Source organism: Gigantopelta aegis, chromosome 4 (genome assembly GCF_016097555.1).
Source record: "Gigantopelta aegis isolate Gae_Host chromosome 4, Gae_host_genome, whole genome shotgun sequence".
In the NCBI taxonomy this organism is placed as follows: Eukaryota; Metazoa; Mollusca; class Gastropoda; order Neomphalida; family Peltospiridae; genus Gigantopelta; species Gigantopelta aegis.
Window position 1 is genome coordinate 49,206,098 of NC_054702.1, and position 144,179 is coordinate 49,350,276.

A 144,179-nucleotide genomic window follows, 5' to 3' on the forward strand; every position below is an offset into this window, starting at 1 on the left:
TTTATTAATTAGTGTGTACTTTAAAATTCATTGTACTGGTATTAGGGTATTTTTTTTAAATAAGCAGTCACGTTCGAAAAATATTTAAAAGAGGACAAACAATATCTAAATTTTTGTTATACAAGCGTCCATTTCAAGAGAAAATTTAACTTTTACAGACAAAATACTATAAACGTATATTGGCGTACCATTATTTTTACATTTTAAATGTAAGGCCTATTCACATTAATTGCATATACCGAATCACTGTGCCGAAAGTTACACTATTCACTTTCTAATCCACATATTATTAGTATTGCATAGGATTATAATCCATACTGACTGTTATAAAAGCGTTTTTTCGAATGGATCTCTTGAAACGTGTCTGTTTTCAGAAAAGGTGTATGTTTTCAATAGCGCTGATTTCTATTGTGACACATTCTAATGCATGTATTTAAATTAGTTTATTTAGGTATTTAATAATCGTTACTACTATACATATTATATCACCATTGACTAAATTCCTATATCCCACTAACAGTAACAATATACAATGTGTGTGTATGTGTGTGTGTGTGTGTGTGTGTGTGTGTGTGTGTTTATTTATTAAGCTGCACATTGCCAGTATCGTGTCCCTAACCATCGGAAGATGCTAGTAACTGGCGGGGGCCTGTTATATAATCCGCCTTTCAACTGGGAGGGCTAAGACATTACATAATATTCAGAGTTGAGACCTGTGTACCCGCTCCATACCTCTTGTGACGCATATGGTGTTGAATAATCACATTGCACAATTGTATTTTGTCTCACAAATTAAAGTTTGCGTCTGACGTTGCTAAGACTAAGAACCAAAGGTAGTCTACAACACAAAGATAAATGTATATCCTAAATTAACCTCCACGTGTACACTTGTACCTCGTAGAACGTATTAGTAACATTTTAACTGCAGTCAGTCTACTGAACTACTATATTCGTGAGCTCGCTTGAAATACTTGCGTCACAGGATCGAACCACTTCGATGGATCCATTCACCTGATTGTTTTTTCTCGTTCCAACCAGTGCACTACAACTGGTCAAAGGCCGTGGTATGTGCTTTCCTGTCGGTGGGAAAGTGCATAATATTATAAAAGATCCCTTGCTGCATCATTCGAAAGAGGTAACGGGTTTCCTCTGATAACTACATGTCAAAATTACCAAATGTTTGACATCCAATAGCCGATGATTAATTAACCAATGTGCTCTAGTGGTGTCGTTAAACAAAACAAACTTTAAACTTCAATATATATTCGTGAAGAGTACATATGATTTCTAAACGATTAAAACATATACCAGCATATACCAGGCAGTAAAACCTTGCCGCAACCGTAATTAACCAAATAAAACCATATTTTAATAAGTTTGTTTTGTTTAACGACACCACTAGAGTACATTAATTTATTAATCATCGACTATTAGATGTCAAACATTTGGTGATTTTGTAATATAGTCTTAGAAAGGAAACCCGCTACATTTTTTCATTAGTAGCAAGGGATATTTTATGTGCATCATCTCATAGACAGAATAGCGCATACCACTGCCTTTGATAAACCAGTTGTGGTGCACTGGCTGGAGCGAAAAATAGCCAATGGGCCCACCGACTGGGATCGATCCCAGACTGATCGCGAACGCTTAGAACCATTGGGCTACGTCCCGCCTGCCCCTTATTAAACGTCATGAAACCGCAGTAGTGTAAAACACTGTACCAGAGTCGTACTACAAAGGCTCAAGGAATAACGGCGTTTTGCTCTGGATAGTGTTTGTGAGAGACGAAAATTAATTTGTATTTACCATATTCTGACGATGGATCCTCCACCTCAGTGCATAGGCTTATGGGTCCCATTTTTGTATGGGGGAATGCTGTTTTTGTTCACAATTTAAAAGATTCTTGGGTTATAGTAGGCCTACAGTAACTATGCAAAATAATCCTTAAAATAGTTTAATTTGTTTTTAATGGCTAATTTTATGATTCATATGCCAGTTTTTAAGATGTCACGTCCAAAGCCATCCAATTTAAAATGTATCCTTTCGAAAGAGGTAACGGGTTTCCTCTGATAACTACATGTCAAAATTACAAAATGTTTGACATCCAATAGCCGATGATTAATTAACCAAGGTGCTCTAGTGGTGTCGTTAAACAAAACAAACTTTAAACTTCAATATATATTCGTGAAGAGTACATATGATTTCTAAACGATTAAAACATATACCAGCATATACCAGGCAGTAAAACCTTGCCGCAACCGTAATTAACCAAATAAAACCATATTTTAAAAAGTTTGTTTTGTTTAACGACACCACTAGAGTACATTAATTTATTAATCATCGACTATTAGATGTCAAACATTTGGTGATTTTGTAATATAGTCTTAGAAAGGAAACCCGCTACATTTTTTCATTAGTAGCAAGGGATATTTTATGTGCATCATCTCATAGACAGAATAGCACATACCACTGCCTTTGGTAAACCAGTTGTGGTGCACTGGCTGGAGCGAAAAATAGCCAATGGGCCCACCGACTGGGATCGATCCCAGACTGATCGCGAACGCTTAGAACCATTGGGCTACGTCCCGCCTGCCCCTTATTAAACGTCATGAAACCGCAGTAGTGTAAAACACTGTACCAGAGTCGTACTACAAAGGCTCAAGGAATAACGGCGTTTTGCTCTGGGTAGTATTTGTGAGAGACGAAAATTAATTTGTATTTACCATATTCTGACGATGGATCCTCCACCTCAGTGCATAGGCTTATGGGTCCCATTTTTGTATGGGGGAATGCTGTTTTTGTTCACAATTTAAAAGATTCTTGGGTTATAGTAGGCCTACAGTAATTATGCAAAATAATTCTTAAAATAGTTTAATTTGTTTTTAATGGCTAATTTTGTGATTCATATGCCAGTTTTTAAGATGTCACGTCCAAAGCCATCCAATTTAAAATGTATCCCCCATGACGTCTAGGACCCTGATCATTGCCCCCTCCCTCCCCCAACTTAATCAGTAAGATCTAGTGCGTTTAATGAAAAAAATAATTGGGTTATAATACTATGCAGAATAATCCTTAAAATAGTTTTTAAATTGTTGTTTAAAAATGACTAAGTTTGCGATTCAGATGCCAAGAAAAGGCATTTAAAGAGGAAGCTGAAGTTGGTTCGATATTCAATGTTCATCATTCAGTATTGAATATTGCTCTGACAAAACAACATGGAACATTCAGGTTTTTGCTGAATTATGCAACATTCTTCAAAATCTACAATACAAATTTAAGTGTATGTTGTATGATAATATAATGAATCTAGGGTGGCTTAGGGATATAAAATAATATGGTGTGGCTCGGAACTAAAGCACAGAGCTAAGCGAAATATACAAAACAAAATGATTATATAGCAAAACAATCAACATACACAAACATCTGAAACTAAACATAGGACTATGATAAACAGCTAGATGTTCAGTAGTGCACCTCCCACCGATATATAACAAATACAGGGTGGCTCAGGGGAAACGTTCACGGCAATGCCCCGTTAAAATATATATATTACACAATTATAACTACACCACACTCGTTTACAACGTACGTTACAGGCACACAATTCTGAAACTAAACATAGAAAGTTTATGAAATTCTACTGATCCATCAATGGAAATGTGAAGAACCCAGGGTAGCCCAAGACTGCTGTAAACTTGCACTAGCGTACTGAACACATCTCTAGCATATGATAAACATTCTATGTTTAGTTTCAGAACTGTGGGTCCAGTCTGAATATTGAGCTGAACTCCGAATTTAAAACTGTTACGGGGCGTCGCGTTAGCAGTCTTGAGCCACCCTAGGTTCTTCACATTTCCATAGAACATAGGGCCTACATGCACTAGCTGATGGATCTGTAAAAATTCACAAACTTTCTATGTTTAGTTCCAGAATTGTGTGTATGTAAACAGTGTGGTGTAGCTGTACTGTGTACCATATATTTTGACGGGGCGTTACCGTGGAAGTTTCCCCTGAGCCACCCTGTGTTTATTATTTATGGGTTAGTTGTGCACTACTGAACACATCTCAATCATATGATAAATATAAATGGTTTATTTCTAAGACACTCTAAACTGGTTGTTTTGATAGACAAACACTTGTATTTGAATTTAAGTTTTTAAAGAGTGTTAATTGCATCTTGCAGAAATTTATTCTGAATGTTGAATGTTAATGTCTGGGGACATCCAGTTACAAACAATTTCTGGGGGAGCCTACTCCCGGATCCCCTTAAACGTCTCGGGCATGCTAAAAAGTGTGTGTGTGTGTGTGTGTGTGTGTGTGCGTGCGTGCGTGCGCGCGCACATGCTGCTTCCTACGCCAGTACCGGACCCATGATAATTGTCCCCCCCCCCCCCCAACTTAATAATCCCCGCTCATAAGGGCATGTGAAGTATGTTTTACCCAAACTATCGTCCCTTTTTCATTTTAAGAAAAATGGAGCAGGTCAACTTGCCCTAAAACCAGGTCGCCTCATACCAACTCGCCTGCACTGTTTAGTCAACTCACACTGAAAATTTTACCAACTTGCCGAAAATGCACTTTATTTTGTTCAAAGTATAATAAATTAGATTTGATGGAATTGCAATATATTTCTGCATTACACAAAACAAAAACAACAACAAACAAACCCACAAAAGAAACAGTATTATATTCAGTCGCGCTTCAAGATTGAACCTAGTCCTAGGTTCAGTTGCCTTGGTCGGTTAGCACTTGACACAAATATTAAAATGCGGCTGGACCAACTCTACTTTCTGTTCCCCGCCACAGGAAGTAATGAGGTTTTCTTGCGATTGTTTATACTTTTTAGATATTGAAACAAATATATATGGTGTTTTTGTTTAAAGTAGGTTTTGAAATTGAAAATGAGTAGGATAACAGCAGAATTGACACTTAATGACATTGATGATTGGTTTAAGATTGGAAAGAAGGCGGCAGCTAAAATCGCCTCGGTTCCAAGCAGCAAAACTGGTGGTCGACGAATAGACCCGAAGACTGGCGAAGCATGTATACGACCTGTAGATTTGGATGCATTTGTTCCACAGTATAAACGGTGTGTTAATGGGCAAATTATTGGTATAGTATAATCATTCCTCAATTTATATTGTCACCTAGTGCACGGGTGGTAACCAGTCATTTCGTACCCAATTTTACCATTTCGTACCCAAGTCATTTTGTACCCTGGTAATTTCGTACCATGTCTGTTTGGTCATTTTGTACATTGGTCATTTTGTACCTCAATCATTTATTGTGCAGCTTAGTTGAATGATAGATAGTAAAATGTTGAATTATTGATTTAAAAAATAAACATTAGGCTTATGCAACTATATTGAAGCCCTACCACCTTCATGTGGCAATATATACATATAATATGTTCAGAAAAGTGAATTCAATAGGGTTAAAGGTAGGGTCAACTCAAACTAGAGCCTTATGTGTTGGAAAGATGCATACCTGGACCACCAACACATACTGACACTTTAGCAAATGAGAAACGCGTAATTTTAACGTTAATAAAAAAAACATGATTATTCCTGCTAACTGGGGGCAGTCATTTTGTTTCATTTTTGTGACGTCCGGTGGAATAGCTTGGGGCGAAGTGACGTCAGCTCCTGACCATCTCCTGTATGCACAGTGTAAACAAAAGCAATAATTTTCGACAAGGCGCTTCTCTTTGATCAACCTGACTTGTAAAACAGCATAAATGATGGAATAATATAATAAACTATTGAACTCAATATATTTCAAATTGCATTAACAGAACAAAATGGGGTTATAGTATTTTTCTCTGTTAAATAATCCAAAGGAAAAATGTACACTATTAGGCCTATTGGAGCAAAAACGACAACCCATGATACCCAAGTGATAATTTTCTTTTCTTTGGGACTACGTAATTGGTCAGTTTTGGGGTTTTTTAGATGGAAAAGTCTACTTAATCAATAGTTTTACAGAACTATTTACAGTAATAAACCATGTCCATTACCATTTTAGGGGCGACAGGTAATATTCCACAATACCGGTATGTATTTTTGTGTCTAGACAGCGTCAGTTAATTGGCTCGTCTGGTTACCAATCAAATACACACACCTGCCAATCAGGAATCACAGGTAGAAGCAACTAACAGCATAGACCAATTGACTAAGAAAACACTCCGTGTATTATTTCAGTACGTAGGTTAATGCATGGACAAAACATTGTTCATTATTTTGACTTGTTGTGTAGCTACTCTGACAATGGTATTTTATTTTGTATTATACTCACTGAGGTGGTACAAAATGGCTGCGCCCGTTATATATAATAGCCGTCACATTTAACCATTTTATTAATTAACTATATTTGATTATACTTGTTGATATTAAGCAATAATGTGCATTATATATCGTTGAATATGCATACCAGGCCAAATGCCTTAATTGTCCTTCCTTTAATGGTCGCTGAAACGCATTTCATTGTTAATTTACTTCTCTTATTCATTTAAACCTTTGCTCACTTTACAAGGTATGTTTACACGTCAACGTTTATTCGTCAACAATAAAAATTAAAAGTGGCATACTATGATAAAAATAAGATACTGAGTATGAAATGACCAAACATTATGGTACGAGATGGTAAAAAGTAGGTACGAAATGGCTATGGCACGAAATGACTGTGGTATGAATTGACCAAAGCACTATGGTACGAAATGACTAGTAACCCATGGGGCACATTACGGCAATACTTTTCTTAACCACACTTACTACTTCCCACCCGACTAATTATTACCCTGCACCTGCTCCCCCACACCCCCCTTTAAATTTTAGGGTTACGGTCGACGACAGTCACTTTTTGGACGCTTGTTTTGGTTTGTACACAATAAATAAAACATCCAACAGTAATTTTGTTATATGTTTGACAAAGGACTAGGAACTTATTTCTTTCATTTTTTAAAACTTAAAATTAATAGTTTGTCCAGAATTATGTAAAATAAAAAAACATACCGACCTGTAAATAGCGGGAAAAATATCTGCCCTGTCCCACCCTCCCCTAATCCTAACAGTAAACACTAACCCCTAACTCTTAACCCTAACCCTAACTAAAAATAATAAGGGGGGGGGGTGGAGGGCTGGTGGATATTATACCAAACAGCGTTTTCTGCTTGTAATAGAAATTTGACAAGGGTCAAAAGTTAGTAAACCAGTTTTTATTACTCATTTTGAATTTGAATGACATCAGTATTCCAATGACGTCACTTTGCATCTTACAATAACCATAAACTGAGTACATGACGTTTCTGTTTTAAGAATGCTGGAAAAATTCCAATGCAGAATTGCTATTGAATTTTTTTTATTTGAACATCACTAATGCACCTGAATGTGTTTGAAGAAAATCTTGTGATTAAAAAATTGTACCTTTTACGAAATATGGATTTCACGTGAAATTACGGTAAAATATGCTATATTTATTTTGTACAAAGCCAAACAAAGGTGCGAAAAGTGACTGTCATTGACCTTAGGAAGAGACATGACGATTAATCAGTTCACAAAAATCTTCCTTATTCCCCCTCCCCATAACAAATTTTAAACATATTTGTCAGAATTAGTTTAAAGCAAGGCTTCTGGAATTTTTATAAAATTCACTAGCCATGGGATTAGTGATTTTTTAATTTACTAGCCACGATAAAAAATTCACTAGCCCTGCTTTACTTTTAAGTAAATACAATTTTACTAAATAATAATAATAATCAGATATTTCACCTAAAGAAGGAGATAGAGGTTAAAAACACTAACATGGGGGTGGGGTAGGGGCAGGATATTCATATTTACAAAATAGACTTAAAGTGCTGTGCCAGACCATACACTAAAATTTCAAATTCCACAATTAAATGGATTCTTAATTCATTGCAATAATATTTTACACCGATATGTAAATAAATAATTACGAAAATGCCCCATAAAAGTATTAAAACATCACTCCCGTAGAACACTGCCGGTAACAACCGAGTAAAATTCTCGGTAAAAACATTTGCCTGTAAATAGCCATGACGTCACGAAGGGAACGCGCTTCACAAACACCTACCACAAGATGACTTCCAGTGCAAGCGAAAGTGGGACCGACAGTGACTGCCAAACTCATTGATCATGCGATTCTTCTTTCGATGATGAATAGTGTAGTAATGACGACTGGTCTAATATTTGTGCAACACAACAAATAATGCCTTATCAGTTTGAACCTGGAACATCTTCCGATGAACCACCGGCCTGACAGATGACGATGAAAATGGTCTTGGAGACAGCTTACCACTAATTTACAACTTTTATTCTTGTTTTGTTCTTTAGCTTTTCGTGTGAATTATTTTGCTACACTGTATGTTCTAATATTTGTGGTGTAGTAGAGAAGACGATAAATAACTCTTGAATTCCACGAGTCAAGTGGACCCGATATCGGTAATTTTAAGAAATAAACAAAAACGACTTTTAGTCCGTCCCATCCCTCTATGAAGATGGGTTTTTTTAATGAACAATTTCAGTTTAGTTTGACGTAAAACAAAAAAGTAAAAGTGTTTTGGAAATAACAAAACAATACTATTTTTTTGTGTGCAGTTGTGAAAACAGTCTGCTCAGAAATAAATAACTTATAGCACATTCCATAGTATGAAACAAGGTTTTCTCTGTGGGAAGGTATAGTAAAATTAATTTAATGTATTTATAGTCTGTTTTACAGGGAACGGCTTTTTTCATACTATGGAATTTACAAGTCATTTATTTCTGAGCTGATTGTTTTCTAAGATGCATACAAAATTAGCTTTTTTTTCTTTTTCTTTTTTTTACCAAAAAACCCTACATTTTTGTAAGATGGGACGGACTAGGCTATATATACTTGTTTGTACTTTATTGTTTTAATGTTCTCGAACTGTAAAGAAAAATCTCACAAATAAACGAGATGCAAACGACAACAAATTGGATCTCGATGATTGCACGAACTGTGCATGAAAAAACAAACTGACCGGAGTTGAAAGCATAATGCAATTTGGGACATTGACGATATGCACCCCAAGGTCGTTTTGGTGTGGATGGCGTCGGCTTGTTGTCATTTGTCATTTGCAGTCACAACGGTCTCCGGCATTTTCTTCCTGTCCAGTATTTTCACGTTGTTTTAATCAAATTCACACACAGATTTCTCACAGCAACATTACTAGGAAATGCGTGAAGACTAAATTTATTGGCTTTTGTATTGCTACAGCCGCCAACAACACACCGTTTAATCATAATAAACACAAAAAAAGCAATGAACAATGGTGACTATCGAAAGGAGTTCCCTTCGTGACGTCACAGATCAAATCTTACGGAAATTCCCAAAACGAATTCAGCTGGTTCTGTTTTTCAGGGGAATATTTTTAAATGGAAAATATACCGGTGTATAATTTTTTTACCTTTTAAAAAAAAAAAATTCTAATCATATTAAATAATATCTTGATTGATATAGCTCAATACATCATACATCTGGAACAGCACTTTAAACTGCAACATTTTACAATTCACTAGCCGTCGGGCATGGCAATATTTACTGACTAGCTGTACATTGAATATCACTAGCCACTGGAGTGGGGCTACCATAATCTAGAATCCCTGGTTAGGGTTATAGGACTCGAACTTGAAGGCACCGGCCATCATTGTGATATAAATTGCTATAGTTAGAAAGCATCACAGACAGTACTACTGTGCCATTGGTTTAAGCTACTCAACAATGACAAAATGTATACACACTGCCAATATTTAACATTTGCACAGTTAAAATATGTCAACCTTTCAGTCATGTTTATTTGCTGCAAAAGTAACTTTAAAAAAAATTGCCATAGGCAATCACAAAACTGCCGTCGTTGGACGGGATAGTTATATACAATACCTTTTAAAACATTTTGTTTTATAAAACCAACATAATGTTTATATTTCATAATCCAATATCGCTGTGTTTTGAATATTCTGTGTAAAATGTCCTCCACATGTGTGCTTTCATTGGTGCTTTTAGTAGAAATGTAGTACAGAAGACAGAATGAGGCATTATGGGACTAAAGGTTTGTTTTATTCTGTAGACATTAAATTCATTTCATCACAAAAAAGCCTAACAGGCCTGGGAATAATTTTTTTAGTGGTGCCTGTCAAAATGATCTATATGTCAATCAATTTGAGCCTGTCAAATATGAAACACTGCCTGACAACCAAATGTTGAAATTATGTTACTGTTGTCCTTTATTAATTGTATATCGTGAAAAAACGTGAAACGGGCTACTTCATAAACCGGTCTATTTATATTTGACTTGTTTTTAAGGAATCTGCATATGATTGAACCCTGACATCAACATGTTACATACTTTTGGGCAATTCCACGGTGACGAACGTTACATAACAATATCTCCCCCAACTTGTACCCAGTCTAATGCTACACTGGAGCAATAGCGGCATAGCAATGGACTGGGAACCACTAAGTTGCTATTGTTTTTGTTGGATGTTTCCTCCCTTAAAACAGGGCTTCTAGAATTTTTATAAAATCCACTAGCCATGGGATCAGTGATTTTAGAAATTTACTAGCCACGATTAAAAATTCACTAGCCCTACTTTACTTAAAGTTAATACAATTTTACTAAATACTAATAATAATCAAATATGTTACCTAAAGACGGAGATGGAGCTTAAAAACACTAACATTGGGGTATTGGGGAGTGGGAAGGATATTCATATACTAAAACGCAAAAGAAACGCAGGTTCTCATTAAATTGGATATAAAATATTAAAAAAACAAAACGAAATGAAGATTTCAACATTTATTTTGGAGCTACACCAATTCGGCACACATTGGTGTTGGAAATGTTTGATTGAATTCCTTTTTGGCTATTGTTTCATGTCATAAAGTAGGGTGGGGGTCCATGTTAAAAATGTGAAAGAGACGACCTGTAGCATTGTCAAAGTCAGTATCGCGTGTGACCACCCTGGGCATTCAAACAGGCAGTGCAACGTCTCCTCATTGAGTTGACAAGCCGTTGAAAGAATGCCTGAGGGAGTGAGTTCCATTCATGGACCAATGCTGCCTCCAGCGCCTGCATATTCTGAGGTTGTCCGCGAGCCTGAAGGCGACGTCCGATTTCATCCCAGACGTGTTCGATAGGCGCCATGTCCGGTGATAAGACTGGCCACGGCAACGTTGGGATGTTGTGCTGAGCCAGCAACGCCTGTGTTGCCCTGGCAGTGTGCGGCCTGGCATTGTCTTGCTGCAGCAAGCGCACACGTGGGTGAGCGGCAAAGAAGGGAACGACGTGATTGTTGATGACGTCATTTTGGTACACGGCGGCATTAACGCGTTGTCTGAACACATGAAGTTGTGTTCTGTGGTTGAATGAGAACCCACCCCACACTATCACACTACCCCCGCCCCATCGGTCGGCCTGCAGAACGCAGCAGTCGGAGTAACGTTCATGTCGACGTCGCCATACTCGGATTCGGCCATCAGCGTTGGAAAGATTGTAACGGCTCTCATCAGTAAACAGAACTTGTTGCCACTGGCCACGTCGCCATCTTTGATGTTGACGTTGTTGGCGGTTGCGGTGCGAGGGGTCAATATTGGTCCCACATAAGGACGGCGGTTACGGAGTCCTGCTGCCCTCAGACGGCGTCGGACGGTATCGGCGGACACTGGACCACGTGGACCACGCACCTGGTGAGCGGTGTTAGCTGCTGGCAGCATCCGATTCCTAAGGTGGGTCACCCGGATGTACCGGTCTAGGGCTGCGGTTGTCACCCTCGGGCGGCCGGTGCGTGGTCGATCGTTCACAGATCCAGTGATTTGGTGACGTTGAGAAAGGCGTGCGATTGTCGAAACATGACATCCCAATTGTCTGGCTACAGCAGTACGGGTCTGTCCGGCTTGCAACATCCCGATGGCCATCCCTCGCTGGAGTTGCGTCAGTCGCGGCATTTTTAAAATGTGATTCTGTTGTCTGTCACTACTCAAATTGAATTTATGCAATTAAATCCAGGTGTGTAGGCTTTATAAGCATTTCAATGAGTGTGTTTGCACTGGATTCATGATACGGATGATCCAGCACGTGCAAACAACGTGTTTTGAGAATTCGTGACGTCACACAGGTAATGAAATTGACACGCAGGTGGGACTGCGGTGTGGGTGTGTGCCATGTCCTTTAACACAGTTGAGGTTCAATTCCACCAAAGATACTGCTTTACAAAGTGCAATTCTTTCGCATTTTCAGGACCTGCGTTTCTTTTGCGTTTTAGTATATTTACAAAATAGTCTTAACTGCAACATTTGACAAAAAAAAATTCACTAGCCGTCGGGCATGGCAATAGTAATTGTTTACCGTGTATAAGCCGACTCTTCTTTTGGGACTTCAAAAGTTGGCTAATACACGGCAATATACGGTACTAGCCCAACATTGAATATCACTAGTACTGGGAGTGGGGCTACCATTATATAGAAGACCTGCTTAAAATTTTATTTGAGATATCGATTCCACATCTGCAGAAATTTATGTTAATGTTATTCAAAAATAGATTCCGCTTGATTGCCAACTTCACACATTCCACGATTGCTAAGTTGCAATAGACTGGGAATGACAACAGTGTCATCCAAGTTTGTTACGATGTCATTTATGAATTTCATTTAAGTGGGATACTAAATTCTCAGGTGGGATACCAGATTTTGAAATGTTAGTATCCAACTGGGATACTGCCCCAAATTTTTAATAGATCTCGAACACTGACGCTACTTCAAAAGGACATGGGCAAAAAGCAACTAACTTCATTTCCATATTGTGTGAAACCCTTAAATTGTTTGCCCTTGAAGTAAAGGTAACATGGCTATAGAAAATTACCAATTACAATTCAACTCTAAACTAAAAGTGTAAGGTAAATTATAACATAATTGTGTGTGACGGTAGTTATGTGACAGACGTTACATTTTGTCCACTGATATAAAATGAAGTTCTGAGTCTATAAAAAGCAGAACATTGTACACTGCTGTGATGATAAAAGGATTTTAATTCATGGTGAATATCATGATGTGGATTTTGATTAATTTTAATTAAACTTTTACAGACTATCAATTTAATACAAAGTGACTGCTCAAGGATTTATCAACATATCCATATCCGGGCTTGCTCGGGTCTATTAATAGACATGGGAAGCACCATTTCCGGGCAAACATGAAGATGTTCTAAGCAACAGCTACATAAGCACATGTACATGCATGCTGCATGATTGGTAAAAAGCTATTTTAAATATGCATTTTAAAACATACTGCATAAAACTGCTTCAACCCTAGTGCAAGGCACAAAGTTAGTGAATATCTTTCTACGTTCGTTTCGGACTACTTCAACACAGAAATACTTCATTTTGTGTCCGACAAAATGACCACTAATTTTAAGTTTGTGACTATCAAAGGTTGACAAATGACACATTTGTACTAGACGTTCGTGAAAAACCACTTATTTTCAGGCCTGCCTATGTGATTTATGAGCATTAAAGGAATACATAAGCAAGCTTTTAGACTGGTATATGCATATTCAACAATATTTAATGCACACTGTTGCTTAAAATCAACACATTTAATTAATAAAACAGTAAATGTGACATCAATTACATATAATGTGCACAGCCATTTTGCTCCTTCCCACTAAATGTGCCATGTGTTAAGCAGGTTGTTATGTCACACTTAACATGTCACATCAAGAAACATAGCAGTTTGTTGATTTTTGCGAAATGGTGAAACAGACATGTGTCGCAATGTTCTGTAATAATACCTATCCCAGTAAGTGAGCAATAAGTATTTATTATTTTCCAATACAAAATAAGATGTAATGCTTTTTTTTACCAATCTGATGCGTCAAGACATGTCCTAATGTTAGTCTTTGTTTAACAGTATGGAGAAAATGTAGGCACTTAAGTTATTAACATGTAGTGGATCAGGACCCGTGTAAAACCATATTGCTAAAGAAAATTAAAACATTTTCCTATTAATAACCAGTCAAACCTAAAATGGTAATGGACATTATCAACTACCAGGGTTTATTATACTGTAAATAATTCTATAATCCTATTGATGAAGTAGACTGTCCCATCTAAAATCACAGAACAGACAAATTACGTAGTCCCAAAGAATGTTTTTAGAGAGAAAAATTCTATAACCCCATTTTGCTCTGTTAATGAAAATTGATATACATTTAGTTAAATAGTTTATTATATTATCAAGTCATTTATGTTGTTTTACAAGTCAGGTTGATCAAAGCTTGTCGTAAATTACTGTGTTTGTTTACACTTTGTATACAGAAGTTGGTAGGAGCTGACGTCACTTCCTTTCAAGCTAGAGTACCTGACGCAACGAAAAAGAAACAAAATGGCTGTTTGGCAGGAATAAAAATGTTTTTTAATTCTAAAATTACGCGCTTTTTATTTTTTAAAGTGTCAGTATGTTATAGTTCATATTGTTGATTCAGTATAAAATGAATATTAAAAACCATGACTTAATTTTTTTTTTTAATAGAGCAACATGTTCACAACTTGTTTTCTGCAATTTTGGGTTTTTAAAAAAATTTGCTTAGTTGTTTAGGGACCCATGGATTTCACGTTGAGAACATGGTGAGTCCCAGGAAACCCATATTTAAAAAACAGATTAACTCCTGTTAAAAAAACTGCACCATTTATGAAATATCGATATGAAATGAAATTACTTTAAGTTATCTTATCTTTATTTTATACAAATCCAGAATGATGGTGTAGAAATTGTTGTTGACCTTTTTAATAAATACATTGTACATGAAAGTATTTATTTTACTACCTTAGGCTTTATGTTGTTTATACAAGTATGGTAGATATACTTCTGGCTAGAAGGTACACATTGGTATAGTAATACTAAAAGTTAACATTAATGTTTTATATGTATGCTAGATGATGATTTTCTATTTTAGACAGGCATCTCGGCAGGAAGATAAGAATTATGCAGCAGTCTATCAAGCACAGGAAGAGGATGAGCTACTTAGGGTAACGTTTCTTGTCTGAACTCTTTAATCTGAGTAGGAAAAATAATTATTGGTATGTTTGAATACTCTTTGTATGTTTTACATGTACTTAAAATGAAACCAATATAATTTAAACATTTAAAGAAAAGTACAGTAATATTAAGTTAAGACTTCCTCACTGGCATTGCAGTATCGTTAAATTTGTACAGTATTTCCCCAGTGGCATTTTCTTTTATTAAACATGAACAACTGAATTAAGCTAACAAAAATAAATCATAGTACTCAAATTGTTATTTCTGTTGCATTTTGGGGGTAACCTTGATTTTTGTTTTGTCTGCCTTTCTACTCACACCCTTGTCACTTAATTAAAAAAACCCCACCCAAAAACATCACCAGGTGGGCCTTGAAAACATATTTGAAAACATTAATTATGATTAAGACTGAATGATATAATATTTGTAAGTACGTGTATATTTAACATGCATGAGTGCAATGTTAGGGAATATTTTGTTTTAAATGTTTTTATTGAACTTTGATTTTCCACAACTACATGTACTTTTTAACATTTTAAAATTGTGTAGTGATCTCCAAAACATTCATACACAACATAATGAATCGCATAGCGATACTGAACTTCCCGGAATGTAACTAGATACAGTGCTTGTCTCAACCTGGGCCAGCTTGTAGCTTATTGTTAGAGTGCTCAATTGAGGTGTGATGGTTTGTAGAATGAATCCCTTTGATTAACTTTTTTTCTTTTCTCCAGTCACAAACCAGTGATACGATTAAGAATAGAAATAACAGGTGAAAATGAAATTATAAGTGGCTATTACTGTGCTATGAATGACGTGTGACCTAATCAAGTTTCATTGGTTTATCTTAAATATTAACACCATACATGAATGCATCAACTACAAGCTAATATTAATCAATCAGGGATGAGTTTTCAAACTGATATCAGAAGATTATCAAGATGATTAAATTGTGCAAACATACCAACATTCAGACTCTGAAGGCATGTATTCTTTGTAATTCGACATATTTATTAAATGGGCAGCAAACATTTCCCAGCATCCACCTGTTACTGATATCCCTGCATTGCTGGTTCATAAAAGGCTTTGGTATGTTATTGTTCTGGTTGAGAAAATGTATATATAAAACTAAGATTTGTAGCTGCTTGTTGATAAGAGTAGCCTACTGTGAGTATTTTCTTTTAACTAAGTGGCTAAAATAACCTCGTTAGGCACCAAATTGTTGTTCTTTAAAGTGCTGTTAAGAGATATCCTTGTTCATCGTCTCCACTGTGTATTGTTTTTACCTCTTGGTTGATACATTATAACTGTGTTTCAGCCCACCCTGTCGTACCCACTGTCGACTGGCTCTGTGGCCAGTCTGGCGGGGACCATTGAGCAGCTGGACTTGGACAGTACGGTCGGTGGCTCGTCAACCACGGTTCCAGAAGACCTGGTCCCACCCGGGGCCACAGACGTCTACAACAACTACTCCTTCAGGCACACGTATGATCCAAAGTTGCCCATAACAAGTTTCAGAGATCAGGTAATTTGTCATTTCATTGTTTCATTTTTAACTGATTTTCATTTGTGGAAATAGGGTGTTCTGGGCACATACCTCAGCTGTCTGGACTGTCGGTGCAGGACAGTGGGTCGTTTGCTAGTGAGAAGGAAATAGGTGTAGTGACAATGTGTACCATGCAATTAAAATCAAGTATGAAAATTAATTTTGATTATAATACAATCCTTATTCTTGTGACAATTAAATGGAGTTGTTATTTTCTGCTTTTTGTCAGATTTTGTTTGGTCTTAGCACAAAGTAGATTGGATTGACTCTGAAATGCTTAAACATGACCTTGATTTAAGGGTGGTGTAGAGTTTTCACCTTTTATTTTTAAATAAGTATCGCATCTATGTTCTTTGTGTAAATTGGTTACCAGTGAGTAGACTTGTTGTTGTTGTCTTACAATAGCATACAAGTTTATAAAATAATATTGGACTTATGTGCTGTAACAATTAATGAATCCAATATTTTGGTAAGCTCGATAGAGGTAGAATTTTGACCCTGATAAAAGAAACCAATATTTTAAATAGTCAATCCATGAAAGTAAGTTTTTGCAACATGTTAAGTTAGGGTATGTGACATGTTGGTTTGAATTTTAATTGTGAATTCAGGTGATTGCGACTATAGAAAGCAACCAGGTGACTGTTATCCAAGGGTCAACTGGGTCAGGGAAGACCACTCAAGTTCCACAGTACATCCTCGACCACTACGCACAGGAAAATAAGTTCTGCAACATCGTCGTGACACAGCCTCGCCGTATTGCCGTAACCAGCATCTGTCGCCGGGTGTGTCAGGAGAGGAACTGGGATCTGGGAACTGTGTGTGGATATCAAGTAGGTTTTTTGTTTCTTTTTATACTTAAATGTAACAACCTATTTCCTGATTTTCCAATGGACTGGTCTGACATCTAAAGGGGCAGTCATTGGGTAAAATTTTCTAATTTGTCCTGGTGTTATGTCGTTTCCAGTCACTTGGTCCTTCGCTCTTGCGATCCAGACATGTTTGTGTTGGAAAGGGTGGAAATGCAAATATGATGAGATAATATGATGAGATGTTAATCAGGTTTTCATAAAAAGAGAAAAAACGTAGTTTTTCTCAATTTATAAATTACACATTGTTTGCTTTTAACCTCATTGTAATACATACGTTTTCTAACTGAGGTGAAAAATTAAAATAATATTAAGTATATACTGTCTAATTTAATTTAAATGAGAATGACCTGTTTCTGTGATTTTCTCCAATAATTGTCTTGGTACTGCTGTGTACTCAACTTTTGTCAATTTGGTTTTGTCTTCCATTATGTTGGGGGGGGGGGGGGGGCAAGACATAGACCAGTGGTCAAGTGCTGGCTTGATGTGCGGTTAGTTTGGGATCGATCCCCGTCAGTGGGCCCATTGGGCTGTTTCTCACTCCAGCCAGTGCACCACGACTGTACATCAAAGGCTGTGGTATGTGCTATCCTGTCTGTGGGATGGTGCATATTAAAGATCCATTGCTGCTAATCGAAATGAGTAGCCCATGAAGTGGCGACAACAGGTTTCCTCCCTCAATATCTGTGTGGTCCTTAACCATATGTCTGACGCCATATAACCATAAATAAAATGTGTTGAGTGCATTGTTAAATAAACTATTTCATTTCATTTCCATTATATTGAAAACAAATCTCACTATAATGCTGTTCAGTGCACTGATATCGATTGCTTACCTGTATTAAACACTCTTGAGTCAATAATAAACATCTATTTAAAATCTTGTGGCTAATAAATAAATATTTCATTTGGTTGGTTTTAATTGTTGGAATGCTTTTTTTTCTTCTTTTTTTTCAGATTGGAATGGATTCTAAAAGATCAGAGGACACGAGAATTTTGTACTGTACAACAGGAGTTTTACGAGAAAAGCTTGTCCACAAGAAAAGCATGTCTGAGTTCACACATGTGATTCTTGATGAGGTGATTGGACACTGTATTACTTGCCAGTTTACTAAACAGGAATGAAATGAATGCAGATTGTTATCATGACCTTGTAAAAATCTTGCCCACATTTAATTTTGCTTGTTTTCTGCAATTTATTGCTGTTACGGGAATAGAAGTTACCTTATGGTTGCCTAAGCTGTCAGGTTATAGGAACAATCCTTCCTATGTGGACTCATATGGAGTTGTTTCCAATGCTACATGATGGGGTTATCAAAGCCTTTGGTATGTGATGCCTTGTCTACCAAAAATTGCATTTAAGGGATCTCTTGGTGTTAATTTGACAAACTAGCCCATGCAGTGATAAATGACTTTCTTTAGTCCATTTGTCATATGTGTGGGGTGTTATATATCTGATAGAAGCTAATTATTTGTTTTTAATGTGGTGTGATGTTACAAACGTTATGTTACTTAATGGTTTAGAATAAATTTAAAATCATGTTATCAGGCCCTAATCTAGAAGTTTGATAAAAATAGGCAAAGTGAACATTTATCAGTACATTTCGTAATGTTTCGATAGTTTCTGTGTGTAATCGGAAAAATTCTGAATTTTACACTGTTCTAATCGTAATATTTTGATATAAAATACTACTTCCGGTAATAAAATTTATACAAAACAGTTGTATGTTTTATTAAAAACTAGAATATTAATTAGTATTTTCTGGCATTACTGAAATGAATGTCGCCGAGATTAACAACAGGTGCGACATGCTTCACTTTGAAAAACAATAGCTTGGTTTACGGGTGTATCTGAAGAATGGTAGCATTAGCAGGCATGTAATTTTTCCGCTTTTTAGCTGAATTCCGCTTTAAAAAATAAAATAAAAATTGTAAAATAAATCCGTGAAAATGTTTTCATAAAAAAAAAATCCTATTTTCATTTTTTTAAATTATTGCTCTTCCACTAAACCATTTTCTTAATGACGGTTTTCTTACCTGTAGACAGTGTACCGCAATATAAAACCGAGGACCAGTCAAAGAAATCGTTGCGCTTTTGTATTTTCATTTGTTTTGGCGACAATGTCGATTTTAGAAAGAAAAGATTGATTGTTGAGTGTATACAAGTACTTAATAATAATGACTGAAAACATATTTGGATTCCTACATATTTGTGCTTATCTACATACAATTTTTAAAGGTGTATAATAAATATACTATAAACTGTCAATAATTTTCATATCCAGAATTTACCAAATCAAACCTTTATTTTCAAAACATTTTGGGGGAGCATACCCCCCAAGCCCCCCCCCCCCCCGGACTTGTGCCTTTGGCACTCATTTTCGTGCTTTTGGCACGATAGAACATTTTCAGCTTTTTTTAAGAATACCAAATCACATGCCTGATTAGACTACAACATGTATTTTAATCTCTTCACAACAGACACTGGCATAAGTATTAACATTTGTTGGTGATTTTGATAATAAATTGAACAAGGTAAACATTAATTCATCAAATCAATCATATATTTACAGTGCTGCTGCGCAGAAACCATTTCCTGTTAATAGGCCCGGTTAAATATTACTCGAGGATACAGTCTGGCGGCAAAGTAAAAACACTGTCCGACATACTGCGACATGGTGCCAAGTGAGCTATGACAATAAACAAGTCGAGGTCTTGACGTCTGTTGTGTGATTTTGTTTTTTAAATCTGATTAGGTTCAGAATATTATGGCGACTTCGACTATTCACTACTGCTAATAACATGGCAACTTGAGCTGACTTTCGGCGAAAAAAGCACTAATTTTGCGGGCAAGACTAGGGCCTGTATTATGACTTCAAGCTTCAACATATAATGTTGTAGGACGTTAAAATTAATTACACAAGTATGAGTTTCATCCTGCATTCTTTGAATTTAATTTCCAACAAAATACTTTACCTTAAGTTGACACTGATCCTGATTGAATATTCATTTGATTATTTTCCTTCCTATTAATTTAGCAAGTCATTTGATTATATATAAAGGTTTCTTTTTGACAGGTTCACGAACGAAATCAAGACTCCGACTTTTCTCTTCTGATTGTCCGTAAATTGTTAAGAACTGTATCAAGGCATGTTAAGGTTTGAATAATTTATATTTCATTGTTTTAAAAAAAAATTATGTTATGTGTTCATTTGTGTATTGTGTATTTTTAATTCTGCATTCACTATATAATTATAAAAAGAAAGTTAAATTTCTCTCTTTTCAGTCACTGACTAAAAATATAGCTTTTGTGATGGAACTACTTTACCCTAGTTATTGTCAGTAAAAGACAGTTATTGTCAGTAAAAGAATGTTGATCCTACAAATGTTACGATGTTAAAATATAATAAATAGCTTTACTAATATATATTTAGTATTATAAAATATATTATTTGCATGAGAATTCTTTTGGGTCTATAGATATTCTAGGTGGCAAGGTAATAAAGATTTGTGGACATGCTACTCCATGAAATGGTTAACTTGTGAAATTAAATAGTCCATTTCATTTTTTTTTTTATTAAGTAGGATTGCAGGAGAAATAAAATAACCACTTGCTGTCTTAACATACTTTGGCATTCTGAACATAGCAGGATAAAGCCTGAGGTGCAGTACAGTGGTCATAAGATCGATCATACTTAGACGTGTAATTTTTATGCCTTTCCTAAAAACACCCCTCGACTGATATATCAAAGACCATTGTATGCACTGTCCTGTTTATAGGAGAGGCAGGGCTATCTCTGGGTGAGCAAAATATTTTGCCAAATTGTCCATTAAACTTAAAAAATAGCAGAAATCAAGTTATTTTCAAAAAAATAATTTCGCCAAATAAAAGTAAAATTTGCCAACTGCTTTCAAAATTTGCAATTGGCAAATTTGGTGAGTGCCAGAGCTAGCCCTGAGAGGGTAAATAAAAGACCACTTGGTGCTATAGTGGAGAATAGCCTGTGTAGCAGCATGGTAAGTAATTCTGCGCAATTCTTGTCTTTGTTTTTTTGTAGGTAATTCTGATGTCTGCTACCATTGAATCTGATCTGTTTGCCAACTACTTTGCTTTGCCAGTTCGTGATCGGCTAGAGCCTGCACCGGTTGTGTCTGTTGAAGGACGTGTGTTCCGCGTGTCCGAGTTCTACGCTGATGATTTGTCTTCTCTTGGAGAGGTATGCTCGTTTGTGTGGTGGCATACTAAATTTAATCTGTTGTCGGAAATAATCTATAAATAGCACGTTGTTGTGGTGTGACCATACAATTAATTTTTACGGTAAAAGCAATATATGACAAGTCAGGGAGTAATTATAGCAATTAAAGTCTCTTGTTTCACACATCAAAAGCTCTTAACCAACGGAATATCATGTTGCTACCCCCCACTCACACATTACCCGTCCACGCTCTGTCTGTCTCTCTCTCTCTCTCTCTCTCTCTCTCTCTCTCTCTCTGGTTTATTTTTAGATTGCAGATCATTTTATAAGTCACAATCAATCCATCAACCATTTGACACATCTTGTCTTGGCCATTGGGCACAAACTGAGTTGATGAGAAAATAAGTGACACTGATAACTGATGTATGTGGGTGTTTTCAGATTCCAGAGTTGCATGATAGTGAGCCTCATCTGAATGACTTGGCGGTCGACATGGCAATCCGGCTGATTCGAGAATTTGACAACCTGGAAATGAAGGAACAAGGGTAAGTGAATAGCAGACTCCCAATATGCCAGGGCTTAAAAGGTAAGTGAATAGCAGACTCTCAGTATGCCAGGGCTTAAAAGGTAAGTGAATAGCAGACTCCCAGTATGCCAGGGCTTAAAAGGTAAGTGAATAGCAGACTCCCAGTATGCCAGGGCTTAAAAGGTAAGTGAATAGCAGACTCCCAGTATGCCAGGGCTTAAAAGGTAAGTGAATAGCAGACTCAGTATGCCAGGGCTTAAAGGGCAAGTGAATAGCAGACTCCCAGTATGCCAGGGCTTAAAAGGTAAGTGAATAGCAGACTCCCAGTATGCCAGGGCTTAAAGAGTAAGTGAATAGCAGACTTTCAGTAAACCAGGGCTTAATGTCTTAACAGTATTCCCCACCTTTCATGAGTTGTCTTTACATTTTAAAATGATGTACAAAGTAGTATTACATTTACTAAGATTTGATCAAAAACACAGGGAAATGGTAGTAGACCACATTGGTAATAGTAGGTGACAGTTTAGCTGATGAATATTTTTGTATGGACTTTCCAACAAACAGGATAGAACCTTCAACAAACTTAAACTAGTCATGAAGCACTTGAAATCATGAAAATATTGCAGTGGATTTATCGAAATAACCCAGTGGATCCATGCAGTTGTGGAGCACTGGCTGGAATGAGAAATAGCTCAATGGGGCCACCGATGGGGATAGATCCTAGACTGATCGCACATCATGTGAGTTATTTACCACTGGGCTATGTCATGCCCTGTGAGTCCATTAAATCGATCTAATGGGTAATTGCACTTTACCTTTTGCCTTTTGACTACTGCAGGTGAGATATCTCGCCCAATACCACAACAAAATTAATCAATTAGTCAGCTTAAGCTACATGCTGGGCTCAAACTAGGTCTACCAGAGGTAGACTTGAATTTAAATAAATTTGTTTAAAGTAATAAACAAAGAAAGCAATTGACTCTTACATTACAAAATTGTTTATTTGACTTACATATAGGTCATATAGGGGTGTACCTGAAATCAGTGTTCGAGATTAACGGTATCCCGATATCCCGGGGATACCAGAATTTAATTTTGTATACCAGACTTCAATAATCCAGTATCCCACTGGGATACCATATAATCTTCTTTTTTTTAATCCTGTGTTTTTATTTTTCACTGAAACAATGAAAGTCATCATTTAAGTAACAGTGTCTTCCATGTTTATTACAGTGTTATTTATGAATTTCATATAAGTTCGATACTAACTTCTTAGGTGGGATACCGTGTCATTAAACATCCATCCATCCATCTTAGGTGGGATACCGTGTCGTTAAACATCCATCCATCCATCTTAGGTGGGATACCGTGTCGTTAAACATCCATCCATCCATCTTAGGTGGGATACCGTGTCGTTAAACATCCATCCATCCATCTTAGGTGGGATACCGTGTCGTTAAACATCCATCCATCCATCTTAGGTGGGATACCGTGTCGTTAAACATCCATCCATCCATCTTAGGTGGGATACCGTGTCGTTAAACATCCATCCATCCATCTTAGGTGGGATACCACATTTTGAAATGTAAGTATCCAACTGGGATACTGCCCAAAATTTTTAATCTCGAACACTGCCTGAAATAAGTAGAAATATTAGTTTTTAATCTCGATCACTGCCTGAAATAAGTAGAAATATTAGTTTTTAATCTTGAACACTGCCTGAAATAAGTAGAAATATTAGTTTTTTCCCATAATTGTTGGATTACAGGATAAAAATAACTAGTTAACACATACGATGAATACTCTGCATGTGTTTTCCCCTTTGTGTCTGGGGAGGGGTGAAGTTTATTAGAGTTGTATAGAATGGGTATTGTGCATTCCATTCTGGTAGGTAGAGTGAACAATTGACTCAGTTGATTGTTTTTGCCCATGGTCCTCTTGTTTTTATTCAGATGCTATTATTATCTTTAAATTGTTATCGCTATCACTGATGCCCAAATCGTTTTGACAGCACTAGTATAATATAAATCAATGTGCTTCAGTGGTATCATTACACACAAACTTTAGTCTAATATATAATGTTTAATGTTTCAGCCGAGATCCTGACACTGGTTTTTCACCTGTCCGGGGAACAGTTTTATGCTTTCTACCTGGTAAGATGACACTCTTATTGTAAACATTAACACTGGGTTATTTTAACTTTTAACAAATTTAAATATTAATAATCTTAATATAAAAATAAAATAACTGGTTGAATGACTTTAAATTATTTTTATTTTTTATTGATAACTGAAAATAATGTGTCACATTTTGAAGGTATCATGGGTGGACCAGTTTCGGTGAGCATAAGCATTCAATTCTAAATCATATCAATATTTATACACAGACAGGTGTTATCCAAATAGCTACCTTTTTATTAGTATTACTACGCTTCAAATGAGCACTAAACTGGCTGCTATGTAGCAAAGGTCACTGCATGTGCGTCAAAAACTGTATTATGCATCAGCAGTAAATATTGTTAACTATGTAACCTGTTTCGATGTGTGAAACGTTTAGTGGTATAACTTACAGCAAAAACTTTACAACACAAAACTTTTCAGTGTTTTATCGAAACATGTATGTTGTTCAACAAAACATGTACTTATAATAATTTATAAACAATATTTTAAATATTTTAAGATAAATTACAAAATGTAGTCCTCGAGAACCAATGTTAACAGACAACATTTTAGGAACATGAATATAACAATTCTGATGTCATGCTATTGTGTTAAACATTGAACCAATGAATAGTTATGATGGTAAAATTGTTTAGTTAAAAATATAAGCTGCATTCTCAGTTTTAATAAATATATAAACAGATATTCATAAAGATATTTATGTTATAAGATATAAGGATATATATTTTTGGCAAGTATCTGTAAAGAGAATTTTGCCAGCAGACGCTGTGACAATCATGTGACAAAATAGCAGTACAGCTGAGAACAGACAAAAATAGTTTTTAAAAGTAAGTTTTCTTTTAAATAACAGTCTTCGAAAATCATAGAAAAAAGGCATTAATAAATGTGCTGTGTTTATGGGTGGGTTAAGTTTGATCTTGCTTTCTTTGCTCGTTTTAATCTTATTTTTACGAACATTTCTGTGAATGTGACAGACATTTGTTTACTTTCCCCATGCAAAAGTCAACAACGTCAGAAATCTTCAAATGTATGTACTGTTGAGCACAAATGACAAAACCACCGAAACGGCCACGGACGATAGATATGTTTTTGTTCTTTTTTGTATTTACTTTAAAGAGGTAATTTTTTGGTATTTAAACAAATTATATTGAGAAACTATTTTTGTGCTGAAAAAATGTTTTGCAATGAGTTAAAAGCTTACTTATTGTTTCAGGCTATGGTGAAATTGATGATATATTCACAAAACTACGACAGCATCAGCGAGCTCATGAGTGAGAATCTTTTCTTTTCAACATCACCTGTTCTCAAAACTAGTACATGAGTTATTCGCAATAGAGACACCAGATCTGCAGTCTAGATCAAGCTTCATGGACGGCTGACGAGTCCTGTCGGGACTGTATGCGTTCGAATTATCACGACCTTCCAGCGCAACTGTTCAGCATGACTGTGCACTGCTTCCATGTGCCGCTTCCAGAGGAGGCATCGCTTATGCAGTCATTGTCCTGCACTGGCACTTTATGAGACAATCGTTCAGTGATGCAAAAACAGGGACATCGGAACAGTGATCCTGGAAAACAACCAAGAGTTGTCTACGGCGGAGCGGCCTGCTACACTATATTCCTGATATACGTTGAAATGAAACAACGCAAATACTGTATGGTTGGTATACATGACAGTCTCAAAGGCTAATACTAGGCAAGCAGCATAAAGATGATCTTCTCTGCATCGTGAATGAACGCTGACGGTGGGTTGATATTCCACAATAGACCGTAAAAATGGATGTGGTAAAAAAAACCAAAGCCGCATGACGTCAACTAGAAGATAGTTGCCTGTGGCCAATGTACTGATTCATTGAAATTCTAGGAGGCAGCTGTCCGAATGATAACCAACGGACCTAGCACTGATAACTTCCAGAGACCGCAGAAGTGACGATCTAGTTGCAAACTTCCGGCACCAACAGATGTAGTGATTGACTCGCCGAATATCTTTGTAACATCACCGATCAACAGACGAACAGTGGAACAGTCCAAAGTATTCTTCATGGGGTCAACAGTAACTGTTGACCGGCCCAGTGTAATGTCTTCAGTCCAAAACCATAATGTTTGTAATCTTCAAATCGATAACAGCAAACGAAAACCCATGGTGAATTCCAGCAAACGCCAGCATGTCGACGACCATGTAGAGAGGATTACTGCAACTCATTGAGTTGATGACATGGTAACCGAGACGGAAGCAGTAACTGAAACTGTAAGTGGAGTAGCAACCCGACCTGAAGGTGTGAAATAAAGGTATCTTCCTTCCACCTTAACAGTGACAGTGACAAACAGACGATCAACAGCTGATGTAGAAAACTGACTGTGTTCTGACATCTCAAGAATGATCGATGCTGAGTGGAAAAAACAGCCGTCGGACAGTGCAATCATAGACACTGAGCCCATCTGAGATTACAACGACTGCATAGCAATCTAGCGCAGACATGTCGATCCCATGTAGAACACTGGTCAAGATGACATAGACCTGGGGATGCCAGCGGAACATGTCAACTGCGTGAAGGTTGAATCTTCCAGCTTAAAGATCTGTGACATCATGGACGACTGACCAGTGGAAGACCGTGGAGAGGGTTACCCGTGACAGCTGCGTGCTCGCTATGATCGGTTGAGAACTGTCGACTTCTATCTAAAAAAAATTGCTGAGTTGAGTCGCCGTAGACCTGTTGCCCGAGTCTACCGTCGGTGCCGTTCATCGGATCCACTGTAGACTACAGAGTAGGGTCACATGAAGTGACAGTGGCCAGAAGTTCCAGAACTGTTGCAGCATTATAGCTGGAAGGGTATGCTGTCATAAGTTATCTTGATGACCGTTGGTTATAAACGTCATAAAGAAAAAACTCTCAGAAGCCAGGAACAAGCGTGTCAATGCCCAGTGCTGCATGGCCATGATGAATGGAATCGTGGACGGTCCCGTCAGCTCCCTTTGAAGTCCGAGTCTGAAGACTGCGTAAGCGATGCCTCCTCTGAAAGCAGCACATGGAAGCAGTGCAGTCATGCTGAGCAGTTGCGCTGGAAGGTCGTGATAATTCGGAACGTATGCAGTCCTGACAGGACCCGTCGGCTGCCCGTGAAGCTTGATCTAGACTGCAGATCTGGTGTCTCTACTGCGAATAACTCGTACTAGTTTTGAGGACAGGTGATGTATCTATAAAAGAGAAAACACTCCCAAGTTTTCTCCAGTTTGTAGTATTAACACATGAAGAAGTTTTAATGTAAATGATTTGCAATGGACATAGGTCTTCTCGTGATCCATTAATCAGACAAATAATGTTTATTTCTGTGCTATTGACAGCATTCACAAAGTTGCCTTATAATAAATCACAGGTAAAAATTGATCTATATTAAAGTGCTATTATTCACCTAGCAAATAGTACCAACAGGGTATGCAGTGTATTTCAGACCATCACAAATGTGTAATCCATGGAGAAATATCAATTTGACAGGTTGACAATGATCCCTCTTCATTCAACTGTCACATCAGAAGAACAGATGGAAGTGTTTCGACCAGCCCAGCCTGGAAAAAGAAAGGTAATGCTTGCTGTTTGATACCTATGTAGTGAAAAGATGAAAACAACAAACATGTTGAGTATATCACAAACGAGTCAGGTAATTATGAGCAGAACAGCTGATTTTCCAAACATTAGCCAACTGTAAAAATAAAGTTTGTTTTCTTTAACGACAATATAAGAGCACATTGATTTATTAATCATCGACTATTAAATGTGAAACATTTGGTAATTTTGACAAATAGTTTTTGAGAGAAAACTTGCTATATTTTCCCGACAGTAGCAAGGGATTATTTACATGGACCATTCCATAAACAGCATAGCACAGCACAATCCTGGCCCTTTCCAAACACAGGCACATGTGCAGGGGGAGGGAGAGGGCTATACTGTGACGAAACCCTCCCATGCACACGTGCCTAAAACAGTTACATCAACACATCATATTGAGTTTAAGAGGTGGGACATAGTCCAGTGGTAAAGCACTGGCCTAATGCGTAGTCAGTCTAAGATCAATCCCCACTGATGGACCCATTGGGCTATTTCTCGTTCCAGCCAGTGCACCACGACTGGTATATCAACGGCCATGGTATGTGCTATACAGCCTATGGGTTGGTACATATAAAAGATCCCTTACTACTAATTAAAAAAATGTAGCAGGTTTCTTCTCTAAGACTGTATTATGTCAGAATTACCAAATGTTTGACATCCAATGGCTGATGAGTCATCGTACTCAAGTTGGTATCATTAAAACAAATTTTTACTTTTTATCTGTTCATATTGAGCTTGTACAGACACTAGGACAGTAAAGAACACCTCCGATGTACAGACATTAATATTGTAAGCAAGCAGCTGTAACTGTCGGCCAGAGGTACAGTGTAGTACTTTAACACTTCAGCTGTTTTTATTATTTATAGCAGCTAACAGCTGATATATACTAGTTATCAAAAATAATGCAAAAAATATTTAATTACATTATTTTTAATTTGAGCATTGTTTCTTGTTGTGTTTTCACACATAAAAAGAGAAAATGTTTGTGGTAAATGCTTCTTGTTCGTTTTGTTTGGTGACTCATCATTTATGGTGATCTGCTTGACTTCCTCTTGTTTCAAACACTTATTTCAGGTGATTCTTTCCACAAACATTGCAGAATCTTCCATCACGGTACCAGACATCAAGTATGGTATGAGCTTATTAAATCTGTATTAGGAAATATGGACGCTACATTTAGAACTGTGTGGTATACCATTCGGTATCGGTATCATGTCAATACCAATTTACTGTACCGAGCAAATTTCAAACTACTTAAATTTCAGTATTGAAAAATGTTATCTGCCATAAAGCACTAACAATGTATCTGATGAATGCAAAATAGCTGAAATGAAGAGAGTTGTTTTTGTTTTGTTTAATGACACCACCAGAGCACATTGATTTATTAATCATGAGCTATTGGATGTCAAACATTTGGTCATTCTGACAGTCTTAGAGAGAAAATCCGCTACATTTTTCCATTAGTAGCAAGGGATCTTTTATATGCGCCATCCCACAGACAGGATAGCATTTACCACAGCCTTTGATGTACCAGTCGTGATGCACTGGCAGGAGTGAAAACTAGCCCAATAGGTCCACCAACAGGCGCATCAAGCGAGTGCTTTACCACACTGGCTACACCACACTGGCTACATCCCGCCCCGAAAGGAAGAGAGAGATAAGGGCCTTATGTATGGAATTTAATTTTATTTAGATGCAATTTCAGATTAGTGAGTGAGACTTAATCCAAGCATGCATTTAAACCCCAGTATAGCGAATATACTGCTCGATATCGGTGTTGTATTTATATGGATAACGATACCGAACCAGAAATTTCAGTACCACCCAGCTCTAGCGGCAAGCTACATTAGCAGTTGACCAAGGCATTGCCATGTAGTCTTTTCATTGCCATGAAATGATGGTGTACTTTGAAACCCCCCACCCTTCAAAGAACATGATGTACTTTCCATTATTGACACCACCCAGTCGTACCTTAATTTGTTTTCTCCCCATGTGCTCTTCAGTTTTTATATTTTAGTTTATGTAACATTTAACTGAAATCTAATACAAATTAATTAAATACTCTTGTTGGTTGTAATTTTTAAACTGGTTGAATGCGTGATCAAGTTTGTTCATAAGATTAGGGATATGTCACAGTGATGTCAACAATTAAACATTTTTGTCAATTCACATTGGTGTTTCAGTGTGACATAAGTATTCATGAAATTTAAGCAAACTATACTATAAACATATTCAGTGCTAAACAAGTATTAAAATATATGCTATTTCTAAAATATAAAATAAGAATTTGACCCAATTATTTTTCAGTTTATGCATAGTCACACAGTATGCACATCATGTTTTTGGTTCCTACTTGTGCAAACTAATAAATAATTATGGTAAATTCTTAAATGAATTAAAACTGACCTCAGATATTAAGGACTGTTCTCTCAATGTTGTCAAGATTTGGTGGAGATACGTGTAGTGCAACCAATGCAGTTAATGGCAATGGGAATCAACAATGCTGTGGAGATGATTGCTGCATTTATTTTTTCATGGACCTTTCTGTTTTTTCTGTCAATTTTGTTTTCTTTTTTCTTTTTTTGTAATACAAATTAAACTCCTCTATCATACATCAACAGTAAAACTCTGCTGTGGAACATGTGGAGACTATTTGTTTCCATGGCATATTTTTTCTTAATTGCCAAGGTTGCAGTACTAAACTAAGAATTATCACTGTTCCTCCAACATTGAACAGCTTACCATGGAGGGCATCTCTGAATGAAAATGTAAAAATATTCTTAGTCTGACAAATACATCTATTCCCAACTGTAGTGATTGACTTCTGCCTGACAAAGAACCTGGTGTGTGACCCTGACACGAACTTCACACAGCTGCAGGTGGAGTGGGCGTCCAAGGCAAACTGTACACAGAGGAAAGGGCGTGCCGGGCGCGTGTCCAATGGCCGTGTCTACTTCATGGTTACACGGAACTTCTTTGAAAACTACCTCCCAGACTATGGCATTCCAGAAATGCAGGTAACAGTGTATAGTGTGCATGCTAAAAATCAGGGCCCATATTTTTGAAGCAATCTTGTCCTACAAAATCGTATAACCATTGTAGGCTATGACATCACTATGGCGTGTGCTGTCACAACATACGATGGTTTTACGATTTCGTAGCACTAAGATTGCTTCGAAAATATGGGCCAAGCAATTTGTTTACTCCCTCTCCCATGACATGGCTTGTGTACATTTCATCATACTGCCCTCCCTGCAACTCGATCTTCCACACTGAATGCAGTGAGCAGGCAATTTTGAAATGGTTTTTCCAGTTTACTCCTGGTTAGAAATGGGAATTGTGTAAATTTTACTCCTATGAAATTTAAGTTATAAAAAGTAGCAGAATTTTAGTTCAGGGCATGCATACTTTATTTTTAATCTTAAAATAATTCCTGACTGTTGAAAATTTTTCTTCTTTGCAACTCGGTTGTGAAATGTTTTCTAATGGTTTGAGAAGACTGAGGAAACCCTGCCAACCCCAACCGATCCACCATCAATGAAGTTCGCTAGTCTTGTGTCTTGATTTACAATTTTTATCAAAATGGGACCTGTTTTGATCACACTACTGGGTATGTTTTAAAACATGTATTTGTTGGATTTACAGTCAAAGTTTTATTATCTGAAAGTTGAAGAAACCAACTAACTCGGTGGGTGAAGATAATCGTAATGGTTGTTGGTGAAAATTATGGAATAGAACAATAGTATAAAGCTAGAGACGTCCTGGCCACTCGAGATTACACAGTTTGAAATAACAAAGTTAGGCTGTTATTTTGTATTAATCTTCATTCAGAGATGCCCCCTGGAGCAGTTGGTGCTGAAGGCGAAGCTGTTCAACATGGGAGAACCGAAGGCTATTCTAGGTCTGGCGCTGTCTCCACCAAACCTCGACGACATTGAGAGAACAGTCCTCAACCTCAAAGAGGTGACTTTTAATTTATAATAATCTATTTACAAACTTTCTGCTTATGTTCATTTTACTTGATTCTGATTGGATGACTTCACTGTAAAAGTTAGTATTAGCCTTCAATAAAATGCAAAAAAGAACATCTTTATGGAAAATACATCAAAATAAGGACAAAACAAATTGATTTATATTTAGTTTTAACTTTGTGTTGCAAAGGTGGGGTAGTGGTAATCAGTAATCCTGATCAATTGTAATCGATTACATGTTTTCATGTAATTGCAATTGTAATCAATTACAATGTTTGAAAATGCCATGTAATCGCAATCGTAATTAGCAATTACTTTCATGATTACTCATAATACACTAAACCTCTTAGGTATGTTTGGTATCAACTGAAGCACTGGTCAATCAGTGTAGACAATATAATGGACACCCCATTGTCCTCTACTCTAATAGAAGACCTATCCGTATATACTGATTAAGCCAATTGAAATTTAGCATCAACATTGCCTTTGATAAGAAATGTATAATATATTATGTTTTACTTAGAATTTAGCGCAGTGTGCTTTTAAATATTTTAAAATTTTAAATGTTTGGAGTGTCTTGTGGCTGTTTGACTGGATGCTGTACTTTCTAAGCTTTGTATATTTTCATATATTTATATTCTATTATTTATATACAGCATGTGACACAATAATAAAACTACTGCTATCATTTGCCTTAGAAACAGGAAATCATTATAACTGGATTATCAAATAAATGAAACCCAGGGGGAAGAAGCCACACATTCATATAATGGCATCTATATCTTGTTTACTTCTGCTATAAAACACCTGAATGAATAGTGTTCTAGCTGGCAATAAATAGTATAGCGTTAGCTGTGCTCTGCCCCAGTTGTGTGATGCCCTGCTGTTTGTTCCCATCATTACCCAGATTATAGTCACCTTGCTGTAATTCTTTGCCACACACACACAAAAATTAATATAATGAAATGAAATAATTCAAAATCCTGCTTTCCTCTCAAAGTGTGTACAGTGTTATCACTGATCAGAATGTTCAACTAACAAACGCTTGACAATACATCATTCGGTCACAGGTGTCAAAGTCCACCACGGGTACCATGACATGATTTCTTTATTGTCTGAGTCATATCAAGCTGCGTTCAATAGACAGTTATCCTCACACTGTCACAGACAGCCACAAATCACGTAACTAATTAAGCAAACAAATTTACAGTAGCTTGTTTGCAAGGTTTTTCGCAAGGTTGACCACCTAGGTTGTGATCCTAGATATATGTAGGTATGATTTTAGGTGGCAAACCTTTTACAACATGCCGGGTCCATTTTTCCATTTTGCTCCCTGGGTTATTTGAAAGTAGTCGATCAAGATAAAGCTTTGTTTATTTTTTTCTTAAATTGTGTAATTTAATAAAAGCATGACTGATAAACTTGTTAATAAAATCAATCTGAAACTTCAGTAATAGTCATTTTAAGAGTGTCAATAATTAAGTGCAATCAGCAACTTGCGCAAATAGATGTAGATATCAGTTTATTTATTTATTTATTTATTTGTATATTCCTTTCTTTCGTTCTTTCATTATTTCTTCATTAATAGATTTTAAAAAAAATTAAAATTAATTTTAATTTTCATGTGTGGATGGTATTAAATGATATAAATGCTACAAACAATACAAAACAAAAAATAATAGTGATCATCCAGATAATTATTAATTAGGGCTTAGTTCAATATTTTAAAAATATATTTTATATATTTGTAAAATTAGTAAATTCAAAAGAAGCATGAATAATAATAATAATAATAATCAGAAGAATTTGTTCTGTGTACATTATTTTCTGAAATGATTTAATAAATAATCCAAAAGTATCCATTATATCTTTCAATGAATGAAATTGGTTTGGTTGTGACATAAAATGTGAGATCATTTCACTACTGGTGCATACATGTATCTGTGGACATGTAATCATGATTATAATCATTATTAATGGACAATGTATTTGCAATCATGATTGATTACTTTCAAGTTTATCATAATCGTAATCATAATGTTCTCAAGTTATCTTTTTCGTAATCGATTACTTTTGTCAAGTAATCACCCCATCTGTTATCTTGTTTGTAATTACAATAATTTTTTCTCTTTTTAAAAAATTTATGGATGAATATTGGTAACAAATTTAGAATTAACTAGGGTAGCACACTGTTGGCCTTAATTATCTTAATGTTTTCTTAAATTAAGCTGTAATTACCAGTTTTGAAAACAAATTTGACCATACTGTTTTCAGGTTGGAGCTTTGTCTACCCCAAAGATTGGCTATGATAGGAACCGACATGATGGTGAACTGACATTCATAGGGCGTGTCCTGGCTGATTTGCCAGTTGATATTCATGTTGGAAAGATGCTTATGCTCGGGCATGTGTTTGGGCTACTAGAGGAGTGCCTCATTATTGGTGTGTGTTCTTTCTTTGATTTTTATCATACTATTATTACTACACGTTGTTTTGATAAACTTGACCCTAACTACAGTGAAACCTCTCAAGACCGGACCCTCTGTAAACTAGAGTTCTCTCAAAACCGGACGTTTTACAGAGTCCCTTTTTAAAAACCAAGACAGAACTTAACCTCTCTAAACCAGATCCCTCTTAAAACCAGACTTTTGTCTTGGTCTCAAGGGTGCCCAGTTTAGAGGGGTTTCACTGTACCTACAATGTTCCTAGTTCTGGAATATTGAATAAATTTATTTTATTTAATTTAGTAAAAAATCAAGTGATTCGCTTCAACAATTAAATGGTACGAATTTCGAGAGTGGGTGGGGAAAATGGCAAATTCTTAATACCTTAATTTTACTTAAACCAAAACAATAAGTATTTATGTAGTAACCATTTTACTAAGTGAACAACATAATCATTGTTGTTGATAACAAGTTGGTGTGACAACACTGAGCATGTGCATCAGCCATTTCCTGTTAGTAGAATGTGATAAATTTGTTCGAAACTGATAACATAGATTGCTTCTCAGTTTACAGACCTGATATTCTGCCATTTATTTTTGTAGGTGCTGCTATGTCTTTGAAGAACATATTTGCAAAACCTTTCCATGGCAAACTAGATGCTTTTAGGTATGTTGATGATGGGCAAGGTTGAAGCCGAAGCATAGAAGTTGACTTTGGCAAACATAGTCCTTAATAAATTTGACAAAATGCTGCTTTGAGAATTATCCCTTTTTACAGGGCTGTGCTCCATACTTGCTGTTAATTGAGCTATTTTGGTATCACATAAACCTGGAGCCTACAGAACTTGCAGTGTCTAATGGTTGATCCTCATTCCATATGAGCTTATTAGTCCCAGACCGGACTAACCAGAAAGACCTATAGATTTCGTGTCTGTCTGTCTGTCTGTCTGTCTGTTCCACATATAGTTTTCTGGACTTTTTTTCGCAGTGCCTCAAGATATTGATTTGAAATGTTGTGTATAGATCAACTTCGACTTTCATGGCTATTTACCTCTTTTTAACTGTATTTGGCTGTTGAACTTAGGTGATGTAAAACTTTGTTGGACATGTATTTCTTTAGCAGTACTCTCAAAATGCTTGTTATCTCAGGAGACCCATCCATATCCACCTGTGAACTGGGTGAAACTTGGGGTATGTGGCCTTAACCCTCTCTACTGAGCTTATTGATGCACTCACAATGAAACCTTTTTGGTCTGGCTTGAACATAGTATTAATAATACCTTTTTCAAATTTATTTTATCTAACCTTTTGACAAAAATTAACCATTAGTAACCATTTCATTTCATACCATTGGACACTGATATAATTAGTACTTATTCACATTTTATAAAAAAAACATTAGTAAAGCAATAAAAAGTTATCAACCTTTTCATTAAGGTACAAATCAGAATAGTATGCCTTTGTTAGTGTATGCCTTTAATATGCAAAAGAAATAATAGTATAAAAATGACCCTTATTGAATGAATAAATGAACACCCCAGCACAAAAATGCACATTGGCTATTGGGTGTGAAAGGTAAGGGCCCTTACAGAGTGAACATGTTTGATTAGGAGGTGGGAATTGGGGAGGTAAGGGCCCTTACAGAGTGAACATGTTTGATTAGGAGGTGGGAATTGGGGAGGTAAGGGCCCTTACAGAGTGAACATGTTTGATTAGGAGGTGGGAATTGGGGAGGTAAGGGCCCTTACAGAGTGAACATGTTTGATTAGGAGGTGGGAATTGGGGAGGTAAGGGCCCTTACAGAGTGAACATGTTTGATTAGGAGGTGGGAATTGGGGAGGTAAGGGCCCTTACAGAGTGAACATGTTTGATTAGGAGGTGGGAATTGGGGAGGTAAGGGCCCTTACAGAGTGAATGTTTGATTAGGAGGTGGGATAAGGGCCCTAGGAACATGTTTGAGTGGGAATTGGGGAGGTAAGGGCCCTTACAGAGTGAACATGTTTGATTAGGAGGTGGGAATTGGGGAGGCAAAAAAAAAAGGAAGAGTATTCTTATAATTGGGGGCAGGACACTCGATATGCGGTCTGTATGGGATCGATCCTTGTCGGTGGGCCCATTGGGCTATTTCACATTCCGGCCAGTGCACCATGACTGGTATATCAAAGGCCATGGTATGTACTACCCTGTCTATGGGATGGCACATATAAAAGATCCCTTGCTGCTAATCGAAAAGAGTAGTCCATGAAGTGGTGACAGCGGGTTTCCTCTCTCAATATCTGTGTGGTTCTTAACCATGTCTGATGCCATATAACTGTAAATAAAATGTGTTCTGCGCGTTGTTAAATAAAACATTTCTTTCTTTTCTTTCTTATAATTGTGAATGGCCCTTTTGTTTCTACAGTGAAACCCCACCTAACAACCACCCCGGTATTAAGACCACTCTGTCATTCAGACCACGTTTTTAAAGACCGGAATATTTCCAATTTTTTTTATAGGTAAAACTACCTCAGTATTAAGACCACCCCACTATTGTGGATCATGACCAGTAAAGTCAGTCCCATTGGTCGTTTGTATTGCATTTCGACCCGAACAAAGTGACCATATTATGATAGCAAATTTTCAGCATTTTTCATTTACATAAGTGTTGGAAAAGTCATGCATCGAATGTTTTTTTTGTTCTTGCTGATTGTTAACAAATGACAGGTAGTACAGTCAAAAAAAAAGTAACACACTGACTAGTTAAATTATGTAACTTCTTAAGATGAGCATAACTGCAATTACTTTTAATGCCTAGTCCAGAATGTTGAATACTCTGAAGTTGCCTCGACACGTGTGTATTATCGTTTAGTTGAAGATACACATTCACAGTCATCCCTATGAGACAGGACAGACCTAATTGTTAATTGGAATATTGCTCCATCAAGGTGACTGACTAATCCAATAGGTAACAAAACAAGTGTTATTTAGAATTGTGACATTGACAAAGTGAGTGTGTATTTTGAGCAAATTGTTTCAAAACGGTGAAAACCAAACATGAATGTTATAGTCGTACTATCACTATTTCAGTATAATGTTATATGTAACATTTTTATTAAAAATGTCAAATTCAACAGAGGACAATAGACACGATTTTCATATAATTTGACTAATATCAGGCATGTGATTCTTCCGCTAATTGGCGGAATTCAATTTTTAAAACATTTTCCTTGCATATATTTTCCTTGCATTCTGCACTCAGTTACGTGCCTTTGGCACGCATGTATCATTTTCAGCTTTTTTAGAAATGTTTCAATCACATGCCTGTAATATTCAGTATTTATAAATTCATATTGACATTAGTTCTTAATTCTATTTTAGTGCTCACTGTAAATAATTCAAATAAAGGATATTTCAGGGCTTCTATAATTAAAAAACAAATCCACTAGCCATGGAATAAGTGATTTAAAAAATGTACTACCCATGATTAAATATTCACTAGCCCTTCTTTATTTAAAAAATGTACTACCCATGATTAAATATTCACTAGCCCTTCTTTATTTAAAAAATGTACTACCCATGATTAAATATTCACTAGCCGTTCTTTATTTTAAATTAATACAATTTCATTAAATCAAAAGTAATAATCAGATATGTCATCTAGAGAGCTTAAAAACACTAACATTGGAGGTTGGAGTAGGGGTCAGGATATTCATATTTACAAAATAGACTTTACTGCAACATTTGACAATTTTGTTTTTTACTAGCCATCGGGCATGGCAATAGTAGTTATTTATTAACCCAACATTGAATATCTCTAACCATGGGACTGGGGCTACCATAATTTAGAAGCCCTGGATATTTCTTATGTTATAATTGTATATGATTTGGAATCAACTTAAATGATAGTAAACCACTAATAAGACCACCCCGCTAATAAGTCCATATTTATTAAGTCCCATGAGTGGTTGTAAGAGCGGGGTTTCACTGTATTAGTTTTTGTGGTACATTCCTATTAAAAAAAAAGAGAAAAGTATATCAAGGTTCGCACACGCTTGAAAAGGCCCTAAATTTGAAGGGTTGCCCTAAAAAGTCTCTATTTTGATGATCTAGCCCTAAAAAGCCCTATATTTTACAGGCAAGTTAACAAAAGACCCTAAATTGGGCCATATAAGCCCAGAAATCAATAAGATATTTTTCTTCTTCCGGAAACATTAAATAAATTGCTAAAAATACATCGATATCTACATTCATTTGTTGATCTCTGTGCTCACTCGAACGTTGGTGTGTAAACAATGCCAAAATGATACCAATGATTCATTCGTAAAACATCGTCAGTGTTCAGTATTGTTCGTAGAAGGATTCATTTGTAACGTTTGGGGAGCGCATGATTGGTCATTCTAAAACGAAACACGTTTCTAAAATACTAATCAACAGTCTTAATCTCAGTGCAAACTAAAAAAAATCCAGAATATTCTAAAATTATCTGAACTGAATCAGACATTTATGCCTATGTGGATTCTATGTATTTATGTTTATGAATGTTTATGAAGGCCTGCTCGAACACAGCTCCCATTATTTTGTCGAGTTCATAGGTCATTGCAAATGGTGGAAAGCATAGTTTTAGTCCCTAAATTTTACTTATATTGACCCTAAAAGGCCCTAAAAGGCCCCTGAATTTAGGTTTGAAATTTCTGTATGAACCATGTATATTGAAATGAGCAAATAACAAAACTACATTTTTAGAATTACAAAACAATGTTGTTCGCTTACACTTCATATTATTCAGGTATTCCAGAAGTATTCCTAAGTTTAGAATATTTTTAAAGGGGAGGACAATTAAGGCATTTGGCCTGGTATGCATATTCAACGATATATAATGCACATTATTGCTTAATATCAATATGTATAATTGTGTAGTTAATTAATAAAATGGTTAAATGTGACGGCTATTATATATAATGGGCGCAGCCATTTTGTACCTTCTCATTGAGTACGCCCTCCGGTGAGCTGGTGGTTACATAATACAGGAATGAGCCTTAGAACTAGAGAAACACAATCTACCTGGTTTTTGCGGGATGATAAATAGTCATGCATTGCAATGTTCTGTAATAATACATATCCCAGTAAGCCAGCAATAAGTATATCAATATATACATATATTATTTTTCAATACAAAATAAAATACCATTGTCAAAGTGGCTACACAACAAGTCGAAATAATTAACAATGTTTTTCCCATGCATTAACATACGCACTGGTCTATGCCGTTAGTCGCTTCTACCTGTGATTCCTAATTGGCAGGTGTGTATTTGATTGGTAACCAGATGAGCCAATTAATTGATGCTGTCTAGACACAAAAATACATACCGGTATTGTAAAATATTACCTGTCGCCCCTAAAATGGTAAGGGACATGGTTTATTACTGTAGATAGTTCTGTAAAACTATTGATTAAGTAGACTTTTCCATCTAAAAACCCCCAGAATTGACCAATTACGTAGTCCCAAAGAAAAGAAAATTATCACTTGGGTATCGTGGGTTGTCGTTTTTGCTCCAATGTAGCATATCAATAGGCCTAATAGTGTACATTTTTTCTTTGGATTATTTAACAGAGAAAAATACTATAACCCCATTTTGTTCCGTTAATGCAACTTGAAATATATTTAGTTAAATAGTTTATTATATTATTACGTCATTTATGCTGTTTTACAAGTCAGGTTGATCAAAGAGAAGCGCCTTGTCGAAAATTACTGCTTTTGTTTACACTGTACATACAGGAGATGGTCAGGAGCTGACGTCACTTCGCCCCAAGCTATCCCACCGGACGTCACAAAAACAAAATAAAATGGCTGCCCCCAGTTAGCAGGAATAATCATGTTTTTTTATTAACTCTAAAATTACGCATTTTTCATTTGCTAAAGTGTCAGTATGTGTTGGTGGTCCGGGTATGCATCCTTCCAACACATAAGGCTCTTGTTTGAGTTGACCCTACCTTTAATATTATACATTTCCTAATCTTTTTGTTTATGTTGAATATACATTTATTTAACTAATTTTCCTGGGATTTGTTTCAGACACAAGTTTGGCTGGGCTGCTTATTCCTTCAGTGACTCTCTTGCTATTTTGTATGCATACAAGGTCAGTTTTATTAACATGTTTTGTTAATGTACGAGAGTTTGTAATATATTGATTCCCCTCATTAAGATTTTATAAATTTTGTTTAATGACAATTCCTATCTATTTAAATTAAATAGCAAAAGAAAGAGTAGCCCTTTACCTGGTTGTAGCAGGTTTCTTCTCTTATCTTTGTGATCCATATGCCTGATGTCATATAACTTTAGTTAAAATGTGTTGTGTGTTGTTAAATAAAACGTCCCTTCCTTCCTTATTCTTGAATAACAGAACAGATGGATCAATTATTTTTTGCCAGATTTGGGACAATAAGAAGAAGCTTGGTGAATTCCGCCGCAGTGGCCAGAATCAGATTAAATGGGGCAAAGCCAACTTTATCCAGATCCGCAGGATAAATGAGGTCAGTGTGTAAGGTTTTTGTTTACTTTTTAAGTATGAACATGTTAGCTTGATGGGGTGTAGGGGATGGGGTTGGCATTCACATTACAGGTTATGAAATAGAGTATTTGATGATTGTTTAATATTTTAAGGCTGCTGGTTATATTTGATTTTATATTAAATATTAAAGTTTCTGATTGTATGTGAAGTACTGAGGTGGTTGCTTGTTTTTGAAATATCCAGATGCTGATTGCATGTCAAATATTCAGGTTGCTGACTGTATTTGGTATATTCAGGTTGCTGACTGTATTTGGTATATTCAGGTTGCTGACTGTATTTGGTATATTCAGGTTGCTGACTGTATTTGGTATATTCAGGTTGCTGACTTTATTTGGTATATTCAGGTTGCTGACTGTATTTGGTATATTCAGGTTGCTGACTGCATTTGGTATATTCAGGTTGCTGACAGTATTTGGTATATTCAGGTTGCTGACTTTATTTGGTATATTCAGGTTGCTGACTGTATTTGGTATATTCAGGTTGCTGAGCTGATCAAAGAAATGGAACAGAGACTGTACAAGTTCAACATTCAGAAGCCGAGATTGAGGCAGGACCACCGGAACATGGGGCGTCTCACTCCTGAGGAACGACTTATCCTTAAGGTGAGATTAAAGATCCCTGTACACCATGGTGTAGGCATTAGGACATTGGGTGTAAATAAGACTGGTATGGGGCAGGATGTAGCCCAGTAGTAAAGCACTCGTCTGATGCATGGTCGGTCTAGGATTAACCTCCATCGGTGGGCCCACTGGGCTATTTCTCGTTCCAGCCAGTGCACCACGACTAATGTATTGAAGGCCTTGGTATGTGCTATCCTCTCTGTGGGATGATGAGTATTAAAGATCCATTGCTACTAATGGAAAAATGTAGCAGATTTCTTCTCCAAGACTATATGTCAGAATTATCAAATGTTTGACATCCAGTAGTCGATGATTAATCAATGTGCTCTAGTGGTGACATTAAATAATACAAACTTTAACTTTGACTTTAACTTGTAAGACTGGTAGGTGCTGGATTCGTGTCCTGAAACTGGCTGCACGCCAATGATTGCACAACTCGGAGTGTAGTTACAAGGCCTCTGTTGTCATCAGTAACCATTTATCTCTGTACAGATGGACCAGATGGCTGTAGCGTGTGTTCACCACAAAATGCGTGAATGTTGATGATTACTATACCAAGTTTATAATTGTGCTTCATATCTGATGAGCTAAAGTGATGGTTATTCAAATTAATTCTGTCATTGCTGAGACAAAACACATGTTTATCACCTGTTGAAAAACATAATGATACCATTTTTAACGTAACAGTAGAATGGCAATGAAAGTAAAGCACTAATTTAGTTGTGAAACATTTATTATATTATTTTGAAAGACATGTCTATGTAACATCATCCCAACAGCTTGTTGATTATATGTCATGGCTTTCAGACATTTTACACGTGCGTACAAAGTATGAGAACAATCCCTGTCCCACCATACAAGCTACTCTGACAGCCATCGCAATAATTCACAGAAATAAGTTGTTCAGGTTACCAGGAAGTTATCATGCTAATAAAGTTAAGAACTACTGTATTCTAAACAACATAATATGGTGAAAGGAAAACTACACTGATCATCTGTGTTTTATTCAAGTATGAGATGCAAATAAAAAATATCAAAGTGGTGAAAACAATTCTATGAAGTGCTTTTCTATTAAATGTAACAGCAGTTGTAAAGTTAATAAATGTGTCGTGACCTATACATGTACATTATGGTTTACCAGTTCATATTTTTTTTGTAACTGGTACATGTGTTACCAGACAATATTCTTATTGCAGTGCTTATCATATATAGAGAATAATAAACAAATTTTCACTTTGATAATAACTAGTACCACCTTTTTTATTATATTATTTTTTTTACCTCAATTTGTTTTTTAAAGTCTTTATTAAGTTGTGATATTTGTACATAAAAGTGATGTAAACATCTTTGCATACTTTTCTGAGATCACTGAAACCAAAAAAATCTATTCTGTTTCGAAATCCATAATGAGTAGTATTAAAATAACATTTTGTGACTAATTTAACTGTGAAAACAGACAGGTGGAAATTGGAGTATGACAGATATTTTGAAAAGTCACTAGCCACAGGGCTAGTGGGTTTGTGAAAACCACTAGCCCACCAAGCTAATACACTAGCCCAAATTCCTGATCAGTTATAACTGGATTTTTAGATAATTTTTGTAACATTACACATTTACGAGTATAACAGTAAAATAAAACAAACACTTAAATCATGTTGTAACTTTCAGTTTAAAACACACAAGCAAGAGCATAAAATACACAAGAATATAAACTGTCATGAAATTTGTCCAAAAGTCAAAAGTTACTAATCAAGTTCCACCAACTCTTCCACGTGGCCACCACAGGAATCCACAGTAGGCAGATTGTGTTCATTTACATGGTGTGTACCTTTTGCACACCCAATCCAGTGATGAATGCTTTCTTCTGGATCAAAATTTTTCATTGCAGGGCCATGATGCATAATATACAGCAGAGACTGACATTCTGTTTCTCTGTAGTGTGTTCAGCTGGCTCAGTTTGCAGAAAGACCGTTCACAAGCAGCAGTTGATGGTGAAAGCACTATCATGATCTCAACCAACTTTAAATCTCTGCTTAGACAATCAGAATTACAGTTAAGAATGCTAACATAAACCTCACATGGCTTCAGATCTTTGTGTGCTTGCAAACGGGCTTTCAGCAACTGGTACTGACTGATCATGTCTTTTTTATCATCTTCTGTCAAAACTGCTGAAAAATGGTCTGTTAACAGCTGGATACTTTTAATTCCTATGTAATGCAAGGTCTTTTCTGCTTTCTGGCCAGTGTTGATGACAGAATGCATTGAATGACAGCAAGGGTTGTTGCAAAAATACTTCAAACCTGAAAAAAGAGTTAAAGCAATTAAGTAAAAGAACAAATATTTTGAGAAAATATGTTTATAAAATCTATGAGCAAAAGGTTTAACAATTTTTTTTGATTTTTGTTTTTTTTGTTACATAATGTTACATTATACATGTGTATCACTTAATGGCTGATTCTGTAGTAGCTATATTTACCTTTTGTCGACATACTTGATAATGCCATTCACCAAATCCTGGAGGAAGCAGTCTTTCTCAAAGATGAAGTCCTCTGGACAAGCACCCAGCAGTGGAATTCCATCAAAAGATTTGGAGTCATGGCAATACCTGGACAGGAAGGAGTGCATGTTGACACCTGCTGTTACTGGCTCTGTTTGTAGCAGTTTCAACTCCATGCTTACTCTTTCTATTTCCATCCTGATGTCCGTTACCATGAGTTCATCTCTTTGGAATATCTGAATATAAATAACTACAAAATGAGTCTAGTGAAATAAATAAATATCATGGTGAGAAACAAATGGTGAAACAATTTAAAATAATTTGCAAATAATATGTACAATAACATGTATTACAAAATGACTAACAAATGACATGTATTCACCTGTGACAATTTGGAAAGTGGTGGAAGGACATCCAACATAACATGCAACGTTTTCATGAATCGAAATGTCTGGATTTCCTTGTGAAAGTTGGCAGATTCCTGCACTCTTGTTGGCTGCTGTGGTTTCAATATGTGTACACACTGCTTTTAGGTTGCACTGAATTGATTTTATTGCCCTTGTCTTGCTGACTAACCACCGGACCTGTAAAAAAATAAAATTTGATTGTAATATAATTAAATTACAAATAAACTAAAAGAAATTATATGTATGTTTATAAGAATGGCATATTACTAATAACTTTTTATTTTAAAGTAATTCAAACATATAATAAAATATCACTAACATTAGTTAATTGTTACTATAAATAAATTAAAGGAAACAAAAACAAATTGTACAAGTATTTGTAATTTGCAGAATGTAAAATTACTAATAACTCATTTTTATAAGTAATTAAAAACATTAGTACATACCTGCTTTATACTCGACAGGTGTGTCAGCTGTTCTTCCAGGACATCTGCAATTTGTTTTAGCTCCCTTCTCATTTTTGGGCTCTAGTGACAGAACTTAAAAAATTGACTTGATTTTGTCTTCAGAAGTTTGCAGGTACTGTAAATCTTTTACAGCGTCCATTACTGACAACTCCAATTTATGTGCCACACAATGCAATGGAATTGTATGTTCTGAAGCATTTAAAAAATACGCAACAACACCCGATTTCCTACCCTGCATTACAGAGGCCCCGTCAAAGTTAACACCTACAAGAATGGGGTATTTGTCATTGTCGTCGGTGGTCAGTCTGTCTACACTAAGGTCATATATATTTGTCCAGTCCTTTGTTGATTGCAGCAAAAACACCCAGAGGGTGAGCATGATCCAACTCGACCATGTCCGAAAATGCCGTTTCTGATCGTCCGTCAGAATTGACAAATCTCACAGACAAGGTCTCTTGCTCCTTTGCTGTACAGTCCGTACTTCCATCCGCTAAGACTGATACAAACCTTGATTGCATTATTCTCTCTTTGGTGTTGGTTCTTAGAACAGATGCAATTGATGTAATGAATTGTCGAGCAGCCTTTATCATTTAAGTAAGTTTTCCACAAGTCAACATCGAGTTATTTGACCAAACGAGCTTGAAAATACATATCTGACAGGGATTTGCAGTGCTTTGCTAGTGAATATGCTATAACAAATACTTGCCCAGTGTTCGGTGTTGTTGTTTGGATAATTTTTGAAAAGCTACTCCAATTGCCGTCTTCAAAAATGTTTGTTTTTTCATTTGGCATTTCTGTATTCTTTTTTTTTTGTGTGCATACGAACAGCATTCTCTGTGGGCAGCAGAGTGGTCATGTGCTTTTAGAGTTTCTGTTCTGAAGTTGTCAGTGCCATGTACCGTATTGTTTTTTATTCCCTTGTTTGCCCTGGGTTCCGCGATGGATGGAAACTGTACAGTACATTTTTACCTCGTCTTCTGAATAGTCTAGCCAGGGCTATGATTGCTTCCATTGTGGCAAAAACGTCTATTTCTTTTTGTCGTGTCATATGTTTGGTCTTTTGTCAAATGTGATCCATCATCATTGTCCCGTTTTCGCATTTGCCTTCCCCACTGGGAAAAATAATTGAGCAAACTCATGGTTGGTATCTAAATCCACTATCAAAATAATTAAATTTATTTGAGGGTATGACAGTGTGACACACGGTAATAGATGGTTCAGTGTATATAGTAGTGGGTTATACATTTAGGGCCTACTATTTATGTCGCCAGGAACGGTGATGCCAATTGCTCAAATACAGGGCATCATCCCGTGTCAAACCGATATCAAAAGAATATAATGGTGACATCTAATCCGTTGTTAATTGATGAACAAAAAAGGTATCATCTTGTATCGGCAGCTGTTACCCATTATCCAAACCGATACACGTGATAGGCCAAGCCGAGTCATTGCATGTGCGATTACCATTAAAGTAAATTGTTTTCCTGATTGCCGATAACCACATGTAAGCCAAGTGTTAAATTAGAAAACAATAGGTAAATAAAACAAACACTGAAATTCAAAGCATGACTGGGGTTTACTTGATTAAGATTAACCTGTTGTCGCGATTGGTGATTTCCAAGTTCATAACCTAAAACATATTCCTACTCAAGACGGTGCAGAATGCGGTTGTGTTTTTCAAACGTCGAGATTTCTCTACCACCCACCCTTGGGGCTGTGCTGCACGAGCTTGGCTGCTTGGTTGAACATAATGGGAGCACGGCTATTGTCACCTTGTATTATGGTGACAATAAACAGAAGAGATCGCGAAGTAGGAGGAGATGTTGTCCCACGGCAGCTCAGGAAGGACCAAACCGGGCGGTCCCTCCTGCTTCACAGAAGAAGATGATACCGGCAGGGGCAGTTCACAGGGAGCCAAAACCGGCAGCTCAACTGCCGGTGGCGGCCCCTTATGTGTCGCCGCCCCCCCCACTACTCAGAAGCAGTAGACGCCAAGAGCGGCAAAGGGGGAGCCAAAGCTGTCGGCTAAACCGGCAGTGGCAGCCCCTCCCCCTGCAGCACCAACGCTGATGGATACAGGAAAAGTGTTGTCCGCACCAACCAATCCACCGGCATCTCCACAAGTTGTTGCGACAGCGGTTGCAGAGCGTGAAGCCAAGAAGAGTAAGGTGTCGGTCCAGGACTTGTCTGACACACAGCCCACGACTTGGCAGATCGCACGCAACAAGCTTCCTGGACGGTACCGCGACTGTGTGAAGGGGGAGTTCACTGCGACCTCTCAGCTGCCAAGCCCCTTCGTCACCAAGAGCTGGAGACCAACACCAACTGGTCAAGGGCGGTACCAGTTCCAGTACGTCGAGGGAAGTCGCACCTCAGAGCGGAACGGGATGTACCGGCAAGGCTTGCTGAAATCAGACATGGATAATCCAATCGTCCATCGGATTATCAAGCTGATACTTCCGGAAGACTACTCAGCAATACTTTGGGGAGAGTGCTACATCGACCTGCCGCACTTCTTCCTGAAGTTCCGAGCCGATCATCCCATCAACTCGCCATGAGTTCCGCTTCGGAACCTCTTCTAGGACATGTACTTTTTTAGGGCTCTGTTGGACTTAAACATTTTTGGCCGCGGTTCAATTTTTTTTTTTTTTTTTTTTTTGGTAAACAGTCCGACACAGTTTATTTTGGCAGCCCGTCTAAATTGCTCAAATTACGTTAAAACCTTTTCGGTCAAGCAATCTAATTTTATTGTTTGGACTTAAATTTTTGACCTAACTACTAAATTCGTATTCCAAATTCCGCCCACCTCAAACTTACGCCCCACCCCACTGGCCCGGACCATAAGATCGGACTTTAAACTTTTAGACCTTCGTTCAAAATTTTATGTCGAAATTAATTCTTTTTTAAAAAATATTATTAAATAGTCTGATTTTCTCTTATTTATTTTTGGACTGTCCTTCTAAAATGCCCCAAATTATATAAATATTCGGCCAAGCAGTCAATTAAATTATTTTTGGCTTGTAACCTTTTTCTTTCTAATTTTAATCCTACTAATTTCTTTTACTAATTGCTATTTTCAAAATTCTGTCCATTTTCAACCCCCATCCCAAATCAGGCGTGTTATATCTATCTATCTAATTTCTTTTTGACCGCCCAATCTAATCTAGCGACCAAATTTAATGAGTAGAATTTTCTTTATTAAATATATTAATTAGAGATGCACATCAAAATTTTAAAGGCCCACTATTTAATTTTTGGATGTAAATTTCAAAATTATCCCCTTAATTTTGTTCTGTCCCAGAGCAAGTCACTGGCTATCCAGAGACAGGCTCCGGGATGAACATGCTCGAAACTCTAGTGGTATATGAGCATGTTAAAATTATTCGCACTCGCACTCGCGCACTAAAACATACGCAAGATTAACTACCATGTGACGTATCCAACCAATCAAAACACGCATGTTGTAGGACTTATTTCCTGTGCCAGAAACTTGAAAAGGAAAAGTAAACAATGCATGCTGTAATTGTGACGATGTAGAGATAACATTTTACTGCAGTCTGCAGAGCAAGTTCAAGTGGATTATTATTATATACTGATTGCGTTGTTGATATTATTTGATGACAAACGTCATGATCAAATTTATTCAACGAAATTTCAGCTGAGAGAAACCCCCCCCCCCCCCCCCCCAAAAAAAAACCCAAACAAACATGATCGACCGATAAGGAGAGGGAGGAAAAACCAACTACTTCGAACTTAAAAACCACTAGCCACGGGCATTGATTTATAAGTGCCAATTCATCCAATAATTGTATATTGCACCAGTGCTTGATAATGTTTTGGTAAGAAATTATTATTTTTAATTCCCTGGTTATGAGTGACAGTTGGGATAATAAAATGGATAATCTTTAAAATAAAAGCACATAGATTACAATACACACCACAATCTTTGATATTATATACAGTGGGTGTGCATTCACTCAGCTTAATTTGTTTTATGTTTTGTTTATTTACTGTTGTGTTTTACAGATTGTGATTGGAGGAGCTTTTTATCCCAACTACTTCCTGCGAAATGTGTCGAGTGAGACGGACGCAATCCGAGAACTGTCCAACAATGATCCATTGAGCACAGTTGTGGTTTGTCTTACTTTTCTCTTGTGCACCATACTACTAGGCAGGACTCATTTTCCAATTGGAATCAAATTCCAATAATGTTCCTGTAATTGAAAACTGGGTGATCTAATAGATTTCCATAACAACAATCATCAAAAAAATAAGAATCCAGTCCAACATACAATGTTTAATCTATTAGAAAATACAATTTCCATTGTATTATTTGATTATATATTAGCGTCCAATCCAACACTGTAAAATATACACAAAAAATTTGATTCTTATAGATTCTTGTAACAATCTAATAAACTCTGTTGGAATTTGGCACAAAAATAATGTATAATATTACAATCTGAAATATTTGAATTGTTTGTTTTAAATCCAACTCTCTACATTAACTTTTGCATCTTGAAGATGGCGCCCACTTCTATTTTTTTTATATAGATAGTATGAAATGCTTTAGTCACCAAATGAAAAAAAATTGTTGTATATGTAACCAAATCGGTCGCAATGTTGAGGACTGAAATCTGCACACGTTCATAGAGTATTTTTAAAATGTATTGATATTTTTTATGAAGCACTTATTAAACAGTTCATGAATTTTTGTTTTATAATATTTGTATTCACTTGCTAAATAATACTTTTTAAGTTGTTGCAGCATTTCTGGACTTCTCAATCAAATTATCTTTCTTATCATTTGGCAATTTTTATTCCTCCATTATTATTTTCTTTATTTTAAAAAATTTGTTACTTAATTTTTTTTTAATTTTGTATAAAAATCTAAAAAGAATTACTGCTGCAATTTATAACATATTTATGGAACAGTGTTTGTTTGAGCTAAGTGGAATTTTGAAATTAATTTTTGTATTGTTTAATGACAAGTAGTTTTCAAAGATTATAAAACTGTATCCAGAATAAACAGTTGATAGAGGGGTCAATGAGCATCTAGATAACTCGTACTATATGACATCACTAATTGAATACTGTACATACTATACAACTTGATTTTCATAGTAACCAGAAGTTGGGGTCAAAGCTTTTAATCACAGCAACTGTTAAGGTCGGCTAATAAATGGTACCTGCAATTGCAGGAGTTTTGAATATCACATTCACATTTGTTTTAATTATTATTATTATTTTATCAAGGACAATCAGAAACACACCAGTTAATAACTAAACAAGAAGTTGTAACTTAATGGTAATAAACTGTAATAGCTGAAACTATTGCACACTGTCTCATAACTAGGCTGAGTTCGTTTAATGACATATTTTGTGTTTAGGTGAAGGGACTTCCTGCTAACCAAGGCATGCTGTACCATTCCAAACTGGACTCCATCTTCCAAGTGTGTCAGGCAGACCCGCCACCAAGCATCACCTTTGAGGAGACCAAGTTTGTTCTTTTTAGTATTGTAAACTTTCTCAAAATAAGGGCCTGTGAAAAGCAAAAACCCCCAGTCCATATTGCTTTAAAGTATTTCTCAAAGGTGCTAATTTTTCACCCACCATCCCAAACCCATTACTCATCCCATGCTGTTCTATTTCCAACAGGCCAAATTTTATGTTAGCAGGACATATTTCGTTTGGCTTGATATTTTAAAAACAAAGGAAAAGAATAGGCCATATCTTAGTTCCTAGTTTGAGCTCTGCAATAATAATAAAAAATAGAAACCACTTAAACATAATTCTATAATGACTGCCAATTCAGAAATTGATTGTTTAAAATTTCAGGAGCAGTGTGCTCCCTCACACCTCTATGTGTGTCTTTCCCCAAATAATACACTGCTACACAACTGTCCTTGTTTTCAGGTTTATATCAGAACAACTTACTATGCAGTACTGGTCACTGGACTTAATTTCACTTACCTTGTGTCTCTTGAAGATTCAAAACCAAATGAGACCGGATGAATTGCATTGTTTTAGTTTAGTGTGGGATGCCCATTGTTCTCGCTGGGTGAAAATTAAAGGAGGGCGGCCGCTCGGCACCACACTCTTCATAAAAACCCCAAAAAAAACCCCCAATAAACGAAAAGAAAAAAAAAGAAAAAAAGGGAGGGTTGGTTACCATATTGTTGTGTGTTGGTAGACTTTGTCAAAAGACATACTCCTTATTTTGCCTACAAAAAGGTTTATAAATACGAAATACAAGAAGACTCGTCTTTTAACTGAACCGAAGATGATATCGGTCTGACATTCACAGGCAGTTCCGGTTTTGCTGAAGCGATCAAAGTTTTAAACACGCTCTGCCACAGATGGTTGACCTAATTATTGACCCAACAAGGTATTTTATGACAATATATACATTTTATTTGTACCTAAAAGTACTTTATTGAACCATCTATACTCTTCAAAAGAAGAAACGCAAAACCACATTGTCGTAACATTTGGAGAATTGATTTAATTATTGAATGGTGAGTCCGATAATTACCAAATGTTGCAGGATTGTTCACAATTCACTCTAGTCCATTGTGAGTAAGTGATAGGACACACCACCAAGGTCAAGGTCATCTGGAGTCAATACCGGATGTGGCCTCCGCGTGTGTTGACAACTGCCTGGCACTGCCTGCCCATTGAAGCAGCCAGAGTACGGATGACGTCCCGGGGGATGGTGGCCCACTCGGCCTGCAAGGCTGCTGCCAGCTCGGGCAGGGTCTGGGGCTGTGGTTGTCGCTGTCGGAGGCGTCGGTCCAACTCGTCCCATAGATGCTCAATTGGGTTCAAATCCGGTGATATGGATGGCCAAGGAAGGACATTAATGTTGTTGTTCTGTAGGAAAGCCGTTGTGAGACGTGCTGTGTGAGGCCTGGCGTTGTCATGTTGGAACACTGCGTTGGCGTTGGCCATAACTGGAACGATGTGTGGCCGGAGGATCTGGTCAATGTAGCCCTGTGCATTCAGGTTGCCCTGCACGTGGACCAGGTCAGTTCTGCCAGTGTGTGAGATGGCTGCCCACACCATGACACTACCCCCGCCGAATCTGTCCACTTCCTGCACGCAGTTTGCCGCATAACGTTCACCACGACGCCTATACACGCGACATCTTCCATCATGACGTCGGAGCAGAAATCGGGACTCGTCACTGAACCACACCTGTCTCCATCGCAGTTGAGGCCATTGTCGATGAATCTGGCACCACTGCAGTCGGAGTCGACGGTGTTGTGGTGTTAAGATGACACCTCGAACTGGACGTCTGGCACGAATTCCTACCTCACGTAGGCGGTTCCGTACGGTCTGGTCGGATATCCTGCGCAAATCTGGTATTGCTGCGGCTGTGGAGGTGGCAGTAGTCAATCGTTCCCGAAGGTGGCGTACCCGGATGTAGCGGTCCTGCCCGGGGGTAGTGACCCGTGGTCGACCGGATCTAGGGAGGTCACGTGTTGATCCATGTTGCTGGTAACGGTCCCACAGTCTGGAGATGGTGCTTGGGGACACATGGAATGCCCTGGCAACGGCCGTTCTGGATTCGCCTGCGTCTAGTCGGCCGATGGCATTGTTTCTCTGCGGTTCACTGAGACGTGGCATGTCCTGGATTGTCAACTGTCGGCCAGATACAGAGGCCAGGCAAGCGAACACCCTGCACTTTTATACTGTCGGTGTTCATGTTGCACGTGCAGACAACGCACGTGCAGTGGTGACATAGTTTGCACGTGGCTGCGTTTTTGCGAATATTCACATTTTGGAACTTTATTGTACAGTAGCTGCGTTTTATCGAATGTAACCGTGGGAATGTGTTTGGGACATGCAATGACCTTATATTCACAAAGCATGAACCGGTAGGAAACATAAAATCGGAGTTATAACCCATTTGTACCCTTTTGCGTTTCTTTTTTTGAAGAGTATATATCACACTTATTATTGATATTTTATAAAAATAATTGAATTATGGGTACGGTCCATAATTCTGAGAAAAATAACGGCTATTTGGAGAGCAGAGGTGTGACGTATTATTTTGAGTCACGTGATGGGCATTCCCCGAATAACCGCAGTGCCAAATCGATTTACCAAGCTCGTGTAACGAGAACGCTTGAACGTCCTCTGCGACGTAGGGTAAATAGAAAAAAAAACCAATGAGTTATTAAAAAAAAATAAAAACATGTACTGAATGATAACAAGCTTATACATTAATTTATTTTAGTAACAGAAGCATGTTAAACGTCGACATTCCTGACTAGTTAGGCCTTTGCATCTATATGTAAATTTATCATTAGTCGTATGCGAAAAACTCTAAACATCTGGATCACAAACACCTTCATTTTCCCCCTTGTCAAATTCATTTTATGCAAAATATGCCATAACAGCTGACTTGGAATAGGAATTGTTACATTTTTAAAGAATACTCTAAACTAGACGGTGTTTATATACGACGTGACTATATATACGAAGGCCGTGTATATAGCCTCCACTAACGAGGGCTGGCTATATTCACAGCAAAAATGTATATAGGCGGTAAATAAGTACATGTATTTGATTGATCCATATTACCGAACCATCTGGAACAGGAGGAATACATACTAAGTACTGTACAAACAGTGCATTTTCTGAACAGGGGAGGGGGTGGGGAAGTATATGAATTTAGCGGAACCTTTTGTGTACATTTTCCTTAGATATATGAATAGCGTCATATTTTCCCTACAGTACTAACAAAAAAAAAGAAGTAATAAATAAATAAATAAAATAACAATTGCAAATTATCAGCTGCTGAGGTAGATTAACTGAAAGAGAAACTAACTACGGACAGTACACAAACTAACAACTGGGCTTGAACTTAATAATTTTTCACTGATTGCAATTTTGAGGCTGCTTATGTAAATTTTGTAAAAAAAAGTTAATTTTACCACAAATAAATATGACTAAAAGGTTATTTTGATGTATTTAGTCATATTTCAAATGCTCAAAATTGCAAGGGGCAATCAAACTCAAAATACATCTTTTTTTATAGGCTATTAGTAAAGCTGAGGGCGGAGAACGTGAAAGGAGGGCGGCAAAGTGGAATAGCAGAGCGGGCCGCCCCACTTAAATGTAGCAGCGAGAACACTGCATGTCTAATACAGCTAGTTAAACAATATACTTAGGTATTCAGGCTTTTGAGAATTGAAAATCTGCGTGACCCATTTATCGATTACACATAAATAAATCCAGGTAACCCATTTCCTTTTTATGTAACCCGTCATATTCAAGTAATGGTGTTCCAAATTTTGCGAGAACAAAAAATAGGTCATACAAAATTAAGATTTACACAAACAAAATGATCGTTCTCACAATTTTCAGAGTCCTGGGTATTGTTAGTGTGTATCTCATTGTGAAAACATATGTACTGTGATTCATTTAATACTTTAAAGGGCATTTATCAAGTTTCCATGGAAACAAGGCATGAAATCTGATCAGAAAGTGCATGAGGCTGTATACATGGCACTCAAACTGAGGTAAGAATTCAAATTATTTTTCAACAATTGAATTTTTATGTTCATCTCTGTTATTGATTAAAAAAAAATCATATATTTACTTTCAAAGTTATGTAGCCTACGCCATTTAAATCCTTTTTGTCTTCAAAGACACACACACACGCACACACATTTAGACTGAACCAGCGCTTAGAATTAAACATTTAAAAAAGAGAGAAAAAAGTAGCTTCCTGCAAATTATTTGTACATTGGAACAGCATCTGACATGACATAGTTACTAGTAGCCAGTGACGTAAATCTTAAGGAGTTATTCTCTATATATTGACTGTTCAAATGGTCAGACCATATAGATTTTGAGCGGGAAAGTGCAGATAAATCAGGTAAACTATTTCTGAAAAGAGGGAAACATTCAAAACATTTGCCATATTACAAAATAGGATGTATTTTGACCGACACACAGGTAAAATTGTTACAGATCCTGTAACTTAAATACTAATTGTGTTTAACAGGTTGTTGAGGTTTCCACTCGAGGTTGATATCTACTCGCGAGAAGATGCACTTCTCATGATGACAAAACTTTGTGTTTTGCAGAATGAGGCTGCTAGCTCAGGAAAACTGCGTACTAACAGGTATTGGCATAAAAAAATTGAGTTAGTCATATTAAAACTTGAGTTCATGACCTGTTGTTGATATACATTTATTTATGTTAAATCTGTAACATTTTACATTTTCTTGATAAACTTTGACTGAGTCTTTTTAAAAAGACTTCTCTTAAATAACTACTTCAAGATAAGCACTGATTTATATATTACCAGTATATATTAAAATATTAAAAACCCCAAACAATTCAATGTGAAAAATAAATTAATAAAAAAAGAAGAAAATATAATATTTTACCATTTTCATATAAACACCGATTTAGTCCTGTTGAGAGGATAAACGTTTATTCAATAAGTATTTTTCAAGATAGATCCTACTTTATATAATTATTAGACTGGTAGGGGACTATAGGTTTTGTCACCATCCTTCTGCCTGTCTGTTTGTCTGTCCATTCGTCTTTCCCACATATAGTTTTCCAGACCTTTTTTTTTTTTACAATGCCTGAAAATATTGACCCGATATTTTGTGTATAGCTGTATTATGTTCTGTTATAGATCAAGTTTGACTTTCATGGCAATTTACTAATTTTTGACAACAGTTATTACCCCTGAATTTAGGAGATTCAAAATTTTGTTTTCCAGACTTGTTTTCGAAATGCCTCAAGATATTGAGCTTTGTGATGTATTGTTACAGATCCAGTTGGACTTTTAGGGGGATTTACCCATTTTTTACAGAGTTAGGGCCCTTGAATGTAGGATATAAACAAAATTTGTTTTCCAGACTTTTTTTGTTGTTGAAAGGCTCAAGATTTTAAGCTGAAATGTGTCTAGCTTATCATATAATATTACAGATCAAGTTTGACTTTCATGGCTCTTAAACTTAGAAGGTAAGAAAATTTGTGGGGACATGTATTGCATTAGCAATACTCTCAAGTTGCTTGTTCAAAGTGCTTGTTCAAGATTAACACTGATTACTCCCTATTTGTTTATTTATTTATTTATTCACTATTTCAGGATTAAAGCTCCAGCAATAAATCTTGACCAGGAGGAGTTGGCTGTAGCGCAGGTAGTACGTCCACCACAGTCAAAGACATCGTACATCAAAATGTACATTACTGAGGTGATCCTTGCTTCTGTTGACCAGCCCAAATGGCGCAGTGTTTAAATGTGTTGGCTTTAAAGCAGCTATAGTCTTTTTGCAAGTAACTCAGAAATTAGTAATGCTAAAACATGTCACTTAGTTTTAAACTCAAACTTACTCCAGTAACATGTTAAGATAAAACAATTATTTTGTTAGTAAAAACGTGTTTTAACAAATTTCCATCAAAGTACATGGGTTAAATCTGGGTATTTTTTTCGTATGTCTGCAAACCTAGCTAACTCATTATTAACCACTTGAGAGCATTTTTGGAACAGTTTGTCCATCTTTACCAGACAATACAAGTACAAGTGTTGTTTGCTAAAAGACATGTACAAAGATGGATGTGCTTGTCCAATACATACTCAACATTTGATATCAAACAGATCACATTTAGGGATAGACACCAATTAAAAAAACATATTCAGCCATCCCAGCAAACCCATGGCCAGGTATGAAACAATGATGCTGTCTGGTGGTAGGTGTACAGGATGACATTGCCACCCACTGAAGTGGCCAGGTGTGGATGTTGAAAGATTTGCAAACAAGTTTTCAGCAAATGATATGATCAAGAGAGGTGAGTCTTGCATCCGTATAACCTGATAACCCACACTAACATGTAAATCTGGCATTCACATATCCTGATATCCACATTAAAATGCATGTGAATCTTGCATTTAACCTGATAGTAACATGAATATAAGCTTTGATAAATGAAATGTAACACAGGAATAATACAAAATATAGAGTATTTTAGTTTTAGTTTTCAATGAAATGACGTTTTGGGTCATCTAGTTGCTAGGGTCATCTTAGGTAACTTTCTCTATTATGTTTTTATTTCTTGAGGTCCACTGGTGGAAACAGTTAAGCATAAAAATAAAATAAATTGTTATTTTGGGCTATTTTGTCCTTTATAAGGAAATTGCCATGGCGGCGAATATAAAAAATACAACCAGCTTGTTAATAAATAAATTCCCAGTAGTTAGATTTGTTTTGTTGCAGTGATATTGTGAATAATATTGACTTAGTGACAAGAGCTAACATTTCGTACCAACATTAACCTATTTGTGACTGAAACATAAAATCGGCATGTTTGACGATAATAGGTTATATATGGTAACTTGTGATGCCAATATCTAGGTTACTGACACCTTTCAGAAAGTCTACCCTCAATATTTGGATTTTCTATGTGGTCTGAATAATCTGAAGAGTACATTCTCTTGTTGAACTGAAAATGCAAACATAGGCCCTTTCTCGGCGACAGGGATGACTACAGATTTGCTAATCAAATTTACCACACTGCTATTCCTAATAATGTTTGGGGAGGGGTGATGGGTTAGGATTTTTTGTGGGGTGTGGGGTAGTTGGCTCCAGTTCAACCCAGTTTCTGTTATTGCATTCAGTCTTAATTTGTTTCATATAACACTGTACAGAGATTGTTAAAAAATTTCTTAAATAGATGATGTTGGTAACACCACAGTTTGATCGGACTTGACAAATTAATATGAATATGTGTTTTGTCTTCTCTTAAGGTGGTTGAATGTGGCCATTTCTGGGCCCAGTATGTGGAACATGAGTCCACGCCAGCGTTTGGGCAGTTGCAGTATGAGCTGAATGCAAACCAGTGGGAGCTTCTGCAGGTACTTTTAAACTTTGAGGATAACCATACTGTGTTTTCTGATTTGCCAATGTTGATAGGTGGTGTTACTGTTAAAATTTAGTTTTATTCTTGATGCATTGGTGGAGCCAATAAAACAGGAAATTTGTTACTAAAATGCACTGGATCTAAATCGGCAAATAGTATGGTTATTTCTATTCTGATTTTAATCATTTTTTAAAAAAGACAACTTATCAGCTTTTTAATCCAAATAACCATTAGGCTGAATGAAAAACTTGTTTGTTTCCTATTACAGGCTGAAAAAAGAGGTAGGTAGTAAAAAAAAAAAACATTTGGAAAATAATTTTAACTGGTATTTTGATAACACCAAAGTGACTGTATTTTCTTAGTAATCATTTAAAAAAAATGTTGTTTGACATGTTAAAATTAGGGTTGGTCAAGAAAATGAAACAAAAATTATGTTACGCCTTGCAAACATCACTAGCTGGTGCCATCATTAGCTGGGGTATTTCATTGTTTTTAAATCCCACTGCCCACTTTCTTTTCTCTTCTTTAATTTCTTGATGATCTAACATCTTCTATCTTTTAACTTCTTTTGCTATCCACCTCCACATATTAGTCCTTGTCTCTCCAACTGCAGCATGTTTATCTTCTGTAGCCATCTATGCCAGACACCTGCCATTTCTCATCAGCTTTTAGGTGGGTGTAGGGAACTTGGGGCTATTTTACACTATCAAAAATAATAATAATTATTATAGTAAGCTTTTTATTATTGTTATTTTTAAACTATTCTTGATTATTATATCAGAACCTATTATTATGAAATTCTGCTTTAGCAATTAAATTTTACAAAACACTTGATCTTTTAATGCTGCAGAATTTTGGTCGCTTCAATTATTGTAAAATATCTAAATTACAGATATTTCTTGTCATATATCCTTTGTAATTACAACATCATCTTATACTGTATGTGCTTGTTTTCAGCCTATTATGGGAAATGTGATGCTGGGATCCTATGTGGTTGCTCCATTACAACATCATCTTATGCTGTATGTGCTTGTTTTCAGCCTATTATGGGAAATGTGATGCTGGGATCCTATGTGGTTGCTCCATTACAACATCATCTTATACTGTATGTGCTTGTTTTCAGCCTATTATGGGAAATGTGATGCTGGGATCCTATGTGGTTGCTCCATTACAACATCATCTTATACTGTATGTGCTTGTTTTCAGCCTATTATGGGAAATGTGATGCTGGGATCCTATGTGGTTGCTCCATTACAACATCATCTTATACTGTATGTGCTTGTTTTCAGCCTATTATGGGAAATGTGATGCTGGGATCCTATGTGGTTGCTCCATTACAACATCATCTTATACTGTATGTGCTTGTTTTCAGCCTATTATGGGAAATGTGATGCTGGGATCCTATGTGGTTGCTCCATTTAAAGACCAGTCAGTGGCATACTACAGGGCAAGAGTGGAAAGAATCGAGGGACAGACTCAAAACTCACGTATTCAGGTTGGCGTTATTTTACTATGTTGATACAGTATTATTCATCTGGTGGCTGCATCAGAATGTAGCTTGCTGGTAGAGTGCTTGTCTGAGATGTTACTGGTTATAAGAGTTGCTATCTCTCAGTGGACAGAAATATGAAGCTTTTTCTTTTCTCACCTGTGCTCAATGACAGCTATACCAAAGGCTGAGGTATATACTGTTCTGTCTGTTAAATTGCATATAAAAGATCTGTTACTTCTAATTGATAATATGTAGCCACAGTGTTCAAGATTAAACATTTTGGCCAGTATCCCAGTTGGATACTAACATTTCAAAATCTGGTATCCCACCTGAGAATTTAGTATTATATGGCATCCCGGTGGGATACTGGGTTCTTGAAGTCTGGTATCCAAAATTAAATTCTGGTATCCCCGGGATATCGGGATACCGTTAATCTCGAACACTGAGCCATCTTGCAGCAATTACTTTAATAATATGTTCTCATTCTCTAGACCAAATGTCACAATTACCATTGACCCTTGTTTGTTCCTGTTAAACAATGGTCTGAGGTGTTGTTAAACATATAAAGAAGTACTGCAATATCATTAAATCAAGAATGTTCTTAAGTGTTTATTTCTTCTTTCAGGTTTTCTTCCTGGACTATGGTAACAGTGAAAAACTTGTTAAAAGTCAGCTCAAACTTCTACCTGAAAAATACCTCAGGATTCCATTCCAGGTACAAAAAAAACATACGATGTATAAAAAACATTTGACTTATAATCAGCTCTACAGTGTAAATGTTAGAAAGTGTATTTCTCTATAAAAGTCAGACCATATCTCCGTAAGCTATTGAAAATACGGACATTTTGGACAAACAGATTTTGTAGAATTTATCATAAAATAATGAATTCTTTTATATTTAAGTTTGAAGAATATTGTTAAGAGGTATTAGTGTTACATGTTATGCATATCTTTTAAGGCTTGTGAATGTTTTCTCACTGAAATTCGACCATCCAGTGTGAAATGTCCAGATGGAGTGTGGAGTCATGCAGCCAATGAAACTTTCCGTGATATGGTGCTTGGAAAACAGTTTTATGCCAGGGTATGATTGTCATAATATTAATATACATACTGAACTTACATTAACCTTTAGACTACTGGATTAATTTTTGACAAAAAAAAACATTGAGTGGGTACAATGTTTTTTTTTTTACTCACATATATTCACTTATACAGTCAAACTTCGATAACTCGATCTTCAAGGGGACGAGGAAATAGTTCAAGTTTCAGGGAGTTCGAGTTTTCAAAATTAATATATAAAAGTTCAAATTTAAAGTTGCATTGCAACTGGTTGATTTCGCTTAATTTTGTAAGAAGCGTGTGCTTCGCTGCCTACCTCTAAAAACTATGCATCCCCCAGTTGAAAGAAATATGGCGTCAGACATATGGTTAAGGACCACACAGATTTTGAGAGGAAACCCGCTGTCACCACTTCATGGGCTACTCTTTCCGATTAGCAGCAAGGGATCTTTTATTTAGGCTTCCCACAGGCAAGATAGCACAAACCATGGCCTTTGTTGAACCAGTTATGGATCACTGGTCGGTGCAAGTGGTTTACACCTACCCATTGAGCCTTGTGGAGCACTCACTCAGGGTTTGGAGTCTGTATCTGGATTAAAAATCCCATGCCTCGACTGGGATCCGAACCCAGTACCTACCAGCCTGTTGACCGATGGCCTAACCACGACGCCACCGAGGCCGGTCCCCCAGTTGAAAGGCGAATTAATATATCACTGTCATCACACCCCACGTCAGCCCATCCCATCCTGCCCCACCCACCCCACCCACCCCACCCCAGCTGTTGGCATCTTCGACACCTGTGGTACATTAATTTTGTGTATATTGTAAAAGTAAGTAAATAACAAAACCAAAAAAGATAACCCAGATGAATTTGAAATATATGCTTGGGCATGTAGACTACATGTATTTATTGACAGAAATACTATCGGCAACAACAGTTTGATGCGTCGAGTTTTAGAGGTGCATACTCTATTAAATCTTTATGGTGGGACCAAAGAATTAGGTTGAGAGATCGAGTTTATTGAGTTTTTGAAATTTGAGGTTTCGAAGGCCGTTATTACTAGTTTGTATAGCAACTCGGCCAGAACCGTCGCTTCAGATCGAGAGATCGAAGTTTTCGAGAGATCGAAGGTGGAGTTATCAAAGTTTGACTGTATATAAATTTGAATAGGTAAGTATTATTTTCGTGGGTTTTTCTAATTTTTATGATATTTTAGATCAGTTAATGTTGGTTAAAATTAGGCAAAAAAAAAAAAAAGTTGCATTTATCAATGGGCATTTGTGGCCAGCTGTCCAGTATTTATGTCCATTATTCCCAATAACAACGGTTTTCTGACCAGAATTATAAAAAAAACCCGAACTAAGATTCATATCCCAATATTTGGTGATTTTTGTTGTTGGTAAAACGATCAAATTTATTATCAAATTATCTGTCAAAATCAACTATTGATTCCTGAAAATTACCGCAACATGCCGCCATTGTTGTCAAGAGAAAATACTTGTCGAAAAACACTTTTTGAACTCAAAATTCCAAGGTATTTTCCATTGAAAAAAACAAAACAAAAGCCACCATCTTGTAAAATTAATTTTAAATTTCACTTTCTGGGGAGTGGAGTGTGCAAAACGGTGGGAAATATGAATTGGGGAACGCACTGTATGCAGCGTACAGTATGTCGACTAGTGTGACATCAGGTGAGATATCTCGCCTGCAGTAGTCAGAAGGTTAATATGTAATTGTTGTTCCACTTGGAATATTTGTTGTATGACATTGTTAGCTATTACCCTCTCTGTTTTATTTTGGTAACATACTTTTCACTAAATTTAAGACAGTAGCTAACTGAAAACCATAAACATGGTTTACCTACCTATGACTAGTTGGTGTCTTAAACCTTTTCATGGGTTAACATGGTTATTTCAGAATTTGGTCGAGAGAGGAAGAAAACCCTCATTGACTGAAAAAGCAGCAAGATATAGTTTATCTACAAAGTTTGGGACACAGAATAGTACATACCACCTTGTTCAAGTTGTGGGGGTCTGGCTGGGTCATGATAAAATCAAGTAAATCAAGGGCTATTGGTGTGCACCCTATCACTGAGCTACATTCGGTCCTCATTAATATTAAAGCAAGGTCGTGCTTTAGAAAGTCTCACTTTAGTATTGGCCTGCATAAAGCCATGTTATCTTCCTGTAGATTTACTCCATTGTCCGAGACACGTTGCGCGTGGAGCTGACCTACAACGACATGTTCAAGAACATGATTAACATAGCATCAGAACTGAAGCGCTTCAACTTCGCAGAAGCAGCAGAAGAATCCTTTTTGTCCAAGGTAAACTGTTTTATCATGCATGACCATTTTTCACTCGTTTCTCATCATTTCTCACATTGTATAAATCTAAGATAAATATTGGAATTAGTGATTGTTGTCATAGTATTTGTTACAATTTTGTATTGTAGGTCCTTGTTGCAAAAAGATATTTCACTGTGCAGCATGTTTACTAAATAGCCAAGGCATCTTGACAGTTTTGAAATTCTCATTTCCATTGGTTTAAGGAATTTTGCTGTTTATAAAGAAGATGATTTTCCATTTCAGATTTTGGCAAATTTTGTTTTTTATTGTTGCAAATTTAGGGGATAAATATGTTGTATTTGACCATTTGTGGATGTTAATGCTGGTTTTCCTAGTGCAAAGTGAGTTTTACTGGCGATGCAAAGTGTTACAGGAAGTGTTATTTATGGTTGTCTTCTGACAAGCATAGAAGGGATGATTTTCCATGATCACAGAAAAACCTACTTCATTGAATAATACAGAATTCTAATTTTTTATGTAAATTGTTTGTTAGTATTATTTTTTTAAAAGCAGAATTTTTATTTCAGGCACTATACTATTTAAAAAAACTTAATAAAAGTTTTTTATGTATGCCAAACCTGTGTCTCATATTGCAAAAACTACAAAGAACGTGTTGTTTCTTTCATGGTATACAGACTTTAGTTTTTATAGAATTAAGCTGTCTGGTAACAGACCGAGTGTAGTGGTCTTAGATGACTAATGTACAATATTGTGTTTGTAAAACATTAAGGGCCCAATTCACCAAGGCTGTTTATGCCTTACACACATATAACTACATACATTTACAATGCTTAAACACCTGTTTATGTCTTACACACATATAACTACTTATTACCCATATGGGCTCAAATATACGGGGGAATATTTTTTCGATCTCTGCACAGTGTGCAGATTGCTTCTACAGTCACTGATTGGCTGGCTTTAAAAAGACAAGATTTGATTGGCAATTACATACTGCCGGGACTACTTTTTGTTCATTCATGCTTCCATTCATCGGTCAAACTATTACTACGAACTTCTATTTTTTGTTTATGATACGAACATTTACGGAATTAAAAATCAAAATATATGTACAAATGTTTAAAAATGTTTTTATTTTATTATTTTGACTGGGTTTTTTTGGAACTATTCTTTGGTGGATACTGTTGGGTGTGCACCGGTAACGGCGCGTATGAATATATTGTTATGGCTGGTAGAACTTGTTAGTTGTTACAGCAGCGAGAACGTAAATATACTTTTAAAATCATTAAAGATTGACAATGGGTAATAAAGAGAATAACCAACTCACTACGAGGAATTACGGATTATCTGTCCCTCGTGAATTAATGCTGTAAAACCCTCGCCAGCCAGAGGCTCGGGTTTACAACATTAATTCACTCGGGACAGATAATCCGTAATTCCTCGTAGCTCGTTAGTTATTCTCTAAATACATTTACAATGCTTAAAGACATGCGTTTAAGAAAAACAGGCTTCGTAAATTCGGTCCTAATTATTTTAGTAACCTACTGATACAACCTTTATGATATAAAGTAGAATGTTAACTGGATAAGTTGTGTTTGATTTTGACTTTATTATTGGAGAATACTGTTGCAGAAAGTGTTACTATCATCTTTGTTTTCAGCAAAGCCACGATGAACTTGCTGCCGATGAGATGTGTCCTCAGTCAAACCGGGATGATGCTGTTGGAAAAGGTCACAAGGACAACTTTGTTGAGCTCGGAATCACAGCCTCTCAGCTGAGAGAGATGAAGACTAGAGGAAGGAAGGTATGCAGTAATTAAAGAAATACAAGAGTGTTTAATCGATGTGTTTAATGAGTCGTCAGCACATTTAAAACTATGATTATTTTGTGTCTAACATACAGTTATTTCAATTCTTGGTCTAGAAAGTGCAAGAGGAAATACACAGCTACACGTACCGAACAGGAGCAATGTATTTTTTATGTGCAATTCGCAGTTTGCAAATTTTAAAATCATTTGGCAAAGTTTATTTTAATTTGGCAAAATAATTTCGTGTAATGTTTGATATTTTGTTGGAAAATAAAAGTGGGTTTCTGCAAGTTTAAGAAATACTTTGGCAAAATATTATGCTTATCCAGAACCAGTTATATAGTAGTGGTATACACAGGATGTGAATGCATGACCCAGTTAACATCAGATGATAAGCAAGACTGTTCAATGTAATGTTGCTTATTGTTTTAGATCTATGTCAGGTTTTGTTTCATTAATACAGGTCTGAAGATATTTGTTTCCACTTCTGAAGATATAGCAGTAGGCATTCATGTGCCATATACATATTTCTAGTTTTAATCCATTTAATATAGGTTACTTGTTTCAGGTCTGGATTATTGGTTATCTGTCAAGTACTTACAGTCTGAACCACATTGTTAACAAGTACGACAATTATTCTCTTATCTTTAATTAGCCATTTTTGTCCGGACAGAAATCGTGAAAAACACATTACAGTGATACAGATTCCACATACTAGATGATAAACATGTCATCTATCTCGACTTCGCAAAGATCTCCCAAGATGAAAAGCATGCAATTTTTACCATGTAACATTTTACTTTTTTATGGAATATTCTTCAAGAGGGGTCGAAGCCTCTAAAGTATGTGACGTAATTAATATGACGTCATCACGTTTGCATGCTTTTATATCATAACATGTTATGATGTTGTTAGATTGCATCATATACTTTCACCCTTCTTGGAGAGTATTCCATAAAAGGACAAAGTGGCAAATGCCACAAAATTACATGCTTTTTACCTATGCAATCTCAGCGAAGTCGATATGTAGGTGACATTGTTATCGTCTAGTATGTGGAATCTGTGTCACTGTAATGTTTTTTTCAAGATTTCTGTCTGGACAGAATGTGGGGGGAATCTCCTATAGGTAGGAGAGTAATTTATCGTAGTTATTAACAATGTGGTTCGGATGTTGGGGCTCCAAGCATAAAGTGCTGCTGCAATTGTTCTGATTATTGTGCTTATTTCTCTCTTTTAACAGCAGATGATTTATTGGAAATTTCATCTCAAAGTTCTCAATTATGGGTGCATGCAGAAAACATTTATAGGTTTTTTAATCTTTGAAACTAATTTTCTCCAGAAGTCGGCTGGAATGAAACTTTGTGCACATGAATGAGTGGGATGGGCCAGTAATATTAAAAAAAAAACCCACCCCAAACACAAACAAAAAACTGCTTGTGTATGATGGCAATTTTGGATTTAGGATATTATTGCTTACACAAGCTTATTTGGAAAACCTAATATGTCAATCATAGCAAAATGTTGGGAAAATCATGAGGTATGGGAACTCATTCATTTACACTAAACCTTTCATTGCAAAGTTCATCCATGTCATTTATAATTTCATGGTGGCTATCTTAGATTTATGTAATTAGTGGTTTAATAAGTTTATCTGGAAAAACAAAGAGCCAGGCCTACAAAAACTTAAGAAAATGTGTGGGATCTCATTCGATTTAAGAACTAAAATTTTTGATTGATCAGCAAAATGATTATTGAAGATTCAGGAAATATTTAGGTGGGTGGTGGAGTGGAAAACTTTAAGGAAAACTAACACATGGATTGTTATTGTTTTTTAACAGAAAAAAGAGAGACATTTTTAATATATTTAGGGGTCCATCTCTGCCATTGATAAATTCTTTTGTATGCCAGATGAAAAAAATGAATGTTTTCAGGATTTGAGATTATTCTTTCATTAAAACATACAGGCTTTCAGGTACTATTTATTTATGTATACATTTCAAAGCTGTCTGATTAGCCAATGGCAAGTAAGACAGCATATATAGCAGAAGTGACAGAAGTTTGTTTTGTTTAACGACACCATTAGAGCACATTGATTAATTAATCATCGACTATTGGAGTCAGACATTTGGTAATATTGACATATAGTCTTAGAGAGGAAACCTGCTAATTTTTTTAATTAGTAGTAAGGGATCTTTTATATGCACCATCCCAGACAGGATAGCACATACCATGTCCTTTGATATACCAGTTGTGTTGCACTGGCTAGAATGAAAAATAGCCTGACAGTGAGTCATATAAAGAACTGTTTATAGGTTAATATTTATGCTGGATGAAAAAGCCACCTAAATCTAAAGTGGATAGCAAATTGTAACTTGGATCCCACCATTTCTGCTTGTAGCTGTCAGTGTTTCCCCCAGAATTTTTGTTATGGGGGTTGGCAGAATAGTTTGATGTTAACTGAGCCCTCAAAGGGTGCGAAAATACTAGGGGAGTTTGGTATTTCCAGTTGTTTTTAGATGCATTATGGAATATATGAGGGTGTCATGTACACGTATAGAAGGAGATATTTTAAGATAGATTTTAAGATAGAGATAATGTTTATTATTATTAAATATTTGCATAATGTTAAAACAATAATTTGAAAAAGAAGTATAAAAGTATTAGACTAAGCACAAACAGATAATACATATTACTGAATTACTGATTGTAATATGTATTATCTGTTATCTATCTATTTATCTAAAAGTAAAACCCAGGTCTTCTAGAATTTTAAAAAAATCCACTAACCATGGGATTGGTGATTTTAAAAATTAATTATCCATGATTGAATATTCATTAGCCCTACTTCTGTATGTATATCAGGGGTTCTAGAATTTAACAAAAAAATTACTTCCCATACTGACCATTGATTAATTTTTTTACTGGTCATGATAAAAAATTCACCTGCTAAATTGTAATCACTCAGTGACTGATAAAACAAATAAAAGAAAGTAAATATTTTTTTATACATGTAGGTACATTTTTAAATTTTTGTTAATTCATCATATAATGCACTTAAAAATAATTTCTTTCAAGTCTTGCAAATTTAATTATGTAATGTTTAAATATAATTTAAAAAACAACACAAAAACAAAAACAGATCAAACAAAAAAACCATTTGGAAGTTCGTAAAACAATATGGTTATGTGCAACCTTTAAAAAAACCCCACCTGATCTGATGAGACTGGTCACTGTTTATTTTGTTACGCCAGCACTGTTAGAGTAACAACTCTTTGGGTACCAGTCACTTAGTAGTTAAAGGAAAATTGCGCCAAAATGACTGCAACATTTTGTTAACTTGGACTTACATCTGTAAGTATATTCATTTCAAGGATGGAGCATAGATTACTGGTGACCATATATTCATTAGTGAACTGTTGCATGTGAAAGGAACTCGAAAGTATTGACTTGTAGATCCATTTTCCTTTTTACATATGATTGATGTTGGTTTATTTTTTTATGTTTTTCATTCGATCATCATCATGATGGTTTATATGTTTTCCCCTCACTGGCCACCGGTCACTAACAATGTACATATTTGTAGAATACTAGTATATTTATGACTACTAGCATTTGCATTTTATATTTTTTTTATAATATTGGCCAATTAATCACAGAAGTGAACTCGTCCTTTTTTTTTTAATGGTTACAGTTTGTACTGTCCCGGTAAAGAAATTCACGGGGTCAGTGCAGGGTCCTTCCGGCCCCTAGGGGAAACACTGAGCTGTGTTTATTCAGTTTCCACTCTTCTTTTTATATGCCCAACTAAGATGAGTTGTATTATGGTCTGTTTGTCTGTTACCGTTTTCTTGTCCAGACCATATCTTGCATACATATACATACAGGACCATCAAACCTCACATCAACTTGGGATGGCGGTGTGTCGCGTACTATTACTAGGTCACTGTGACCTACTTTTTACGGTCTACTGTACATCCCTCTGTATGTCTGTCTGCTAACATTTTCTTATCCGGACCATATCTTGCATGCCATCAAACCTCACATGTAGGAACAATTTGGTGGTGTGTCGCATACTATTACTAGGTCACTGTGACCTACTTTTCACGGTCTACTGCACTTAACAGTAAATCCATGTCCGGACCATATCTTGCAAACAGATGCATACAGGACCATCAAACCTCACATGTAGGAACAATTTGGTGGTGTGTCACATACTATTACTAGGTCTCTTTACGCCTCACATGTAGGAACACAATGGGATGGCGGTGTGTCGCGTACTATTACTAGGTCACTGTGACCTACCTTTCACGGTCTACTGCACGTAACAGTAAATTGTTGTCTGGACCATATCTTGCATACAGATGCATACAGGACCATCAAATCTCACATGTAGGAACAACTTGGGATGGCGGTGTGCCACGTACTATTACTAGGTGACTGTGACCTACTCTTCACGGTCTACTGCACATAATAATAAATCCTAGTCCAGATCATATCTTGCATACAGATGCATACAGGACCATCAAAGCACATGTAAGAACAACTTGGCATGGTGGTTGGTCCAAAACAAACTGTTCATCCGCCCTCTTTTCAAACAATTCGTATAATTAGAATTTACTCATACCCATAACATATTCATTAATATAGATAAGGTTTTCTATCAAACTCTGATACTGGTACTCTTGTCATAACTTTGCACAAGAATGGTGGTCATCCATTTCCCATGAACATACTTTTGGTTTAATTTTAATTTCAGATCCGACTTGTTGGTCCAAATAATCCACTTGAGATGAATTTCTCCTGCATGACATTCATAGGAAGAATGCGGTTAGTAAAACTGGTGTATTGTTTTATTGTCATATGATCAGGTACCATTGCTTTTATTGTTGGCAATTTGGTGAATTCCATTTAAAAATGTGTTGCCAAATTACTGATTTCATTTAAGCCAAATGAATCAAAGGCTTATTAAACTTGCTAATTCTGGAATTGGCTTTTAAACTAACACATACTCAATTTCCTTGTACATTTTGTTGATATTTTACGTATTAAAAAACCCACAAGTAGTGAATTCTATTTATCCTAAAACACTTCTAAAATAACATTTCTATTTCAATATTTACAACAATAAACACTGGGTTAGCACATCCTTATAGCCAAATATAACAACTTACTGAGTCTGAAGGAGAAATGGAAAAACCTTTCCGCGTCATAGATGATACCGGTCCGCACTGTCGTTCCAATTAGGTCACAAATGATTGCGCATGTGTATCATCAGCCTCTCTTTCCCTTGATTTGCCATTGACAGGATGTAGTTTACTCTATTCATTGAACTTTCTTGAATTCTTTGCTCATTCCTTATCGTTTTTTTATAGTCTTTTATATCTAAAGTATTTAGTGTTTGGTAAATTATCATGAACAGGTTCCGTAATTAACACCACAGCTCTACAAGATGTAATCCAAGATTACCTCCAAAAAGGAGAGGGGATCAACCAGGCCCAGGATTCTACTCTTGGGTTTTTCTGGTTCCAAAACGGTCAGGAGCTTGGCGAATGGTCATAGATGTACACCATCTAAATCAGTTCACAGTAGTGGACAAATTCCAGATGGAGTCTGTGGATACTATAAGACAGGCACTAAAAATTGGGGAATTGGCAACAGCTATAGATTAATCGGATGCTTACCTTCATGTTCCCGTACACTCACAAACATGGAGATATCTCCGATTCGCTTGCGAAGGAAGAGTCTACAAATTTCGTGCTTTACCCTTCGGACTTGCAGTTGCTCCTCCTGTCTTCACAAGAATCATGAAGACAGTGTCGTCCTACCTTCACAAGGCAGGACACAGGTTCCATGCATACCTGCCCGACTCACTTTTTGTCTGGCAGGGGACCACGAGAGGTGTTTTTGCCAGGTGGAAGGAAGGAAGGAAATGTTTTATTTAACAACGCACTCAACACATTTTATTTACGGTTATATGGCGTCGGACATGGTTACGAACCACACAGATATTAAGAGAGGAAACCCACTGTCACCACTTCATGGGTTACTCTTTTCAATTAGCAGCAAGGGATCTTTCATATGCACCATCCCACACAGGATAACACATACCACGGACTTTGATATACCAGTCGTGGTCCACTGGCTGGAGCAAGAAATAGCCCAATGGGCCCACTGATGGGGATTGATCCTTGACCAACCGTGCATTAAGCGAATGCTTTACCACTGTGTTGCGTCCCACCCCTCGCCACGTGCAGTTGATTACCTCTTTTCTGCGCTCGCTCAGCTTTCTTATAAATGTAGGGAAGTCCGAACTGATGCCAACAAGTTCACCTTCCTAGGGGTGTCTTTCGATTTGATAGAGGGTCGGGTTCACCCAGCCCATCATCGACTAGACAGTTTCAGACAGTTGCTAAAGACACTAACATCCCTTCCAGCAGCCATTCCCAGACAATTCCATCAGTTACTGGGACATATGGAGTCATTTCCTCCAGTTACTACCAGGAGCGAGAGCTGCCAAACGAGAGCTCCATCAGTTACTGGGACATATGGAGTCATTTCCTCCAGTTACTACCAGGAGCGAGAGCTGCCAAACGAGAACTCCATCAGTTACTGGGACATATGGAGTGATTCCCCCAGTTACTACCAGGAGCGAGAGCTGCCAAACGAGAACTCCATCAGTTACTGGGACATATGGAGTGATTCCCCCAGTTACTACCAGGAGCGAAAGTACAAATGGAGCAGGTGGTGCTAACACTCCTAGCTCAACAATAAACACCCCATCCACCGGCCTCACCGACCCCACAGGCTTAGGGTATTTTGGAGACAGTGGTCTGGTTACTCTATATTATGGCGACTCAAGAGCTTAGAAGCTGATGATATGCAATCGGTTGTGACATTATCAGAACAATGGCATGGACCGGTATCGTCTATGACGCGGAAAGGTTTTTCCGTTTCGCCTTCAGGCTCAGTAAATTGTTATATTTGGCTATAAGGATGGACTAACTAATGTCTAACCCAGTGTTTATTGTTGTAAGTATTTCATAGAAATAGAAAGTAAGGGAAAAATGTTTTCCTTTTAATTTGATATTTAGTAAATCACAATTCTAAAGTTGCATCCATCGGTAATAGGATGTCAACGCAATTAGCACAAATGTTGTTTGATGTCTTGAATTTGAAACCTTAGATATACCGATTTATTGGCTTGTAAACAAATGGGTTCATGACGGATATTATGGGTAAGTTATAGTATAAAAAAAAGAGTAAAGTTTGTTTTATTTAACGACGCCACTAGAGCACATTGATTTTTTTATCTTATCATCGGCTATTGGATGTCAAACATATGGTCATTCTGACACTGTTTTTAGAGGAAACCCGCTGTCGCCACATAGGCTACTCTTTTTTACGACAGGCAGCAAGGGATCTTTTATTTGCGCTTCCCACAGGCAGGATAGCACAAACCATGGCCTTTGTTGAACCAGTTATTGATCACTGGTTGGTGCAAGTGGTTTACACCTACCCATTGAGCCTTGCGGTGCACTCACTCAGGGTTTGTAGTCGGTATCTGGATTAAAAATCCCATGCCTCAACTGGGATCCGAACCCAGTACCTACCAGCCTGTAGACTGATGGCCTGCCACGACGCCACCGAGGCCGGTGTTATAGGATAACAACATGTTTATTAAATAAAAATAACTTTTATTCTTATTACCCTCTATGAGGGAGGTAGAGTGCAGCTCAGTGGTACAGTACTCCCCTCAGTTGCAGTAGGTTGTAGGATCAGTTACCATTAGTGGACTTTCCCCATCCCAGCTTGTGTATCAAAAGATGTATGTACTGTCTATGAAAATGCATATAAAATATCCCATGCTGTTTTTATTAGAAATAGCATATGTAGCTGCAGTGGGTGTTCTCTCTCTTTTATAAGTGTCGAAATAACTAGATATTCTAATACAACTTTCATATAAGCCTTTTTTCCATTGGTTAATTTTTGTGATAAATCGGACAATAGATGTACGCTGTCATGGGCAACCACGATTTATCAGGATGACAAAATTCTGAGAACTCGTCCAGTATGCTGTCACTTAGCCTCATGTGTGGTGTTTTCGTTAGTATATTAATTTTGCATCTTCCATTATATGTAAGCGCCAATATAAATAATTTTCAACAAAATTACTAACTTCAGATGAAAATTATGTTATTGTTACTATTTTGTTATTATTTCGTGCCATTGTAACCTTTAACACTTCGTTAGCAGCAATGAACGTGCACCCACCCACCCCAAGTAAGGTCCGGTCACTGATCGATCGCAGAACTCACCAGCATGTGACTTGTCTGCTCTTCTAGTTTGTGTTCTCAAAAAGGTGCAAGCAAGTTCATCAGAAATAATTATATCCATATATATCTTATTTTTGTTTAGAATATACTTTTTGTAACAATAAAATTGATAAAGAAGACAAGATGGAAATGACTTGATTTTTTAAACGCAATTTTAAACAACAAAACTGCTTTAAAATATCGCACAATTCTGAAAAACTTCTGAAAATAATACTTGCCCTTTAGTAAATGCATATTATTTTATGTATTTATATAAACTTTAAGTGAAAATATGTTGTGCCATTTGGTTCTCTCCTATCATGTGAAGAGAACGAAAAAAATAACTATTTTAAGGATTTATCACAAAGATAATTAATTTGTTTATATTTGGATTTAGGGATACTCCTAATAGACTTTATCATTGTTAACTATAAGGATTTATCACAAATTTTTTGGATTTAGGGACTCGACTTCATCTCGTCCCGAAATCCAAATTTAGTGATAAATCCTTATACAACGTAGTTAACAACGAAACACAGTGATATTATCCTCTAATTAGACACCAAAGAATTACGATATCAAATAAGTTTCCTTTCCTTGTTGCTTTGTGAAGAACATTTCCTGTACCTAAATATTGTTTTTAAAAAGTGTTTAATATTTCAGAACTGTGCGGATTGACCCTGACAGTGTGAATTGTGTAGCTGTGGATGATGATCCCCAGAACCCACACCAGCGGCTCATGGTGACAGGCTTTGTGGGTCTCAATCCAACGGGCTCCACCGTGGTGGTTCGGGACACCACCCTGATGCCCATGATCCCAGGGCTGCCTGCTCTGTTGGCACTGCTGTTTGCTCCATGTGCAGAGTTCAGGTGGGTAGTGTCTCACTGTCTTTCTGTGGGCTAAGCTGTCAGACCTTGTCATAAAAACATTGAGTCTGTGGTTAATTGCTCCACTAACTTAGATTAATTGAGGAGCCATTTAAAGTATTACCATATTGATACCATAATCTAAGGAGACTCAAAATTACTCTCCTTGAACTAGATAAAGAGCGGTCAGTGATGGTTAGTGACGGTTAGTGACATGTTCACTGGGGTAGGATGTAGGTCATTGGTAGAGGGCAGAGTGTTCCATTAACTCTGAAACATTTTCTAAATTCCACTAAGCTACATATTTTGTGATGAAATAAATATTCACTTACGGTCAATGACAGTCACTTTTCACACCCTTGGTTTGACTTCATACACAACAAATTTAACATATGCAGTGGTAATATTTTGATATGATATATTTGACGAATGGTACTTTTTAAAAATTTCTTTCATCTTTCAAAACTTAAACTTAATATTTGGTCTAATATTATGAAAAATAAAAACATATCAAAACTGCATTGTCTGCTCTCGGAACTGTTTTGACAGGATACACTATAGGTTGACCAGTTTTTATAGTCCATCTATGATGGGTCATATTATGGTATGGCGTTGTCCATCTGTCCATCCCTCTATATGTCTGTCTGCTAACGTTTTCTTGTCCGGACCATATCTTGCATGCCATCAAACCTCACATGTAGGAACAATTTGGTGGTGTGTCGCGTACTATTACTAAGTCACTGTGACCTACTTTTCACGGTCTACTGCACTTAACAGTAAATCCATGTCCGGACCATATCTTGCAAACAGATGCATACAGGACCATCAAACCTCACATGTAGGAACAATTTGGTGGTGTGTCACATACTATTACTAGGTCTCTGTGACCTACCTTTTACGGTCTACTGCACATAACAGTAAATCCTTGTCTGGACCATATATTGCATACAGATGCATACAGAACCATCAAACCTCACATGTAGGAATAACTTGGGATGGCGGTGTGTTGCATATTATTACTAGGCCCCTGTGACCTACTTTTCACAGTCTGCTGAACATAACAATAAATCCTTGTCCGGCTAATTTCATGTATTGTTTTAGCAGTACTCCCAAAATGCTTGTTTTAATGTGGCAAAGCATTGTAATAACAGCAAATTTTGAATTCTAATGACATCAGAATTCCAATAGTGTCATGTTGCATCTCTTTACAATCTGTCACAGATCTATAATTATCTTTATTGTCAACTGCAGGACAGATCCAAAGAGGAAACATTACATTGGTGCTATATGTGGACTTGGCTACGACCCAGAGACTGGCTACTCCATTCTTCCGGACCATGACATGGAGATGGAGTTTGACACAGAAATCAATGTTGCTGACATCAGTAAGGTAATTCAAATAAATCGTTTGAAAAATATTCACATTTCCTGAAAATAGGATGCTGGGGTGTCCAACCATCCATCCATACATCCATTGATCCATATATCCATTAATCCATCCATTCATCCATTCATCCATCCATCCATTTGTTCATTTTAGTGGAAAGTGATCTGACTATTATGAAAAATTCTACATATTTTACACGGGTTCTCAAAAATAATATTTATGAATTCTCAAACTATTTTATGATTGAATGTTTTTTGTTTTTGTTTTTGTTTTATATCTTTTGTATTTAGCACTTGCCTGAAGTATGATGAGTTCTGTGATAGATTCCCCTTATTATTATTATTTTTTTTAATTTTAACCAATCCACCATTGGTATATCAAAGAGTGGTATATGTACTCTTTATGGTAAAATGCATGTTAAAGATGGGAGAACAAGTTATATATGAGCCTTATGTATTTGAAAGATGCATATCCGGATAACCAATACATACTGACACTGTAAGAAATGAAAAATACATCATTTTAGAATTAATAAAAAACTGATTATTCCTGCTAACTAGGGGTAGCCATTTTGTTTCGTTAGTTTGGAAGGAAGTGATGTCAGCTCCTATGAACTCCTGTATGCACAGTTTAAACAAACACAGTTATTTACGACCAGGTGCTTCCCTTTGGTCAACCGGACTTGTAAAATAACATAAATGACTTGATAATATAATAAACAATTTAACTAAATATATTTCAATTTGCATTAAAAGAACGAAATTGGGTTGTAGTGTCTTTCTCTCTTAAAGAAAAAAATGCATACTACTAGGCTATGTTGGAGCAAAAACGACCACTCACGATATCAAAGTGATAATTTTCTTTTCTTTGGGAGTACATAATTGGTCAGTCGTGTGATTTTTAGATGGAGAAAGTCTACTTAATCAAGTTTGACAAAGTTATTTTCAATAATCTAGTTGACGTCACGCAGCACACAGGTTTTTAACGCAACCGTTACTACGGGTCCCAGTTACTGCATCGCTGAATGACGATCTCATGAAGTGCCAGAGCAAGATGAAGTTAGCTGTTCATGTCGACTTCATATTTCATTTCTTGCAATGCCTCCACTTTTGGCAAAGACGTGACACTCAGAGGCTGTCTACAGATCTTCCTGAATCCATTTATCACTTTGAACAACAACAGATTGATGATCAGCCTTTCCAGCAACCTCGTGTCCAATCTCCGGACTCTACAGATCTTCCTAAATCCATTTATCACTTTGAACAACCACAGATTGATGGTCAGCCTTCCCAGTGACCTCGTGTCCAATCTCCGGCCTCTACAGATCTAACTGAATCCATTTATCACTTTGAACAACCACAGATTGATGATTAGCCTTCCCAGTGACCTCCTGTCCAATCTCCAGTGGTTCCGTAGAAGGTCTCTTTGTGGCCGTTTTAAGTGAATCACCATCTGTTAGTCGATGCATCACAGGAAGGTTGGGGAGCTCATCTGAACAATCAGACAACTTCGGGTCTGTGGTCCTCAAATGAGGCAGGTCTTCAGATCAGCATGTTTTCTCTCATCCTTAGGTATATAGGACAGAGCTACCCCATGAAAGAAAGCTATGTAAGAAATTTCTATCTTACATGGGATATCACGTGCTTGTGTTTAATATGACGTTGTTGGTAATATATGACGTATTAATGTGAGGTGATGACGTGGGGTCATTAGACACAGTTTTGAATTAATATTTTGTTATTAAAACCTTCATTTTAAAAGATATCTTGTTAATTTGTAGTGTTCAATGGTCAAATAAAAAAGTTACTTGTTCAGCCATCTTTGTCTGTTCGTGTAAAATAATGGTTTATTTACTGAATGAATGAGAGAAAAAGACTCCATCATATGCGGTCATGTGGGATAGAAAAAGTACACCCTCGGTGGTGAAAATTTCGACCATGGGTCCCAGGTCGAAATTTCCACCACCTCGTGTGTACTTTATCTATCCCATATGACTGCATATGATGGAGTCTTATACTCTTCCAAGACCACTGCAGTGATACTGAAGGTGCATCAGGCATTCACTGCTGGTGCATATAACATCCGTTGGCTTTGCTTTCACTGATGGTGCATTTGTCATAAGCTAAGACCTTAGACCGTTTGTGTGGAGAAGTTTGCTGCATGTCCAGTCCACTTTGAAACTCTAGGGTTCTACCATAGCCAGCTGCATCTCGGTCATCGATACTGCCCATGATTCAGTCACCAGTTCCATGTTGGCGGTGGTTCCTGTGATCCACGCTATGATAAAGGGTTTTAAACACAAAGACCAGATTCAATATTTTTTTCGTCCACCGAAATGGGACCTGAAACATGTTTAAAGCACCTTATGAGCCTGCAGCATCCTTAGAAGTTTTGACAAGGAAGACAGTGTTCCTGCTGGGCTTTGCTATGGCGACGAGAGTGTCAGAGATCCATGCACTGGACGTGGACATAGTGCAGTTCAAGAGAGATGATACTTCCATCATGCTGGGTTTCCTAAAGAACCAGCTTCTTGATCAAGTGTCACGCACCTATGCTGTCCAAGCACTCTCTTCCATTGTGGGTCCACACAATGTCGATGACTGGTCTTTATGTCCTGTGCGAGCCTTCAAGCACTACATTGAGAGAATGAGGCCTTTCTGAAAGCATCGAAAGCACCCGTTCCTCTCATGCAACCAGAGCCACTTGAAAGACATCACTAAAAACACTGGGTCCACCTGGATCAGTTCAATGATCCTGTGCTCTTATACCAAGCTAATGGATTACCTCCACCATCGGCATCTAACCCGCATAAACTACGTGCACTTGCCGCTACGATGTCGCTGCACTGCAACACACCTCTTAACAGTATCTTAGCACGATGTTTTTGGACCATTGACTTGATCTTTGCCAACTACTATCTGCATGATGTATCCACCGAAGATGTCAAGGGATTCCATCATCTGGGTCCTATGGTCACAGCACAAACTCTGGTTAACACTGGCTGTCCTCGTTGCTGCTGATGCTGATTCATGAACTGCACCCCGAGCTGTTCAAGGAATTGACAGCTGTGGACTCGCCTTTGACAATTGTTTGTTGCACCGATCTGAAGTTAACGCACTGGTTTGGTGACAGGACTTTTGTCAGCATAACATTAGTCAAAATGCACCGCACATTGGCGACATGTTTCCTCCTAATTGATCTAACAGATCACTGTTTACTAGACAGAAAAAACTGAGGGATGTTTTAGTTCAATGTTTTGATGGATGCACCCATAAGATTGTTGATGTTGTTACATTAATTGATTGGGAGGTTACCTAACACCTGCATGCCTATGCTTACCCACCCTGTCAGAACCCTTTTTTGTTGGATGACAGGATCGCGGTTCTATACGTAACTGTAGGCTCGGTCATCCACTCCGCTGACAGATGCCACCATCACTAACATCATGGTTATGGTCAGTTCCTGGCATCTCACAGAAGATGGGTTTACTATAGCTAGCCTACTCTGGCCTATGTCAGCTCCTGCCAGTGCATGAGGAGACGACATATGCCTTTTTGAAGTACGGAACCCGCCGCCTTCTGTTGAATGCTGCACTAGTTTGAGGACAGGTGACGTTGAAAAGAAATAGATACATCACCTGTACTCAAGAGTTTATACCCTCCCAGGCCTCCCTGCTTCCAGTTCTCCGTGCGATTCACTTGGGGGGGGGGGGGGGGGGGGGAGGAAGTTACAGTCACATGACTGGAACAGGAAAGGGTGCGCAGTAGAAGAATTTTGGACCATCCCATTGGCTGTTGGGATGTTACTATCCTTAGGGGAATATGCACTAGTTTGAGGACAGGTGATACATGTACATGTATATCTATAAAAGAGAGAAAAAAATGTCTTAGTCATTTGGAGCTGCTTACAAGAAGGAAGCAACTCTTTTTTAATACAGTTGCTGCAAAGAACATCTAATTGTTGTTACACATTTTGTCCTTTCATTTATCTCCAGATCAATGGAATCAGAATGGCTATTAACATTGCCATTGGGACTCGTGACACTGTGGCAGCCTGGTCATCGGATGCTGTGGTCAGAATTCAGAACTCTGCATGCACCAAATTACTTGAGTAGGCTTTAATTATTATTTTTCTTTTAAAGGGACATTCCTGAGTTTGCTGCATTGTAAGATGTTTCCGACTAATAAAATATTTCTACGATTAAACTTGCATATTAAATATATTTTCTTCTTTAGAATATCAATGTCTGTATATTCAATGTGTTTCTGGTCGTCTTAATATTTGTAAGAAGCTCAAACTGGATTTTCTCTTCAAATAATTTCATATGTATGAAAAAAATTATAATTTAGGACATAAAACAAAATTTAACCTAGTACAAATATTAGAACAATCAGAAATACATTTAATATACAGCCACTAATATTTTATGCCAAAAAATATATTTGATATGTAATTTCAATCGTTAAAAAGTTTCTGTTAAAAATTGTACCAAACTCAGGAATGTCACTTTAAGTATTACAATCACCTTAATTGTAATCACATTATTAACTTGTTAACATGCAGTGAAAAAATAATTTAGCATCCATAAAATATAACAAGAAAATATAATGCATTCATCAGCTAAAAAGTACATAATAGCATGATGGGGTGTTTTATTTATACTGTGCACAAAATATTGTTACATAAGATTTTGAAGGCTTTATGGGTCTGATCAAGAAAGTACATGTATATGTAGACATTCCAAACTCGGCTAACACACAGCAATGTACAGTAAGTATTAAAAAAATTGTGTTTTTATTATTCACATTTATGCAACAAATTATCAGTATGTTTGCACATTGTTTTTCTTGTGTTATTCATTTTAAGTGGCTTTATACATTATTTTGTTATCTGTTATTCTTAAGTTAATCTTTTGGATACAGACACCAATCTAGCTGGTGAATGACACTTTTTACAATTTCAAACTGTTGCTTTAATAGTTTGTGTAAAAATCCATCTGTACAAATCTATGGGCATCAGAAGCAGGCAGAAGGGTTGGGGACCTCAACTCAAAACCTGATGTGGCCAGAATATACATTACCATGTTCCCCGATGCTTGTGAAATTTAAAGCTGATATGGCTATATCTGACACTTCTATCACACTAACTATAGTAATTTGTGTATGACAGAAAAGTGTCTACAATTAATTTCATGTTACAATTTACCATTTCCAGATTGCTAACCAAGAGAAGGGAATTTATTGATGTGGAGGGCTTTGAAAGACCATATCAGTGGGACCAGGTAAGATAATGTATGTCTGTAATCTCCATAATCATCCTTTAAAAAAGCTTTGGAGAGGGTGTGCTCAGATTTACAGCCACCACAATCCTGTTTATTTGTATGACGTTGCACACAATATAGGGAAATCTTTTTTGGTCAACATATTAATGGGGGAGTGGAGAAGCAAGGTGATTTTCAAAGTCTGCTCACACTTCTTAGACTTAGTATTAAACTCATTTTTTTTAATGCCTCTGTTAGGTTTTCATATTCTACTTAGAATGTTCGACGTAGAATGTGTGTTACATGAAAGAGATTTCCCCATCTTTTTTCTTGTGTGGATAATGTCATATGGCCCAGATTCCGTGATTAGCGATGCTTCAGTTGAACCCGAAACTAACAAATGAGTTGAGTTGTAATTATTTCTCAGACCAGCAACAAATGTGGAGCCCAATTCATTTTTTAAATCATATAAAACTGCCACCTGCATAGAGTTGAGAGCCTCGGACTTTAAACTGGGACAGTCATAGCAGTCCTGAGTTTGGTGAGATGACCAACTCTGGCAGCTAGTTGAGTTGATAGTCTGAGGTGAGTATTATTGTATGTCAGTGACCACGTACTAAAAACATTTCAGGCTTGATAAAGCTTTGAAACGGCCTTCAATATCATAACTTAAGCCTACACAATGAACCAGTAATGCAGCTTCTGGAGAGTGGGATTGTGGTCTGCACTGCCAAGTAACAATATCGATGGAGACGTTTTATGAATATTCACTACTTGTTTAATGTGTTCAATAAAATGGAAGTTTGTCTGACATTTTGTTAATTATGTTAAAGGTCCACACTTATGGCACATTATTAATACACAGTATATTAAAAAAAACACATAAAACATTACAGTATTAAAAATAAAAAACAAAAATACCATCCCAATTATTAATTCTTCTTCTTCTGCGTTCAATCAAGTTTTGGCCATATTAGATCAATAATCCGGATGTGATGACGAAATTTGACATCTTCCAGAGGTCGTCGAGAAGTCCCCAGAGTTTGATATTGAGGGGTGTGTCTTGTGTCCAAACTTTCTGACGGTTCTCTTCCTGACGGTTCTCTTCCAGGTGTGGGCAGTTTTGTAGGATGTGTTCTGGCGTTTGTTCTTCAGCACCACATTCACATCTGCGAGACCCATCTTTTTCAGGTGTTTTTTTCAGCCAGCAATGTCCAGTTCGCAGACGGAAAATTCTGGTTTGTTCTTTCCTGTCTAACTGGTTTATACAGTCTTTTTCAGGGGTGTATCCATTGTTTCTGGTCTTCCAAACACATTTGAACTTCTGTTTTAGAAGAGTCTTGACTTGACCGTATGAGATGGAGGATTGGGTTTGTGGAAGGCAGCTACCTGCTTTGGCCAGTTGGTCCAGCAACTCCTGTGCGTGCTGGGATCCACTGGAGGGTAACTTTTCGGCTTTGGGCAAAGATGTTTAGCTTAGTTTGCAGCAGTTTGGTGATATGGTCTGTGTGTCCTGATGAAAGTGACTGGAGTGCAGATAGGGAGTCAGTGAGAAGCACTATGTTCTGTTGTCCTTCTTCCTCGGCCAGATGTTCTGTTGCGATGATGAGGGCTTGCACTTCTGCTCTGTAGTTTGAGCATAGCTCTCCAACTGGGGTGGAAAGGGAGACAGAGGATCCATCTGGATAACTGATATATGCTCCACTTCCACCATTTCACATGGCATTCTCTGCTGAACCATCTGTGAAGACATGGATCCATGTTGACTTTGGATAACACTCATGAATCTTTTCCATGGTGAGGGCTAGCTGTAGAGGTGGTGGCAAGTTCTGGAACATCTAGCCTGATTTCATGGAGGTGTGTTTGCACCCAGACATTTGGGGAGAGTCTCCCACACTGCAAGGCATTTTGGCTGATGCAATCATAATTTTTCTTTTGCAAATTATATGTTACCAATTATTAATAAAGTGGCGTTTTGTAAAATGCTTGGTGAAAAAACCCTGCTGCTCAGTCGATTTGACCTGCATCAGACATGTGACGTAGCATCCAGCGGATTCCACTCATTCTGTTAGTAGGTCAGCATGTCGACAGCAGAGAATGATTTTTTAAAAGACAGCTGATTCTTAATGGATGCTAGTTTGGACATTTTGGTCTTATCACATTTGTACATCTACTCTAATGGTGAGGAAGTGGTATATAAGCACGTTAACCTAGTTACCTACTTACCTGTGAGAAGGAGGACACAAGTTCAGTCCCGACTTTTGAAAGTGGGATATTAACATTTGACTGTAATAAAAATATGTGTTTAAATCAGTACGCATTTAAAACAAACAAGCAGAATAAATAACATTATTTTATTGATTAACATCACATGAAACAGGGGTCTGAATTTATTGTTTTAGACAGATCGGTATGATGCAATGCAGGTATGAACACATACAAATAATAACCCAATTAACTTGCTACATACACCCTTTACTGCAAGTTTCATATCACTTTCTGTGGTGTATTCAGTAGAGGTAAGAGTTCGTGCCAGTGTAGACAGCGCTAATTACTACATGAACCGTTCTTTTGTTCTTAAATTTGCATCCTAAGTCCAGAATAGAAGGCATCCGTTGTCGACAGAGTTCTTTTCCTAATAAATTAACGGTAGCTAAAAGGAACTTTAAAACCACCAGATTACACATAATGCCGGTTTAGATACCTGTAGATGCCAGTTTGGACAGAGTCCACTGTATTTATGTATGTGTGTGTGTGTACCCTCCACTGGTATAGGCAGGATTTTATATTGGGATGGGGGGGGGGGGGGGGGGGGGAGACAACCCAAACTGTATATACATCAAACTGTATATACATGTGTATGTCTCATTTTATAAATTTAATAGTTTAAAAAAAACATTTGATGGGGTGGGGGCATGTTCTTGTGGGCCCCCTCCCTGCAGGGGCAGTGCATGGCTGTACCACTTTTCAAAAAGGCACTTTTGTGGGTTATATTTGTTGTATCTGTGAAAATGTCCTTCTCAATTGAATTTGAAAGAAGAGTCTGGCAACCTCGAGCCGTATCACTATATATTACACTGCCGCCCCTGCTCTGGTACCCTCCCCGCTCCCCACTCACCCTTTTGAGCTCTAGTTTAGCGGGTGCTTGTTGTGGTTTCTTGTTTGCTGTATCATGCGCAATCGTAGAACATGTGCCAGTGGGGATAAAAAAACAACTTAGGTGTCATACTTATCGACCACCTTAAATAATTGTCGTAATCCCCAGGGATGAAGTGGTCACTGCAGATCCTATCCCATCGTGATGGTCCTTTCCATTGCACACGGATTCCGTTTACAAACCGCTTCCATGCAAACCCTGTGATTGTCGGTTTGTCTAAAGTTCGGAAAAACTGCAGCACATGTTCCACCTTCCAAGTAAAATGTCTCAAAAGCTGCGAATTACGCTTTCATGTTATGCCTGTTAGCGCGTCACTTGGTCACATGACTTAGCTCTTGGAGTCGAGCGACGTTTTGGCAAGTGATGGGGAAAACATGACTTTTTATTGTGAATATATTAAAAACGGGTCAAATGTTTTAAATGTTCTATTGATACTTCATATAATATTGTAAAATGTATACGTAGATACCAAACAATAGTGAATTAAGTTTTCAATGAGCCTGGACCTTTAAACAAGGAGAATAATTGTCTCCATTTCTAATTTCCTTATATTTAAATGATTTAGAGGACGATTTGTATTAAAGATTTATTCCTACCACTAATAGTATGTCGCATAAAGTCTTAACTAATTTTATACTCAAAAGTTGATTGGTTGTTAAAAATCTATTCAGATGACTGCTTATAAACCTAAACAGATGATTGCTTATAAAATTCCAAATGATGCCCAGCTCTAGTAAGGAAATGATTAAAGGGGAGTTTTTTTCTCTTTTTGAGGTTGACCCAGATTATGTGCTGGAGGATGTGAAGAGTGAGCTGGAGTCTGATGAGGTGATGCTTCTCAACAAACACTGTGCTATTGAGCTGGACGACGCAGACGAACCCGTCCGGCGCAGTGATCAGCTTAAACTCAATGTCCAACTCCTCCATGAAACCGTCAACACCAACAGGTAATGCGAGAATGGTAGTGACAGTCCTACATAATACAAACCCATCCGGCACAGTGATCAGCTTAAACTTAACGTCGAACTCCTACACGAAATTGTCAACACCAACAGGTAATGTGAAAATGGTAGTGACAGTCCTACATAATACAAGAAACATTACATTTGTGTGTTGTCAGAACAATAGTGACAGTGGTACATAATACAGCAAACATTACCTTCATGATAATACCCATAACAAACATTACATTTGTGTGTTGTTAGAACTGTAGTGACAGTAGCATATAATACAACAAACGTTACATTTGTGTGTTATTGTCCAAATTACATGTATGGAGACAGTAGTACGTAACACAACAGGTGTTATTTCACCATAAGTGAAGACAAGTTAAAATAAGTGCAGTATGGATCAGGTTTGTCATGTCTCACTTTCTTGTCTTTCCTACTTTTCTTTCTGCTTTAACAGCATTTATTATTTTGTATCAGTTTCTTGTCATTAAACTTATAACAGCCAATACAAGAATCTTAAAGTGCTGTTCCAGATATATGATGTATTGAGCTACATGTATATCAATCAACATGTTGTTTAATAGAGTTAGAACATTTAAAAAAATATATTTTTAATTATATACAGATATATTTCCGATTTAAAAATATTCCCCTGAAAAACAGTTTCAGAAATTTCTGTACGGTTTGACCAGTGACGTAACGAAGGGAACTCCTTTTCGATAGCCAGCTATTTATGTTTTATGGTTTTTAAAAAAAGTTGCCATAACAATAATTTGTCTGCGACACAAAACAACTGACAACATGCTGGTGCTATCCACACCAAAACAACCTCGGGGTGTATATCGTCAACGTTCCAAACTGTGTTATGCTTCAAACTCTGTTCAGTTTGTTTTCTCATGCACAGTTCATGCAGTCAATATCCGATTTGTTGTCGTCTGCTTCTCGTTCATTTGTGAGGGTTTTCGAGAACATTTTCATTAACAATAAAGTTCAGACAAGTAAGTATCTATAGCCTAGTCTGTCCCATCCTCCTACAATTTTTTTTTTTTTTTTTTTTTTTTTTTTTTATATAAAAATAATTTTAGTTTGGTTTGATGTAAAAAGAAAAGTAAAAGTGTTTGTGAATTTTTTTTTTTTTTTTATAACTATTTTTGTATACAACTTAGTAAACAACTGACTGAAAAATAACTTGTAAATTCCATAGTATGAAAAATGGGCATTTCCTGTGGGACAGACTATAACTACAAAACTTTACATACCCCTAAAACCATTAATTATATTATACCTTCCCAAAGGGAACACCTTTTTTCATACTATGGAATTTACTACAAGTTATTTATTTCAGAGTCTATTGCTTTTAAAATTGTACACAAAAACAGTATTTGTTTTGTTATTTCCAAAACACTTTTATGTTTTTTCTTACGTCAAACCAAACTGAAATTATTCACAAGAAACATCTTTATAGGAGGATGGGACTGACTAAAAGTCATTTTTGTTTATTCCTTAAAATTGCCAATATCGGGTCCACTCGACTCCTAGAATCCAAGTGTTATTTGTCGTCTTTTCTACTACATCACAAGTACTAGAACATATAGTGTAGCAAAATAATTTGCATGAAAAGCTAAAGAACAAAACAACAATAAAACTTGTCACTCAATGGTAAGCTGTCTTCTGTCAGGCCGGTTGTTCTTCGAAAGACGTTCAAACTGATACAGCATTATTTGTTGTGTTGCACAAATATTAGTCCAGTTGTCATCAATAATGTATGGGACGCACAGCATTTTATATCTGTTTCATGCCTAAAATGAACCATAAAGCTATGACCACAAGACCAATATACTCAGCACTGGCACTACAGTATTACTGAATCAGGGAAATGTTCTACATACCTGCTTTTCAAAGAGAAAATAGGATTTGAAAGTTACTTTAAAGGGACATTCCTGAGTTTGCTGCATTGTAAGATGTTTCCGACTGATAAAATATTTCTACAATTAAACTTATATATTAAATATATTTTCTTGTTTAGAATATCAGTGTCTGTATACTCAATGTGTTTCTGGTCATCTCAATATTTGTAAGAAGCCCAAACTGGATTTTGTCTTCAAATAATTTCGTACGTACGAAAAAAATATTTTTAGGAAATAAAATGAACTTTAACCTAGTACAAATATTAGAATGATCAGAAACACGTTTAATATACAGCCAGTAATATTTTATGCAGAAAGATATATTTGATATGTAATTACAATCGTTAAAAAGTTGTTGTTAGTCGATAACATCTTAAAAATTGCAGCAAACTCAGGAATGTCCCGTTAATATACTTAACAGGAAATATTATACTACTTTTTACCGATTTCACATATCTAATCATGTCTTACCAATTGAAAAGGGCAGGTGGTCCAATGTTCCAAAAGCAGATAGAACATGTACATTATGTAATATAGGTGATATTGGAGATGAGTTTCATTATATTTTTATTTGTGATAAATTCAACAAGGAACGAAAAAGATTACTAAAGCCATACTATGTTATTAGACCAAATGTAATTAAATTCAGAGAACTGTTCAACTGTAAACATGTCAGCATCCTTAAAAAACTTTGTGAACTTATTAATATTATAAATAACCACTTTACATGTACCTCCTGAAAACCCATTTTATATAGCTTAATCTTATTTGTTGTTATAAACACTTGTCACTTAATGTATGCGTGTACATGTATATATAATTTATATAATGTTCCCCTCTGATGCCACGGGATGGTGGCTTTGAGTGAAATAAAGTTCTGTTCTGTTCTGTTCATCATTCATCGTCGAAAAAAGAATCGTATGATAATTGAGCTTGGCAGTCACTGTCAGTCAGTCATCTTGGGGTAGGTTTCTGTGAAGTGAGTTCCCTTCATGACGTCATGGCTATTTACAGGCAAATATTTTTACAGAGTAAAATTTTACTCAGTTGTTTTCGGCAGTGTTCTATGGGAGTGATTTGTTAATACTTTTATGGAGCATTTGTGTAATTATTGATTGACATATCGGTGTAAAATGTTATTGCAATGAATTAAGAAGGCACTTAATTGTGGAATTTGAAATTTTAGTTTATGGTCTGGAACATCACTTTAAGATAACACTCTGCACCGTTTATACTGTGTGTAAAGCTGTTTGTGCTTCATATATGTACTTCCATGATCATGTTCAGTTCTTAAATATCCTACATGGGTCAGAGGTAACTTCGGACTTTGGTAATCTCGACCTGGTAATCTCGGCCAGTATCCATTTGTTACTGAATGCATAGAAATAACACTGCTTTTATCGGTTACAACTCTAAGGGGTGTAAATAAAAACTAACAACTGCAAAAAGATATGAGCTGAAATAATGTGTGTGTGTGTGTGTGTGTGTGTGTGTGTGTGTGTGTGTGTGTGTGTGTGTGTGTGTTTGTGTGTGTGTGTCGATAGAGCTCGTTTGAGTTGCATGCTTCAATTGGTATATGAAAGGCCATGGTATATACTGTCCTGTTTGTTGAAAAATGCATATAAAATATCCCTTGCTGCTAATTAAGGTTGCAGGTTTCCTTTCAGACTACAAGTCAAAATTTACCAAATGTTTGACATCCAACAGGCCGATGTAAATCTCTATCTAATGTTTTTTGTAATCAAAAGTTGATTGCTAAAAACATACGCACCTTGGATTTGTGTCTTGTATTTTAATGTGGTCGTAAAACATCAGCAATCATGTTTAAAACAAGAATCTTCACTCATAATATTGTTAATGTATTTATGTGCTAACTCAAACAATTCCCAAATAAAAAAATTACAAAAATTCTCTACATGAAGCACTGTAGGTGATATTTTAGTAATATAAACAGAACAACCTCTTAAGTAAATCTGATAGTTTTATCTTGACATGAGTATTTTCTGGGTAAATTTCAAAGGTGATAAACTAACAAATTGATTTCTTTGACAAAGTGCCATTTAAAGTAGACTATCAGTTGAATCCCAACTACATACCCCCACCCCTACAAAGTAATACCTGTTATCAGTTGAATCCCAACTGTATACCCCCACCCCTACAAAGTAATGACCTAGGCATGCGTGACAATGAAAATACCAACCTAAATATAGCAAATATGGATTAAAATAGGGTGACATTTTATAAAAATTGTATTTTTTTGTCTTGCGTTGTATCTTTTAATTAATCTACCCGTAAGGTTAAAATGATGATGATAATAATACTAAAGACAAAAAAATAATATCGGATAGCATGTGTTTAGAAATAACATCTGAAGCTACCCAAACATAAACAAAAATAGTTGTAACCCACAAAAGCAGTGATCTTTCTAATCATTCAGTTATAATTACATGCAGGCCGATATTACCGGGCCGAGATTACCAGGCCACAATTACCAAAGTCCGAAGTTACCGTAATTCCCAACATCTACTGCCAGCCTTGCAGAAGTAAAGTAAGACAAGTGCTCATTTGTATAAAAAAGAAAGGAATATTTGTTTAACAACACCTCTGCACATTTTAAAGTATTGCTAGATCTCAAAACCATCATAATTCTCAAACACTGTATATAGTGGTTGTTAATCAAGTTTAACATTGATTAGAACTACTGATAGTCAACAATATCAAAGCAGTATTACTATCACAAATATTCTTTTCTTACCCAACCATTTAAGAGATGACTCATACATCAATTTTGTCTCCCAACACATGATAGAGATAATTGTGAGTCATGAGTAACCATAAATGTATGACGTCATTTTGGTACATAATTTGTGTCTGTGATGTTGTTATAACTTCTACACCATCAACCTAATGTTTGGTCGTTTTGTTTAATATGTCTGTGTGCAAGAAATACACTTGTGCCAGTTGGAGATGATTTATGATACAACTTATGGTTTTCAAATGCATCTAACTTGCTTTCACGTCTTTCTACACCATCAACCTAATGTTTGGTCGTTTTGTTTAATATGTCTGTGTGCAAGAAATACACTTGTGCCAGTTGGAGATGATTTATGATACAACTTATGGTTTTCAAATGCATCTAACTTGCTTTCACGTCTTAGATAAACTTGATTACCACTCATAAGATGAATGGTCTCCAACGAGTACTTGTGTGTTACTCTCCACGATATTGCAGCTTTAACGTGCACTCATTGCTATTTGGTATTTTTGCCTCCAACCAGTACTTGTGTGTTATTCTCCACGATATTGCAGCTTTAACGTGCACTCATTGCTATTTGGTATTTTTGTCTCCAACCAGTACTTGTGTGTTATTTTCCACGATATTGCAGCCACGATTTGCTACTCATTGCTATTTGGTATTTTTGTCTCCAACCAGTACTTGTGTGTTATTCTCCACGATATTGCAGCTTTAACGTGCACTCATTGCTATTTGGTATTTTTGTCTCCAACCAGTACTTGTGTGTTATTCTCCACGATATTGCAGCTTTAACGTGCACTCATTGCTATTTGGTATTTTTGCCTCCAACGAGTACTTGTGTGTTATTCTCCACGATATTGCAGCTTTAACGTGCACTCATTGCTATTTGGTATTTTTGCCTCCAACGAGTACTTGTGTGTTATTCTCCACGATATTGCAGCTTTAACGTGCACTCATTGCTATTTGGTATTTTTGCCTCCAACGAGTACTTGTGTGTTATTCTCCACGATATTGCAGCTTTAACGTGCACTCATTGCTATTTGGTATTTTTGTCTCCAACGAGTACTTGTGTGTTATTCTCCACGATATTGCAGCTTTAACGTGCACTCATTGCTATTTGGTATTTTTGTCTCCAACGAGTACTTGTGTGTTATTCTCCACGATATTGCAGCTTTAACGTGCACTCATTGCTGTTTGGTATTTTTGTCTCCAACGAGTACTTGTGTGTTATTCTCCACGATATTGCAGCTTTAACGTGCACTCATTGCTGTTTGGTATTTTTGTCTCCAACGAGTACTTGTGTGTTATTCTCCACGATATTGCAGCTTTAACGTGCACTCATTGCTGTTTGGTATTTTTGTCTCCAACGAGTACTTGTGTGTTATTCTCCACGATATTGCAGCTTTAGCGTGCACTGATCGCTATTTTGTATTTTTGTCTCCAACGAGTACTTTTGTGTTATTCTCCACGATATTGCAGCTTTAACGTGCACTGATTGGTATTTTGTATTTTCAGACATGATGCTTTACCAGTGATGTGTGAACTGTGCCATGTTAACTGTCCGAAGATGCAGTTTCTTCACAGACACATGAACTCTACTGCTCACAATGATAGGGAACGTAAACTCTTTGAGATGTATGATCACCCAGCTAAGTGGTAATACTACCGCAGTGGACTCCCAATCTGTGATAATTTTTTAAGCACCAAACACTGGAAAAGATCGGTTGCTCACTAGGAATGAGTGAAGAAATCTTGTATACAAAGGATACAATTTCATTAACAGATGTTTGAGAGAAAATAGGACTTCTTTACATTTGAGAATGTTTGTTTCCTACTATGATGTTAAGGTGACATGCAACGAAGGAATTGTTTACATTCATCTCATTATGATTTTTTTGATTTTTTTTGCAACTGAGAATGTTTGTTTTCTACCATGATGTTAAAGTGATGTGCAACAAAGGAATTGTTTTACATCCATTTTGTGGACTTGTCATGTGTAATGTTAACAACCATATTGTTTCTGCCTGAAACATGTTTTTGATGTTTCATCATTAGAAAAAGTTGAACTGTTGCTGAGAATTAGAAATCATTTTGTTCATCAGATTACATATATAGCAAGCAATGTGCTTCTTTGTTTATCATAAAGTACTATTATTTTCATTGTCATCAAGAACATTTAATTTTTTCTGATTTAATTTTACGACAGGTAACACTTTGTGTTATTAATATTAATCACACTTAACTATATCATTATACCACATTTTCATTGATTAATGCAAATTAAGGTATTCTCCCCCCCCCCCCCCCCCCCCCTCCCTCATCCATTATATTCTATGACAAGGATGTTTCTTTTTTCATACATATCGGCATTTTAATTAACATACAGGAAAACTTCCCTTTGGCAGATTTCATTGAGTGGAAAGAAGTAATGCTGAAATGTATACATTGACTCAACAAATGTATGGCAAACAAAAAAGCTAAGGACATAAATTTTGTGAGGCAAAACAAAGGAGATTTTGTGAGGCAAAATTAACTTGTGATATTGTTCATTTGTATTGCAGTGGATGGTTTACAATGCAATTATCTGATGTTATTTCACAATGAAACAAGACTGCTTCTTTGTTAAAAACGTATTCAAGGATTATTTTTCTCATTTCATTTGACATTTCAAGAATGTTGAAAGTGTTGCAGATCGGATACCAACTAAATACTGCAATTTAGAATTATCCAGGACTATTAACAGATGTTTTAAAACGCTGCTGTAAACTTGGAACTGTCTGATTTAAATCAAAATTTCCAAAGGGTTATCATAAATTCAAATAAAAAGGCCAAACGGTTGGGGAGTTCCTTTTTTCAAATATCTTTTGGTTTCAATACTCGTTGAATTAAAATATGTAGTACTGTGGACATCCATCTTACCATTGAAGTCTACTGGATGTCTTTTTTCAGACCTTGTCACCAGTCTCCAATCGCACAGAATGCTCATTTCTTCTTTTGTTCATTATTAATAAAATTATCAAGACTTGTTGCTGTATTATTATTATTTGTTTGAACAAGGAACAAGTTTCCTCTTTTTTTTTGGACATATTAAGACTTCCTCTCTCAGAATCTATTATAGCATTATTTGTACAAAATCATCCTAAAAAACCCCAACAAAACAAATTAATGATAATAAAACTGACATGAATTTTCAAATATTAGTTCAGTAAGATGAGCAGTTTTTGACACATGACCTGAAGAGGACATTTATGAAGGTCTTGCTATTATTTTGTATGTCTGGGCAATTTACAGTGTTGATGACCTTTTTAACTCTAGTTTTACCTTGAAATGACAATTTAAATTTCAGCCCTACATGTTTTCTATGCAATATAAAAACAAGTCAACAAAGTTATATGGTATAATAGTTGGTAAAAAAGAAGAAGAAGTTATTAGTTAATATTGGAAGAGGTTATTGCAAAAAATGTTACTTTGCAATAAAGTTTCCAATCACATTTTTTAATTTTCAAATTCCAACCTACTCTAAGTCCATCTGTAGACATAATAATCTATCCCCAAACCAAGTTTAATGCATTTTTATTGATTATCTCATTTTACAATAGACTGACTTTATTAAATATACTGAACACCATTGAAAATGCACCAGGGATAATACACTTATATTTTGGTATATTAATGCACTAATTATTTGGGGGTTTTTGGGTTTTTTTTAACGTAAGTGGTTTATCTGTTTAATTAACAACAGACGCCGACATCAAAGTTCGTAGAATTTTATTCAGTAATGAAAACTAGAGTGACTATCAAAAACGAAAAGTCAGTAATTTGTGGCCACCTCTAGCAGTCACACATGCTAAGCAGCGTCGATGCATGGACAGAATTAGCCTCTGGATGAGGTTCTGGGGTAACCTCTGCCATTCATCTTGGAGTGCCTGCTCAACATGCTGAACGTTGTGAAACTGACATTGGTGGAGACGTCGTCCCATCTCATCCCACAAATGCTCCATTGGAGAAAGGTCAGGAGATAGTGCAAGCCATTCCAGGACAGGGATGTTTACATTAGCTAAAAACTGCATGGTTAATCTCGCAGTGTGCACTCTTGCGTTGTTCTGTTGAAAGGTGTGCAGTTCTGGGTGAGCAGCAAACTGGGGTGCGACAATGCTTCTCAAGACCTTATCGATGTAATACTGGGCTGTCGCCCTTCCATGGCAGACATGTAAAGGCGTTCTATGGTGATAACTGATTCCGCCCCAAATCATAACACTTCCACCTCCCCATCGGTCAGTTTGGACAATGCACTCATCTTGATATCGTTCTCCACGACGACGCCAAACACGTCATCCATCAGCATGTCTAAGATGAAATCGAGATTCGTCTGAAAACAAGACACCTTCCCAATACCCTCTATTCCAGTATCGATGACGATTACACCAGTTTAAACGTACATGTCTGTGACGTTGAGTAAGAATTGGCCCAACGTAGGGGTGTCTAACGTGCAATCCTGCTGCAAGTAAGCGTCGTCGTACAGTGTTTGCGCTAACTGGACCACGTCTCCCTTGAATCGTAGGTGCTGTGCAGGCAGCTGGTTGTGTGCGATCACATAAATGTGTGCGGGTGATGTAACGATCTTGTCTTGGTGTTGTAACCCTCTGTTGGCCAGGTCGTGGTCGATGTCGAGTGGTCCCAGTTTGTTGTAAACGACTAAACAGTCAATATTGTTGAGTGATGACATCTAAGACATTGTGCTATAGCGCGATTTGATAATCCAGCATCATGCTCTTTCGCATTCTTGTGGTGTCAATACTGGCATTGTAATAACGTTTTGTCACATAAAGGAACAGTACAGAATTACAGTTGCTTTTATAGACCATGATCTAAGCTATCACAATTTGCACACACAGTCACTTGTTGCACGTTATTTTTCAGAAGTGCGACGTGTTGCGTTTTGGTGACTATCTCCAGATTGTAAGGTTTTATGATTTATCAATAAAGTGCATTGTTGTAAAAGTTCATTATTTTAATTTCCTAATGGTAAGTTAATAAGTTACAGTTCACAATTTGTGTGCATTTTCATTTAAACCGTATAACATTGAATACAATACCATGGTGCGTTTTCAATGGTGTTCAGTATATAACGGGGTGGGACTTAACCCAGTGGTAAAGCACTCGTTTGATGCACGGTCGCTTTGGGATCGATCCCCGTCGGTGGGCCTATTGTGCTATTTTCACATTCTAGACAGTGCACCATTACTGGTATATCAAAGGCCATGGTATGTGGTATCCTGTATGTGGGATGGTGCATACAAAAGATCCTTTGCCACTAATGGAAAAATGTAGCAGGTTCCCTCTCTTGACTATATGTAAAAATTACCAAATGTTCGACATCTAGTAGCCGATGACTAATAAATCAATGTGCTCTAGTGGTGTCATTAAACAAAACTAACTTTATTAAATATATCATGTTTTTCAGAAACTCAAAATCAGTTTTACTGGACATGGAACAAATGATTAATATGACTTTGATTAATAGTAAGAAATGAAAGACATTTATTACTGACAAGTGTTCTGCTTTATACAGCTGAATCTACTCGTGCAGCCACATATCTGTTTTTTCTTTATTATCCCCAGATCAGTGACAATGTCTGGGTTGGGGAGTCCTGAATCACTGCCTTACAATACAGTACCCGATAATAGTCTTACCTTTGTCCCAAATCAGTTGTTAAAGTATAAATTAACCTTCAACTTAATAAAAAGTAAATTTACCTGTGATAATCAACTATCTGTCTTAAGAGCAACCCCTGCAATTAAGAAAATGTCCATGGCAAATAATTTGCCATGGAAAAATAGATGACGCTGACATTCAGATACTTAGTAATAACAGTGCAGTTACTGTTTTAATATTTACTTTTAATTTGTTTTCAGTTCACAAAGTATATTTTATTTTTAACAATAAGGTAAAAATACATATTGGAAAAAAAATCCAATATAGTCTACATGTACATAAAAAAAAAAATCTGCAGAGAACGAAAAACAGGCAATTGAAGGGGTTGTAAAAGCCCACTTTTTGCTATTCCTTTATCATTATTAGAGCTGCAAATGCCATCTTTAAATATTTTTTCAATTATTTGTGAGAAATAACTAAAAATAATCCATTCCACCTATAACCTTTATACTCAGAAATATCAAAATTGTAATATGCTAACACTCTACATAACCTGGCTTCCTCGAGAATCCTTGGTAAAATAGAATAATCCATCAAAATAGCAGCCAGTTCTTTGCCATCAAATAATAGGGGTGGAAAATGTACACGGTAATGCTTCAGATGCAATGTATGAGCATTTGAACAGTGAAACAAAAATAACACAATAAAACCCAGATATTGAGCACTAATTTAAGAATACAGAAATTTATTTTGGACAGATTAAATTGTGTAAATAACAGATTATATAATTATGCTGAGTTCAAAACACAAATTATATACAAGTAAACCTCAAGAGTGGATCCAGGGTATTGTAATGGGGTAGGGGTGGGGAGTGACAAAATTCGTAAAAGGGCAACTTGAGTTTAACAATCTCCCAGAGGATGTTCAGAGATGTGTTTTCAGAGCAATTTAGTGTCAATAATTAAAGTGAATGATGACTTAAAAAGTTATAAAAAGGGCACTTCAAATGAGTAGGGGATGGGGTCATGGGACTTATGTGACCCCCTCTGGATCCGCCAATAAACTTTACTGTAAAATGGGATTCATTAGACATACATCGTATTAAACTACAAATAGTGATTTTATCACATTAAAAATAATAGTTTTACAAAAAACTATTTTTATGCCTTCAGTGAATGTATGTATGATTTCAATGGCAGATGTTTAATAAAATGTTCTTGTAAAAGTATTTTGCAATACTATTTTTCTGTTTTAAATATGGTTATTGAGAGACATTCAGTTTTAAGCTGTTGGCATGTTATAATTTTCTGTATTGTACGTTGTCATATTACAGAAACATGTTTTACAAATAACTGAATTTTCGTACACTTTGCATCATTATGCACGTCATCAGGAACTTGCGGTTATGTATGGAAATCTCAACTTCTGATGGATAATTTCTGTTAAATCAATGCATTTAATGCATTTTTATTTTTTTAACAGTTACTAAATGTTTATCACCAGTCATAATCATTGTAGCCTCCAGAAATAGAGTAGCCTGCCTCAAAGCCACTGTATTCGCTATATGACTCATCACAATGAAAGCGCAAGTAGAGTGCATTGCCTGGGTAGTCCAACGATGTAGATGGACCTGAACCACACAGTCTGAAATTAAATGAAATGTCAACTATTCAAGTAGAATTTGGGTGCATTTATAAACAGAATAATTAGCACTAATGTTGGCAAAAGATGAAGATTTAGGTAATAATGTCCCTTTTCTCCAACTAGATGATCATAAGATATTCTAAACAAGTAATTATCTGAGTGTATACTACCAAATCAAATCCTATAGATGACAATAGTAACATGTGTGACTAAACTCCTACATGCAGTGTATCAGTCGACATAAACACCATGGATATAAATACTACCACCCTCACCCTTAAAAGTGAATCCGAAAATAAATGGGGTTCAAGCTGCTCATTTCAGAGATAATGGGTAGCGTCTATGACTACGGTACCTTAGTTCCACCCAAAATGTTAGTACTTTTTTCTTTTACAGGTACCCCAAACATGTTTGAAGCACAAGGCTACTTGACACAGTAGTACTAGATGAAATAAAATTGCATACATTTTTTGCCTGAATGAAACTAATAATTTTTTTACAACCAACACACACATTTATCACCAGTCACAGGACGTGTGGTGTTAACTTCTCTATCAAAATTTAGGTGCACCTAAAACTTTGACCCAGCCGTAAGTTATTTGGTTTCGTACTACCTATATTGATAACACAATCAGGATCTGGTATATTCTGACACAAACTGACAACTCCACTGAAACTCTTGTTTCTACAGTGCAACCTAATATAAAGTACACCTCATAAGGCATATATATATTGTATACAGTTTTGTACAAATGCAATATGTCATATTAAACAATGTTTAAAAAACAAAAATAAAACCCCTGAAGATATTTACTGTCAGTTGGTTGTGTGTGCTTAGGTATATATGTATAGACAACAAAGATAGTCAGAGTACCTCAACTCCTTTAAAGAATTCCATCGAAACACATGTACTTGACTGACCCCTAGATGTTATATCTGTATTGTTATTGGTAAAAAAAACCCCAGTCAATTGACCTTCTGTAATTTCTTGGCGGTTCTTTATTGTTAACATTACATACATAAACTGTTTCTCTGCCAATATAAATGTGTTACCAGAGTACCCTTGCTAAATAAAATTTCCCTTTCTAATAAAGAAGAATAACTTCATTAATCAGACAGCACCTTCTTCAATGGATACACTATCATCAGTAGTTGGTCCAAAACAAACTGTTCATCCATCCCATTGCAAAAATGTTACATAATTAGAATTGAATCATACCCATAACATATTCATTAATATCTGTGGTTTTCCATCAAATGCTTGGTACTCTTGTTTTTACAGATACCCCATACATGTTTCAAGCACAAGGCTACTTGACACAGTGGTAATAGAAGAAATAAAATTGCATACATTTTTTTTTTGCCCAGGTGAAACTAATTTTTTTTACAACCAACACACTTGTGTTGACTTCTCTATCAAAAGTTGGGTGCACCTCGAACTTTGACCCAGCCGGAAATTATTTGTTTTCGTACTACCATTAATATGTTATTTTATTCATCAAAAAGGCTCTCTGTCATAACCATGTTACAGTGGCAGCAAACTCGGGATGGCTCATTTAATATAATACTTTAGTTTTAATATTATACTTCAGCTGTGATATAATACTTACTAGAGTGTTGGTCAATAATGTAATATTTGAGCCCTAATATAACACTCACTTGAGCCCTGCTAAGTGTGGTCCAAGTGTTCGAACCTCCAGCCAGTCGTAATCACAAGGACCCTCGTAATCTTCCTCCATTTCAAAATGGTTAAACCATAACTTGATGGTGGAACCCGGTGGCCCCTGCAAGTAATGATCATTTGAGTCATGATTCAGAAGTCGATGGTGCCCATATGCACACTAGACAATAGCGTTTAAACTCTTGAAATCACTTGCCACAGTTTAATATTCTAAGCATCTGTATTGTACATGGTCATTGTTTTGATCCATTCAGTGAATTTGATTACCGTTATTGTTATTATTTTATTACTAAATGTGGTTTGTTTATATTTGGCTAAAACTAAATGTTATTGTACAGCTGACTAAAAATGTGTGCATTCGGTTACCGTTATTCTTATTATTTTATTACAATTTGTGGTTTGTTTATATTTGGCTAAAACCAGATGCTAGTTATACAACTGACTAAAAAGGTGGGAATTTGCAACAGCAATATGTATATTTTATGTCACGTAACGATTAAAACACCTAAAGAAGATGACCATACAGACAAAAAGGGCAGTTGCAGAAATCTTGGTGTGAGTCCTCGGCATGCAACCCTGGACCCATGTCATCATGTTACATTGCCCTTTGTGTAGATGACAAATGTATTGTGATTTTAGGTTGGGGTGGGAGTAGATTTGGACCAGTTTCAATGTTAACCTACCAAAATAAGCCAATGACAAGTTGTGTCGTCATGGTAACGGTTTGGGTAGCCGGGAGATGAGATGGAACCGTCTTGTTGTCGCAGCACGCCACCACAATCTGTAAGAAGAAAAACGGTAATGTTTACTATCCAGTCGTCACATTTCGCAACACACATTATTACCAGAGTGGTTTCGGTATCGTCAACATTATATATAGAGGATAATAAACGAGTTACCAGCTATCAAACTTGGGTCCCTCGTGAAATAATTTTCACTTGTCACGAGCTTTAGCGAGTGACAAGTGAAAATTATTTCATGAGGGACATAAATTTGATAATAACTGGTACCGAGTTTGTTATTCTATTTATTACTCCAGCTATTTGGGTTTTTTTTTAAAAGCTTTTATTTTCGATATAGCCTACATCGTCTACACATCCATGTATATAGAAATGACGTAAACTACTTTATTGTTCTGGGTATTGCTTTAACTTTGTATTTTATTCACAGTTCACTGATAATTTTCAAAACCCAAAGTTCTATATATTCTGTAAAAAAAAAAAATCTTTTTTATAGTCATCCAATCATGGCAGCCATCTTGAAATTAAAAATGGTTAACATTTTAATGTATTTTTCATATATCGTAACCAGTTAAGGCAGAAGCACAATTATTTTGTCTGTACATTTTTAGGATCAATGAATTAGGGTGACATTTTTATACCCATCCTCCAGTCATGGAACCATGTTAAAATTAAAAATGGCAGCCATATGGAGATTTAAAAATGGCCACCAATTTTATCATTTAGCACATACTTTTCCTCCTAGTCCACATTAGTTTGTCATTAGTATTAGTATCTGTTTACATTTATGAGCTCAGTGAATGAAGTTTCGAAAACAAATTTTTTTGTCTGACCTAAGTATCCATCTTGAAATTCAAAATGGCCACCATTTTAATATATTTTTCCATATATCTCAACTCTCGGTTAACATAGAAACACAATATGTTTTGTCTATATGTACATTTATATAGCCATAAATTTATTGATGACATTTTTATAGTCATCCAATCATGGCAGCCATCTTGAAATTAAAAATGGTTACCATTTTAATGTATTTTTCATATATCGTAACCAGTTAAGGCAGAAGCACAATTATTTTGTCTGTACATTTTTAGGATCAATGAATTAAAGGGTGACATTTTTATACCCATCCTCCAGTCATGGAACCATGTTAAAATTCAAAATGGCAGCCATATGGAGATTTAAAAATGGCCACCAATTTTATCATTTAGCACATACTTTTCCTCCTAGTCCACATACATTTTATGTGAAATAATTAAAATATTGCATTACTAATGACTTTCATGTTCTAGATTTTAAACTAATGAAATAGAGGAACAGACCAATTGTAAACTATAATTCACAGTGACACATTAGCAGGGCTCACCTATTAGTATCTGGCTAATTGAATGTTGTTTAAATTAGCTACTTTTTAATAACTTCTAAAGAAATATCCTACATACATGTATCTGAAAATTAATTATTTTCCATTATGACCCCTGATTAGGCATCTACTTCGTCTGTAATGACATATGTATTGCAGCAGCCATCACCACTTGTAGAGTTCTGTACACTGAAGGTTGTATTCCTTACAAGTTCATCTACATGAACACTTACTGATACCACAGTTGCATCTGATCTGTTCTATCACAGCCTCTGGTGCAGCTTTCACCTTCAACGACATTTACAAATATATCCTCCTTGATTCAACCATGGGTCTAGATCTCTGGATGTAGCATGGAATCCTAAGCTAGGATATTTGCTTGGAGATATGCTCTTTGGGTATGCTGTTATTAGATATTTGGCAGTGTTTCCACACTTTGGTTTAGTGATGGTGTCTTGAACGGCTATCCTCTCAGAATAGCTGCATCAATTGTACAAACGACCCTTGAGCTTAGTACCATGGCGTACTGATCTCTTTGTATGATTCATCGGTAATTACAAGCTAGCTAAGAGCTTTAGCTATAGCCAGTGAAGCTTTCCCGAATGCATTCAGTAACATTTGTTTGCATATACCATCAATTTGTCATGTTGTGTCACATCCAGTTACTACATGCAACCCTGGTAATGTTGATTTTATTTCTGAACCCAGTTCATCATCAATTGGTTGCGACTTATGTCTGTACCAATAATTAGTGGGATCAGTGTGTGTGTGTGTGATCTTCTCAGGATAAGAACTAAGTCTGTGTCTGGTGCAGAAATTCACTTCTAATCTGCCATATATCTTGTCAGTGAACAGAAGCATTTCCTGCATGCTTTGATTCACTATTAGATGGTTAACTTTAGTGTAATATTTTTTTTTTTAACAATAATATTTATGAAAGATGACATCAGATATTTCCACTAACTGGGCTATAGATTTTCGTAGGTATCTGAGCACTACGATATCGAAAACTATTGCAGGCCATGATGTGACAATGATCGGGCCAGGCAATGAGGTGGATTTCTACATCAAAGAAATAGACTGTTGAGTTTTTATCACCATTAGGATACACAAATAGTTATATGTAAATCACAACCAGATCAACCTGCAAAGATTGTATAATGAACTGTATCCAGAAATTGACTCTGATTACCAGATGTTCATGCTGTAACTGAATATGACACAACAGGACAATTGGTGATGGTGGACATCAATAAAGAGAATTCAATGTATTCACGAAAGCTCCATATATAAGTAACACCAAAGTCAGGTTGGAATCGGTGATGAACCATACAAAGAGGCCAGTGAAAAATGTGAAGATTTTACTGCATGGAACCAAGCACAAGGGTCATTTCTACAACTGATGCAGCTACTCTAAGATGAAAAGTTCAAGAAACCATCACCAAACCAAAGTGTGGAAACACTGCCACCTACCTTTGGGGTATGAAAACAGCATACCCAAAGAGCACATCTCCTAGCACATTTCTGAACTCAAGATGCCATGCTACATCTAGACATTCTTGTTCCATGCAAACTTGCTTGGGTCAAGGGGGTTGGTATATTTGTAACTGCTGTTGGAGGTGTAAGCTGCACCAGAAGCTGTGGTAGAACTGATCAGATGCAATTGTGGTGTCAGTAAGTGTTCAGATAGATGTACTGTAATTTAGTGTAAGCGACACAAACTTCAATGTACAGAGCGTTGCAAACGTGAACCTGATGAGGACTGCTGCAATATGCATACTATTACAGATGAAGTAGATTCCTAATATGCCATTATGCATTACAATTTACAGTTGGTATGTTCCTTTATTTCATTAGTTTGTCATTAGTATTGCAATATTATAATTATTTGACCTAAAAATGTACTAAATGAACACAAAAGTTGCATTTGTATGTAGACTAGGAGAAAAAGTATTTGCCAAATGATTACCGTGGTAGCCATTTTGAATTTCCATTTGGCTGCCATTTGAAGTTTAAGATGTTTGCCATAATTGGATGACTATAAATCTAAAGAATTAGATTCATTGACCACTGAAATATATATCTAAACAACAAAATTGTGCTTCTCCATTAACCATGAGTTGAGATATAAGACAAATGTATTAAAATGGTGGCCATATTGAATTTCAAGATTGTTTTCATGATTCAATGACTATATAAATGAAAACCATCCATTGCATGGGATACAGAAATGTACATGGACAAAACATTATGCTTCCAGGTTAACCGGGAGTTGAGATCTTTGATTTAATTTTTTTTTAAATGGTAGCCATTTTGAATTTCAAGATGGCTGCCAAGATCAGACAACAATTTTCACTTTTTCAAAATAATTATCAGAGCTCATAGATGTAAACTGACACCAAAATTATAATTTTGTGTTTAATGGGAGTAAAGATAGAGAAAAAATATAATAGAATGACGTCCATTTTGAATTTCAAGATGGTTGTCATTTGAGATGAATAATAATAAAAAATATTTTAATTCACTAACATAATATGTTTAAATAGACCCCAAAAATATGTTTCTATGTTAAATGGGAGTGGAGATATATAAAGAAATTATATAAAAATGGTGGCCATATTGAATTTCAAGATGGCTGACATAATAGTTATCAGAAAAAAAATACTACCAATGGATTTCCAGTTCAGGTTGGTCATGGGACTATATGACCAAAATTTTATTAACGTGAGCAAAAAAAAAAATGCAACCTTCAAAAAATGAACATAACTCCCTAGACAATAAGAATATGTGGTGCGGTGTCTATTTGGATGCAAATGACGTCAAACTCGAATGACGTCATTTTGGATGTCCTGGCATCAAAATAAACTAGTGCTTAACTGGGGGTTTTCCTGAACGCTGGACAGCTTTCAGTGTAAAATTGCTATTGAAATGTTTTTATTTGATGACTGAATGCATACGTCAATTATGGAGTGTCACCCTAGTACGTTTGCTTTAATGTCAATAAACCTAGTGCCGTGACCTCGATTAATTTACATCTAATTTGCAGTTATCAAATTCTTAAAGTATGTGATCTGAAAAACATCACATACATTGATTGCACTTAAAATGTAAGATATATATATGATAAAAGAAAACAAGTGTACAGTATATATGTATTTAAAAAATAATTATAAGAAATAATCTCCTTTTACATGTTTCATCTTATTTTCAGAAAGGAACTGCTAAATAACTGCTAAATATGACGTCATGAATATTATGTCGTTACTGCAGTAGAAGGGGATTGATAATTACTTAATTACGTCATTGTTGATTTTATCTAACGAAGAGCATTAAGAAGTGGACAAAACTTTTTAATAAAATACATTTCTTTTGTCTTTCTTTTCATTTCATATCTTTTTGTGACGCACATGTATTTAAATGTTTCTGGTTGTTTTATTTGTTGTTTGTGTACGTGTACTCTGGCTCTCAGCTGAGTGCTTTAGTACATTGCATTTTTAAACACACATTATGCTCAGTTTCGTTGATCTAGAACATTGTTCGTGAGAAATGGAACTAAACACGAAGGCTTAACACTAAGTTAAACACTATTTATTCAAACCCGTAGGAAGCAGAACATCATCGATAAAGGTCTAATTTGATTCCAACGCCAGGCGCGTGTGCAGGAAATTATGCAAGGGGGTGAAGGTTCAGGGAGATCGAATCATTCTCCCCACAAAAAATATATTGTAAACAAAAGAAAATTATCTTTGAGCATGGGGGTTTTGACACCCGAAATCCACCCATCCCCCGTAAACGCGCATGACCATATGGATAGGGCAAGACCATTTAACACACACACACACACACATGCACGCACATGCACGCACGCACACACATACACGGGCCTGATTAGCAATCACGTACCTGCCGTTGAATACTTGACATCGTCACAGTTATATCCGCTTAGTCCCCAAGGACACAAACACGTACAGTCGGGTCCGACCACACCTCCATTATTACACTTGATCGAATTCGAGCAATGAGCTATGAAGAAAGAAAATAACAGCATTCTGAACTGGATTCGAAGGAGATTCATAGTGTGCAAGATTTGCCAAGTCGTTGAACGCCCTGCAAGTTTCCGTTTTAGCTGAACCCCTTCTTTAAAAAATATTCTGGATCCGTCCCTGTGTAAACGGAAGCAGTAAGCTGGGCCTATAAAACTATATATTATATCATCTTCAGATATGTTAATTTAAATACACTGACTCTAAACCTGGCTCAGTATTTGTATTAAACATAAACAGCCAAGACTCCAAATAGACGTATTATGATTGTTACTTGATTTTTTTCATTACAAACAAACAATAAACATACAATAGCATCGACTTTCGTGAAAGCCGTAGACCTTGGTTATTCGGCAATGTGACAACTCCGACATATTTCTGGTCGTCCTATACTGTCTGTAGGAGCTCATGCATTTTATTGGCCACCAAAAAGGTACGGCCGTTGGGAGCTAGTGGAGTCAGGGGCTTTAAAATAATAAGTATCGGTATAAAATATAGATACGAGTTTGGTGCAATTATTCTTTTGCAATTTTGATTTGTATAATAACATATATATATACTGTCACACATTTATTTATTTATTTATAACCAAAAATAGTTGATTTGTGTTTGGATGTATTGGTTATTTATGATTGTATTACATATTATTGTGCATTTTTTTAATGTTAATTTTTACGAACATAGGAGTTTTTTCAAACTACTATTTCATTTTATTTCACTTTGTTTCTCCGCGCAAGTGTCTTGTGGTGTTAACGTGCTATTATATTTAACTGATCACCTGCAATGTACTAATTCAGCAAAGTATTCGATGTCTATACTATCACAGCACTCTTACCACTGCACTGGTAGAGATCGTTAGCAGTTTTGACGTCCATGAAGCTGAGACCAATCCGCTGACCCATGAAACCAATCAGATCCTAGTTCTTCGGGGTAATTGTGGGAGAACTGCCATCTTTTCTATAGTACTGTAACATAAACAAACCATGCATATATAGTCCTGAGATTTCCTAAAATATATCCAGACCAAATACCTCTAACTCCAAGCTCGGATCCAATAAGAATTCAAAGGCGTCTGGACCCCTTTGGCCAACAATTATTATGAGAATTTAATATGTTTGTCTCCAAACCAATATGAATTATGTCGAACGATCCCATCTCAAATTCGCTTATCTCTGCCCCTTCTCTACCCCTTTTGGCGCTTGGCATTTCATGTTGGATCAGTGTTATTAACTTTTTGGTGGGCGACAGATTTTAACGAATTATTGATATCACTACATCGAGAGAATGATTTTGATTGTTCATTTCATTTCCACTTATTTTTATGCTTATATCCAATTAAGGTTCAATCACGCTGTCCTGGGCACACAGCTTTCTGGACTCTCTGTCCAGGACAGTGGGTTAATGATTAATTTTTAGTGAGAAAGAAGTCGGAGTCGTGGTCTTACACCTACCCCATTAAGTCGTTAAATTCGCTCTGGGTTGGAGCCGGTACCAGGATGCGAACCAAGTATCTACCAGCCTTAGGTCCGATGGCTTAAGCACTACACCACCGAGGCCGGTTTTGCTTGTGTGTGTACTGTTTTAAATGAATACTTGTGGTGTAGTGGCTTCCTGTCCACAGGTTTGTGTGATGTGTCTAGTGCTGCAGTGTAGTGTAGGGAGCTTATAACCTTCTCACTTTCAGCTGCAGTCGGATAGCTTGGAAAGGTGAAAAGGTGGCAAATGCATGTAAGCCCCACCCCTCCGGTACATAACCTCTCCACAAACAAGACTCCCTCGGTGCCTCCTGCTTTCACAGCTTGGCACTGGGCCCTAAATGACCAAGGCTAGACTCAGGGGGATTTCGAAGCAACTGAAGCCCCAGAGGTGCAGTGTGCACGACCCATTGGCGTATGGACATGCTCTGACACTAGCCCATCCAGTCCCAACTATGGGCAAATAGCCAAATAGACAGAGGGCGTAAGTCAAGAAAGACAATCTGTCTAGGAGAAGGACAACTCTGATGCCAAACCCATGCAGAAGCAGCATGCAAGTCCAGTAAGACAAGCTTCTACGGGATGGAAACCCAGACAGAAACACTCCTCCTGAGTTCCCAGGATTAGAATCTTCATTTAGGAACTACAGAAAACGTCAACCTCACCAAACATGGAGTACGCTAGCTAGAGAGCGTGAGGGCCCTAGTAGGAAGTCAAGCGTACACGCACTATCAAATGAAAAAAAGACTTACCAGTGACCCGTAGTGCATTATGGATCCTACGTCATAGGGTTCGCTTGTTCGGATGTCCGACCAGCCATATTTGAGAAAGTTGTACCGGAAGTTGGGCTTCATATTTTGGCGATGGATTGTCACGTGCTCGTCTCGGTCAGGACGTGACTGCTCGTGGTAGAAACCCAGGATGTGGCCTATCTCGTGAGATACGGAACCTTTCTGATACAGAGAACACACAATATTAATGGCGCTTAGTCTTCCAAAAAAGTTGGGGAACTCTAATAAGAATTTAAAGTTGCCAAAATTGTAAGGGGAATGGTTATATGATATTAGTGAATTAATTGGGCAAACATTACAACCGGTAGTTCAGTATTACAGTAGGTTTTATGACCACCAAACATCTTGAAGGACGATTGGGGTCAGAAGTGAAATTTAAAAGTTGACGGGTTTTTTATCAGTAAATCGCAAACTCAGTTAATAAAAATGACTAAAAACAATAACAACTGTATGATCAACAGAATGAAAAAGATTGAAAGAAATATTGTTCCACAGTGATTAATGGACCTTCCTGGAAATTGTCAAAATCGAGAATGACAACCCACGCACATATACGGGGCAACTGCGTGATGCACGTGTACGGGGCAACTGCGTGATGCACGTGCAAACTATGGAATGTGTTGATAAACAGACCTGAACGTTCTTTACTAGGATGTCTGTGGTCAAAACGTATGTTTTAATATTTCAGGTTTCCCTACTTTTTTTGGAAGAATATATATATATATGATATGATATTAAATGAGCTTTCATTTCGTATAATTTTAGCGGGTGACAATGAAAACTATTTCACGAGGGACATAAACATGATACGAAATGAAATGTCGTTTAGTATTTTATTTATTACCCATAATCGATCTTAATTTATATCGTTTCGTTGACGTTGTAATACGCCAATCGATGACGTAATCGTGTGACATCAAAAGTGTTACGTCCCACTTGGCATTCTAGTGGGAGTATCACTTTGATATGTACCAAGATATTTTTAACCATATCGAGAAAATATGGAAAAATATATAAATAAATATATAAATTATATATAAAAGAAAGGCATCTTTTATACGCACGTTCCCATACACAGTGTAGTACGGATTTTGGTGTTCCAGTCGTGGGGCAAACCCGAATCGAGGCGAGCGCTTTACCACTGAACTACACTTCGAGCCTCGTTAATGATGGAGTTAAAAAAGCGAATCACCAGACAATCGAACCATAGATACGTACATAATTTATACAAAATACATTAATGTTAGAGGGCAAAGTTTTTGAAAAATATCAAAATGTATACGAACAGCATTTCATTATTGTCAAAAACGTTTTAATGCGTTTGAAACGAGTTAGTTATAATGCTTATTTAGTTGAGTATATAGCTGGTAAATACTCAATGAAATTCATTCATCCGCGTTATATCCCAATTAGGTAGACACAATGAAATCAACAGCACATGATCACTTTTATATTGGTACTATCACATACCCCCGCATTCGTTGCGTGACCTTGCGGGCCCAGCGGGCTTTAGCCCGTCCCAACAAGTACCCCACGACTGGTAAATCAAAGGACATGATATGCGCTGTCCTCTCTGTGGAAAAGTGTGTATAAAATATCCCTTGCTGCTAATGGAAAAATGTAGCAAGTTTGCTCTGAAGACTGTGTCAGAATTACCAAATATTTGACATCCAATAACCGATATTAATTAATCAATGTTGTCTAGTGGTGTTATTAAACCCAACTTTAAATTTGTTGCTTGATGTCTTGGTTTTATTTTGCAATATGTTTCTCTTTTTTCAGTACTCCAATAGCACTCTCTAAAAATTAGCCAATCATATAGGTGAGCTTAACAGATTTGGCTGGCGTTTCTAAGACTACCTAATTCTTAGAAACCGTCTGTAGAGTACTAAGAAGTAAAAATATAATTATTAGGCCTACATGTGTATAAATGTTATAATTAAATGAAAAGTGGCACTCTACAAAGCTACCCGACATCATTCCATATACAACTTACATTGTTGCATTTGTCGCCAATAGACGTTTCTTGGAGTCCACCTATCCTGCCTATTGATGACTGACACCTTCAACAAAAAAAGTCGGATATGTTTACAATTTAGACTGTATTACACGTAGTTTTTACAGCATTAGTTAAATCAAGCAACTAGAAATTAAAACATACACAAAATACCAAAACTACAATCTACCCATTCATCGTTATTAAACACTGAAAGTTATTGAAATGTGCTTCCACGAAACCAACCGTGCCTACCTTTTTTTAAATGTATTTTTTTTTTTTTTTGCGATTTTAAAAATGTAAATGAGAAAGGTAAAAACGACCTTATTACCCAACTTTAAAAAATGATCGGCACGACCACTAAAACACACAACTTTTTGTTTTGGCCTAAACTTGTTTACACTTTATGACATGTTAATATTTTGGTTGTATTCATGAACTTTTAAACTATTGTGTAGAGATAATTCTACACAACAATTTCATCAAATTGTCTTATAATTTCAAAATCAATATAAAAGCATTAGGCATAACGGATGTACAGATTTGGTGTTTTTGTTGTTGTTTACTTTGTTTGTTTGTTGTTATTGTTATTGTTGTTATTATTATTATTATTATTGTTATTTTTATTTTTGGTAACTGACATTAGTTCCACTTTTCTGAGAAAATGCACCAACCCAAACGTACAATGTCTATACCACTCTTTTATTTTCAAATGTTACACAAGAACATATAATTTGAATAAAAACTACCAAGAAATTCGTGAGCTCCGTGATCTAGTGGATAAGCTGACGACAGTGGTTCAAATCCCGTCAAAGCTGGCTCACACTTTCATTCATCTTTTTCATCTATCACCCTCTGCTTATCATTATCATTATCTTAATATAAAAAAAACATAACTATTCAATTTATTTCCACAATTTCAATCTGTTTCGACCCTGTTTGTCAGTTTCCTTTTCTGAGCTGTCCACACCCTCGTCTACCTGTCTCAACTTCCTCCACGCGTGCAGTCTATGTGTACTTTCCTGCACCCACCTGGCATCCTCGTCCTCTGCCACTAATAAAACTGGTCTGGCCCACAGCACTACCTAACGACCGCCCGGTAATAGAGGAGTATAGTTGGTGGTTACAAGTGCCTCTTAACAATGCCAGAAGTAACTACTGAACACTCTCCGAAGTGGTCAGACTGAGCCCATAGCTAAAGCTGATGGGAAATGACAGGTGTATGACATGGATAGCACCAAGAAACTAGCACATGTCGTTGTTGGTGGGACAAGGACCGGCATGTGGAGATGGACAGCGACAAAAGTTGAAAGATAAGATCTGCCAGATCAGGAAGAAATGAAATAGAAGTCAGAGAGAAAGGAAACAGGGCAGTGGGATTAAAAAAAAATAATAAAAAAAATAATTAAAAAACCCACACCAAAAAGTTTCAGCAAGACTACATGTACGTCAACTATTAAAAGAAGAAACTTACCCTTGTCCTCTGTAGAATTTCACCCTGCTGTCGTGTCCGAGTCGTGACGCCACACTCGGCGAGTACTCGCTGAACTCAATACACGACAACTCACGCCAGTGCTCCAATGCAGTGTAAATAGTACTACGAAAGTGGTATGCTGAAATATTCAGTTGCAAGACATGTTCTATATATATATATATATATATATATATATATATATATATATATATATATATATATATATATATATATATTTATTTATTTATTTATCCCATAACTTACCCATGATATCCATGTCATAAACCCATGTGATAATTTTAGTGTATTAACCCGGTTAATAATGGTATGCAAATTTGTAAGGTCTCTAGGTAATGTGTTGCAGTGGATGGGTCATTTGCTTACAAGCCAACAAGACCTGTGTACCTGAGCGTAACGTTTTCAAAGCTTTAGTTAAAATGCGTGACGACAAACTAATTTGTGATGATGTCATATTACCGATGGCGGCGACTTTAGTACTGTGATTTACTAAAAATTGAATTAAAATGTTATTTTTGAAGTGTTATAGGATAAATAGAATTCGCCACTCGTGTTTTGTAATATGTAAAATATCAATCTCGTCTAGTTAATCGATATTTGTCTTGGCAGAGCCTCGACAAATATCGATTAACATAGACACAGTTGATATCTTCCATATTAAAAAACACTCGTGACGAATTCTCTCTCTCTCTCTCTCTCTCTCTCTCTCTCTCTCTCTCTCTCTCTCTCTCTCTCTCTCTCTCTCTCTCTCTCTCTCTCTCTCTCTCTCTCTCTCTCTCTCTCTCTCTCTGTCTCTCTTCAAAAAAAGTAGGGGAACATGAAATATTAATGTTAATATCAACTATTAGACCGAACATATGTTTTGACCGCAGACATCCTAGTAAAGAACGTTCAGGTCTGTTTATCAACACACCGAAACACATTCCATAGTGTGCACGTGCATCACACAGTTGCCTCGTACACGTGCGTGGGTGTCATTCTCGATTTTGACAATTTCAAGGAATGAATGAATGAATGAATGTTTAACGACACCCCAGCACGAAAAATACATCGGCTATTGGGTGTCAAACTATGGTAAAGCAAATAAATAAAGTGATGATCAACATCAATATAAAAATTCAAGGTTTAAACAAAAACAGTGTAAAGAACTGTACAAAAATACAAATACAAATATCACAGAATTTTACGGACACCGAATTTTACTCTAAACTTCAATTTGTGCTGTATTGGCCATTCTCAAAGAGAATGTTACACCCCTGCACCACGGTGAGGTTACAGCACACGCAGGGGCAATTTCAAGGAAGGTCGATTAATCACTGTGGAACATTTCTGTCAATCTTTTTCATTCTGTTGATCGTACAATTGTTATTGTTTTGTTTTTAGTCATTTTTATTGTTTAAATTTGCGATGCGACGTATGCAACGCGATGAGCGTCTACGGGCTATTGGCATGTCAGCGTGCAGTGGCCAACACCTTCAATGTTTCGAAGTCAGTGATTAGCAAACTATGGGACAGGTACCAACAAATCCAAAATGTTGACGATCGACCCCGTTCAGGTCGTCCCAGGGCAACGGCAGGAGTACATGATCGATTCATCCGTAACCAGGCTCTAAGAAATCGAGCTCAAACGGCAAATCAAATTGTTGCAAACCTTCATCAGGCTACTGGTATCCGAGTTACGGGTCAAACGATTAGAAATCGTCTTCATGCAGCCCATCTTCATGCTCGACGGCCCCGGGTTGTGCCTACCTTGACAAATCGTCAAATTGCCCACAGACGTGAATGGTGTAGGGAGCGTCATGACTGGGGTATTCGTCACTGGTCACGTGTCATGTCACAATGCGATTTCATGACAGATTTGGCGGTGGATCGGTTATGGTGTGGGGTGGTATCACTATGACTGACAGAACCTCCTCCATATTGTGCAAGGAAGGGTCAATGGGCAGTACTACCGGGACAACATACATACACCCTTTGTCGTCCCGTTTGCTAGGCGTGTGGGTCGACGTTTTGTTTTTCAGGACGACAATGCCCGTGCTCACCGTGCACGAATCGTCAATGCTCACATCTATCGAATGCCATGGCCAGCAATGAGCCCAGACCTTTCCCCCATTGAACACATCTGGGACATGATAGGGAGACGTGTGCGTCAATGTCAAAGAACGCCGACCACGTTAGTGGAACTTGGTCAGGCGCTGCAAGAGGAGTGGAACAGACTCCCTCAAATGACCATTGAGAGACTCATACGCAGTATGCATCGTCGACTGAATGAATGTCTGACACATCGGGGCGGTATCACCCACTACAGATAAAAAAAAACCCCGTCAACTTTCAAATTTCACTTCTGACCCAAATCGTCCTTCAAGATGTTTGGTGGTCATAAAACCTACTGTAATACTGAACTACCAGTTTTAATGTTTGCCCAATTAATTCACTATTATCATATAACCATTCCCAACAGCTTGTAAATTCTTATTAGAGGTCCCCTACTTGTTTTGAAGAATATATATATAAACGATTTGGGCGGGCCCCTTGAATTTAAAATTCTACCTGTTTTAATGGCCCGTAAAACACATTGGGTTTTTTGTTGTTTACTATTATTATTATTGTTGTTGTTGTTGTTGTTGTTGTTGTTGTGTGTATGTGTATGGGTTTAGTTTTTTCTTGTATATATATCGTTTAGGTCCCACTGTTACGGTTTTGGGCTTCCGAATAGCATTTATAATTTTAATGATTCTCATAATTTTGTTGCAAGTTCAGGCCCGCAGAGACGGTATCTGGAATGGGGGCACAATCTCTGGGAAGGGGACACAATCTCTAGTGGGGTAAACAAGCCACATTTTTATGTGTATTTATATAGAGTAAAATTGTCCTCAAGTTGGGAGGGGACACAGCGCCCCCTCCCCCCCCCCCCCCCGGTTCCTACGCGCCAGAAATAATTTACAAAGTACTGAACAGCTATGCAGCAATATAATTAAAGCTTGTTCTAAACGTAAGGATTTTGCTGTTAGTGTCTTCATGAACATGATAACATTGCTTAAATTTATTTATCCTATAACTTACCCATAATATCCATGTGATAATTTAGGTTATTATTTTAAATTTAGTGAAATATCTTAAAATATCAGTTAAATAAAAGTGTTATCAGTCACTCAGTGACGATAACACATTTTAGAGTGAACATTTATGTCACTATTTCACTCTAAAATATGTTATCGTCACTCTAGAAAGTGTTATCGTCACTGTAAATTGCCAAAAGTTATATAATAAATAGAAAATTTCATGTTTTTTGTCAAATATGATTTATATCTCATCTAGTGAAGTTTGCAATCATATCACACTCGTCGGGCAAGCACGACTCGTGAGATATGATTGCAAACTTCACTCGATATAAATCATATTTGACAAAAAACATGAAATATCCTCTATGTATTAACCCAGTTAATAATGGTATGCATATTTCAAGGTATATGCACATTTTCAAGGTCTCCTGGGGCGTAGCCAGAGAGGAAAAAACGCCGAGTAAAACCCAGACCTGTAAAATAAATATCAGTGTCATGGGAAAAATAAAATAAATCTGGGGAAATTCCAGATGAGGCAAGTGCCTCGTCTGCCCCATACTGGCTACGCCATTGATCTCTATGTAATAATGTGTTACTGTGACTGGGTTATTTGTTTAAACGCCATCAAGACCTTTATACCTGAGCGTAACGTTTTGATAAGATTTAGTGCGTGACGTCAAAATAAAATATCAACCTTGTCTAGTTAATGGTATTTGTCTTGACAGAGCCTCGACAAATACCGATTAACATAGACTCAGTTGTTATTTGCCATATTAAAAACACTCCTGACGAATCCTCTATTAATAGTATTTTTAAAAATTAAAATGACTTTAATTTATATCCTGAACTGTATTTATAAAATATACTGGCATTTTTAGCATTATCATGATCGCATTCATTTCATGATATTCAGTACGTGTGTGTATAAATGCATGCATTTATGTGTGTGTGTGTGTGTGTGTGTGTGTGTGTGTGTGTGTGTGTGTGTGTGTGTGTGTGTGCCGGCCTCGGTGGTGTAGCCATCGGACGTAAGGCTGGTAGGTACAGGGTTCGCAACCCGGTACCGGCTCCCACCCAGAGCGAGTTTTAACGACTGAATGGGACCACTACACCATCTTCTCTCTCACTAACCACTAACAACTAACCCACTGTCCTAGACAGACATCCAACACAGCTGAGGTGTGTGTCCAGGCCAGCGTGCTTGAACATTAATTGGATATAAGCACGAAAATAAATTGAAATGAAAAAAAATGTGTGTATGTGTGTTCTATCTATCTATCTATCTATTTATCGGTCTGTCTGTCTACACACACACACACACACACACACACACACAAATGGACGCATTTATACACACACACACACGCATACACAGTGACACACGCAGTTAAAATTTGTTTTGTTTAACGATACCACTAGAGCACATTGATTTATTAATCATCGGTTATTGGATGTTAAACATTTCGCAAGTTTACATATAGTCTTAGAGGAAACCCGCTACATTTTTCATTAGTAGCAAGGGGTGTTTTATATGCACAATCCCATAGACAGGACAGCACATACCAGTCGTGGTGCACTGGCTGGAACGAGAAATAGTCCAATGGGCTACCGACGGGGATTGATTACAGACCGACAGCGCATCAGGCGAGCACTTTACCACTTGGCTATGCCCCCACCCCCACTCCACACACACAAATACTAGTATATGTTACTTACGTAAATCAGGATCGAACTCGTACACGACAGTTTTATAGGGCCACAGATACCGATCCTGAGTGACCGCTTTTCTCTTGAACCTAGAGTGGTCACCTTTCGATCCATTCACAATAAGATAGAGCTGTTCAGGCGTTAACTTAATGTCGGATTCGAATGCGCCCTGCACCCCTTCTTCTTCTGGTGGGGTTTTTCGATGTGAAACACGTTTCCCAGTTTTTAGCCGCATATACCTCGTGTCCAGACATTTAGTCTTCTGAAATATAATTATATATTGATAATGTTGTTTGTACATTGATAACAGCACAGCTATACACATAGTAGTTGAATATCTCGAAAGACACTGAGGTACGAACCTTTTGCTGTTTTGAAACTCATTGTGAGATACTACAAACACCAGTACGACCAGAAACATAGGATTTGCCAATATTTTAAGAAAGAAACTTTAAAACACGTGTGATATAACTGTAAAAAAAAAACCCGTAAAAGCCGAATATATTTTACACCCTCTAACAACTAGGGCCAGTGCCTTTAATAATATATAGTAATATATATTTAGTAACTACACATATTTTTTATTTCCCACGTGTCGTAGTATAGTGGGAAATATTTGTCTTAGCGTTCTTTTGATTGCAGCATTTGGTCATTGGTTGACTAATCGTATTAGTTGTAACAAAATATGTAGTATTGCACGTGTATAAGTTCGTAGATACGTGAGAAATTACTCAAGAAGCAACTAAGTCAAGTAAGTCAAATCAAACAATTAACTCCAATTTCAATTTTTATGAACCATTCTAAATTATGCTTCAAAATTACCTTTAAAACAATAACGTTCATTTTCTATTTGGGTTTAATCCTACGGGATATTTGCAAATTAATAGCCCCAAAACCAACCATCGCTCGCTACCGACCCTGGTCGGGCTGCTTGTGCTCCCTTGTACATGCCAGCTCGGGCGATCCCCTTCCCCCGAAACCCTTCCCTGTCCTGGACGTAGGGGTCGGTGGAAGTGGGCACCTGCTACAACAGCTTGTTCTGAATAAGAACATTAAAACCTGTGACCTGACCTGACCTGAACTGAAATTGATCATTTCTAGCAACCATTTTACTAGGACAGCAAACTATCAATAATCTAGGATTAAGTTTGTTTGTGTTTTGTCTAAGAGTGTGGTCCTGGAGACAGTGTCGACATTTGTCAAGAGATACAGGTTTACAGAGATTTTTGTCCCTTTTTAATGTAAAGTATGGGTTTTTTGGGATGTTTTTTTTCTTTTTCTGGGCGGTCGCATCGTTTAAATACGAAGTATCTCTTTGAATATTTTGTATGTTTATCATTGTACTGAAATAAACACGTTGGCGTCCATCTTATCGGTACGGCTGGCTAGTTATCACAAAAGTGTTTTTGTCGTTTGTATAGAAATTGGTAGCAACATTAGGTAGCTAGGACCAGTGTGTGCATAATACAATAGCACAGCATACTTACTAACCTGTTGACAGATCAATATTGATCACATAATTATTATAATCTGCTTGAATAAATATCTTTATATACTGTTTTACATAAAACACTAAAAACTTACGTTTATAGGTCTCATCGAAATAATGAACACAAACTGTACAAGGACTATCCACCACAGGTAATACGCCCGCATGGCACGAACTCTGGACGTGAAATCCTTCCGCCGCTTCAAGTGTATGCTAACCAGGAAACTCGTCACTGTTAAATACCTATTTAAGACTCTCTTAATTAATCCCCACTCAGTAGGTTTAAATATATCTTGGATACTTTGGACATTTGCGCAAACTTTTTCGTAAAGTCCTTTTCTTGTGTTTATTTTTTAAATTCTGTTGGATGTTTTTGTGTTTTTAATACGTCACTTTAAACGTTTGGTAATTTTGACATATAATCTAAGAGAGGAAACGGGCACACGTGCAGGTGGGAGGGTATTGGGGGTTTTCGACCTTCCCTGACCAAGATTTTATAAAAAAAAATTGAAATATATTTTCTGGGGGAACATGGCCCCATATAAACTTCGCTCAGCGCAGTCTATAACCCCCAACCCCGCTGAAATCCCTGCACACGCACCTTGGAAACCCGCTACATTTTTTAATTTTTATTTTTTTTTTTTTTATTATTATTTATTTTTTTAGCAAGGGATCATTTACATGTACCATCCTACAGACAGGATATCACATACCATGGCCTTTTATATACCAGTCATGGCGCACTGGCTGGAACAATCCCGCCGATAGGGATCGATCCTAGACCGACCGCGCATTAAAAAAAAAACCCACAATTTTTAGGTCTAAGTAATGAATAGAAATAACATATAGTCTTCATAAATGTTACGTATATCGAACATACCGCCCTCTTCCTCTACCCTAGAGCGTTACATAATTATTAACACCCCCTTACATGTAACGCGTATGCCAACCGCTGGTCACTGTCAAAATGTCAAGGCAAATCCCCCTCCGACCCCTGGAAATGGACTCTATGGATATAAATATATTTTGGAGGTATGAGACGATCCCTCAATCAAGATAATTAAATTTGTTAAAAATCACGTGAGAAGCTCAGCGCTTGCACAAATCGCGTAAATGCCCAGTTCTACTGGCGTCCTGCTAATTGAAGAAAAACAAGCTGGCCATTGGGTTTGCAGTTGACCTAGATAATGTAGATAAGCGAACATTGCGAAACTATAGCGATATGGTGGGCCTTTTATGTACCAAACAGAACTGGATCATCTCTTCTAAATGCTTAAATAATAAAAAAATATTTCAGACACTGCAGCTTTAACACCATGGCGAGGACACCTAGACAATAGTTTACCACATTATTTATTGTTTGTCGCTTGTGTTATATGACAGATAAATTATGTAGCTGCATTATTAGGGTCAAATGTACTGGACACGACCATTTGCTATCACTTTACTGGTCGTAATCCGTAGTAGCGGGGTGGTCTTAATACCGGAGTATCTTTACTATAAGATAATAATGAAATATTCCGGTCTTTAAAATATTGGTCTTTATAGTGAGATGATCTTAGAAACGGGGTGGCTTTTATCTGGAAACATGTCTCTATGTGTCGATATTAATATCATGTGTTAAAATAAATAAAATATTTAAAGATGTAGACGATCTGAAGGCAATGCCGTACCGGTATTGTGAGCATGTAACCAGTAACCAACCATCAAACGAGTTGCCCACAAGTGACTGTAAACACATGATTTGTACATGTAGTTACTGTAACAGTTCACATGTAAGATGAACGAATGAACTTATCTAAACCATTGAACGAGGTACTAAAATGACCTTATTGAGCTTAAAAGAAAACGCTAGAAGACGATTGTTACAGAATGCATCTAGTCATGTGACTTGTGGCTTTGCAAAACAGTGGACTGATAACAGTAGGATTAATATGTCTTAATAGGTTAACTATAGTTGTTAACTGACAAAGTGACACCACTGTTTGTGCTATGCTGACTTTCGTATGGCAACTCAGTGAAGAGATTAGGGTATGGCCTGGACGACAATGTTCCATCATCATACCTAGTAACAAACAGCGTCAATTCAGAGAAATATGCACGTGCCGACGACAGCCGAGCGCTTTATCACCTATGCTCCCATGTCAGACGAAGTTGATGCAAGGAAAATGACGAGACGTCGATGTGTAAACGTTTTAGCTCTGCAGTTTTCATGCCACGAACCAATGCACGACAAACATTATTTCTAGACTTTATGAATTAGGTGTGGAATTTTGTATTTATTCTTCTACAAACATTTCGTGCAACTGTAATTTGTTATTATAACTTATATATATATATATATATATATATATATATATATATATATATATATATATATATATATATATATATATATATATATATATATATATATATATATATATATATGTATTTAAATGTTTTTAATGTATTTAAATGTTTGTTAAAAAAAAAAATTTTTTATTATTATAACGTCCACATTGATTTTAATTTCATAATTTATAGAAATTTAAATATTTTATTAACTATATGTATGTATGTATGTGTGTATGTATGTGTATATGTATGTACACACACACACACACACACACACACACACACACACACACACACACACACACACACCTCACGTGTTAGTTACATTGTTTATTTGTAATAATTCTCCATGATACACTGTTTATTTGTTTATGTTTTTATAGTTCTATATAGCTACACTTATGTGCACGAATGTATAAATTACTATAATAAAGCTGAACTACCGTACATAGAAATGGTATACCATCAATGCAAATTAATTTTAAAAAACCCAAACAAACAAACAAACAAACAAACAAAACAAAACAAAAACAAAAACAAAAACGAAAACCAACCAACAAACAACATTGCTAAAAACAGATTTCTTTATTTTTAGCCATTATAACCATTATTACGGCCTTCTAAACCAAACCAAATAGCAGTTCTTTTAACTTTAACAAAGAATGGTACATTTTTATCGAGTAGTTATCAATAATAAACGTGAATAGGCCGGCGCGTTTGATCCTGCCTCTGACCAGGAAAAGACAACAAAGAATAAAATCGTTGCCTTTGGCGTGTGTCTGCCAGATTAAACACAACCATGTGCAACTAGGCCAGGTCACGTTTTGCCGGAAGTCTGATACGAGACTCAAGAATCTTACCTCTCGGAAGTGGTTAAATATTTAAGTAACAGGTGATTCGACTCTGAAGCTACGATAATCCGGGATTTACACAAATATCTGTCTTTAAACTATTATCTTAGACACGATCTAATGAGTAAATATTAGGTTGAAAGCAAAATGGAAAAAAAAAAAAAAAGAAAAAAGAAACAAAAAAAGAAGAAGAAAGAAAACAACAAACATGTTTGAAACAAACAAAAACAAATAAACATAAAAAAACATTAACATAAAAAGAAAACAAAACAATGTCATGAATATTAGATTTTCAGATCATGTAATATTTAGCTTTTGTTTTGGAAAATTGTACGGGTGTGTTGTTTCAGTTTTTAAAAAATATCTTTGCAAAAAATAATTATACCCGTATTGATTTCTTTCAAAAAGCACAAACAACAAACAAACAAACAAACAAACACACAACAACATCTCTTTATCAACATTATCATCATTATTTTTCCTATCACCATCATCATCTACTTATACGTTTTAAAATGCATTCCATAAACCAAGAATTAATAATACATATGTAACATAATAATAATAATAATAATAATAATAATAATAAATAACACTAATTCACCTTAATTATGTAAACTACACATCATATACTATTCACAAAATAAATAAGAAAAAACCCAAAGAGCCCCAAAAAGCTGTGTTTTGTTATTTTATTTTATTTTGTATTGATTGTTTTTTCTTTGTTTTATTTTGTCTGTTGTTTTTTTTGTGGGTTTTTTTTTGGGGGGGTGGGTGGGAGGGGAGTCAGGAGGTGAGAAGGACAAAATATAATCGAAGCCTAAATTATTGAATTTAGCCGTACCGTGTTCAGAAGGTAGAGCGCTCACAAAAATTGTGACTACATTCATCATATCTTAATCACATTCATCATATCTTAATCACATTCGTCATATCTTAATTTATCAGACTAAGACAAACGCTCGGCGTCCTGAACAATTTGACTGGTATCATCGTGTGCTATCACATCACATTCATTTAATAACGTCACGCTCAACAAAAAACAAACCCACGTTTATCCTCAAAATGCGACAGGTGCGTTACATGTAGGCTAAGTTTATTAATTGATAATGTCAAATATATTCAGAAAGGTAAATTGCTAATAAAATTGCAGACGAGAGTTCGCATATTTAACCTATAACCGAGATAACGACGTATACAATATTACAATTTACGAGTGTTAAATTGCCCGTACGCTGAACATTAAACTATGACAGGCCAGACAAGTTACAATCCCGTCTAACCAAGCGCGGGTGCAGGGAATTTAATTATGTAGGGTGTGTCTAGACTGGTGAATGTTTCCCAAAATGTATCTCCTTCAATTACAGGGGAAGGCATTAACATCTCGGGAGTTCGGGTGGAGACATTCTCCCACGGACGTTTTTGAAAATTAGATGTCTTGAAATGCAAGAAAAATTCATGTGACAAATGTGTGTGTGTGTGTGTGTGTGTGTGTGTGTGTGTGCATGGGTATATGTATGAGTTTTGTGTGCGTGTTTGTGTGTGTGTCTGTGTGTGTGCGTGTGTGTGTGTGTGTGTGTATGATTGTGTTTGTGCGTTTGTTGTGGGTATATGTATGTGTTTTGTGTGTGTGCGTGTTTGCATGCGTACGTATGCGTGTCTTTAACATATATATATATATATATATATATATATATATATATATATATATATATATATATATATATATATACACACACACACACACACACATATCTATCTGTCTAGCTGTCTATCTATCTATCTATCTATCTATCTATCTATCTATCTATATTATATATGTATGTGTGTGTGTGTGTGTGCGCGTGTGTTTGTGTGTGTATGCGCGCCTGCGTGGATTCATATTACTATACTGTATGTATGTTTGCGTGTTAACGGTCCTTTGCAGTATTATAGTTATATTATACAATACAAATGTGATCTGAGTGTCTTTTTTAAGGTATTGTGAAGACATTCCAAGTTTACATTTATGCTTAATAAAAGAAAGAAAAGAAATGTTTTTTAAATGCATCGTGAGACCAATAAGACTAATACACATGGTTAGTTGTCGGTTGTTACTGAGAGACAGGTATGTGTTGTCCCCATTGGACAGATAAATCTCACGTCTGGTGGGTGAGGGTTCTAGGTTGCAAATCCTACACACGTACCGCAGGCTGTTTGGTCACATTTCCGCCCTCGATAGAGTGCACGTCACCTTTAGAACAGTGGCACAATTTTACCTGAGTTTACATTGTTACCGGTATATTTTAAGGGTTTTTTCCGGCTTTCAATAAACTAAGACAAATATCTCACCATTTCAGTACATAAAAATATGAGAAAAAGTTGAATTTGATGTTTATTCAATGTTTATTAGTTATCGGTAAAATTTCGTCTATACTAGTCGAGGTTGAAAATGTCTTTAATTAAGACACTAACTTGAATATTATACATCCTTCACCAGTTTAGTTCAAATGCAAATTAATATATAAGATCCCCATCCAACACAACCCCAATCGCTGACATCTGACATCTGTGTTATAGAAGACGGCTTAACCATTACGCTATCTACAAATGAGGTATGGTTTTAACCTGTCTGTCTATCTATCTACGAATGATGCATGGTTTTGACCTGTCTGGCTATCTACGAATGAAACTTAGTTGTGACCTGTCTGATTATCTACGAATGAGGTATAGTTTTGACTTGTCTGGCTATCTACGAATTAGGCATAGTTTGGCCTGTCTGGCTATCTATCTACGAATGATGCATGGTTTTGACCTGTCTGGCTATCTACGAATGAAACTTAGTTTTGACCTGTCTGATTATCTACGAATGAGGTATAGTTTTGACCTGTCTGGCTATCTACGAATCAGGCATAGTTTGGCCTGTCTGGCTGTCTATCTACGAATGATGCATGGTATGACCTGTCTGGCTATCTATCTACGAATGATGCATAGTTTTGACCTGTTTGTCTATCTACGAATGAGGCATGGTTTTGACCCGTCTGGCTATCTACAAATGAGACTTGGTTTTGACCTGTCTGACTATCTAAGAATAGGGCATGGGTTTGACCTGTCTGGCTATCTACGAATGACACATGGTTTTGACCTCTCTGACTATCTATGTATGAGGCATGGTTTTGACCTGTCTGGCTATCTACGAATGAGACTTGTTTTTGACCTGTCTGACTATCTACGAATGAGACATAGTTTTGACCTCTCTGGTTATCTACGAATGAGGCATGGGTTTGACCTGTCTAGCTATCTACGAATGACACATGGTTTTGACCTCTTTGACTACAAATCTACGAATCTACGAATCTACGAATGAGATTTGGTTTTGACCTCTCTGGCTATCTACGAACGAGGCATGGTTTTGACCTGTTTGGTTATCTACGAATGAGGCATGGTTTTGACCTGTCTGGCTATCTACGAATGAGACTTGGTTTTGACCTGTCTGGCTATCTACGAATGAGACTTGGTTTTGACCTCTCTGGCTATCTACGAACGAGGCATGGTTTTGACCTGTTTGGTTATCTACGAATGAGACTTGGTTTTGACCTGTCTGGCTATCTACGAACGAGGCATGGTTTTGACCTGTTTGGTCTACCATACTAAATCGCTTCTGGCCTGCTTGAAAGAGTTGGCCTTCTATATATTACATTTCACTATGCCGAGCGACGAATATATCTTGTCCCGACCTGCATATTTCCTTTTTCTAAAATATTAACGCAAGAACAGGTAATATACTACTAGTGACTATCATTTGATACACGGTGAACAACTAGTTCAAAGTTACATGGGCAACATAACACGATATAAAACAGAAGTGTGCGGAAAGATATACTCGACGCCAAAAGTTGCTGTGACGTTACAAAATGGTTCGTACAGAAGTACATATTTCTTTAATCGTATAAAGTCATAAACGAAAGTTGATTGTAATAAATGGCGATACAATGAATGAAACTCATGAGAATAATCAGGGCTTTGGAACTTGAAACTTGATTACAGCACATTTAGGCCGTCAAACGACAGTATACGAGCAATTATTGTACAATGGATATTTACAATGTACGTGACTGGATATTGGTTCACTACACTGGCGTAACCAGGATTTTATATCGGGGGTGGGGTGGGGTGGGGTGGGGGCGGAGGGGTGGAGAGGGCATCCCACATATTGTATGTATGATTTTAATAGTTTAAAAAAAGCTTTTATTGGGGAGGGGAGCATGGGCCCCGTGGGCCACCTACCCACGCCACTGGTTCGCTATGCTGCACTATTGAACAAAAATAAAGTTTGGCCACGCACTCAAGATCTCGTGGGTAAGTCCGCCATATTGAATATTTACAGAAAAATGCAGATGAAATGAATATAATGAATACTACAAACATCACACAGCTAGTTATATTTAATAATTCTTCACGATTCAACCCAATATAGATATCTATAATATTAGCAAACCGTTAAAGATTGCATTATACTAATTAGGATGCCACAGGTAATATCTAATTTATGTCATTGATTGGATAAGCATCCTTAACATACAAGTTATTTCTACGACCTGGGTCCATATTTTTGAAGCTAACTTAGCACTATGATATCGTAAAACCGACGTAGGCTTTGGCTTGTGTCATTGTCACATCATCGCCTACAATATTTTTATGACATCGTAGCGCTAAGATAGTTTCAAAAATCTGTCATCTTTCATAAATATTGCTCTGTGTTAAAAATAAATCTTACACCCATGTAACCATCTAATAGCGAATCAATGCATGCAGGAAATGCTTCTGATCACCGACAACATACCCGGTAGATAATAAGTGAATTTCTGCACCAGACACACACTGTTGGGTTATCATCCTAAGACGGTTACACACATACGGACTACAATACATGAATATTTATAGGTACAGACGTAAATCGCAACCAGATCAATATGCAACTAATTGATGATGAAGTGGGTTCAGAAAGAACCTCAACATTACCTTAGTTATTTATAGGAGAAATAACGTGCATTCAAAAGACACAGAGATTTTTAAAAAGTGGAATTAAATCAACTTCGTGCATTTTATATGATGATTTGTATATAAAACCTGTCGGGGTTTGGGTTTGTTTTCATGTAAATGCAAAGAAAACAAATATCGAATAGGAAATAAACGTAACATTTGCAAAAAACTTTGGGTCTAAATAATTGAACAGGATAATAATACTGGGTTGAGTATTAAAAAAAAGTAAACATATTAGGATCAAGCCAACAACTCGCACACATATAGATATACTGAACAAAATTAGAAACTTCCGCTAACTTTGCTTGAACATAACTTGATGAAAACAAACCGGGGGACTAATTGTTATATATGCGTTTAAAGAGTGATCCATGATGCATCGTATGGTGCAAAAATCATGGCCATAGGTTAACAGAAACTGGGAGAAATTCTGACCAAGTGTGGTAGGAGTTAAAAAAAAAAAACCCACTTAATAACGGGTATGACCACCTCTTGAATTGACCACTGCAGTGCATCGCAGGCGCATAGAATTGACTAAAGTGTTGATTTCTGCCTGTGGAATATTGTTCCATTCCTGAATGAGCGCTTGACGAAGTTCGTTGACGTTAGCGGGTGGGTTAGGACGACGCCTCAATCGTCTGTCCAGACTATCCCAGACATGCTCGATGGGGTTGAGATCAGGACTTTTAGCGGGCCAGTCATCAATGAAATCAATGTTATTTGTCCTAAGAACATTTACAATGTCTCTAGCTGTATGAGAGGTGGCATTATCATGCTGAAAAATCGAGATGTTGGCGTTGTTGTGGAACAGAGGAATGACGTGATGAGCGAGAATGTCATCGCGGTAACGTTGAGCATTTAAATTGCCATCAATGACGACTAGTGGTGAACGATAACCATGGGCAATGGCTGCCCAGACCATGACACAACCCCCACCCCCGAAACGATCTCGTTCAAGAACACAACAGTCAGCATAGCGTTCATTTCTCCTACGGTAGACGCGCACCCTGCCATCACCACGTTGTAAAGAAAATCTGGATTCATCCGAAAAAAGAACGGTATTCCAGCGTCGCCGTATTCAACGAGTGTGTACACGTGCCCAATTAAGACGATTTAGACGATGACGTTGCGTTAAAACGCATCCGACGTAAGGACGTCGTGCATGTAAACCGTTCTCCCGCAGACGATTACGAACAGTTTGCCCACTGATTCGGTTATTATGAAGCCCAGGTGTGTTAGTAGTAGTAGCTGTGGCAGTTTGGAATCGATTGCGCAAATGCGTGTTCATGATATAGCGGTCTTGACAACGCGTTGTAACACGCGGACGTCCACGACGTGGCAAGTCGTTGGTGCTTCCTGTCGTTCGAAATCTTACGCGAAGATTTCGTATCGCTCGACTAGAACTCCCAACACGCCTTGCAACGTCTTCTGTCGACATGCCAGCATCAAGCATGCCAATCGCCCGTTCGCGTAAATTAGTGGGTATTCTTGGCATACTAAAAATGCTACAATGTAAAAAAACGTTAATTTTTTTTAAAACAAATTTTGAAGCGTTTTCGTTCACTTGACAACAATGTCAGTAAGACAAGTAAAACAAATTGACCGAATACTACACGGAACATGTCGAACCATGCATGCACGTGCAAATTGAATTTCACGTTGTCTACGATTAACAGTGCAAAAATAATCGATAAAATTCATGAATCCTGATAATCCTGATCCAGCAGCAACAATCACTGCGCGACATCTCCTTGGCATAGACTGAATGAGTCTCTGAATCCGGGCACGTGGAATCCTAATCCATTCTTCCTGCAGTGCATGTGACAGTTGCGGAAGCGTCTGAGGCTCCGGGTCACGCTGGTGTACACGTCTGTCCAGTTCGTCCCATAGATGTTCAATGGGGGATGTTCAATGGGGTTGAAATCTGGCGATCTTGATAGCCATGGCAGCACATTAATGTTCTCATTCTGTAGGAAATCCATTGTTACACGTGCCATATGCGGCCTGACATTGTCCTGCTGAAAGAGTTCTCTCTGTCGATCCAAAATGGGATGTATGTGGCGGTGAACAATTTCATCCCGGTAGCGTACAGTTGTCAGGTTGCCTTGTACGAACACAAGTTCACTTCTGCCGGTGTATGAGATGGCTCTCCACATCATGACACTCCCTCCACCGAATCTGTCAACTTGGGCGACGCAGTTGTTGGCAAAACGTTCATTGCGGCGTCTGTAGACACGTAGTCGTCCATCACTTCGCTTTAGAAAGAAACGTGAACCATACTCGCCGCCAGTTTCCCAAGTTCCACCCCTGTACATTCGTGCACCAGCGAACACGTAAATGTCGATGTTGACGTCACAAGACGGGGCCAACATACGGTCTCCTGGCCCGTAAACCAGCTTCTCGAAGTCGGTTCCGAATGATTTGTGCAGACACCCTTCTCAAACCAAGTATGCGTCCGGCAGTGTTCATTGCTGTGGCGGTTCGGTGACGCAAGTGCAGAACCCGGATGTAGAGATCTTGTGCTGCAGTTGTTATGCGAGGTCTTCCACTTCTGGGCCGGTCTTCAGCTGATTGAAACTGCTGCTACCTGTCCCAGAGATGTGAAATATATATATATATATATATATATATATATATATATATATATATATATATATATATATATATATATATATATATACAGTAGAATCTCGTTGGCTCGACCTCGGAAGGGTCGATCACACCGCAACGCTCGAACCAAAAACGAAGTCCCGAGTTTTTTGTTCAAAAACCCTTATATTAACAGCTGAAGGGTCGAACACGTTCAGGGTCGACTATAAGCCTTCTCTCGAACTAAATTGTCGGTCCCATCTATGTTAATAGCATTTGTAACAGTTTTTGTTAACAAAATAAAAACTAAAATAATTTCAGGGGCGGGCGCATTTTTTAGGTACGGGCGGGGACGATCACCAACTCTTTTTTTTTATTTGGCCTTATGGTAAACCACCAAACAGGACTAACAATTGCTGCGCTTGCGCAATTGGTTATTATAACTTTCGGATTAATTATTTAGGCAGAACGAACTATTGAAAGAAAGAAAGAAATGTTTTATTTAAAGACGCAGACATAGATGCATCGGTGAATCGCAACACTAGCCATGCAATCCTTTCGTCACCACACTTGTTATGTTATTTGTTAAGCGACTATTGGTAATGATCTTTCAAGTACAGCTAGTGTTACTGCAACTGTTAGATGAACCGTGATACCAATCAAACAATTAGTGGACAAACGGGCCTCAACATAAAGCGTTACTTTGAAAACGATTACATTTCTGGAAAGTGGACAGTGTTGCGTTTTTTATTGTTGAAATATTCAAATTGTTTAGTAATAAATTCATGTAAATACAGATTAAGAACTTGTCATTTATTTATTTGTTTTCAGTGCATTTACATGTATTACACAATTTGTATCTAATTCAACTGTCTAACTGACGTTACGGAAATATCCGATGTTGACCGAATGGTTCGGTCGAACTACCCGATGGGTCGAACACTTTTACGTGTGTGTGTGTGTGTGTGTGTGTGTGTGTGTGTGTGTGTGTGTGCGCGTGCGTGCGTGTGTGTGTATGTATATGTGTGTGTGTGTGTATATATATAAATTATACATAATTAGAATATTGAAGCGAAACATGCAAATGGTGTACCAGTCTAGTATTGTAATAACATAGTAGAACATGCATAATTTATAAAGTAAATTGCACTGATACGATGTTGAAATTGTGTACAAATTGTACTCTCTTTGGATTTAATCCGGATGGATAATCCTTGTTTTTAAATAGCACAGCTTCAATCTCAAACCCGCTGTAGTAAAAAAAAAACATGGTTGGGCGAATATGATCATACAACGGACAACAGAACAGAAAGTGGACTGTATATTTAAAAGGCCCGAACTGCAGCTGGCGGCAAACGTTATTTCGTATACAGTTCCTTTCTAGTGGGAATGTTTTTCAATTCATCAGCATTTCGTGGATAATGTGTCACTGCCATTACTGTTGGGGCACTAATAATGACAACTTTTTAATCATTTTATAAAAAGTACACGTTTTATTAACTTTATAGCGTTGGATTAAAGGAATAAATCCTGTTTCGTTAATGATTTTATTGTTGATTAATAATCATGTATGTGAGTCACTCAAAGCAGTTGAATGCTAAATAAATGTAGTATTAGCTAATGACTGGTGAGTAGTGGCTTTAACATTGGTCTGAGGTGTCTTTATGCTTTATTTTCTTTACTAGAGGACCAGGACATTTTCCCGGAATTCTAGACATGTACGGAGGTCGACGGGGTCTCGTGGAATACCGTGCAGCACTGATCGCGTCCCACGGTTTTGTAGTTCTCGCACTGGCCTTCTTCAACTATGATGATCTTTCGAAGCTATTTCAAGACATAGATTATGACTATTTTGAGGTATGAAACGGCAATTTAAGCAGTTATATAAATGCCTTTCTGGCCAAAGACATAAACACTGTATATCAATCAGTTAGTGACTCAGAGTACAGTTACTGGTAGTGGTAGCTGCTCATGTTATTGTTACATCTGCTGCTACTGATGTGTGACGATAATAATTTCTGTTCTAATTTATTTACGCGTTTACCTCCATTTAATGTTGAAGTACGCTGTCGTGTAATACATTTTAGCTATGTGGCCGGTCACTTGGAAAGTGACCAGGGCCCCGTTCCATGAAGCAATCTTAGCACTAAGGTCACCTAAAGTACATAAGATAGTCGTGCACTGAAGGCGACCTTAGTGCTGAGATTGTTTAGTGGAATGGGGCCCTGGGTTTCTTCGTGTACTTGGCCGCGAACTGTGCACATGCTTTAAAACCGCAAACGCTATCTATTGGGTAGTGTATATAGTTTGTGTTACTATAGCTACAGTTATTTTACTCATTTCTCACAATTGTTTGTTCAATTGTCCATCTTTGAAAAGCCAACATTTTTCTGCTCGTCCTGGTGTTTTTAATTTGTGTAAAAGCTACGTAGCTCAGTAACTAGGGTCAGCTGGTTATGGTTGTTGTATCACTATAATTATACCTCTTTTTAGGAAGCTGTGGATTGGCTAGCATCTAGGTCGTTTGTTACTCCATATGGCGTAGATATTCTGGGATTATCAAAAGGTGGTGAGCTTGGCTTCGTTTTGGCTGAAAACCATCCAGCGATAAGCATTTTGATATGCTTTTTTAAAGTAGAGACATTTGTTGTGGAGATTTTCAACAATTTAGGTTATCAGACGTCAAAGCGACAGTCTCAAAATCGTATAATGATAAGAACTATTTATTTCTTTCTCTCTTAAATTGTAAAGATTATGCATTGACTTAAATACTCCGCAAAAATTACATCCAAATAATTTCATTTTCTACTATAACCTTCAATCTTACTACAATGATAAAGACATTTTCAAATCGTGTGATAAATCTTGTATCACGCATATGTGCGATCTGGACCAGTATTTTTTTTTACTGTATTAGTGCCTTTTATTACTGACGTCATGTTTTGTTTACAAATTACGTCACATCGTATTTAAAACATTACACAATATTGCCACAGAGTATGATTCCTAACGTTAAATAAATCCATGAAAGGATGATTGATTAATAGATTTAAGAAATTAAAAACCGGTTTTGTGAAAAAATAAAAGAAGGTATGTAATAAATACAGAGCTTCACATACGTTGTTTTCGATTCCTTTTTATTGCACTCGTTTATTTTGCGCAAGAACATACCACTCGACCGCTACGGTGTAGGGCAGGTTAACACATTATGTCACAATTTCAATGGTAACTGCATCTCCATATGTACTTTAAGTTTTTGCCAAGGATTATCGAGGACATCACTGTTAAGTTTTTCAGAAATTATAAATTATGTTGGGTTGGTCGATTTGTTTGTTTGATTTGTTTAACGACACCACTAGAGCACATGGATTAATTAATTATCGGCTACTGGATGTCAAACAATTGGTAATTCTGACTCGTAGTTATCAGAGGAAACCCGCTACATTTTTCCATTAGCAGCAAGGGATCTTTTATATGCACTTTCCCACGAACAGGAAAGCACATACTACGGCCTTTGACCAGTTGTGGTGTACTGATTGGAACGAGAGAAGACCCCAATCAGTCGAATGGATCCACCGAGGTGGTTCGATCCTTCGACACAAGCACCTCAGGCGAGCACTCAACCGACTGAGCTAAATCTTGCTTCTATGCCACTTTTAGAATATACCTTTAAATTTAAACCCATACACATATTATGCATGCAAAGAGAAATAAAGAAGCTAAAAGTAACAACAGACCTTACATTTATGAGCATTTAATGATTTTATGAAATTACAAAACAAAAGGGACGACTGCATAAAGAAGACATTAAAACCCCCGACATATGAATAAAAAGAAACACCCCTACGGTACCCCAGCCTTAGCCGGTGCCTCAACCAGTACACCAAAGACCGTGTCCTGTACTGTTCTGTCTGTGGGAAGTGCAAATAGCCCTTGCTCCTTTATCGACAGAAGTAGCCTATATGGCGGCAGTGAATTTCATCTCTTTTTACAGACTGAATGTAGAAATAACAATATATCAAATAGATGTAGTTTAAACTACGATGAGGTATCGTTAAACACACATTCTTTTCCTTTTCTTTATTTTTGTTAGAATTAAGAACATTTCAGTTAATAATTTTAATATAGTGGGTTTGCTTTTTTCTAATCCTCATGAATGTAACTGGTAGAAAACACAATTATTGTTCTCATTAAAAAAAAAAACCTCTCAAAACCTCCCCATCTTCGTACGTATATTCAGTGAAGCTTCAGGCACCCATGTTTGGACATGCTGTACTCAGGATTCGAACTCAGCACCTACCAGCGTTAAAATATTTCATTTTTACAGGTCGCATGCGTTGTGTCAGTAAACGTCCCCCCAATGGTTGTGTTCTATGACTTGATGCGTGGAAATCAATTAATTGACTTTTGGAATAATCCCTGTAGTAATGAAAAAAATCATTATTAGTGTGAGTTAAAGCTACAAGATAAATTTTGATTTTGTCCCATTATAAAATACTAGTAAGCTAATTAAATAGAATTAATGTGTACCATAACATTTAATAATGTCAATAAGTAGGTCTACTAGATAATTATGGCGTATTCAGTCCATTCCAATAAGCTGACGACTTTAAAAAACAATTCAATTGACTGCAATATGTTTTGAGCTATATTTGTTTACAGCCCCAGATCAAAATCGTAGAAGGTGAGACTGCGTCTGGTCAGTCTATCGCTGTCAAACTATAGAACATGTTCTATAATATCGTCTCCTGCCAGATCTGTAGTTCGCGCCAGCATAGACGCCGTGTGTTTTGTTACATTGGTCATTTGATTCCGTTTCAGTGCGTTTCTTTTTTAACTGGTACCATACTCTTTGTCGACCTTAGCCAATAAAGGTCGCCACGAGTGACCGGGCGACTGCTAATTTTCAACCCTGACAGACAAATGCACGTACAAAGTATTTACATATTTAAAAAGCATATTTCATACTATTTCCTATGACATGCCATTCATGAATCATTGCTTGAAATAGGAAAACTCAATAGCTTCACAAAGAGGATCGACCCTTCATTGTAGTCTATTTCAAACGAACGGATTACAACCGAACGAAAATCCCACTTGTTTGGGCACGCACAGTTTCATAATGACCACATGCCTTTAAGTGGTGTAACCAGAGCCGCACGACTGGTATAATCAAAGGATTTTGTATGTGCTGTCTTTTCTGTAGGAAAGTGCATATAAAAAGATTCTTTGCTACTAATGGAAACATGTGACAGGTTTCCTCTCCAGACTACGTGTCAGAAATACCATCTGTTTGACATCCAATAGCCGATGATTAATTAATTAATGTGTTTTAGAGGTGTCATTAAATAAAAACAAATTTCAACAATTTCAGCAAATGTAACAAAATATATGGTACTCTTGGTCCAAGATGTCCCAAGAACATCTTAAGCCCAGCACTGCCCAAGATGTCCCAATTGGGCAGTTGGAACATTCTTTATTAGAGGGAAGGAAGGCACAAACCAGAATTTTATCTTTATTTATACAGTGTAGAATAAAAACCACAACACACACACACAAACCCCACACCAAAAAACAAAACAAAACAAAACAAAACAAAACCCCCAAAAAGCAAACAAAAAACCCAAAACCAACCACACCAAAAAACCAACCACAACTACCATCGTATATCCCCTTTCCCCAGTTCCTATATGCCTCATCGCACCTCCGGTGAACGCTTTACCACTAAGCCCACATTGCACTCTCCGCTATAGACTCGTTCCCCACTAGCCTAATATATATAAGTCTGTCAGCGAGCAAATTTTAATAGTATTTAGTATTCATTTACTCTGGATTTCAGCTATGATTTGTCCGCTATAGAAGGTGATGTGAATACTGGAATTGGTATTCGTAACTGTATTTTTGACTGGCAAGGACATTTAATGCAGGTACGTAATTTTCATGGATTTGTTTATTTAAAGACATACCTAACAAACGTAATCAACAATTACTATTAAATTACATGACTTGTATGGTAAACGAACTATATAGTCATTTAAACAAATAATTTTGATGGGAACTAGTAACCATACCAGTGAAATAACTGGTGGCTCCACAACATGTTCACCAATATACTATAGAGGCATATATAATGCTTTTGAGGAGGAATAACGAAGGTTAGGCCCGCAGTAGCGGATACGGGGGCGAGGGGGGGGGGGGGGGGGGGCTTTTAGACAAGTTTCCTTTTTGAAAAAAATCTTCTTTTTTTTTTTTTTTAGCACGAATGTATAATTAGATCCATGCAACAATTATTCACCATGTTCATGGCGAACGAACAACAAAGCGCCTGAAATATATATAGTTATTTACTAACTTAGTAAAATAAGCATTTTCTTTATGATGTGTGAACTGCACGAAAACGGGAATTATTGCAAGTTGATTGGTTACCACCGGTTTCAAACCAATAAACGTAGACAGACAGACAGATATTTTATCAAACGTATGTCACAGATTGCAATCTCGTTTTTATCTCGTCTTTCACTTAAACTAAAAATGTCCAAATCAAGTTAAACTACAAATCTGTAATTTAAACAACACCCAGGGGTAATACTATACTGTGATATGATTAACTATGATGGCACTAAAAGAACATTATAAATTGTTCATTGAAAAACAAGTTTACTATCAAATCTGTTAACGGCAGGGCTTGAAATAAGTAAAATATGACCTGTTATGTTTTGTTTAAATAGCAGGCCAACTGAAATAGGTTTTACTCAAAATAGTATATGGCCTGCTGGAAATAGGAAGGTTGGTGTGTGAAAGGTTAGCACCTCTAAGATGTATTTTAGAACATTATGGAATTAAAATATTTAATTTCGAAAATGTGGTTTTGTTAGTTTAATAAGAATTATAATGTTGTTGTTGTTTTTAAATCTTATAATTAAAACAAAATCATTCTATGGGAATCCTCGCGTAATCGCATGATTATGTTAATACCGTTTTGCACAACGACTTAGTTTAAAAGTTTTATCCTAAATCATTTAATAAATACCAAATTAAGTTTTTGTCTTAGTAAATTAAGTCAGAAACGTAAGCTAAAATACGGCCCCTGGTACTGTGGGACCCTTATCTTTTAAGTTGTGCAAGCTTCGAAATAATTATATGGGCCATGATGGGGCCTCCAGACATTTCCTCAAACCAAAGGCCAAAATTTTTCTTGTTGTTTATAACTTCAAATATGACTACACCGTCCCCAATCCTACCTCTGGCTACGCCAGCGGCGGTGTCACAACCAACTGAAGTGAGTTTTCTAACTTATTGCGTTCAACTTCCCATTAAATCATATTATATAATTGGTAAAATTTACAAATTATCACAATTTTTTTTCAAACAGAACAGTATCAAAACAACACTATATTGTCTCGAAAACGCGTCTCTGGGTGTCTATATTTCAAAATGTTCTGAAGGGCCGAGGGGGATGCCCCAGACCCCCTCGATATCTCGCTCCCTTCAAAGTTGCCCTTTTTATTAATTTTTTTACCCCACCCTTGTAAAAATCCTGGATCCGCCAATACAGCACTATAAATCAACCTTCCAACCGAGCATTCACAGTAAATGAGTAGACAAACGGTAAATGTGAACTCCATTGTGGGTTTTTTCTGTTTTCGTCTTTGTGTGGGGGTTTTCTTATTTACTTTTAGCCTTGAAATAATGGAGCGAGAGTCATTGTATTTATTATTTTGAACAGAAATAACCGGGTTCTCATGAATGCTAAATGTTCGATTCATTTTGTGTGACCTTTAGCCTTGAACGAATGGAGCGCGAGTAATGGTATTTATCAATATGAACAGAAATAACCGGGTTCTCATGAATGCTAAATGTTTGATTGATTTTATATGACTTTTAGCCTTGGAAGAATCGAGCTCGAGTCATGTATCTCGTGTCTGGAGACGACATGTGTGTGTCGCCAAAATACAGCCACATTGTGTTGGATTCCATCCCAGAAGACAAGAGATACCATGTGACGGTAGTGACGTACCCTTGAGCTGGTCACCTGTTAGAAGCACCATACACACCACTATGTCGAGTCACACGCAACCCTTTGCCTTTGGTACACAAAGGAGGTATTTTAATTATTATTGTATCTTCTTTTTAAAAATCATTGATGAGCACTCATTATCTCACATTTTTAAAAATAAAAAACAACAATTCTTCACTTGTTATCACACAAGACATTTGTGAGTAAACATTAAAAATGTGTTTTAGATCAAAACAGATACTACCTTGAATTTACATATGTGTTATATTACTTGGAGGTCTGCACTTAAGTATTTTATTAAACCATCTATTTTTAATAGTGAAACGGTACATTTATAGATGTAAATATACAAATCATTCTCTTAAGTTGTAAATATAATAAAGTATCATAGAAATTTTGAAAAATTCATATAGTCAGGAAAAGAAGACCAGTGTGTGTGTGTGTGTGTGTGTGTGTGTGTGTGTGTGTGTGTGTGTGTGTGTGTGTGTGTGTGTGTGTGTGTGTGTGATTTACAACTTGTACAAATACAAATAACACAAGTACTAGTATACATATCTTACACCCATCATTTGGATAGAAGCTATTCTTTTGTCCTCTTTATTCTTCCTCTCCATTTTCTGCCCCCTCCCCTGCCATAATTCTTCATTCTTTTACTAGTCTTCTTCTTGAAAAACCCGGTGTTGTTCTTACTACATTAGACACCCACTTAAAGCAGTGAATTAAAAAAAACCCCACAAAAACATTTGGGTTTTGATAGACAAATCTTTTCTCTAGGTCCTTTTTTTCCTTTCCCTCTGCCTTTTCCCCCCAATGTATGCTCGTTTCACCTATACTTCTTGACCCTCAGATCGTTTAAATAAATAAATACATAAATATATATATATATATATATATATATATATATATATATATATATATATATATATATATATATATATATATATATGGTTATGCTTGTACAATGTATGACAAGTGTAATGAACATATCTACCATATATATCATATACATGTATAATATTATTGTTTATATACATGTATGAAATATCATAAAACCTTTATCTTACAATTAGTTATACATGTACACATAATCATGTTATAATTTTATTGTTGTATGTTGTAAGACGATGATTCAAAGATCCCCAACCTTGACATTGTCTGTGACCTGGGGTAATAAAGGTTTTATAACAAAAAACAAAAATACCCCATCCCCCACCAAAAAAACCCCAACAACACCCAAACAAAAAACAAAAAAATACAAACCAACAACCCAAAAATAATACTAATAATTCTAAATAAAATGATTTTATTTTTGCAAATACAATCTGATCCATTTTGTTCATAAGGAGATCTGATCACAACCGACAGTATTTCTTTCAGACGTGAACTGAACTGACTCGTCTATGTACTAACAGAGGGACAGGGATTATCCAACTTCATATACTCTGTTCCATCAGCTCACTCATTTATATCTGTAAACTTCTTCTTGAAAGTCGCGTGTATGGAGTGGAGGGTAGGAGTAAACTGTTGAAAACATCAGTCACCACTAATGATCAACATGAAATTTAACTATATGAAATGTTTTGAAAATGGTATTTGTTTCTGTAATGATTAAAAACATATATAGTCTGCTTACCAGGTACAGCAGGGCTGTAACCATCTATTTGAGGCTAGCTATAGCCTGTGTTAAATGTAATGTTTAATAAGAATGTTCTTTTTTTTCACATGTAATTCAGTAAACCGCATTGTTTTGGCGCTCTCGTCTTTAGGTTCTGGACTGCCGTGCTGGAGTAAGCGAACTGAGATTTTACTGGTCATTCCGATTTTACGCCTTCGTCAGAAGATCTAAACCAAAACCAGTGTACGCATATTCATACTAATCTAACAGCGCCAAACAAGCTGCGGTGCATTCAGAATACAAAATATTATCTAGATCATATTGATTTAAAATGGCGTCGGCTAAGGTTAGATCTCAGGGTCGTACCTAATGGGATATGGGGTAGTGATAGTGGTAGGTTGCCATCATAAAATACTATAATGTGCCGTTTTTGTCTTTCTGTAGAATAGCCTATATATTGTTGTGCACCGATTTATTCTGAATAGGTACAGCCCTGCTTGTACTGTCAGAGACCAAGACGGAGTTGAAGTAAGATCTTATTTGCTCAGATTGATTGTTAGTGTACAACATTGTGTTAATCACAATTCCAGATGGGCTGATGAACTTCGGAGGAATCCCCAGACCACACGCCGATGCACAGGAACATTCGTGGAAGGCAATAATACAATTTGTGCGTCAGTCCTAGTCCCGCCACAAGACGGCAAAGTGATCGCTTTGATATCCAACACGCTGTATAAACCAGGCGTCAGTCCTTGTCCCGCCACAAGACGGCAAAGTGATCGCTTTGATATCCAACAGGCTGTATAAACCAGGCGTCAGTCCTTGTCTCGCCACAAGACGGAAAAGTGATCGCTTTGATATCCAACAGGCTGTATAAAGCAGGCGTCAGTCCTAGTCCCGCCACAAGACGGAAAAGTGATCGCTTTGATATCCAACAGGCTGTATAAACTAGGCGTCAGTCCTAGTCCCGCCACAAGATGGCAAAGTGATCGCTTTGATATCCAACAGGCTGTATAAACTAGGCGTCAGTCCTAGTCCCGCCACAAGACGGAAAAGTGATCGCTTTGATATCCAACAGGCTGTATAAACCAGGCGTCAGTCCTAGTCCCGCCACAAGACGGAAAAGTGATCACTTTGATATGCAACAGGCTGTATAAACTAGGCGTCAGTCCTAGTCCCGCCACAAGATGGCAAAGTGATCGCTTTGATATGCAACAGGCTGTATAAACTAGGCGTCAGTCCTAGTCCCGCCACAAGATGGCAAAGTGATCGCTTTGATATCCAACAGGCTGTATAAACCAGGCGTCAGTCCTTGTCCCGCCACAAGACGGCAAAACTGTGATCGCTCAGTGATATCCAACGTCAGTCCTAGGCCAACAGGCTGTATAAACATAAGTCCCGCCACAAGACGGCAAAGTGATCGCTTTGATATCCAACAGGCTGTATAAACCAGGCGTCAGTCCTAGTCCCGCCACAAGACGGCAAAGTGATCGCTTTGATATCCAACAGTCTGTATAAACCAGTCCTTGTCCCGCCACAAGACGGCAAAGTGATCGCTTTGATATCCAACAGGCTGTATAAACCAGGCGTCAGTCCTTGTCCCGCCACAAGACGGCAAAGTGAAACTAGGTGTCAGTCCTAGTCCCGCCACAAGACGGCAAAGTGATCGCTTTGATATCCAACAGGCTGTATAAACCAGGCGTCAGTCCTAGTCCCGCCACAAGACGGCAAAGTGATCGCTTTGATATCCAACAGGCTGTATAAACTAGGCGTCAGTCCTAGTCCCGCCACAAGACGGCAAAGTGATCGCTTTGATATCCAACAGGCTGTATAAACTAGGCGTCAGTCCTAGTCCCGCCACAAGACGGCAAAGTGATCGCTTTGATATCCAACAGGCTGTATAAACTGAAACTAGGTGTCAGTCCTAGTCCCGCCACAAGACGGCAAATATCCAACAGGCTGATCGCTCCTAGTCCCGCCACAAGACGGCAAAGTGATCGCTTTGATATCCAACAGATATCCATCGCTTTGATATCCAACAGGCTGTATAAACTAGGCGTCAGTCCTAGTCCCGCCTCAAGACGGCAAAGTGATCGCTTTGATATCCAACAGGCTGTATAAACTAGGCGTCAGTCCTAGTCCCGCCACAAGACGGCAAAGTGATCGCTTTGATATCCAACAGGCTGTATAAACCAGGCGTCAGTCCTAGTCCCGCCACAAGACGGCAAAGTGATCGCTTTGATATCCAACAGGCTGTATAAACCAGGCGTCAGTCCTAGTCCCGCCACAAGACGGCAAAGTGATCGCTTTGATATCCAACAGGCTGTATAAACCAGGCGTCAGTCCTAGTCCCGCCACAAGACGGCAAAGTGATCGCTTTGATATCCAACAGGCTGTATAAACTAGGCGTCAGTCCTTGTCCCGCCACAAGACGGCAAAGTGATCGCTTTGATATCCAACAGGCTGTATAAACCAGGCGTCAGTCCTAGTCCCGCCACAAGATGGCAACGTGATCGCTTTGATATCCAACAGGCTGTATAAACTAGGCCTCAGTCCTAGTCCCGCCACAAGACGGCAAAGTGATCGCTTTGATATCCAACAGGCTGTATAAACTAGGCGTCAGTCCTAGTCCCGCCACAAGACGGCAAAGTGATCGCTTTGATATCCAACAGGCTGTATAAACTAGGCGTCAGTCCTTGTCCCGCCACAAGACGGCAAAGTGAAACTAGGTGTCAGTCCTAGTCCCGCCACAAGACGGCAAAGTGATCGCTTTGATATCCAACAGGCTGTATAAACTAGGCGTCAGTCCTAGTCCCGCCTCAAGACGGCAAAGTGATCGCTTTGATATCCAACAGGCTGTATAAACTAGGCGTCTTTAGTTACATTCTGCTGTAATTGACAATATTAAAACTAACAAACCTAACTAAAACAACAAGCAACTAAAGATGTGCATGGTGTACGTTTAAAATGTTTAAATCGATGGGTCTCCCAACCTTATTAAATGTGGTTGCGAAGTCTGGGGAAAACATATACATCTGGTTCCTTTGAAATAACTTTACCGACATATTTTGCCAACCATAAAAGTGACCATATTGTTTATTTTATTCGAAGAATTGGTGATGTTATCAGTCGAATTAGAAAGAAAGAAATGTTTTATTTAACAACGCACTCAATACATTTTACTTACAGTTATATGGCATGAAGGACAACACAGATAATGAGAGAGGAAACCCGCTGTCGCCACTTCATTGGCTACTCTTTTCGATTAGCAGCAAGGGATCTTTTATATGCACCATCCCACAGACAGGGTATTACATACCACGGCCTTTGATATACCAGTCGTGGTGCACTGGCTGAAACGAGAAATAGCCCAATGGATCCACCGACGGGGATCGATCCCACACCGACCACGCATCGAGCGAGCACTGTACCACTAGGCTACGTCCCGCCCCCCTCAGTCGAATTAAGGAAATATTCACAGAATGGTTTGTTACTAAACATGTATTATTTCAAGGAATCAATCAAAACTATTATTTTTACCCTAGATTTATGTTGACAGATTGTAATTGGATCACAACTTTTAAAATAATATTTTGGAGAATTTAGGAATTAGGTATGTTTGGATATCGCATATCTTTATAAGAAGTCATTAGATGGTCTATCGTACTTCTTATATTATCCACGTCATAAAAATAGAATCCTTCCATGAAACATTATTGCCTGGGAAAGACAAGAATGTCACATCCAACAAGAACTGGCAATGGAGTGGGTATTCAGAATGATTGGTTATTTTACAATTCGTTCAAGAAGATCAGTCTAAAATTTCACAACTTCTGTTTCTGCTCGATTCGAAAATGCTAGCACTTCTTAGAACAAGGAAAAACTTATTAACAACTGTTTAATTTGTTTGTTTGCGGCTGGAATATTATGCAAGGTAATTCCATATCATTGTCATCAAGAAACCCTATCAACGTTTTAAAGAACAACTCTTTTCTGAAAAATACCTAAATATAATTCCTGAAAGGTTGTGGGCTTTTATTATAAAATATACAGGACCCATTTCACTATTACCTGTCGAAACTGGAAGGTGGAATAACATTATTTTGTTTGTAATTTTTACCCATAATTCATAAGTAGATATTTTACATATCAAGTACCTACAACAACAACTACTGCCACCTATTATTATTATTATTATTATTATTATTGTGATTATTGGTACTATCATATACAGGGAAGGTGCACTTCGAAATTCGATTGGCGTTCGAACCCCCAACACATGTCCAAGGATCCCCGCCTACTCAACAAAATACAAAGTAAACAATTTTGGAGAAAAAACTATAATTGACGTTTTTGTTTGACATACGTCAATTCTGGAGTGCCGCCGTAGTACGTTTTCTTAAATGCCAATAAACGTAGTGCCGTGACATCGATTAATTTACATCTAATTTGCAAAGTTATCAAATTCCGAAAATATATGATCTGAAAAATATCACATACTTTGATTACACTGGATATGCTATATAAAGTAAATATGTTTTATGCCTCAAATGGGCGACATGCACACACCCAGCCTGGTACTTACGATCCTGATTGTACCATTTGGCTCTTGGTGCGGCTCTAGTACATGCATCATCTGTAAACTATGAATTCCACAAGTTAAACAAAATAGTTCCTAGAAAAGTAAAACTGTTTACTGCTTGTTGATCTACGTTATGATTTTGTGTTTGTCAGTGAATAGTATTTTAAGCGTAGTCCTGGATCTGAATCAAAATGGCTTCACAACTAATCCAGACCTCAACTTCTTATAAGCTATAGAGACTGCTGGCAGCGAGTCTGATCATATTCCCGGATTCTACAATCGCTTTCCATGCCCGAGGCCCATATTAACTAATCAGCCCCACACTTCAGTCTGATCTTTTCCGGACCCCCAGTTTGGACTTGTCTTCTTTGGAGGATGCCCCGTGTTTCTGCTGTCCTTTACTGGGACTAGACCGTTGAAGCTCGTACACCAGACTACCAACTAGCGTCTGCGGACTGTGACGCCATGAATCATAGTCACTTAGAGCAAATACATTTTTTGGTGAAAGTGAGAGTTTTGGAAGCGGCACGCTGGACGGTGTGTTGTTATTGGAGCTGTCCCTGCTCTGGCTTAGCTGTACCGGAGACTGAAGGTCAACAGTGCCTTGGATGACCTTAGAGCTGTAGAAAGTGAAGATGTTGGGGAAGAAGACGCGTTCTGCTGGCGCTATGAGCGGCATGTCCGACCTCAGGATTCGTCTTCTCTCTTCTCTGCGTTTCTGTTCACGTTTCTCCTCCTTCATGTCCTCCCGTCTGTCGTTACGCAGTTGCTTTCGAACAGCCGCAGCGAGAGACCTGTGGTGAAGGAGAAAGAATACTGGGATAACCACCGAGTGATACACGAGAACAGACAGTTACACTTTGTTTTTAGCACGAATTTTAGCTGGGGGAGGGGACTAGACTGGCGAACAAAATTTATAGTCGGGTCGTGTCACTGTATTGGAAAACAGAAAATTTGCTTGAACGGATTGATTGACTGAAAGCATATTTTATTGTACAAAGAACAAAAGAATCGGGCACAAGTTTGACAACTTACTATATACACACAATATACATGGCGACCTATATTACATAGCTGTAAATTTAAACTACATTTAAACAGTCAAGGATAACCAGTGGAAGAAAATATATTATATACATAAGAATATGAAAGAAAAGAAGAAGAAAAGAAATAATGATGCAATAGATTACACAAATTGTACTTAACGTGCAGTCAAACTCGTTATCACACTTACAAATAATCCATATGGTAATTTAAATATACTTTATTAACCAAAACCATGAGTTTGTTTGATATATATTTGAAGTAAATATTTGTTCATTAATAGCATCGTTTAATGTGTTTTGACCATATAACAGTAGAAAAAAATGGACATTGTTTTCTAACCTGTATCCAGTTACCCGAAGGGTCTGTGGAAAGTCCACATCTGTAGGCCTACACATCGGCGTTTAAAGGGCTATATCCATGTCGTACTTTTGTGTGTAATATATTTTCTATTATGACAGAGAGAAGTAGGGAAAGAAAAATTATATTTGCCTAGGGAGAAACACCAAATTCTCTCATCCTCAGGTATATAGGACAGAGCTACCCCGTTAAAAAAAGCTATGTAAGAAATGTCTATCTTACATGGGATATCACGCGCTTGCGTTTAACATGACCTCATTGGTAATTCCCGAGCGCTTATGACAAGGTGAACTAACCAAAACACACTGTGTAAGGAAAAAAAAAAATTGTCGAAATGTTGTAACGAAAATGAAATCGCGTTAAAAAAAACTGTAAATTTATTTTGCACAAGGAATCTGACAATATGTTTTATCCCATCAACTGACTTCCTTTTTAGTAAGTATTTAATATTTGAAAACCTCAGATGCACGATGTTAACATTGTTAATATTACATCCTTGTCCATCCCGTATCCTAACGTCGGTACTTACATGATGTTTTTAAATTAACAACTAGTGCAACTACAATGTGTTAACGTTCGGACCATAATATATTTTCCTATCTAGTTTGCTTAAAAATGTGCGTTAATCACAAGTGATTATTTGAAGCCTCGTCCCAGGTCGAAATTTTCACCACCTCAGGTGTACTTTTTCTATCCCACATGACCACATGTGATGGAGTCTTATAATCTGCCACTAGATACGTTTTGACGTCATAACCGGCCTCGGTGGCGCAGTGGTTAAGTCATCGGACTACAGGCTGGTAGGTACAGGGTTCGCAGCCCAGTACCGGCTCCAACCCAGAGCGAGTTCTTAAGGGCTCATTGGGTAGGTGTAAGGCCACTACACCCTCTTCTCTCTCACTAGCCACTAACCAACTAATAACTAACCCACTGTCCTGGACAGACAGCCCAGATAGCTGAGGTGTGTGTCCAGGACAGCGTGCTTGAAACTTAATTGAATATAAGCACGAAAATAAGTTGAAATCAATCACTGACGTCATAAACAGTGCTTCACTATAGGCGGTTTATTGTGTGTAAGAATAGTTCCCATGGTGGAAGTCATGTCAACAACTAACTTACATCATCAGCGATAGGTACGTCACAGCTATGACGCAACGCTGTCTCTTGTTCTCAACTTGCAAACTTATTTTCAACAACAATATCTTTCGAAAATCGTCCATAAAATAATAAATCGTGGTCTGAGAATTACAAAGTTCTATCTACAATTTTTCGAAAATGACTTATCTATCCTATTTGATAGAAAATAAAATTATCTACATAGTGAACAGTCCTAGAATATGGTATTTTAAGACACAGGTGTTATATTAAAACTATTGCAAAGACCTCTCTATGACTCTGATACGGCAGCTCCAAACTTCAAGTGGCGATTTCTCAAAATGAGGTTTTGTGAACACAGAACCTTGTAATTCTCCACCCACGAAATATTGAAAATGGGTAATACCAAACTCGCTACTCGGCAATACCGTATATCTTGAA

At 37.0% G+C, this 144,179-nt stretch overlaps 3 protein-coding genes across 3 annotated transcripts in view; 1 reads left to right on the forward strand and 2 right to left on the reverse strand.

Annotated features, from left to right (window-relative positions):
• Positions 1 to 4,783: 4,783 nt before the first annotated feature.
• LOC121370652 (ATP-dependent RNA helicase TDRD9-like) lies at positions 4,784 to 91,358 on the forward strand. Its single transcript, XM_041496036.1, has 37 exons — positions 4,784 to 5,089; positions 14,984 to 15,056; positions 16,385 to 16,591; positions 17,221 to 17,442; positions 18,436 to 18,558; positions 20,556 to 20,636; positions 21,537 to 21,695; positions 22,116 to 22,219; positions 24,295 to 24,353; positions 25,594 to 25,651; positions 27,874 to 27,958; positions 29,059 to 29,116; positions 30,799 to 31,001; positions 31,816 to 31,947; positions 34,230 to 34,395; positions 35,000 to 35,063; positions 40,449 to 40,512; positions 40,805 to 40,906; positions 41,424 to 41,546; positions 48,962 to 49,069; positions 50,326 to 50,435; positions 54,382 to 54,465; positions 54,954 to 55,073; positions 56,058 to 56,163; positions 57,714 to 57,821; positions 59,199 to 59,321; positions 59,944 to 60,033; positions 60,277 to 60,399; positions 62,569 to 62,703; positions 64,346 to 64,489; positions 69,249 to 69,319; positions 73,468 to 73,674; positions 74,923 to 75,061; positions 79,053 to 79,168; positions 80,273 to 80,339; positions 84,250 to 84,422; positions 90,603 to 91,358. The coding sequence occupies exons 1-37, from the start codon at positions 4,902 to 4,904 to the stop codon at positions 90,745 to 90,747; spliced, it is 4,440 nt and encodes a 1,479-aa protein (XP_041351970.1). The 5' UTR covers positions 4,784 to 4,901; the 3' UTR covers positions 90,748 to 91,358.
• Positions 91,359 to 95,461: 4,103 nt separating this feature from the next.
• On the reverse strand, positions 95,462 to 105,170 carry LOC121372577 (blastula protease 10-like). The gene is made up of 5 exons (XM_041498976.1): positions 105,050 to 105,170; positions 104,075 to 104,194; positions 98,752 to 98,849; positions 98,047 to 98,171; positions 95,462 to 96,387 (listed from the first exon to the last, which is right to left on the reverse strand). Exons 1-5 carry the CDS (start codon positions 105,114 to 105,116, stop codon positions 96,240 to 96,242), a joined length of 558 nt encoding a protein of 185 aa, XP_041354910.1. The 5' UTR covers positions 105,117 to 105,170; the 3' UTR covers positions 95,462 to 96,239.
• A 35,811-nt stretch (positions 105,171 to 140,981) lies between these two features.
• The window catches only part of LOC121370682, a 9,202-nt gene continuing 6,004 nt past the window's right edge, over positions 140,982 to 144,179 (reverse strand). Inside the window, exon 3 of the mRNA XM_041496082.1 lies at positions 140,982 to 142,033. Within this exon, the coding sequence (XP_041352016.1) occupies positions 141,565 to 141,981 (417 nt within the window). The 5' untranslated portion in view covers positions 141,982 to 142,033 and the 3' untranslated portion in view covers positions 140,982 to 141,564. The remainder of the gene's footprint in view (positions 142,034 to 144,179) is intronic.

Bases quoted from the DNA above. Each gene is read 5' to 3' on its own strand.
- LOC121370652 (XM_041496036.1), top strand. From the start codon at position 4,902: ATGAGTAGGATAACAGCAGAATTGACACTTAATGACATTGATGATTGG. The intron at 22,220-24,294 runs GTAAGTGAATAG...TTAATGTTTCAG, and splicing joins CTGGAAATGAAGGAACAAGG to CCGAGATCCTGACACTGGTT. The intron at 84,423-90,602 runs GTAATGCGAGAA...TTGTATTTTCAG, and splicing joins GAAACCGTCAACACCAACAG to ACATGATGCTTTACCAGTGA.
- LOC121372577 (XM_041498976.1), bottom strand. From the start codon at position 105,116: ATGGGTCAGCGGATTGGTCTCAGCTTCATGGACGTCAAAACTGCTAAC. The intron at 104,195-105,049 runs GTAAGAGTGCTG...CTTTCTTCATAG, and splicing joins CGATCTCTACCAGTGCAGTG to CTCATTGCTCGAATTCGATC. The intron at 98,850-104,074 runs GTACGTGATTGC...TTCTTCTTACAG, and splicing joins TGTCAAGTATTCAACGGCAG to ATTGTGGTGGCGTGCTGCGA.